At 40.4% G+C, this 130,208-nt stretch overlaps 5 protein-coding genes across 19 annotated transcripts in view; 2 read left to right on the top strand and 3 right to left on the bottom strand.

The window, feature by feature from the left end:
* Positions 1–5,978, bottom strand: part of ENC1 (ectodermal-neural cortex 1) — a 13,872-nt gene extending 7,894 nt beyond the window's left edge. The window contains exons 1-2 of one of the 2 annotated variants that reach the window (XM_038170749.2): positions 5,674–5,978; positions 1–1,101 (exon numbers count right to left, since the gene is read on the bottom strand). The exon at positions 1–1,101 is cut by the window's left edge and continues 712 nt beyond it. In XM_038170749.2, coding sequence (XP_038026677.1) covers positions 1–1,089 — 1,089 coding nt within the window. In that variant the 5' untranslated portion in view covers positions 1,090–1,101; positions 5,674–5,978. Of the gene's footprint in view, positions 1,102–1,246; positions 5,541–5,673 lie in introns of those variants that run through there. The other variant, XM_038170750.2, reaches the window with a different exon arrangement.
* Positions 5,979–34,254: 28,276 nt separating this feature from the next.
* Positions 34,255–50,996, top strand: HEXB (hexosaminidase subunit beta). The gene is made up of 14 exons (XM_038169841.2): positions 34,255–34,796; positions 34,881–35,032; positions 37,155–37,220; positions 38,006–38,052; positions 38,261–38,371; positions 40,644–40,745; positions 42,097–42,226; positions 43,997–44,177; positions 45,266–45,352; positions 45,931–46,003; positions 46,591–46,765; positions 47,541–47,631; positions 47,845–47,949; positions 50,636–50,996. Exons 1-14 carry the CDS (start codon positions 34,270–34,272, stop codon positions 50,694–50,696), a joined length of 1,908 nt encoding a protein of 635 aa, XP_038025769.1. The 5' UTR covers positions 34,255–34,269; the 3' UTR covers positions 50,697–50,996.
* GFM2 (GTP dependent ribosome recycling factor mitochondrial 2) lies at positions 50,993–72,939 on the bottom strand. Of its 6 annotated transcripts, none has more exons than XM_038169829.2 (21): positions 72,555–72,924; positions 72,373–72,462; positions 71,751–71,835; positions 71,246–71,288; positions 70,087–70,184; positions 68,660–68,785; positions 68,191–68,279; positions 66,911–66,999; positions 65,281–65,341; positions 65,001–65,186; positions 61,771–61,851; positions 58,696–58,844; positions 58,009–58,149; positions 57,830–57,929; positions 56,858–57,047; positions 55,532–55,608; positions 54,889–55,027; positions 54,534–54,719; positions 52,946–53,061; positions 52,494–52,676; positions 50,993–51,937 (listed from the first exon to the last, which is right to left on the bottom strand). In XM_038169829.2, the coding sequence occupies exons 2-21, from the start codon at positions 72,433–72,435 to the stop codon at positions 51,809–51,811; spliced, it is 2,331 nt and encodes a 776-aa protein (XP_038025757.1). In that variant the 5' UTR covers positions 72,436–72,462; positions 72,555–72,924; the 3' UTR covers positions 50,993–51,808. The 6 variants fall into 6 exon arrangements, with proteins under 6 accessions (XP_038025757.1, XP_038025756.1, XP_038025755.1 ...); XM_038169828.2 differs by having other exon boundaries at positions 71,246–71,291; positions 72,798–72,924; XM_038169827.2 differs by having other exon boundaries at positions 71,246–71,291; positions 72,754–72,923.
* Positions 72,940–73,065: 126 nt separating this feature from the next.
* NSA2 (NSA2 ribosome biogenesis factor) lies at positions 73,066–77,737 on the top strand. The gene is made up of 6 exons (XM_038169842.2): positions 73,066–73,220; positions 74,120–74,307; positions 74,978–75,128; positions 75,449–75,628; positions 76,616–76,808; positions 77,468–77,737. Exons 1-6 carry the CDS (start codon positions 73,218–73,220, stop codon positions 77,533–77,535), a joined length of 783 nt encoding a protein of 260 aa, XP_038025770.1. The 5' UTR covers positions 73,066–73,217; the 3' UTR covers positions 77,536–77,737.
* Positions 77,738–79,915: 2,178 nt separating this feature from the next.
* FAM169A (family with sequence similarity 169 member A) lies at positions 79,916–118,615 on the bottom strand. 9 transcript variants are annotated; one of them, XM_038169834.2, is made up of 14 exons: positions 118,158–118,344; positions 116,830–116,980; positions 102,362–102,499; positions 100,829–100,928; positions 99,683–99,768; positions 98,158–98,329; positions 95,746–95,925; positions 94,419–94,547; positions 94,101–94,210; positions 88,637–88,691; positions 88,165–88,303; positions 86,065–86,230; positions 84,985–85,191; positions 79,916–84,219 (listed from the first exon to the last, which is right to left on the bottom strand). In XM_038169834.2, exons 2-14 carry the CDS (start codon positions 116,917–116,919, stop codon positions 83,674–83,676), a joined length of 2,118 nt encoding a protein of 705 aa, XP_038025762.1. In that variant the 5' UTR covers positions 116,920–116,980; positions 118,158–118,344; the 3' UTR covers positions 79,916–83,673. The 9 variants fall into 9 exon arrangements, with proteins under 9 accessions (XP_038025762.1, XP_038025764.1, XP_038025765.1 ...); XM_038169836.2 differs by lacking the exons at positions 116,830–116,980; positions 118,158–118,344 and adding an exon at positions 118,405–118,615; XM_038169837.2 differs by lacking the exon at positions 116,830–116,980.
* Between the last annotated feature and the right edge of the window lie 11,593 nt (positions 118,616–130,208).

The raw sequence follows: 130,208 nt of genomic DNA, 5'->3' as shown, positions 1-130,208 counted from the left end.
AGTGTCATACACCCACACGTCTTTGGAGACTCCATTTTCTGATCCCCGTCCCCCAGTGATATACACTTTGCAGCCTATGGCACAAGCACTGAACTCTTTCCGTGGACTCGGTATGTCAGCCTTCGGAATGATCTCCTTTGCCTTTTGGTCCACCAGGTACAGCTTGTCACACATAAAGGTTTGTCCACCCAAAAGAAAAAGCGAATGGCCAGTTTTACGGGGCCTGGCACACAGGCTAGTGACCACTCCGTCATTCTGTAAGATCTTTAACTTGCATCGTATCGACTCTTCCACTATCTCTTTGCTTTTCCTTTGCTTGGTGATAAGTTCTTCCATTGCCACGTTCTCCATGAGGTATATGGCTGGCAAGAGGGCCAGCCTCACCGTCTGCAAGAGCTCGGGCAGATAGCAGTGACGCTTACTGAGGTCGTAGTTGACCCAGTTGATAGCCGATTCGTATACCAGCCTTTCATCTTCTGTTTCTAATTCTTCACTGGAAAGGAGCTGCACTACCATGTCTTTGGGCAGCTGGAGGAAGTCTTCGCTTTTACTGATACTCTGGAAGTTGCTAAGGCACATCCTCCAAGAGAGTTCATAAAGCTTGGTGCACTGGTGAGCATCCGACAGCAGCAGCATGCCAAGACAGTTGGTGGGATGAAGGTTTTTCTCCAGAAACTCTGCACAAGCATCCCTAATGTCCTGGAACTCCAGCATGTCGCCGGCCTCCAGCAGCGACTCTGCATTCTCCTCGTTGATGATAACCCTGGAGGAATACGCATAGTCCAGAAGCAGCTCCAGGACTTCTGGGTGAATGGAGTTATGGAAGTTGACTTCACTGTCCTGGCTCTCTTTCAGCCCCCCACTGAACATTGCCTCAAAATAGCGGCTGCAAGCAGCCAGAACAGCTCTGTGGCAGGGGAATGACCTGTTTCCAGCATGGAGAAGTACATCTGTAAAGAGACGCTGTTGACGCAGGAGGTTCAGGTGAGTAAGGACGCTATCAGCATAGGATGACTTGTGGAATAAGTATATGTTTATGGAGCCAGTACTGGCCCTAGATTTGCGATTTTCATGCATGCTGACTGACATTTTCTTCCACACCTACGAACAAACAAAAATAATAATACAATTAATGAGACAAATAATTTCACTGTTCCTTTTAGATATCAAAAAGTGTATCTACTATTCACTATAAGATGGGAAAAAGCCCTAATTTATAGATGAGTGGACAGAGAATTGCATCTACCTTTGGCATGTGTTTATTTTTTTTTGTTAGATGAGTTTCATAAATGACATACTCCAAATTTGTTGCCCAAGAGCAGGTTTATCTTGGGAAACCTGATCTCCAACTTTCATAGCAATATAGTGTAAGCATGTAAGTCGGAGGAGAAAGAAAAGGAACCAGGACTGATTTTCTCACCCTTCCCCAGTCGAGACCAGCTGATTCATTACATATGTACACATGCACATGCTTGAAACATTCTCCTGTACTGAATCATAGCAGGAAGAGCTACCAGACAGAATACCTAAGGAATGTCAAAAGCTGCACGGGGAACAAAAAAACTACTAATCCCATTAGGAAGCTTCGCTTTGGTATAATGATTCCATATGCAACAGCAGAGAATGAAAAAGGGTAGCCTTAAAAGGAAAACCTAGCAAGGATCATAGGTTTAAACTTGCAAAACCCCTAAAAAAATATATATTATGATTGTATTTCAGAGATTACATCTCGAACTCTGCCAGCAGCTGCCTGCTGTAATGATACAGCATTTATGTGGCCAGAGTCAGCAAAAAGTTGTGTTTTCATTGTCAGCTGAAGCCACTGAGGCATCGCTGTGATGGAGCTAACCTCAAGAGTCAGGTACTCAGAGCACAAGCCATTGACAGCTGCTGGTTACTTCCGAGGTGTGGAGGAGACATAAAACACAAGGCATACCCCATACTGTTCTTCTACTCCTGACAAACACAGAGCTGTTCAGTCTCTCTCTGGAGATGAATATTCCTGTTATCTGCCATGATATGTAGGCTTACATGTGATTAAAGGAGCAAGATTCTAGATTTAATTAAGAGTTGAGCCAAAACAGGGCAGAGCACATGGAGAAGGAGGAATACTGGCAACCACAAAAAGACAATGGCCAAAAAGCCACAGTGCAAATAAGAGGTGGAGCATATGGAGCCCACTGCAAGCTATGGCTGTGATTGCTATTGTAATCATCTCACTTCTCTCTGCAGAGGAAGCTTGGAGAAAGAAGAACACCAGACTTCCCTAATAACTATGATATTCTCATGCTCAGAGTCCCTTTTACTGCACCTTCAAATAAGGAACGGGGTGAGAGCCTACCTGGGAAGCTCCCAGTGCTCAAAGTCAGAGCATGACCCAGGACTGCCTGTGGAGGTGTTTAACATGGGTGCACTTCCCTCTCTCACAGACTCAAACATTTTCATATTCCTGAGGATGTTTAAGCAATACTGTACAACTCTATTCCTGCATTTCACACTTAAAGATGACACAAGAGGTTGAAAACCCTCAAAAAACTTTACTAAATAATTTGTTTTTCTAGGTTCAGATGACCAGAACCTTCAACAAAATCAACACCACAGATGGTTCATTTGTCCAACAGACCCCATTTAAGAACATCCTGCTTGTGCATATGGAATATACACACACTCTTCAACAAATACAGATTAGATACAACTTAGTCAGCACCATCCTCCTCCCTAAATAATATACAGAATAATCAATTTGTCAGATACAACAGCAAGTTTTTCATATACCTTTCACTTCAGTCACAGGGGAAAAAAAAATAAACCACCCCCAAGCCAACACCAATTAAGAAACAAAGAGACACCTTACTGCAAAACTACCATAACTCATTTCCTATAATCTGGAAAATGACTTCCCTGGTGCAGTTCAAATAGGATTGAAAAGAGCAAGCAATACAGCTCAGTAAACAGTGCTCAGCCCAAACTCCTCCAAAACTGCAAAGGAACACTTCTCATGACAGCCACAAGGCAGAGCACCTGGCTCACTCTACCATGCAAAAGTTTGAAAAGGAGCTTTAAAACCATGTTCCCTAAACCAGCCTTTGCAATGCATTAACACTCAGCACAGAACAATTTAGGGAGGATGGCACATCCTCACAGCACAAATCCTTTTACAAGAAAAATGAAATAATCTTTAATGCAATTGTATTAACTGGCAAAGAGTCTGGCAAATAAAGACTGAGATGCCATTCAAGGATCCTGAACACTAATCTTGGGCTAAAATTACTCACTTAATCTATAGCCAAAAAGATTACACTGACCATACACTCTCAGGTTGAAACCTGCTGAAACTGAAGGATTACAGAAAGGGTCATGGCTCAAAACATTAGAACACAAACCGTGGAGAGACACAGATGGGAAGGGGAACCCATCACTGGCAAAGAATCCCCTGCAAGTTTTTAAAACTTCCACAGACTTTACCTTTTTTAATGCCATTACCATGCAACACACAGCATTCACTAGATGTCTACAGCTTGTCTTTCCTGGCACTGAGGAACTAATCCTGCAAGGTCTAATTGCCAGGGAGCAGAATGGGAGCTAAACACCCACCGATCAGAGACAATAGAGTCACTAGGATCTGAAGACTAAAGATGCTCACTGCCCCCCTTCCTCTCCCTCCCAGTTAAGTGATAATGTAGACACCACAGCCTAAGCGTGCCATGATCTCTACAGTATGCCAGGAAACATGATTCTTATCCTGTACCCCTATATGCTGGGGGAACTCAGAACACACTGAAAACTTTGTTTTACCATGCAGAGAGGATTTATAAACAGGGCTGGTAAAGTTCATGTCAAAGGCTGCAAACACAGGCGCTCAGGTCTTTCACGGGGCTCTGCACTCCTGCAAGCACCACTGGCGAAGGATCGCTCAGAACGAGCCCACAACCACAACAAAATAGATGCAAACTTAAAAAACCCACCCTGCAGCTAAGCACACGTTGGAGGCTAGTGAGCTACAGACCATATGCAGAGGGGAGGAACAGATCACTGCACGTTACCCAAGCCCACCCACAGCCTCAGTAACAAACGCTACTGTTAAAAAATGGAGAGATAGGCTCTCAGACTGCTCCTGAGAAAGGCATTCAGCATTTCACCCCACTAGAACAGAAAACCGTGTCTTTCTGTGAGCGATGTCATGTCTTATGAACCACTTGTCCATTTCACATACCCTGGTCTTTAACTGTTCCAGTAACATCGCCTTTATCACCACAATGTCATCTATTGAGAAGAATTCAAAGTATGCCAATTCACATTTAAGATAAGCTAACATATTTCCCCAAACAGAGCAAAGATACATATCTATACGCATCTCTTTCCTCCGCTGTGGTTGCTGAGATTAGCTCACACATGGACTAGTCAAACACCCTTAAAGGCAATTATCACAATTTACTAACAAGCAGTGTTTCTGTAAGCGTCCTTTAGCAGGTCCTAACAATTAGCTGGGTCCAGAATCTCACTGGAATATTAAACGGCATAAATGACATCTCTGATTTCTCTATTTGCTGCTGGAAATTATGCAAGCCTCAAATTCTTCAGCGGAGGTAATTTACAGTCAGTGAGCAAATGTTCATCTTGAATAAAATGAGTCAACTCCCTTCAGGCAACTTTTCCTTAGAAATAATAATATTTGTATGTAAAAGACAAGAAGTGGTCAGCAAATTACAGATACAGATTTTATCTAGGAGCAGAGGTTCAACCAAGACTTTGATTTATAATTACACTTCAACAGGCTACTTGTCACAGCAGCCCAGCAGTAAACACTACTTTAAGGCTGAACAAGACTCCCTGCCCTACTTCTCTGGAGCTCGGCGGCATGCAGGTCTCAGCCTAAACCAAGTGTAAAAATAGGTATTTTCAAATTACTGACACAGCCACGGTGCAGAGTCATTTTACTACGACCCTGTAATTACTTGGGGCTGGTTGAATTTTGTGCAGGATCAGTGAAACGGCTGGAGGAGAGGCAGTCTGCTGTACGTCCCATTGATTGAATCGGTCCTGCCTTCAGCCGCTAGCCCCGCAGCGCTGCCACCAGCCCCGCAGAGCCGGACCCCGATCCCGCCCCAGCTCCTCCAGGAGGACCTTGGCGGCTTCCTGGGACCTGCAGCGGGACGGAAAGCAGAGCACGCTGCTCCTGCAAGGAATGCAGCGCTGCTCACCGCACGCAGACAAAGAAACCCGGCTCTGGATTCCCCGCAGCTCACCCGGTCGCGATGCCCAAGCGGCTCCCCCTCCCCGCCCTCTCTGAAACCAAAACTTCAGTTTTCCTCCCCAGAAACAGCGCGAGGAGCCCGGCCGCCTTGCGCTGCCCTTTACAGACCCACCACCACGTGCAAAACTTTTTGCCCGGGAGCAGGCGCAGCCGCTCCGCAGCCAGCCCCGCGGCTCCCGCTCCCTCCCCACCGCCGCCGGGGGTGTCGCGACCCCCGGCAGGGCTCCCCGGGGGCAGCGGGGACCCCCGGTGCCCATCACCGGCACCTCGGGGCAGCACGGTCCGTGCCGTGCCCGGGGCGCAGCGCGGCCGCGGAGCCCCCTACCCCAATCCCCCCGTCCCGGAGCGGTGCGGAGCGGTGCGGAGCCCTCCCGCTTTCCTTCCGCGGCCGCGCAACAGGTCGCCGGGCACCGACTTACAGCAGCAGCAGCGGCTCCGCGGCGTCCCCTGTGCCTCCGCGGCCGGCGCAGCGCCGCGCATGGGAGGGCAGCGGGGTGCGGAGGGGCGCGGAGGGGCGCGGAGAGGCGGCCGGGCAGGCTGCGCTGCCGGGCGGAGGTGGTGCCGCCGGAGGGAGGCGGGCCGAGCAGGGAAGGAGGGGAGAAGGAAGGGAAGGAGAAGGAGGAAAAAGAAGAAAGGGGCGGCCGCTGTTGCTGCTGCTGCTCCTGCTGCTGCTGCTGCTGCTGCTGCTGCTGCTGGCACCGTCGGGCCGCAGCTCTGCCCCGGCGGCGGAGCGGGGAAGGGGTATATGGGCGGGGGGCGGGCGGACAGCGCATGCAAAGCGGCTGGGTGACACCCGGGGGAGGGACGTGGGGGAAGCGGGCGGCAGCACCACCACCAGCACCACAACCACCACCAGCAGCAGTAGTAGCAGCAGCAGCAGCAGCAGCGCTGTCACATAAGCCCGCATCCCGCACGGGGCGGCGGGGCTCCCGCGGGTCCCGCAGCGGCTGAGGGGGAGCGCTCCGCTCGGCAGACGGGGAAAACAGCCGCCCGGGGTGTGGGACAAGCAGCCGGGCTCCCGATGTGCGCAGAGCCCCGCGGAGGATGCGCCGAGCCCCGCGCCGAAGGGTCCCGAAGGCTGCGAGCGCCGCGCTGCCCCTCGCCCCGCCGGGAAGCTGGAGCCTGGCTTTAATTATTTGCCCATTAACCAAGCATGAGAAAAACGCTCTTGTGCAAAAAGGCCGATTTCGGAAATAAACATTTTCTAGACATAACAGCGGTGTTTACACAATGGTATTGTGCAGCTCTCAACAACAGCAACGAAATTAGAAATGCACGACACCCTTCTACACATTGTGCACAATGCTGATTTGCCATTTGCTAACACAGTTTGCAGCAATGGCATTAGTCTAAAGAAGCTTGAAGGAAGATAAGAGCAGTTATTCGCTCCCACCAGCAGGAAACTCCTAGCTGCATGTAACAGTTTGGAGAATTCATTTGTTCCCCATAAAGAAATGTCACCTACGTCTCTCCTGTTGGAGAGAAGCCCGGTAAGCAATTCACTAGCTTCCAGGGGGTTACTTGTATTTCTGCTGCTGGACTGCAAAGACTGCAGATAAGCACACACTCAGCGTATAGCAGGACACATCTGAAATTCTAGAGGGCCAGGGGATGTATGCAGGCACAGAGAGCATGCCTAAGCTGAGAGCAGATGAGAGTAATTTGTTTCACAGGCTATTTCTTTTTACAGTACTGTTTGATTATGACATGAAGAATTGGAGATTGCAAGGTCTGAAAATGTTGTGTATCACTATGTAATAAATAAAGTGTATTTCAAAACTATCTAGGTGTGAGAAGCTCTTGGAAATTGTAAATGACCCTACACAAGGGGTATTCGTGGACTCCATGCTCACTTGAGTCAAGCAGGTCCAGTGGATTTTGAATTAGTCTGTGAATGTTTGACCTTTCTTGCACCATAGATTGTCCATATTGCAAGTCTGGGTTTTTCCTTTCATCATAATATTTCCCACAAAATATTTTGATCCTTTTTTCTCCCAGTTTTCCCCAGCAAAGCCTGCAGAGATTCCACTCAAATCCTGCCCTAGTGGTGCTAATTCCATTATGGTGAATTCTCCATAGTCAGGTATCAGAAAGTCAGATTTTATCATCCAATACAACCAAAAAACAAGGGATACATCACTTCCTGCAGTGTCAGATCTGTTCTGCTCCCTTCAAACAGGCAGATGAGTGATCACCATGAGTGAAAAACAGAAATAGCAACGTTATTAATCTATTGCTCAGTGATGACATCTGTGCCATGGGACTGATTTTGCTCATTGTGATGAGGAATGGTCAATGAAAATTGAACTCTGTAGAGAGGACAACATACAAGGCTTACACAGCTGCTCACAGCTCACATATTTGGACAATACTCTGGGTGACTAGAATGAGCTAGTAATCCTATAAAAGATGGACCAGATGAAGTACTGGTCTTCCTTGTCCCCCATAAAACAAGGAACCTGTTGAAGTTAATCAGGGCAGAATAATTGGATGAAGCAAGACATCATCTGCTGGGGAAACAGCTACATGGCCAGACAACCCCTTCTGCATGCATGTAAGTCAGCGCACATGCACTGTATGAAACAGGGCTGTTGGTGGGAGCAGAAAGGGGAGGAGAAGAAAAAGTAACCCTGTAGTCCTCTGCCAGTTCCACACCTGAAAGGCTTACAGACCACAACAGTGGTTCTCCCCAATTTCTTTCTACAAGCTCCTTTTCATACCAGATGACAAAGAGCATCCATACCACCTCTGCTCCTCCCTGCATGGGGGTTAACACCAGGCAGCTCTGGTTGTAAAGGCAGCTTAAATCACATTTATAACAAGAATCCTTGCCTGGTTATCATGGGAGAAATACTCAACAAATCAACCTGGTCCAAAGCAAATCTTTGGCCCAGTTTAAATTGGTCTAAGACAGGTCACATTTAAACATGGTTCCGGTTGAGCCAGTTTTGTAGATGGGCCAATCTGTATTTTGACACTGCTGAAAACAAAGTTGGCCTAGCCTATCCCAGGACATAGTTTAACATGCCCACTGGACTAGTTTAAACATGTTTCTCCCAGTATTTGTATGCCAGGATCTTTGAAGTGTTGCTAAATATCATGATTTTATCACAAATCACAAGATAATTGGCATTTTTCTCAAAGCCTCAGCTTCTAGAGTCATGTGAAATTGATAATCTCTTAGGGTTTGCATTTATTTATTTATTTGTTTTAATAAAAAAGATTTAACAATGACTTTGTGGAGTGGAAGTGTGGCCTTCAAAAATAGAAGGCGTACAAAACCCCAAATATTTTCTGTTTTAATCTCTGGAATTTTAAGTGCCATGTTTGACTCCAAAACAATTGGGGTAGCAAAAACTTCTTTGTTCAGCTCAAATCCAGCTTGCTATGCTTAGAAGCACTGCTGGTTTAACTAAATGAGTTTCACCTCACACTTTATTTAAATTGGCTTGGCTTCTGTGTTGAGACAAGTTCTTGGATTCTTGAATGTATAGCAAACTTTATAATATGGCTTTATTGACACTTAAAAGTTTTGCAGGCATGCCTTTGTAGCTAAAACATCTTCCAGACTACCCTAGCCACACCAGCAAGAACTCTAACGCAGACAGAGCTCTACCAGCAAAATAAACTATTTACCAGTGCAGGCTGTTACATTCAGGAGATCGAAATTTTTGTTTTGTTTTGTTAGTATCAGCTGCATCTACACTAGCAGGGTTTGCCAGTACAGCTATCTTGGCAACCCTTTTAAATGCAAACAAGCTGTATGTGCCCGCAGAACAGACTGAGATCTCATTTTTAATGCTATTAAACAGCTGTGTCTTGGGCTTTTGCCTTGTTAGACTCTTTTAACCACATTATTTTGTTCAACTGCTAAATAAACAGCATGGGGTTAAATGTATTAGAGTAATTTATCTTCATTCCTTCCTAATTTACACTTCGAATGAATTAATTAGAATGATCTAATTAACACTGTACAATAGCAGTACCAGTGCCAGAGATCTCTCAGGGAGATGTGGCCAGGAACACCCCTCAGTGACCCACACCTGCTTTTCTTATCATTTGTCTTTGATGAGCTTCTCCAGCCTGGCCTGGAAACAGAGGTTTGGTTGGTACAGCCCAACATGGCACTGTGCTTGCTTAGTCCCAGAGACTATCTGAAGTGTCTGACGGGAGGTCAACAACCAACAGTTCTTAGCAGCAATTATGCCAGCTTTTCCATTTGTTTTGAGGGGAGAAATCCTTCTTTGTCTTGTTCTCCTCACCTCTCTGTATGCTGCTTTTTTTTCTAAAGGATTACATTCAGACAGTCCCTTAGATGTCATTTCTGCATGGCATGGCAGCTCAGCATGAAAGGAAAATGTCTACTGCTGTCTAGAAACTAGCAGCACTAAGGGGCAAATTTTTGTGTAAGTGACATGTAACTGCTACTCTCCGAGACATTTACACTGCCCCAGTGGGACAAATGGTTGTAAGGTGGGAGTCCCTTCTCTCTTGGAAAGTACGTGAACACCAGAACATTTGAAGACAGTGAGCTATGACATTATGTAATGTATAAGAGAGAGGACATGTCAGGCCTTGGTTTCCATTTAAAAGTAAATATGTTTTGCACAAAATGTTTTCAAAAAGGGTCATTGTGACTTTAAAACAATATTACAGATGTGGATAATGTCTGGGCTGGTTGAGAAACAGAAAGATTTTTAAGATTTCTTAATCCTTAGGAGAAACCCTGGGAAAAGCCTTACTGTTGCATCTAGTCCAGAATTCACAACTCTGCGCTATTCCAGCAGTACATCTATACAGAAAATCAGTATTGAGAGAAAATATGTCTTAGGCTATGAGGAAAAGCCTTCCAGTTCAGCTTTTTGTAAACTCCCTTTATGCATCTGATCATTTTCCAGTTCGTATTGCTCTCTAGATACCCCCAAGAGTCTCCGCTACCTAACTTTTATGTTTTGTCTACTCCGTATTGCCTGGGCTCTCTCTTAGCAAGAAAAATCGCTCTTGGTCAGTGAAGACAACAGTGATAACGACCTACTTTTGACCGAGTTGGATTAGCAAGGGGTCCCAATTATTTCTGGTATGCAGGCTACTTCCCACAGACATGTGGCCGAGAGCAGTACAGGGAGCACCGCTACAAAGAGTGGTTGATGCCACTTCTGTCACCACTTGTGACATTCAGCGTCATCACTGTCACATTCAGCAAAAGTCTTAGCACCTTATCCATACATTCAGGAGATTTCTGTGCGTATCCTTGCTGCCTATTTTCCCCTCTGCACGGTGACTCCACACGGGCAGTTCCTCGCTTCTTTTCAGGAGCTGTCTCCGGTCTCAGTGCAGACTCTGGGCTTGCAGCAGCCTCCCTCTGCTTCTCTCTTCCTAAGTAGCAGTGGCCCCCAGTGGTGACAGCTACGCCGGCTTCCCATTTCAGGTTATTCCGGTCTGTACTGAACAGCCTCCATGCTCTAACAGGAACGTGGCCTAAGGACTAGCGAGTTCCTCACATCTTCCAGTTCTGCTGGGACTATGGGCCAGTTCCTTCGCATCCCTTCCAACCCCTACACGCCTAAGCTTGGAAACAACCAGTGCTGATCAGTCTCTGAGAATGTGGCTGTTCCTTACATTATCCATTAAAATGTTTAGGCTTTTAGAAGGGACCAGGTGACTCAGTGAACAGTGTGTCATCTAGGGAAACCCCTACACGACTGAGTATTTTGGTTGTTTTCACCTTTTACACGAGTATTGAAAGCAGGAAGACGGCAATGTATTCATGCAAATGAGTACATTTGGCTATGTAAGGACAGCAATACACATCTAAGCAGCTATGCTTACATTCTTAAGTAGCAGTACACATTGAAATACAAGGTATTTAAGGTCTTTTAATACTTGAGGACCATTTAAGGTCTTTTATTCAAGGTATGTAAGGATAAGGACTTTTGACTTAATATGGGAATACACATATTTTTGGTGCTGCAACTTTTAGTCGCTGAAGTGTGAAAACACAGATATGTGTGCATCCAAAAATTTACATTTTAGCTTGGGGACTTGTTACACTGTTCCCCTCACTTACATACTATTTTGCCTGCAAATTAGAAGGGAAGTCTCTCTTGAACAATTCAGGCCTGCTGAACTGTCAAGCCAGATACTGACAGACAGCACCAAAACAAACAAACAAAAGCAGACAATGCATAGGAGCCAAATGCTTTCTGTCTCAAATTTAGGAGAGAGTTTCAGACTTTGTCAGGTAGGTAAGAGAAAGCATGAGAGAAGAAAACTTTACTTATTCTCTTCCCCGGTGCCTAGGAGACATTAAGCTAATCTGTCCTTACAGATGTGTTAAGTAGATCAGAACTTTGGGTAGATGCTCAGGTTGTTCAACCTATGTATCACTGTAACTAGCATCTACTGTACCAAATCAAAGTGGAGGCCAACACATTTTCACAGAATCACAGAATCGCTGAGGTTGGAAGGGCCCTCTGGAGGCTATATGATCCAATGGCGGGGGGGGTCTCAACAAGGGACACCCAGAACAGGTTGCCCAGGACCATGTCCAAGTGGCTTTTGGAGATCACCAAGGATGGAGAAGATTCCACAAACACTCTGGGCAACCTCTGTTAGTGTTCAGTCACCCACACAGTAAAAAAGTGCTTCCTGATGTTCAGGAGAAACCTCTTGTGCCCATTGCCTCTTGTTCTGTCACTGGGCATCACTGAAAAGAGCCTGGCTCCATCCTCTTTGCACCCTCCCTTCAGGTATTTATAGACACGGGTAAGATGTCCCCTGAGCTTCCTCTTCTCCAGGCTGAACAGTCCCAGCTCTCTCAGCCTCTCTTCATGGGAGAGGTGCTCCAGTCCCATCATCATTTCCATGGCCTTTCCTTGGGCTCTGTACAGTATGCCTATGTCTCTCTTCTACTGGGAGGCCCAGAACTGGACACAGCACACCAGGTGTGGTCTCACCAGCGCTGAGTAGAGGAAAATGATCACTTCCCTCAACCTGCTGGCAACACTTTGCCTAATGCAGCCCAGGACACAATTAGCCTTCTTTGCAGCCCAGGACATACTGCTGGCTCACGTAACTGCTGGCTCATGTCTTGTAGTCATGTTTTCCATTATCATATACACACATCTTAAAGCACTAGTTTCTAAACTACAGGCTGTGAGGTCATGGGAAGTGGTCCACAGAACGACAGTAAAATGTAAAGTTTATACTGTTTCCTATTCAAAAAGGTTGATGATAAGAATACAGGAGAAATTTGGAAGCTCAACGTGGTTTGTCAGGGACCACTGCTTTAAAGAGACAGAGAGCACAGAATTTCCTGATTTTTATGAGTTTAGGACAGATCCAGACAAGTATTTTAAAGCAAACTTGTTTGTGTAAGTATGGCTTTATTAATTTTCCTGCTGAACAATTCACCACAAACATCTGGAACAGCCTTATTAGTAGTTTTGAGGCCGCATTAATTCTGGATGTTCTTAAATAGCATTTTTTACTTAAGAACACTTAAGAAAGGAACACTTTTGAAGGCTCTTGGCAGAACATGAGAAGGTTAAAATAATCTGTTACCTAGTCTTATTCTGTGAAGCTTGATGATTGTGAAGACTAAGTAATCTGATTCCATACATTTTAACAGGATGAAATGTGTCCTATTGAGCTGGTATTTCTGTGGTTTAGATCAAACTTTTGAACATGTTGCCTACAGCAGGGGTTGTTTCCCAGGCATTCTTATATGCACAAGTAGCCTCAGTATCCTCATCAGCCTATGTCTGTTTAATGAGAAGGACTTAAAAGGACACATTTACTTGTTTTAAAAGACTTGTTTATGTACTTTCTCAAAGCATTTATGTGAGACTTTATTGTTCTTGTGTACAAAGGAAACCAGTGAATTGTATGCTGCCACAGAGCCCATGTATTATACAAGCACTTATAGGTTCTTTGTGAGGTTTAAATCCTTTATGGTACTGGTTTGATTTTTTTTTTTTTTCAAGCAAGCCTTTGTAGAAGATGAATTTCCTGTTGGTGCAATGCAGTGGTGGTACATTTAGATTTGCAGCAAAACCTTTTTTTAAAAAGGGGAAACTTAGGAGTGAAGAAAAACCTGCATCGTAATGGGCAAAACCTTGAAAATTCCATGTTCAACAGTGAGGGGAAAACCAGGTTTCTTAGCTGACTTGTATTCCAAAAAGGCCTATTACCTCTCCACTCTAAATATTAATTTGGATGATTTAGTTAAGCCTAAAACAATTCGGAGGGCTTAAACTTGGAAGGATGCTTAGTGTGGGCAAAGCTTCAAAACTTTCTTAATACAATGCGGCATTTACTCTGGTTATTGATTTGCATCTTCAAAGCTCTGCTTTATTTTAGGCTAATGGAGTTTAATTAGAGATCTGATTGCTGCTGAAAGTAGTAAAAATGAAACTGTTGGTGCTTTATTTGAGCTAAACATTTTCTGGCATTTTTCCCAACCTCCAGGACATGTCTGAACACGTTTCTACTTTCCTACCTGAAGAAGGAACACTTGGCATGTCAACATATGTATATTTTGGCTTAAATAAAAGACAGTAGTTTGGAAACACAAAAGACAGCTTCTGCCTTTTGTAATAGGTCGCATGTTAATATGTAAAAGAGGTAATACATTAAATTACGAAGAATTTGAAGTGCATAGTTGCAAGATAGCTAACTGATCACTTGGGCTTTCTTAAAGAAATGTATTTAAGGATTTATCTAACAGGCAATTTCCTCTTCAGAATTTACTTTCCTCTCTTTGTAAACTTGGAATTTCGCTCACATAGACTAACAAAGCCTGGTGATTTACCACATCCAAATAATTGATTAGAAAAAAACATTGGGGTCTCTTGAAAGGATTAATGCAAACTCAGCTGTGGAAGCAATTTTATCCTGGCTATAAGAATAGAATATGCCTACTAGTACATTTCTAGATAGCTTTGAAATTCGTTGCTTAATGCAATAAACTGCACATATCATAATAGATATTATAGAATAGGATAGAAAAATATTTGAAAGCCTTGTCATATCACAACAGATGGAAGGAGGCAGAGGAAAACAGCTTTAAGACAGTGTTCCTCACCAAGCAGTTGTCAAGCACCCATAAATGGATTTTGTACTTCAAAAGTATTGGTTCAAAGTATCTAACCAGAAGTCTCTAAGTGTCCAATAGGTTGTGTAAAATGACAGTATACATACAACGGTATGCACAAAGCCCAGCCAGAACTTGTGTTTGTACATGTGTAGTGTTTGGACATGCGTAGTTTCATTTTCTCTGATAGAAGCATAAAAATGAAAATGATGTAAGTACCTTAGATTATCAGTTGTATGAAAATTCATCAGATTTGGAAATCTGGCTTCAAAATTTCTCAAGAAAATTTTAGATATTTTTTTGTTCATATGAAGATTGAACATATGTAAAAACCTCAATAACTGCTAACATGACTGCTAGATTTTCATGCAAATGAAAGCTTCATGAATATGCAAACAGTCCTAAAATTTGCCTGGAGGATTACCTGAGCTCCTATGACTAAGATACTTCGGACACACCTTCTGTTTTTCTTCCACTCAAGTACACTTCAAACAGCTTTCTTTCTGCTGGGGTCACTGAGATTCCAGTATGTTAAATGAGGAGAAATCTTTGAGGTACAAAATATCTGAAAAAAATCATAAGTAATTTTATGAGACATTGATTTTCCCAGATCACGATCTAATCAAAAGGAAAGAAAGAAAAGACTCTAAGAAAAATGTGCATAGACTTTTCATTTACTATTGACATAGCATATTCCATACAGTTCTTATAAAAATAAATAAAGAAAATTACTTTAGGCTGTCTCTCAGAGAAGTTCTAGTGAAGATATACTTCTGCAGGAGAGCAGTGTTGTCAGAAGGAAACAGTTATAAATTTTCTAGAGTTCCTACTTTTTATTTTCCTATAAATGACATTAAAGTGTGAAGTTCTAAAATGTGCATTAAGTAATGAGGTGTGGTTTAGTTTTTCATTGCTAATGCATCTCAAAAAATAGGCCATAGAAATGAAAATACATTTAAAATACTGGGCTCCCTGCCTATCCAAATATAAACCATAAACTTTTTGTCATTGATCTTCAGAATAAACTTAAAACAAGGACTAATCATTAGACTTCTTAACGTTTTGTTTTTTTTTTTTTTTTCCTTTTAGTGTATTCTAAACATTATCTCTATATATATTCAATATATTTTATCATACCCTAATGTATTTCTGTATGAAAAAGATCCAGTCTGTTTTTTAAGGGACAAAAATAAAATAAAATAAAATAAAATAAAATAAAATAAAATAAAATAAAATAAAATAAAATAAAATAAAATAAAATAAAATAAAATAAAATAAAATAAAATAAATAAAATAAAATAAAATAAAATAAAATAAAATAAAATAAAATAAAATAAAATAAAATAAATAAAATAAAATAAATCCATTAATAATTTCTTGCCACAACAAGATTTATAAGAGGAAATCTCTTCAAATCTTCGTGCTTTTCCAAGCATTAGATGGTCATGGGTACAGCCCCACAACTACTGTCGTGGAATTACCATTACATTCACACATTTGCTTGCAAGATGTAATGCTTTAGACGCTGCTTTTTAAACTGTGGTAGTCATAAAGCCTGGGTTCTTCTCCCTCTCCCTTGCAGTGAGGTGGCAGATGCCTGCCTCAAGTCACAGCCGCGGCAGGCTGGGTGGGACGCGGACACCCCCTCGTGGCTCCAGCTGGAAGACGAACACACTGGCACCAGCCAACGCAAGAAATTGCCGAGAGCTTGTGAGAAATAGTCTTAAACTCACCGTTAGGCAGCCACTTGTTAACAACATAACTCAGAAGGTATCGGCTAAATTCTGGCTTTGCTGAAAACAATTGAGAGAATATTGGAGACGTGGTTTTGTCTCAGTATTTAATATAGAGCAGCACAATTACACTCAGTGAAGCAGCTATGCATTTATATATCCCAGGCTCATGGCTGTAAAACTAATTCTGCCCTTCCCTCTTTAAATACTTCCCTCCTCACTCCTTTATTGTTACTTATTATACAATTACTTATTCTATATAGATAAACACATTCTTAAGGAACTCATGACAATGGTACTTCTTCCATTCTTGTTTTCTGCATATATTTATTTATCTTTTGCACATTCCTATCTTGTTCCTTCTTGGGATGGTGCATTCAGACCACATCCTAGCTATTAATAACATATTTCTCACTGCTGCCCTCCTCACTTAGCAGTATTTGTCCATGAAGGTAAAAGGAGCTGCAGAGAGGGGAGCCTGCCAATTGCACAGCCAAAATACACTCAGTCACGCCCTGGTAACGGACTGACTTTGGAATGACTGCACAGATTCCATCCCGATAGGTTTTGGTACCACACCCCCTATCTGATCCACTTATTTCAGTAAATCCCACAACCATGCAAAGATAGGCCTGACCTGTTTATGCCTGCAGGCACGGTTGTCCACTCTACCTTGATCTGAACCAACAGATTAACTCAAAGTTTCTGAAGTACGTTTTTTCAGCATTATTAATTTAGAACTAAAACCCAGCTACTGTGAAGTCAACGGGAGCTTTGCCAGTGAATGCCGATGCCTCTACTATTTTATTCCTTGGCTTTCTATGCAGGAACTGCCAATCATGCTGTATTACACAGTAAAATTATTAGGCACCCAATCATAATTTCTGCCAAGTAGAGAGAAGTTATCCTTTGCCGGCAACAGAATCAGGCGCCTTCAGCAAACCACCAAATTCCCTACGTGTTTCTTTTGTTGGAAGACTCAATTCCAAATAACTTGACTTCAAACAATAATTTCTGAACTGATGCACTAAAACATTATGCCATCAAGTATACATAGCATCAAACTCCTGTCTGCAAGCCCATTTTATGACTTTATTTTTGCTTCTTTCAGGAGCTCAGTATTTTAGTTTCCTTCTGAATAGCTAAGCCTGTAAACCAGACAATGGTAGAGTCCATGTTTTTTTATTCTGCACAACTAATATGGAGTGTCAAGAAAATATAAGATAATAAAAAATCCAGATCTCATTTTCATCAGAAAATCAACTTTGGCTTTATAAAAAATGTGTAGTTATTACTTCAGACTCTTTGCCTAGAGGTATGTATTTCAGACTGAGGTGTCTTTTTTGTCTGACTATTTTTTAAACAAATAATAAATCTACATATGACAAAACATATGACTAATCAAATTAAGCAATCTACTTAAGTATTGGCACCTTGGCACAGCACCTCTTGGCAGGACTGAAGGCAGTAGACAGGTAATGGTTTTCAAGCTTCTTCCTCTCTTTGTTTGCCTTTTACCAGTTCCAAGGAGTACAGCCAAGGCAAAAGCCACCTCTGAACTTCTTTCTGCAGGGTTTATATTTCAGAGCTCTTAGGAGGAGAAAGCAGGAAAATGGCTGAATTTCAGCAACGCAACATGTGAGTGACACAGGTCTCCTCCACCAAGGGGTTTGCTTCAAAGTTGTTGTGCACTATCTGCACAGGTTAGAGCATTACAGTTCCAAGCACTAGGTCCAATCTGATTGCATACTCCCCCTATCCATACAATTGACTTCAATGAAGCTGGCTTTTTGATCATTCTTCATCTGACCATGCGCAGTGTTGGAAATGATGATAGAAAGAGGCATTAAATGAGTAAACAGTTCTTTCATAGAAGTAGCATGAAGAACATTTACACAAAGCATCCCAGGTAATGTGAGTTACTAATTACTACAAGAAGCAGGAGCTAAATAACATGATGTGACCACTTCTGCTGACAAATTAAACTACAAATACAATACATGCTGCATTACAGCTCACTGAACAAAAGAGATTACTTACAGATTTTCAAAAGAGAAAGCAACATCTGTTACAGGGGTCCATACATAGAAAATATTACTGTTTAACTGCAATCAAAACCATTCCACAGCTCTTAAAATCCACAGTTCATTTAAAATGTATTGTATTTTATTTGTAACTTGATATTTTGTAAGGTTTTCTTTATCACTTAAAGAAAAACCTTTTCTCCAAAATACCATAAATCTTGAAATCACAATAAATCTTGAAATTCTTTTCAACAGGTCTTACTCTGTACATGGAGCGACACTGTTCATAAATGCCTTTTAGTTACATTGTGGTAGCTCTTTCGATCATGATTCAATGTTTACTTAAATCTGTCTTTGAGAGACTCCATAGTCACAGCCTTCAGATCATAACTCTCACGTTCCACATTGTACCGTAAGTGAAACTAGTGCAATATATGAAACACTCACAGTACACATTAGTTTTTGGGATGTATCAATAGCTACACTGATTATGCATTAAAGGATGATTTATTCATTTCATCAACACACAGAAAGCCTATTTCAGAGCTAAAGTTTTTCCTTATATACACATAGCACTTTTAATATAAAATTCATAAATTCCATGTTACTCTTCACTTTCTCATCAAAGTGATTAAATTAATTGAGACCTGAGATTCATCTGACTATAGTACATCAAATTTTCTTTTTTTGTGTGTGTCAAAATCATGGAATATTGGCTGCAAAGGGTCTTTGAACGTATCTAGTCCAACCTCCTGTTCAAAGAAGGGTTACTTTTGAAGTTAGATCAGATTGCTCAAGGTCCTTTCCATGCAAATTTTGAAAATTGCCACGAATGGTGGACATTCACTTCCCTCAACCCACTGATAATGGTCTTGCTCGTATAGCTGAGGATATTGTTTGCCTTCATGGCTACAAGGTCACTTTGCTGACCTGGGTTCAACCTGCTGTTTGCCAAGACACCCAGTCCTTGTCAGCAAAACTGGTCTCTCACTAGTCAATACCCGGGTGGTACCGATGCATAGGGGGGTTCTGTGCCAAGTGCAGAACTTCACATTTGTTGTTGACATTCAAAATGTTCCTGCTTGTTCCATGGGTTCAAGGTTTCATGGAACACGTTGCCCAGGGAAGTGATGAAGTCACCATCCCTAGAGGTGTTTAATGAAAGGGTAGATGTAGTACTCAGGGATGTGGTTTAGTGGACAATATTGGTAGTAGGGTGATGGTTGGACTAGATGACCTCAGAGGTCTTTTCCAGCTTTAATGACTCTGTGATTATAATGACTCCATGTTTTTAAGATTCTATGGATTTGTATATGGCCAGCTTACTTGAGTATTTCCTAATTTGATCCTCCTCTGCTGTGGATAGTAACTCTCTCCCCAAAGGTTGCTTGTAGTCAGAGAAACTTGGAAGGCTTGGAAGAAGATTCTGCTGGTAAAGACTGAAATGAAGCAAGCACTGGGTGCCTCAGTCTCTTCCATGTCTTTCAACAGCAAGTCCCCTGCCTAATTCAGTAGCAATCCATATTTTCCTTGGTCTTCCTTTTGCTGCCAGTGTACCTGCAGAAGCACTTTTTCCACTTCACATACCTCACCTACTTCAATACCAGTCAAACGCTGGTGTTGATAACACCATCCCTGCCTGTTTTTGTATTCCACCTCAACAGCATATCCTGTCTTCCACTTCCAGTATGCTTCCTTCCTGCGTTTGAGCTCAGTCACATGGTCCCTGTTTGACTACATTACTTTCCAAATGCATGATTTGTACATAAACGTCAGGCACAAGTGGACTGAGTCTACTTGAAAACAGGGGGGGGGGGGGGGGGGGCGGGTCAACATGTCTTATTTTTCCACGCTAAAAAAAAAAAAAAAAAAAAAAAGATCCAAGCTTTTAGAGACCTCTAATATTTTGGCTTAGAATTAATTTTATTTTTTTCTGATGGAACCACTTCATCTTGTCCTGCATATTTAAATAATACATAAAGACTGAGACATTTTAATGCCTTAGCTCATCTCTGCCAGAGCTGTAGATTTCATATTAAGCCCACATGCAACCATTGACTTATTACTACAGACAAGGACAGAAGCACTATGTGAATCTTGGACTTGAATATCAGGCCTTTTCCTCTAAGCCATGGTTTTCTTTTGCCTTACTCAGTGATGTTACTGAACAAACATATATACCCACTCTACTCATTACAGACTCCAAATCAAAAAAGAAGGAGACACAAATCCAGGGAGAGTTCTTAAAAGGAGAAGCCCAATGTCAAACCTAAATTGAAGGATGCCTGGTTGGAAGGACTGATGAAGAATATAGATAAAAAAGTAATCTAAGCACAGTATTCTGGGCCTCCTGAAGTTTAAGATTACAGGGATTTAGAAGAACTATAAAAGAAAAAGCTGAAATAGTCAAGACAGGAAATGATTCAAGCATGAATAAGAATTTCAGCAGAGCCAGAACTGAAGCAAGGAAGAAGCCTGGCAGTGCTATAGAGATTGTGAGAGATCAATGACACGCAACCGAACTGTAAGGGCTGTTGTGGGCTGAAAAATCAGTTCAGTCAGGCTCAAGAATTGTTTCAAGAAATCTGGCCTTCGATACTGCAGAAAGTAATTATGTAAATTATTGCATTAGTTGGACTGCTCTTACAAAGTGAAAAAATAAATAAGTCATAGTTGTCAAGCTAGCATCCCTGCAATTTTTCCTCCCCTTCAATAAAAGTTAAGGTAAGGGGAGATGTACTAGAACTACAGTGGTATTCCTACAGGTATTACTGATACCCATTCAAGACTGGACTCAGTACACTTGCTTTAAAATAATCTGTAATATATATATTTGGAAATACACCTGCAGATGATTAATTTTTTTGTGAATAAAACAAACATTGTAGAATAAAAGAACAACTAAAGAAACTGTAAATGATTTGACATTGACTGCTCTTTCACAGGTGATGATCATGGAAAAGGACATGGAACAGAAGTATTACAGCAAACAGAATATTGTAGGAACATCTCATGAAGACAGACTCTAATGGGCTCAGTAGAAATCAGAATGGTAAATGCAAGTAAAACAAGGGTCCCATTCCTGAAAAGGCAGGGATAATTCAGGCTAAAAATAGTAAAAAACAAAAACAAACAACAACAACAAAACTTAGATGAAGAAAAGGTATAAAGGCACAGCTGCATACTATACTGTTGAAGGCTGTTTAGAAAGTAACAATGACAAAAGCAAGACGGACAGAGCTCAATGGAACCCCTTCTCCACCCACTACACATTAAATTCACCTTACTTGAAAATGCCATGCAAGAGCATAAAAATGGAGACTGTGCAGCTGGCTTTTATGCAAAGCTGTTGTCTTAATTAGAAAATGTGAAAGTCTGATGAATAAACATAAAAGAATTATTATTTCATAGACCTGTAAATTTAACAGAACACAGTCCTAGAGAAGAAATAAACAGCTCCTAGATCAAAGGATTCATAGAACACCTTCACTGGAGGAATAAGTAGATATTTATTAGTTACCATTTTCTTTTTCTTTCTTTTTTTTTGAAGCCAGCTCACAATGAGTATACAGCTTAATGTCAATTTAAATTATATCTACAGTTTTCTGACAGATTCATTTGCTTTTTCAGGTTTATGTCTAACACACTGACAGTTTCTAATCAATAGGAGACAATTCCCTTTGAGAGTTATTAAAATATACCTTGCATTTAAATGCAATAAAAAGCACGACTGAACATGCCTCTGTTCCTCATAACACATAAATACCACATCTGGTCCATAAAAAACATGCATTATACAGAGGTTGTATGAATGCCAGATACATATTATTACATGGAACTGTTTTATCCATCTAGCCTAATTTCCAGATGTTTTATTACTTGTAGACAAGAGTATTGTCAAAACTGTTGCTGGAAGTCCATTTATTTCAAGAGGGCAAGGTACAGGGAGAGCAACTTAAGCTACAGGAAATGTTTGCGATACAGTTAATGGCAAATCATGTGACTGAATCATCAGTACTATCATGTTTAAAGCGATGCACTTAAAAATTCAGTTTCAGACTAAAATTTCAGTAGACTGCATTATAAATAGCCACTTACTCCTCCAGCAGTAAATGGCACATAATTGCAGGTAGTATTTACAAAACAAACAAATGAAAAAAAAAAAAAAAAAAAAACAACAACAACAAAAAAAAAACAGAAGAAGCAATTAACGGAAATGAAATGGAAACCGTTAGTACAACAGGTACTGGCAACATTTCCAGCAACATATCAAGCAGTTGGGTAAAGATTCTGGATGTTCAAAATGAATATACTTTAATTCCTCTAATGTGGAATTGGGCTGTGGGCTTTTTTTTTTTAATTTTTTTTTCCTTTTTTTCTTTTTTTTTTTTTCCCCCCTCCATAAGTGTTTCCAAACTATATCTGAAATGCAAGTGATGTTTCTCAAGGAACCACACGACATCTGAAGACCTTTTTTGGATCACCCCCAAGAGTGAGGTGACTAATGCAACAGTAAGAACTGTGAATGCTGCGTAAAGATTTGCATCATATGAAGTAGAGGAGGGGATAAAAAGATGTAGGTGAGTACATAAAGGAAAGGAAAAGCAGCAGGCACTATATCATAAAAATGGTGTTTCACCAAGATGTCAGAAAAGACAGGACTAGGATTAGCATGAGTACAGCATCGTAGAAATGAAAATGTTGTAAGAATGCCACTAGAAAGTACACACTAACATAAGGGTTGGACAGTAACCACTGGTTTTCTTTGTAATGAAAATATACCTCATTAAGTGCAGGATTTGGTTTAGCAAAGCACTAACTATACTGGTATGTGAAAACTACCAATGAAAACACACTGATTTTTAGAATATTTAGAGTTTCAGTAAGACATTTCTGATTTTATCTCTGAGAAAACTTAGAATGATTACAGTAAATTTGCTTTGGAATCCTATTCAAAATATTATCATATAACTTAATCTCATAACTTCTGTTTCTAAGAAGTAACATTGACCCTAGGCTTTTTTTCTGTCCTGCAGCATTTCCTATACTGTCATTGACAACCTAAATGTTCCTCTCCACAGTTCATTGTGGATTCTGTTTCAAATTATATACTACCTCTCACACCCTAACTTGTTTTTCAGTAAATCCTGAGCAGTAACATGTCCCTGTAAAAAATAAATAAATAAATAATCTCAATGATAAGCTAAAGGGAGACATTCCTAATAGTTTCTCAGCGTAACCAACAGGCTATAATCTATTATTTTATTTAATAATTCCAGTCGAATGATTTATTTCATTACCTCTCTTCAGATTTACTAAATACTAACATTTCAAACAGATTTACACTATATCCACTAAAAACTTAGAAAACATTTCCAAGTCATCTGAGATACATAAAGGCTGTAAAAAGGATTGTAAAGTCAACTTCAGTCCTATGAATACCATGACCCTGTATTTATCTGAAATCTAACGTTAACTATTAACATGTCCCAAAGTTTATATATGATTAAAAAATGGGAAAGTATTAATCATCCTGTCCATAAAAAATATGGTGGTTATTCCACCATCACTGATAGTTCCTCAGACACAAGTTAGGATGATCACCAATAACACACCCAACTTCTCAGGTTAAGGCCTGGCCCACTACAAACATTATCCCTGTTTTCTGAAGACAAGCTCCAATGACTGCCTTATTGATTAGGATTTCAGCAGGCCCCTGAGACCAGTCAGACAGCTTGTGTTTCAGTGTACTGTCAACTATAAGACTGTGACATCTTAAATTATGGAATGAGAAGCTGTGGGACTGTGCACAGGGAACTGTCATTGGTAAACAAAAGATCCATCAGTGGAAGTGAATAGCCAGCTGAATGACTTCTCAACGTGGCAAGCGGCCAAAGCCAGGAGATTTATCACCTCCTTTCTCAAAAGTTTATGTACAATGATTGAGATTACTGTGATAAGGCTAAGGAGATAATTAATATTTCTCAATGTATGCATTAACCTGATCACTATTGCATGATTTCCACCCCTTCTCATTCCAACTGTTTGCTCTCTCATAGTAAATGGAAAGCAATCTCAACAGAGAGCATATCTGATTCTCTGTACAATTGCTCAGAGAGGATAGAGCACATAAAAACCTCCTGTGTGTGAACAACAACAAAAGGAGAGAGACAATGCACTTGTACAGAATATTTTTCTTGCAGCACTGCACATCCTATGCAATGATTCTGTGCTGGAAACTTAACTGAATTATTCCTATTTGGAACCCATAAAGAAACACCAGTTTAATTAATCTTGAGGCTCTACATAACTCCTGCTGTTGAAAGTAAAAACAACCCAGCTTCTCTGTGCTGCTAAATATCCTGACACCTCTAGGGATCAAATCTGCCCTTTAGAATATGTCTGTACTGTATCTAACAGAATAAAATTAAACTTAACTGACTACAGCAATATAAACACATAATAGTGAGAGAATTCAAAACAAGCATTTTGTTACAAACATCACAAGACCTACATCTTTATGCTCAATATGGATTTTTTTCCAAAGCTAAGAACATAAGGACTATAAAAACTAATAGTAGTGTTTATGTTAGGAGGTCTCCAAATACTTTGCAAAGGAGACGGCTCTCCATATATAACATGCTAGCCAAAAACATAATATCCAAGTCACAGAGATGGAACAACCCCAAGCTAAAACAGAACAGCTGCAAATTACATGGAAGGTAAAACTGGCCTCATCCTCAGGCTTTACAGTAATGCATTCACCTGTGTCCCACTATCATTTTTTTTTTTATTGAAAGCATCTGCAAGCTCTCAATACAATGCTCTTTTTTTTTCCAAGAAAAAGAAAAGCATTGTTAAAAACAAAGCGGTATCCTCATTTTACCCCTCTGGGGATTTTTTTCAATATACTGTTACCTATATTGCTGTCCAAAACATAGGTTATTCCTTTTGTGGTTCTCAAGAAATCCAAGGAAAGGAGAATATCCATCCATCTTTGATTTTCTGAATGAGAAAATATCAGTCTTGATGTACTCTGGGTCCAGTTTGCATTTATGCTGTAATCCTAACACATGTTCTTGTTTCATTTTATAAGGACCAGTGGAAGAGTTTGTATTCACTGGCTTTTTTACTGCTCCATAAAGTATGCTTTTTCTGTAATCAAAGTTTGTGATAAAAAAGAAATGAGCTTAAGGAGGCTCATTTTTACCTCTTTCCTCTATATCCACTGTCCACTCCATCCTGCATTCAGGAGTCTGCATTTAACACTGCAAATCAAGGTTTTAGATTATTTTCTTCTTAATAGACTACTCTGCATGCAGCTCATTGCTCTTCAGGATTGTGGTCCTGTTTTAAAATATGGAAAATCAGTAACAATTTGCCAGTGCTAAAAAAATGCACCAGACCTAGTTCACCAAAGCACTGGAACATATTAGCGGCAGGCCACACTATCTGAGATTTTGAACATACAGATAACACAAGCACCACAACAAATTTCAGGAGCATCTCTGCCTTTCACCTTTTGCTAACTTCTTTCTGTCTAGGTGATCTGGCTGGTCTCGAACCAAGATTTCATTCATGTGACTTTAACTCACTGGGAAATCTGGAGTACTGAGTGACACAAATACCCTTTTTCTTCTCTTCTGCCTTCTATACAAGATTTACTCCTCTTCCAGAGTGACAAAAATGTAGTAGAAGCTCTGTTCCATGTCCAGGTCAGCTCTTCCTGCATCCTACCTGTCCCAGCACAGCAAGGCACAGTCACACTGGAGCTGCAGGGTCTCTCTCTCCAGTTGTAGCAGGGCAGAAAGGAGAGGCATAGCATAGCCAGGTGGCACAGAGAAGCTGAACCTACTTAAGGGTATCCAAGGAGGACAGAAGATGAATGACAAAAGACAAAAGATGATTAGAGCACTGTACCTACTAACTTGTGGTATCACATCCATTTACCTCACTAATCAGTACATATACTTAATTTAACTGTAGTATATAGTATAGATCTTCTGTAGTTGGCACTAAGCTGCAGCAGCATTGATTATAGAGCACTTGCAGGAAAAGACGTTTTCCTCTGTGCAGAGTAGACTAACACCACAGCAGGTCAGCCATGGCTTACCTAGTCAAGCCTCAGAAACTCCCCAGATGATATACTATGACCTCCCTAGACAGCTTGCTCCAGTGCTGCCCCAGAGAGTTTATCAGCCCATATTGATGCACAAAGCAATTCTACACCTGCACACTTCTCATTGAAGTTGCATATTTCTTGTTGTCATTCCACAATGTCAAAATAGAGTAATATTTATTTTGCAGCACAGCATAGAGGAACTCATCAAAGAAGCTATGCACATGGAACTCAGGGGCAGTTTCTAATCAGCTAACAAACGATGCAGATGATATAAATTGCTATTTTCATCATGCTGTAGTTTCACTTCATGGGTATCGTCCCCAGGCACAACAGCCAAATGCTGATTCAGTGAGAGCACAGCACCACCTTCTGCTGAAGAGAAGGCTTCAGCAGGGAAGAAGGGAAGAACAGCTTTCAACATCTTGCCAGTTAGTATTTCTGCTTCTACGGAAAAAAAAAAAAAAAAAAAAAAATGTTACCTCTCTGTACAGACCTCACTCTCTTTGATTATTAAAGAAGTCTCTGACATGAAACTTGTAAGAGTTCTCTGCTCTGAGCACAGTGTGGAGACTGCTACTAGGTGATTCTGGGGCAATTCTATAACTCCACCACATTCCTCTGACAACTTGCTTCTCTAGGAAACATCTTCCAGAGCCTGTAAAAACAGGCAGCTTATACTAATGCAAAACAATGGAGGCAAAAGGATCTGCAATATGTAATTTATTACAATGATGCAACAGCAATGTGACTAACATGTTCTGACACTAATTTAGCCTCAGATGTACAGTAGTTACATTTGTATGGATCTGTCTTTTGTTCATTACAGATCAGCAGTTGTGCAGGTGCCTTTCTGTACTGTAGCTCTTTCCTGATTCACCGGTCAGCTCTGCTGTGCTGAGATCTCAGAAGCCTGATGTCACCTCACTAAATGCTGCTGGGCATACAGATTTGGTCCAATTCCATCTTCACAGCTCAGGAGATATAGCATCTAGCCAGCAAACTCAACACCTGGTCTACATGTTATGTTGCCTTGTCATATGATCAGCTGGAGCTGTGCTTGGACCCTGGATTTTATTTTTCCCAGGACACAGCAAAGAGGCAGGATGCCCTAAGTACTTAACATCAGGAATCTTTTGAGGACATTACTGTCTCTCACTGCTATCATAGCTGTCTTGTACAAACTAGTCATCCTCTCAGAGTCCTCCCTCCCCAGCTGAGTTGCATCCTCTCTGTATACGTACAAAGAAGCTCCAACATGATAAGTTTTGCATTAAAAGACCTTTTAATAGCTCGTAGTTCCTTGGCTGAAGGAATGCAGATGCAGGAATATAGAAAGATAAGAAGCTGGAGTCCATTGTTCGTATTTGTGAAGAATTCTGCCCAGAAGAGAGTCAAGGGGAACAATTGGAGCTATTTTTAAGGACAACTTTATTTAGTAGAAGGCCAGAATTATGTAACTAGGCTATGTTAAAAGATCTGGGGATCTCTAGGTATGGGTCCTAGAACTGTGAGAAATTCTCCTTCTGCTTGAATAGTCCTTATTCATGTCTGCTAAAAATAGCGACGCCTTGTATTCCAGCAAATCCTCACCCCTTGTCCTACCTTGCTAAAACATGTGTGTGGTGATGGACAATGACCTGAACAAGCAACAACAGGTAATGATCCTGCACAAATCATTACTAAGGAACAGTGCACTTGATTACGTGATTCAGCCTTTTTCCTCTTCTGATACTTCATGCAATCACTGGACACCAGAGAACCAGGACTGATGAAACCTGAAGACCCTGGAGCAGTACTCTGTCAGTCCAAAGCCCCCATATCCTCAGTCAGCACTATTCTAGACCTCAGAATTCCCAGACAGCTGTGAAAAAGACAAACCAGCAAAATGCCATGAGGAGTTTTAAAGTCATCCAATAAATGCAGTAAACTAAAATGTTCCTGCATCTGGCATATGCTGACAATTTCTTCCAACATCTCTTTTTCACACCTTCCAGGGGCTTAAGTACTGAAGCCACAGATTTGACTCAGTACCAGACATGTCATTCAGATTTTCTTGTATTCACGTAACAGAGCAAATACTGAAACACTAGTCAGACAGTGACACACGGAGAGGCTGGAAACCTAAACCACAATTCCCTTTACAAAACAATACATATATATTACATATGCTGTGTCTACACTTTGCTTTGTAGACAGTTCACATACTTACACTTAATCATGCTTGAGGCATGTGCATCCATTCACAAACTGTCCTTGCTATTATCCAAAGCAGCTTTGGCCTATGAGTTTTCTTCAAGTTACATCAGTTAAACATCCTGTTTTGGTTAGTTCTCATTCCTAATTAGTTACGTATGTCAACATCAGTACCAGCATTCTCAGCGTGTAGCTCACACACAGGTCATATGTAACCTCCTCCTCCTTCCATTTTGAGATTCTCCTTGGCCAATAAACATACTTGAATTCTGATGGTCCTAAGCAGATGACATGTGAGCACCCAGTGGTCACTTGCAGAGTTTCTAGGCTGCTGGGGGTTTCCAGCCTACTAGATTTTATACCCCTGGCATATAAAGGATGTCCTTAAAAAAAAAAAAAAAAAAAAAAAAAAAAAAAAAGCAAAACAGGCCAATCTGTACGAAGAGTCATCAGAAAACATGTCCAGAAAAACCTGACATACATGTACATCATAGAAAAGACCATGTATGAGCTAGGAAATCTAAACATCTAAACATCTTTAGAGGTCTTTAAAAGACGTTTAGGTGTTGAACTTAGCAATATGGCTTAGTGGAGGACTTGTTAGTGTTAGGTCAGAGGTTGGACTCGATGATCTTGAGGTCTCTTCTAACCTAGACAATTCTGTGATTCTGTGAAATCACAGTGCAAGTTAGGAATTCATAGTGCAGCAAGTCACACCCTGGTAGTTGTTTACTCCATTTCCATACTGCAGAATCTTCACAAAATTTCCCTGCAGGAAGTTAATGTGATCAGCTCTTTGTACTACAAAATTATGACTCTAACTTACTCTGCCAAAATAGCTCCTTGTTGGCAAGACTTCAGCTGAAGTACCCTGTGCCATTGACCAAGACAGTAAGCTATTGCACGTGAAGGTACTATTCAGACTCATGTGCAAAACAATCTAGCTCATACAATGGAACAGCTGAACTGCTAACAGCCACTGTGAAAACATATACTTGTAATTTAAGTCAGTTTCAGTTAACTGAGAGATTTAGCTTAGCTTGGAAATGCAGCAAGTAAAATATCACTTGATTTCCAAATAAAAGGAAAATCACACTTTCTGCTAACTTCCATAAAATTTCTTTCAAAAATTATTGGACAGGCCTTTAACATACTCTAAAAACATCTTCAAGAGACACCAGGGTCCAATTACCAGCATGGTCATTTCACAGCCTGGGTAGTAACTTCCCCTCATGTTGTCCAGACTACAGTGGCCACAGAATATCACTCAGTGATAAGTCACCATTTCCTCTCTGCAACTTTGCTATTTCTCAAGTAAGGAAGGGAGTGAACTGCAGAGACTGTACAGTAAAACCCTCTGCACACCTGGAAACACTGATGAGAGAGCTCTCATCAGTGTGAGTGCCAACTATAGCCACAGTACAATTGGAGGATCTGAAAGCCAGATTCAATAACTTGAAAACACCCTTACCACTTCCTCCCATAAAAGATATTTCTGTCCAACTCTATTCCACCATTTTGATTAGTAAGGTGAATATCTGAGATCCCTTAATGTTAAAACCATTTTTTTTTCCACATCTAAAGAGTGTGTGTGTATGTGTTTGTGTGAAGGAATCTGTTCCTTGAATTCTGCAAACAATTCTGTTTCAGAAGTCAAGCCCAGCTAGATTCATGTCATGTCATGTCATGTTTAGCAATCTTTGCACTTTTTCAGACTTCCCAGGAGACAGGGTTAGACTAAAACTAGTTAACACTTAACTTTTACCTTACAGAATGCAAAAGGCATCTCTAATAGAATAGGGGATGCAGGCTTCTTACCTCAGAAATGATTCACTTCTGCACTTCTTAAAATTTCCACAAAAATACATAGTAGTACATCTCGTACTCATTTTGTAGGTATTTATGAGCTGTATTATTATGTAAGTCTTTACAGACATAGATAAAAGTACATTCCTGGTTGTTTAGAACAAATTGCAATCTAAGCAAAATGTCTACAGTAAAAGAGAAGACTTTGAGCAATAATCAAAATCTGTACTTCTCAGAAGCATGACATGAAATATACAGAACAGGATAAGGATAAAGCATGAAGGCTTTCCACACCCAAGACTTGGAGCTAATAGTGGAGCACAGTGATCTTTGAGAAATACTTTCATTGCTTCCCCAGGCTGTCCTATAAACATTTCACTGATACTTTAAAGCTGCATTTGCTAGCAGCAGTACAGGCTGGAAGCACAACCATCTGCCATCATTAAAGCTGGCCTTGATTATCACTTGATATATCAGCCTATTTACAAAGCTGAAAAAGAAAACCAAAACCGAACACTTCTCTCTCTAACTGTGACACTTCCTTGCCCCACTATAATGAGTGCCTACATACAGTGGAACTCTTATCTGAAATGTGTTTCCATTGTCAAAGCCTCCTTGCACAAATGAGTCTTAGTTGAAGTGCTTTCTCCATCCCTATTCCCAAATGTTATGTCCCCATTTTGACATTTCTACTGATAGAAGAAAAATTTCCATCCTTCCTAGACTCCTGCTTTATCCACTATTAGTCCTTTTACTATATCTCATATTAGCTCTCTCCTCCACTGTCAACATTCATACTTGATTCTCTGAAAAAGACACAGTAGAGACAATAGGTGATTCTGTAAAACACAGAAAAGTTAGTTGAGAATTAAACCCAACAATGCATATTCTTCATGCCAAGGAAATGATCGTGACACATCTTGCCATTTGCATTTTCTATTAATAAATCTCACTGAGAAACTCTCTATCTCTCAAATTCCTTCCCACAGACTAATAGGAAACAACACGATACCTTATAAAATTATATATAAGGACACCTTATAAAATATTGGTGTCCTACCTTCCCTAAGAACATATAGGACCATTTGTTCTGCTGGTGTTATGTGGATGTGTTACCACCAACTGATACAAAGGTTTGTGACTCCGGCTGCAGAGCAGGTGTAATGTATTTGGGGAGGGGAAACAGAAAGAAGTCCTTTGGATAGTTATGGGGTGTAGTTATGAAGTTCATAAGAGACAAAGTAATGAAAATGTGCTGTCTGGACAGAGCGTCTGTCACATCCTTGGCTCAAGTAATAATTTAAGTGTGGCTATTTTCCCTGTACGCTTTTGAATAAGAATTTTATTTGGGGCATAATTAACCTAACAAAGTTACATGATATTAACAACTGAATTAAGCCATGTACATTTTGTCTGCCTTTTTAGCTGTCTTTAAGGAACTGAAAGGTGGAACTGCGTGTGTTTGGGATCCATTCAATTTTACAGATGAAGTACAGAGGAAAAGCAAGGGCACTTATCAACCTGTTGTTGTCTGACCTTACACCCCATATCTCTGCAGCACCAACCCAGTCTCTTTTGTTGTTTCCCCTTGATATGTTCCTCGAAATGACTTTTTTTTTTTTTTTTTTTTTTTTTTTTTTAATAAGAGCTTGTTGTCTTGAATAACACTTATTTGTTCTCCTCCAACTCCTCGTGCGCATCCTGGAAGCAATTACAGTCCCGGCTCTGCAGTGTCCTATGCTCAGTGGAAACTGCAGTGAACTCAGCAGGCCTCTGGCAGCTCGGCAGCCAGCTGACACGCTAGGGGGCTGCAGCCTGCAGTCAAGCACTCTTTTGTAGCACAACTCCTTACCTAACCTCTGTTTCTTCCCTGTGAGCGTTGAAGCAGTCACCAGATGTAACGTAAAACTGGGTTATATTACAGCACTTCAAACACAACTGCATCTAAAAATACCGATGCAAACTCAGCTTGCTTGTAGTTATTACAGACACTACAGGACTTTTGAGACAGATTTCCTCAGAAAATGACAGCATGTTTGTATCTGTCCACTCCACGCTGCCATCAAATAACTTTTAAATTCCAAGGGTCATTTTCAAGCAAAACAAGCAGAGGTAGACGTCTCAGGGATACCAAGTTCCTAGAAGTTGCTTCAAAGCATACGACTAAAACTAAGAAGTGTGCACTTCATGCACTTACATGAGGAAAGACCACCTGTTGTCCTTAATTACCAGAAAATCCACCCAGTGAAGAAAAAAATGCAAATCTGATTTCATTACAAAGTTGTGCACAAAACAGCTTGTTTAAACAGTGGCATCAATAAATAAATGTACTTATTTGGTGTGGAACAGCCTTGTTATACCGAAGGTACAATGACAGAAAACAGAACTGAAAGCAAAAATAAGATCAGTTGCATCTACACCAACCAGTCCTTTGGGATGGTCAGGCTGGTGAACACTTATCTCCAAACAGCAGGCTTAGTTTAGCAGCACACAGCTGCCCACAAACTTCCAGCTAGTCATCATTGACTACTCTGAGTAAGTACTCTACTGAGAAAGTAGGGTTTTTTGATGTCTCATTTGTGCTGAGGAAACATGAAATAATCTGTATTTTCTAAATATGCTTAAAAACACAAACAGAGGTAGATAACGCAAGCAGTTCAGTTAGCACACTTGAGACAGTCAGATCAGGAAACTGGAAGAAAGCAACAAGCAACCTGAAACCTGTGCCATCACTTGAATAGCAGCGTGCAAAATCTGCCTCTGAGACAGCCTGAAGAGACCACAAGGCCATTTCCACATTGATCTTGCTGCATGCAGTGGCGGGATTTGGAAGTGTTAGGTGCTGTGTGCCAGTTTGGTATCATATAACCAAGAACTGTTTTTTACCTGTAATGTGACAAGGCTAAGTAACATCTTGCCATGTATAACCTGCATCAAACAGCTTCCATCAAGGCATTAGACTCCAATTGCACAGACAGGCACAGCAGATGACAAGAACTGGATATTTTGTGATCTATTCCTTTCATGTGCAGTTCCACAGTCTAAACAGGCCTGGCATAGTCTTAGTCTTTCCTTGATCCTGCTCCTTCCCACATGCCATCACCTTTTCTTTGATGAGGGCGGTGTTCAATCAGCTCCTTGGATTTGCTGACTGTGCCATCGCACCAGCCTCAGTGCAAGACATCAGGACCATGTCACAGCACTGAGGACAGCAGCGAGGACTCACCTCCTCTTACACACCCGTGCCACCCCACCCTGTAATTATGCACGAAATGGGTGAGGCTTCGGCGTTTTTCTGGGCAAACAACCTCAACAACAGCAAAAGCTTCTTCTCCAAAACCTTGAGTGACACAGCCTAGAAGAGGACAAGCCCTAGAAAAGAAGAGAGATTTTGTTTCTTAATAATCCCACAACAAGATGCCTGTGTTCTTTACAAACAGCTGTAAACTTCATTATGGAGACGCTATTTTTTTTTTTTTTTGAATTTTTGCCCTATGGGTCTGTTTCTCGATCCAGAGTGTCCCCAGAGCTGACCTCCCACAAAGGCAAGGTGACGGAGGGAGCACTCGCTGGCTGAACCTGCAGTGCCCTGCAGTAGCAGCATGCAGGTACGATGAGCTCCCCACTGCCATCCCGTAACTGCTGTATCCGCCTGAGCAAGAGTGATGGCACGCCACTGCTCGTGCTAGGCATGTAATTAGCGGTGGCTTAACGTCAGGGTGGCTTTCCACTGGAATTTCCAGCTCTCAGACGCATGACTTGCCTCCTGAACGCCTCACGCCGACTTCCAAAATCTACACCGGCATCTGCCAAAACACCTAGCTCACTTAAAGCTTAATACACTGCCGAAAGCGAGACTTGTGCTTGCATTTACTCCTCTGCCCAGTTGAGATACGTTCTGCAGAGATTCTTCGTAAAAAAAAAAAATAAAAAAAATCCCCTAGGACTGCAATTATTTTGTGACAACACGAGCGATTCTGAAGATTTTATTTCACAAGCCGTAACCCAAAATTGCCACAATCTCTCTCCATACACACACAAACATGAACTCCCCCCCACCCCCAAGCCCCTCTCCTCAGCCCGTGCCCGGTGGCGGCCGTTGCGCTGCGCGGCCCCGCCATGAGGCGGCGGTGGGGGCGGCGCCGCGGCCGTCCCGTGATGGCGGAGGCGGGGCGGCGGCAGGGGCAGGGGCAGGCGGTGGTGGCGGCGGTGGTGGTGGTGGCCCGGCGCGGGGAGGGCCCCGCAGTGGCATGGGCAGAGCCATGGGGCTGGCAGGGGTGCTCCTGGGGCTGCTCCTCGTGCCCGCCGTGCTGCTGAGCACCAACCTCGGCCGCGGCGACCCGCCGCCGGAGCCCGAGCCCGAGCCCGAGGTGGAGCTGGAGCTGGAGCTGGGGCTGGACGAGGGGCCGCTGACCGCCGGCGCCGCCGAGGACTCGCTGTGGCCGCTGCCGCAGTCGCTCCGCACGTCCCGGCGGCAGCTGCAGCTCGCCCCCGACCGCTTCCAGCTGGTGCACGGCGCCGGCTCCTCGGCCGGGCCGGGCTGCGGGATCCTGCAGGATGCCTTCCGCAGGTCAGCGGCGGCCGGGAGGGGACCGGGGGGGGGGGGGAGGTCCGGGGGGTGCGGGCGGCCGCCTGAGGGTGTCTGTGTCCGCAGGTACTACGAGTACATCTTCGGGCAGTCCCGCTGGCGGAGCCCCGGCCGGCAGTGGCCGCCGCTGCGGCGGGAGCTGTCGCAGCTGCAGGTGGTGATCACGGCCCCGGAGCCCGGCTGTGACAGCTACCCGCGCCTGGCGTCCAGCGAGGCCTGTGAGTACCCCGCCGGCAGCCGGCTCCCACGCGGCGCCGTGTGCTGGGCTGCAGCCCCCACCCAGCTGTCAGCTTGCTTGGGATTTACAGTCTGTGACATCCGCGGTTTGGTTGGTGTTTAACACGTTTACATGCTAGTAACCGAGCAGTCAGAGGTGCTGTGCTGTATCCAGTTACGTGGGGTGAGATCTGCACATAGTCCAGGGGTGTGGGATGAAGGCTGGCTTTGCTTGTTCATCTGCTCACCTTTCACATAGCTAAACCTGAGCTGTGCTGGCTCACCTACCTGTTATTTCTCCTTTTCCAAAAAAAAAATGATAATAGAAAGCATGCAGTCAAACTTCTCATCATTCATCCTGCAGTGCTATAAATACACTTTCATTCTACTGAGAGCTACAAAACAGGATTAAAAATAAGATGACCATATTACATCAGGCACACAACAATTCTTTAATTCCATGACTCAGGTCCAGATCGGAGAAAAACTCTAAAATCACTACAGAAGTTTCTTAACAGCACAGAATTCAGCACCTTCAATTTATCTGGCTCTGTCTGGAGATAATCTGTAGCAGTCTGGGCAGTTGTTTGGTATCCAGGATACAGATTCCTAGGAAAAGATCCTTTTAATCTTAAGCCATACATTAACAGCAGGACTAATTCTACCTGACTTGTGAAAGAATGTGTTGATTTTAAATGCACTTAGCCCCTTCTGTACACATAGCCAAGTAGTGTAATTTTGCTGTGCAAATTTTTCACACGTTTCAATGCAAACAGGATACAGCAGCAAAACTGCTAATGCTTTAGAGTTCTTCTGCCATGGTCAGGTTATTACATTGCTTTACTATTTGGTGGACTTTGGACTGCTTTCTGAACTTGAGTTCTGAACCAAAGCTGATTCTTCTTTTCTAAAAGGGAATTACTCAGTTGCTGGATGGAGCAGTTCGGTTCATTTCCTTAGTGGACACAGTATGGATTAGTCAGTGGCTATCCCATAGCAAGAGTATCGTATACCTAACCAAAGTACAGGTTATCTGTCTTTCTCCCTGCTGGCTTCTTTCCTCTTTGTGTAAAAGGTTCCATACAGACTTACAAAACTTGTTGTTCTGCATTCATTTAAGACACACATTCAGAAAAAAACGTCTCAAAAGCAAATCCCTGACTAGGCTACAGATTACCAAAAAAAAAAAAAAAAAAAAAGAGAGAGAGAGATTGCTGTCATCTTCTAAGTTCTGTTTCTTACCTAGAACTTCCAATGTACACAGAATTGTCTGTGTTTAGGTTAAAATTGAAGTCTGGGATATTTTCTTCATGTCCCTGAATTACTTTTCTCTGGTAGTTTAGTCAAAAGTTTGAACCATGTAATTTGTAACCAACCCCTCCTTCAGACTGAGGCAGTTGTAACAATCTACCCCTCTAATACTTGTTTATTTACCAGAATTTGTTGAACCATCTTACATGGAAAAATTAAATGACTTGTTTTTTCCCCCAGTACTTTGTGGACAGTAACACTTCCTCAAACACAAGGTGGGATTGTTATGAATCTTTTCAGATAGTATTCTTCATTTTGCTTACCTTACTTCATCTTACTGATACCCTACACATGCTCATTAGATGTTTGGTATTTTTGGTCCTTTTTAATGAGATCTTTATGATAAGCACCAAGCAATATTACTTGACAAACCATACCTCTAAAAAAATATGTAAGCATGACATATCTAAAGTGAATATAAAAGGAGAAGTAAAGTTCTGTGGTTAGGTCCAAGTTAGTTACTTAACCCTCACTGCCTCCATATTAAATGCAAAAACATCAACTGAGCTAAACTATTCTGGAATTCAGGTCCATGTGCGACACTGAACATTCCCATTATTAAAACTGTATTTTTTTTTTTAGCATCTTACTGGTTAACTTCTGTTTCAGACTAGTAACTTACTCAGTTTTGGGAGCCCATAAATGAAAAATAGCTGCACAGTATCACCATTAAAAACAGAAATAGCATTTATTAGAATTAAAAAAAAAAATCTGCAAAAAAAGAAGGCAAACCTGAAGAATCACTTAATTCCTGTTAATATTGTCCGATCAATTCATACTTTCTTGAGGAATATTTTTTTTTCTTCTCTTTAGATTATTTAACTATAGCTGGGCCTGTGGCTGTACTGAAAGCAGATGAGGTATGGGGTGCTTTAAGAGGTAAGTCTTTCCATAGGTACTTTCCATATAGAGCTGTTTGTTCTGAGGTTATATCGACTGCATGGCAGAGTAGGAATCAGCTGACCACCAAGATCTGCCCTCGTTCAGAGTTTTATGGGAAGTAAACTTGGTCAGGGATCCCAGAAGGGTACAAAGGTGTGCATTGAACACCTCAGTCTGTATGTTCAGCATCTCAGATCCAGTGGCACACCGTAGTTCCACTCTTGCTGTGTCTGAAATCATCCAAGCCAACCAGATTCTGGGTGCCTAAAACCTCTTTGATCTACAGTGTGAACAAATTATTCTCTGACTGCATCTAATAGCTGAACATGCAGAACACATCACCAAAAAGACCATGACACTGAAGTCTTGGTCTGCTGTACTTAATATATGAATTATATTTTTTTTTCATGCTGAATTAGGAAGTTCACCTGTTCCAGAAATGACAGGAATATATGCATGCTAACACCAGACTTTGCTACCTTGCTCTCAGTAGCTTCTGTTCTATTCAAGGATTAATTTGGTACAGCTGAACTGTAATGATAATATTCAATACTTGTGTATAATGGAGAGTTTGAACAGTGCTCTCTTCCTTACATGGTTAAGCTTACTTCCTTAAATGTGCTTGAGCAACTAAGGAAAATGTGATAACAAGAAAGAAACTGTCACAAGGCATTCTTTCAAACTATGTGCATGCCTGGAAATAGTTTTGATCCTGTTTTTAACTGAAGTTTTAAGGACAAGTACTGTGTTATACTCCAGATCTCTTTCTTGGATTTTTCCAGGTTTGGAAACCTTCAGTCAGATGGTTCATGAAGATGATTATGGAAGTGTAAGTTATAGCTATTAACTAAAGCCACAGTTCTGATGAGACAGCCACATTCTATATTAGGTGCTTTTCTAGAAACAGCAGCTCTACGAGTTTCATTAACTATTTTCTCAGAAAATAATGTTTGTGTGTTAACAAATTGAGAAGTATTTCCTGTTTGTAGTGATGAACATAAAATGAGAATTCTAATTCTTAAATCTCATTCTCCTAGTTTCTTGTCAACGAATCTTTTATCTACGACTTCCCAAGATTTGCTCATAGAGGAATCTTACTTGACACGTCAAGGCACTATTTGCCATTGAAATCCATTCTCACAAACCTGGTAAGTGGACGGTCACGTATCATTAATAAGGAAGGCTTTTTGTTGTTGTATATTGTCCCCTGAAGTAGATAGCATTCGTGTTGAAACGAAAAGAGAACCCACCTGACTTCTAAAAGAACAGAGTGAAATTCTCTAAGTGGAGATCAGAGCCTACAGCCAGAGCATACACTGGTAATGAATTGAGTGTGAAGTTGCCATGTAAATCTGTAAAGAAAGCTGGGATTTGTGCACCACGGGTTTTCAGTATTTTCTGTTGTTTACACCAACTCATGCTTGTATATTTCAAGGTCTAATTTGAGTGTCAGTGGTTGCAGGAAAGCTACAGGCTTTTCAGTAGCCACATAGTTCATTCTTGTGTTGCTAAGAGCAATTCAGTAATGAAATACAAAGGGAGGTTCATTGGGAGCTACTGATTTCTTTCACTGCTTTCCCTCAAAAAGGAGTAAACTTTCTTCAAAGAGCATGAGCCCAGTGAGAAATGTATACTCCCACCTTGATGGGAAGGTGTAATTTGTCTAATTACAGCACCCAAACCTGTGGGTTTTCTTATTTCATACTGTTCTGTTCCCCTGTTTAAAAAAAAAAACAAAAACAAACTTGAAGCAGGGCTTACTTCGTTGAAGTGGGGGAGCCTTTGAATGAAGGAACATGCAGTTTCCTGTCTTATCTCTGTCTTCTTTTCCAAGAGACATTTTTCTTAGATATTTCCCTCCATGTTCCAGAACTTTGCAGGGCAGACTTGTGATGGGCAGGAAGAGAGCACAGGTAAAACCAGCCTTTATTTGTGAGGTCATCCTTGAGCTGTGCTCGGAACTAGCTTTTCTATGAGTATTTACAACTTGTATTTCCTTTAAGGTCAGTCCCTGCTTGGCTACTAGCGTTTGTGCAGCTAGTCGTTTAAAACTGATAATGCTTATCCTACTCAAGTAGTTCCTGTGTCAATATTTGTTGTCAATATTTGTTGACTTTTCTAAAAGGGTAGATGGATGTCCAAAGTGTAACTTGACTTCTGAGACTTGTATTTCTAACCATCATTGTATTTTCATAACTGTTGCTCTTTTATTTTCTTTCCTTAAATTATCTCTGTGGCCCAACTACTTCACCAGACCTATGTTTCATGCCATTTTACTGGCTTATGAAAAAGTGTGCCTGCTTGAATCCGGGCTAACCTAATAAAAAGCAGCAGTAATCCCTTCACTGACATGTGGTAATCAGATGATTAAGACAGCAGTTTAAGTACATTTCCTGTTTGTGTCTTGTTAATGTACTGTATCTCCAGGAACGACATCGTCCTTGAGAAAGGAAAGATTGTGGGGAGGGTCAGGAAGTATAATTTTTATGTGGAAATATGGTAGTTGGTAGAAATGCATGAAGGCGAGCAATAATTAAAACTATTGCTCTCTGATAAAACCGATGAAGTAATTTTGGAAAATGGACAAAGTATGAATCTTTGGATTTGGCAGCAGTTTGCTGAAGAGATTTTTGTTGCTTCTGAAAAGACAGGCTGGATGAAAAAAGGGGAAAAAATCTAATTGTGGTGAGAGATTGGGAGCAACTGTGTTGCAATTACTTGGAGCAGAAGAATGCAGAGGACGCATTCCTTCCATTCCAAGCACACAACACTTAGATTAACTGTGAGAAACTTCTGTAACTCCTGATACCTTTGTAACTGTCCACTGGAGTCATGATTCTATAATAAAAGTGTTTGTTTATCTTTATATTTTACATTGTACATTATCAATACTGACACTGTATTGACAGAAAAATGCATAGTTTGTCTTGCCTGCACTTGAAATGGATACTGGAAGGGTTACTAGGAAGTAAGGATGTACTCAGTGGTGGGAATCTCTCTCATGCTGTTTACTTTTCAAGTCCAAAGTATCTAGGTAGAAAAGCATAAGCTTTCCTGTAAGGTGAAATAGCTGATTTTGTGTAGAGAATCACGCAAACGTGTTGTGAAGTGGAAAAATTATTAAGAATTTATAGCAGTTCCTCTTCTACCAACCAGTGTAGCATGATCAGATGAAGTACTCATGGACTCTGCAGTGTAGTACTGAAGAGAATAGATGATGGAGGAAAGGAGAAGGTTATAAACAGGTTGGTGTGTTCTAGTGTATGATTCTACAGTTCAGTGAAAAATAGTATGCTTTTCCTTCATTTTAGTTGTTGCTTTAGTCATGCAGGATGTAATAGGAGAAGACCACCTTCTTTTGCCTAATTTATTTGTGAGACTGAAGTGCTTAACTGGACTGTACTGCATTGTTCGTTACAGGATGCCATGGCTTTCAACAAGTTCAATGTCCTCCACTGGCATATAGTTGATGATCAGTCATTTCCTTACCAGAGTATGTATTTTCCTGAGCTAAGTAACAAGGTGAGTAAACATCTTTGGAGCAGGGATGAACGCGCAGGAATGAATATGTGCCAGGTATTTCTGGCACATCTTTTGTGAAAATAAAATACAAAAGCGAGAGCCTGTGAATGGTTGAATACACCAGCCTAGGCTGATTGTGAAACAGTACGAGAGATTCCAAAAATCTGTATGCTTGTAACCACTGTAATAGTACTTTTGCTCTTTCAGAGATCCAGTTAACTTTACAAGACATTCTGCTTCTATAAGATTCAAAAGTGAAAGGATGTTTTCTAAAAAATACAGGGTGATGTATGTCTCTACTCCCTGACTCACAGCAGCTTTTGCTAATTAATGAAAGCCATCAAGAGGTTCTCGCTCAGTAGCAGCCAAATCAAGTATGCTGAAGCAGACTGAGCTAATGCACAAGATTTGTGATTGTTTTAAAATGCTTGATAGACTCTGACCTTCATATGAAAATTACACGGGCAGTGCTTAGAGCAGATGTCAATGAAGAACTTCAAAATTCAGAAATTGTAGATGTTGGTTGGTGCAGTCAGATCAGTTTTCCTGGGAATGGCTGTGGAGTTCTGTCCTATTCCCCAGTAACTACTGGGGAGAGTGATGTCCTTTGCCAGAATAATCTTCTTTCGAAAGGCATGCTTACCATTAGCTTTTTCTGAGTCACTCTGCTGTGGAAACCATTCTGGATAAATGGAAGCTTAAGGGACAATCAATCATGAGGAGTCACAATGCTTTTCTTAAGCAGTTTTGCTGTTTGACAAGTGTGTGTTTTACCAAACTGTAGAAATGTGGGACACTCGTGACATTTGTTGGCTGTGTAGAAGTGGAATAATACTCAAATACAGCATCACAAAACAAACACACCCTGATGCTAAATTAGACAATGTATCAAAATAGACAAGTAGAGGTATCGGAAGAAAACGCCATTCTTTCTGACTCAGCAGAACTTTTCCATTGGTCTTGCACTTCAAGGAACAAGGGCCCTCTGTTTCAGAGTCAGTGATGCAGAGATGGAGGAGAAATCTAACTTGCTTCTCTGCAGAAGAAGTGAAAAACTTATCTTTTAAAAACATGATGGAATAGAATCCAATTTTGTTACGTTCCTCAGTAACTGAACCTGAGAAAAAAGAAGAGTCTCCTCAGGAGATTTATCTTAGGGTGAAAATGTGGTTCGTATTTCTCACTAGTCAGCCAAAAAAGTTCTGTCAGTGCAGTTGCACATGTGATAACCTAGAAAAGGCCAACTTGTAAAAATACTCTGCAGTCTAAAAAAAATAACACTTTAATCCCAATTTTGTGAGCTGCTGGTATAACATTTTGTAAACTTTCTCAAAATATGAACACTTCACAGGGAGCTTACTCCTATAACCACATCTATACTCCTACTGACGTCCGTCTGGTGATTGAGTACGCCCGGTTAAGAGGCATTAGAGTTATCCCAGAGTTTGATACCCCAGGACACACGCAGTCTTGGGGAAAAGGTATGTCCAAGAAAGTACTAATAGTTAAAAGATTATGATAAGTAAAGTGTAGCATAATATTCCTGTATTAAAGCAAATAGACTTACTGAAAGCAGCCTTTGAAGTATTTTTGAAAGGCCATTGGTATGAGATAAGCAAGGGGAAGAATCAATAATGATTAGGACCTTTACATTTTAGAGGAACTGAAGTGCATAGAGGAAGCTGGAACCGAGCAGTCATTTCCTGTGCTGGATGCGTGTGCAAAGGCACAAGTATATTTTGCCTGCCTTGGACTTCATATTGATATTATCACCCCATCCAGTCCTCTTGAGGTTACAGTAGTAGGGCAGTGGCTAGAAATAGTGAGCTTCTGTCTCTGGGGTAGAGATTTATTTTTTGATAAGGTTCTTTCAACATGGTTGATGTTTCTGTCTGTCAGTAAAGTGATACTCTGCCGGTGTACAAAATACAGAGAACCTGGATGCTTTTAGTTCACTCCGTCTTCTGCATTTCATAGTCATGTTCTTGGTTGTGATGCTTGAACCCTGAGTGATGGCGTTTGCATGTGCTCAGGGACCGGGGAACCTTGTATTTTAATTCAAGATGTACTGACTGTGATTTCGCTGCAATTAGGCGAAGATGTTTTTGGCCAAACTGGGAATAGTATGGATTTTCTAGTCCATCTTAGCTCTAGCTTTAGCAACAAGATGTCTTGTATTCATCCTGTGGGAAGCATGACCAGAACATTGGAAATGCTTCAGGCTGTCTTACTAACATTAAATGAGAGAGAAAGGAACAACACAAAAGCTGAATTGGTAAACATTCTTTCTCAATCTTTCATCTTATACAATCCTTATTGTTATGATGTATTAACAAAAGCCAGTGGCACGTCTGGAGATACATAGGTTGGTCTACGTTCATACTAAAAGAGGAAGGTTCAGCTCTCATGCCTGAAATTAGCTGGTCGCAGTAGCTTCATGGATGACAGCTGTTTTAACGTGAGAACTTTAGCTATGCTTTGCCTGCTTCTAAATTCAAGATGCTGGAGAGAGGCTCAAAGGCATGCATGGAGGGTAGGTGAAGCAATGTACTAGCAGGGCCCTGTTTGGATGAACATAGATGGAATAGAAAACATGCAGCTGGAAGGTGTTGCTGCTACAGTCATGATAAACAGAGTAAACTGAGCTTAGGAATCTCTAGCCTACATATAAAAACTTTATGCTGTTTTGCTCTTCTAGTTCATGTTACTTCAGGTGGCTTGACTCAAGAACCAGTGGTTAGGAGGTTTTTGTTTTGTTGACTATAATGTTATTATTTCTAAATTTTGTTTTGTTTTTTATATAGCCTTCCTTTTTGTAGTAAAATCAACTTCCTAGCACACTGGGAAAAACTCCTACCTCAAGCCAAACAAGTCCCACCTACTTAGGTGCTAACAAAACAGAGTACTAAAAAGAGAACAGAGACACACTCATTATATTTGGCTTCTTTTGTAAATCTGTTAAAGCTTACCTGTTCAAGTAGTTGTCCAGAAGCTGCTTTCCAGGACATGTTCTATAAATTTATGCTTTCAAATCAGAAGTCTAAAAGCCAGAAACCTAATTTCCAGTTAGAGGGTTGCTCAATCTTGGGCAAAACTGTTGTATTTTAACTTGCCTCTTTTTCATGGTACATGGAATAGATGAGCACTTTAGTCATGAATATTAACCTTTGTAATAGGGTAAACTACATCCTGCTAGCAGAGGTAGCACACCAGCATGGAACTGAATATTCTCTATTAATTGTTTTTGTTAGGTCAAAAAGATCTTCTCACCCCTTGTTACAATGGAGAACAGCCAAGTGGGTCCTTTGGACCTATAAATCCCATTTGGAATTCAACTTATGACTTCATGAATAAATTCTTCAAAGAAATCAGCAGTGTATTTCCTGATGACTACATTCACCTAGGAGGAGATGAAGTGAGCTTCGATTGTTGGTATGGTCACGGTTCAAAGAGCAAATAGCTAGTGTCTCTTGAACTTGCCTAAATCCATGGCACTCAGTTGTGTGAGATGGTTTTTCACTGCTTATCCCAAAGATATTCACCATTCCTACTTTTGTAAAAATTTTCAGGCAGAGCATTTGTGATCTTCAACAAGCAAGTGCTGTAGGAGTTAGAGTTGTGTAGAATTTTATTTTGACCAGTAGTTTCACAAATGTTCAGCTATTAAAAATGATTTCTTTAAGGAAACAAGCCATGCAGAAGGGAGAACAATTATGGGAGAAAAGTACTATAGGAGATAATTAACATTTAAGTGCTTTGTGTTAAAGGAAAAGCAGTCCTTTCTGTTGAGTTCTGTCTTCCAGAAGATCTGTTAACATTAAGAATTAGAACATTGACTCTTGAGTGCTTGTATTACAAGTATGGCATGTATTAATACAGTTCTTCAAGTTGCAGATTTTTACTGTTTTGGGAGTCTTTCTGATCAGGAAATGAATAATACAGAATTCGGAGATGATCTCATTAGTATTCAGATTGATCTAGTTAATACTGTGTTTTTTCTTGAAGCATCAAATCTGAACGCTCAGGACTTGTTTTTTTTTTTTTTAATATAGACAAATTCTGGCAAATTTCATATCACAACATGTTACATTGCTTTAGGGGAGTTTTCTCAAGCTTCATTCTTGATGTCATTCCCACAGATCTCCTGGTACTGCTAAACTCCCAGTCTGCTCAGTTTCTAGACCTCCTAGCAATCCTCCCACAAAACCACTGAGAAACCAGGAACCCCAGAGATTTTAGGAACTTCAGGCAGTCTGCCAGAGGCTGCTTCAAAGCAGTGACTTCAGCATCATTCCCAGAGAATGAAGACTGTTGGCTTTCTTTCAAATCAGGATGAAATTTGGTTCCAAAACACCTAAGTCATCCTACTGCTTCTGCTCTCTTAGACATGCCATAGCCTGGAATCCACAAGGAATCAGCTAGTGTACTGTACATAGGTGAAACTAGTTGGGAAATCAGGTTTAAAACAAACAAACAAAGTTATTCTTCTTTTATAACTTGTTTTATTGTTACTATTTAAGGAAATCTAACCCTGATGTGAAAGATTTCATGAAGGAGCAAGGTTTCGGCATTGACTATGCTAAACTGGAATCGTACTACATTCAGAAGTATGTTTTTTGCTTTTATTTCCTACCCAGCTTATCACAGCCTCTATCTGAGGGGAGTGTTGGGGTGCAGATACAGAAGCTATTTTAGACTGTATAGCATTCAAAAATTCCCATGTATGGGGTAGTGCCTACTCACTTTCCAATTTATGTGCTGAATATAAAGTTTACAGCTTTAAAATGTGCAACACAAGGATATGTATGCTAGTTCTAAGCACGGTCTGAATCTGTTGAGTACCTTAAGCTAGGTATCTTGAAATGTCAGTATAAAAGGTGGGGAGGGAAAGTCCTAAGGCTTTTGTGGCCATTTATTTCACTTGTTTGTAAATAATACAGATTTTAGCATCTTTATGAGCTACTGGTAGTTCTGTACCTTAGTTTGTGTTACTGCACGTGCATATCCTTATACATGTGCCCTTCTAGACAGCACTGAAAGCCAAAACTAGAAAAAAAAAACTTTTGTTTCTTTACACAGCATTGGAAAGGCCTGATGTGCACTGGAGTAGGAAATATTGCTATGTTGTATGTCTGTACTTGAGCTACTTGATGTTCATAAACATCATCTTATTCTCAAATTCTAGGATTTTGGATATTGTTTCCTCTTATAACAAAGGATATATGGTCTGGCAAGAAGTGTTCGATAACAAAGCACAGGTAAGATTGGGAAGTAAGTAATGTGCTTTTGCATAACTGCACAGTATTGTGGGAGGCTTCCAAAATAGAATATTAAGTAATTTTGGTTGTGTCTTTTAAGAATTAAAAGCAAATCTGCTGACCTTAGCAGTACGGGCAAAATAGGTGAAACAGGAACACCAGCCCTGCAGCACGTTCTTGAAGTGAAGGCAGATAATATAATGATGTAGAGCATCAGAGAAAAAGCAGGAAAGTTTCTATTCTTTTTTATGTACTCTTAAGTTTTCTGACATAACAGTCCACCTAGACTAGAAACACTTGGTGCTCAGCTTTTAGGAGCTGGTCAGGTGGCTGGCGCACGTAGGACCCATCTCAGAGTATTAACTGTGTATAAACTAAGCTTCTAGCGTGAACTCTGTTTAAAACTAACAATCAAATAGTCAGCTTTAGGTTTTCTATGCAATAAAACAACCAAAGGCAGCTTCCAAAATACTCCTCTTCAAACTAGAATGTCACACCCCAAGTTTGGAAATCCATTATCCTTTTCCTGATTACAGCAGTTAGGATTGTATTTCATGTAAATTTCCTTTTTTATTTTTCCCTTTTAGCTGAAACCAGATACTGTAGTCGAAGTGTGGATGGCAAATAACTACGCTCATGAACTAAGCAGTGTCACTCAAGCAGGGTTCACTGCTATCCTGGCAGCTCCCTGGTATTTGGATTACATTAGTTATGGACAAGACTGGAAGAAATACTACAGCGTTGAACCACGCAACTTCCCTGGTTTGTTATCCTACTTTATTTTTATATGCATGTTTTTTGTGTGAAAGTCTTAGATTCATAATAATTTAAAAATGGGAAGGAAAAGCTGTTTAGCAATGTGTGCAGTCAGTATGATCTGATAATCAAAAAACTTGTTTGCCAGCCAGAGGTCTGCAAAACTCTTACATAAAAATATAAACTTCCTGTTTTTCAAATGGAAAAGCATCTGGCACTGGTGCATGTGTGCTGGACTGTGTGTACAGATATGTCATGCATTAGGGACAGAATTGTGCAAAATGTCTGCTGGTAGACAGACACTGAATTCAGATTTTGAAGCAACCTTCTACAACGTTAGACTATTCTAGAAAAGGTATGTTCTCTCTCTCTGGGTGAAGCTGATACAAAGATTTTAGGGTTTTCCGTGGGCTTTCTTTTTATATAAGGTATTAGGGAGAACACCTGACTGCTTCAAAAAATGTTCTGTGTGTAATAGAAAGAGCAATTGCCATCATGACTGGAATCCCTGAAGGTCTAGAGTCTCGGGTGTGTCTTCAGAGGCTAAAAGTTAAAATCTTTTCTGCCACAGAAGGGAAACAGGCTTACCAGTCAAATGGGCTAATCATTATCACATTCAGTAGCAGGACTAGCAAAATGTTAAGTTTGTGCTCAGGATAGATATGTTATATGATAAAATGAACATCAGCTGAGCAGCAGTTCGAGTAGTGAAAAGTGGAATTTCTGATACATGCCCCTCTTCTGCACAAATACACATTTTGTCTTTCTGTTTTGAATTCAGGATCTGAAAAACAGAAAAAGCTCCTAATAGGTGGAGAAGCTTGCTTGTGGGGAGAATTTGTGGATGCAACTAACCTCACACCAAGACTATGGTATGAACTTCTTTACGTTTAGATTTTAGAAAGCTAGCTACAAGGAGCATGAACTAATCCAGCAGGACTGTATGTTAGTGGTAACAGAGCTCTGTACTGACCTTGAGCAGCTATAAAAAATGGTCCTTCTGGATACAAGACTTGGTATTAAAAACTTTAGTCCATTCTTGGTTGTAGACCGTGTCTCCTCTGAAACTTAATTTATCTTTACAGGCCTCGGGCAAGTGCTGTAGGGGAAAGACTCTGGAGCAGCAGCAACGTGACCGACTTGCAGGATGCCTATAAAAGACTGTCTAATCATCGATGCCGCATGCTCAGGTAAGATTAATAGTTCCAGTAAACCTGGGGTTTTTGTGACTTACAGACAGTGGTGCTGAAGTACAGGCCTAAGTTGCTGGCTCAGAAATGAAGGGAGGAGAGCTATCAGTCTCGTCGATGTAGATATCATCCCATGTGTTTTTTTTTATCTTCAGAGGGGGAAGAACAGATGCAGTAAGACAGGAGTTCAAAGACTTTTGCAAATAACATTCTCAAAACCATTAACCCTCAGCAATGAAATATTAGAACTCATCTTTGTTCCTCTTCCCTCTAAAGAAAAAAACCTGTCCCAAGATTGACTTATTTCAGACAACAAAGGATATTTAAGGGCATACAGGAGGAATACACAGACAGGAGATAAAGTAGACTTTTTTTTTTTAATTACTGGGAAAAAAAACAAACAAACTAGTTACCACAGGCAATCAGATGGAGCTTCTTGTATGAGAGGTGAGCCTGAATGATGTATTCTTTCAGGTATTGCCTTAATGTAGGGACTGAGAGGTAGATAGGGAGGCCCTGTACAATTAAGCTTTATTTATGGGTATGGTAAACCACGTTTGTTCATAACTGATTGTTTTCTGCAGTTCTTTCTCAGAAAGTGCCTAGACGAGTTGTTGTTTTTTTATTGTCAGTGCTGCCTTTTTATATTCATGGCTGTAGAAGTGAGTCAGTTCCAGGTCTGAAGTCCAAGTCCGACTCCACTCTTAAAAGCACACAGCCAGTGAGACATTTAGATTTTCTTAAACGTTGCTGCAAAGTTGGACTGCAGCAAGAACGCAACACGACATTTAGCTTTACAGTAGTTTATGACTAATCATAGAAAATACCAACCATGGGAAACAGGATTTTGAGGTAGAGGCTTTTAAAGGACAAGATGCATGGCAGTACCCAAAAGTCAAGCACTTTGGTCAGGTTCCTGTAGATATCTCAGCAAGATTATCTGTCACAATCACCAACTTTTAGCTTAAAGTATATGCTAACTTTATAGAGTGACTGAAAGTCTCAATGTAATTTTGACTTCTCAGGTTTATTTCAAGCTGGCTTTAAAGAATGCTATAGGAAAATATTGTTGTGCATGAATTGCATTATCTTCCTCAGTCCTGAGAAAGACAGATATGTTAAGAGGAAATTAACAAACACATGTTAAAAAGAAGATTAAAGGGCATTAAAAAACATCCCGTCACTTAACAGGATCTTACATCTCTTGCTGGGGCTCAGGGGGAATGCTGATAAAACTGAACGGTGTGGTGGCTGTGCTACTGGGATAAGGGTTTTACAGTGAACTAAGTCATGATATTCCTAGACCTAGGTTAGTTGTTGCAGCCTCTCCATCCTCTTCCTTAACACTGATACCTATGCAGTACCTGCAGCAAAGGGAGCCGGTCCAGATGACTGTGGTGAGTTACTCGTGTAGCATGAGAGATGGGGGACGCAGGGACAAGATAAAGACAGCTCCCTGCACTTGTACATTTCCCTTAAGCTACTTTTAGGCAATTTGCTGGCACATAAACTCATGGTGAACAATTCCTGTTATAAAAAGACTAGCTTTATAAAAGGACCTGTCCTCCTTACAAGTCTTCTTTTGATGTAGGCTTTAAACTAGAGGAACCATCACCTTTTCATTGCTTAAATGAGCACTCCTTGGGTCTGCAGGCACATTGTCTTTCATGTATACTGACCTTCCACAAGGCTTCCTGAGCTTTGTTTGAATTCCAAAGAGCTGATTTTATCAGTTAAAAGAGTTTAGAGTTTACCGACATTTTTGTACATGGCCTAAGTATATACAGACAGTATATGCTGCCATAGACATGGCAGTTCTAGCAGGCTGGGGAGCCTTTCCAAGTAAAGCAGCTCTGGCTCACTGTGTACATCTGGATATCAGGCAGCAAGGAAAAGAGTAGGTAGAAATGTAGTATCTATATCAAAGTCAACGGAAGAACAGTAAATCTTATCTGAATGCAGAGTAAATGCTACTGAAATAGTACTACAAAAGCAGCTACTATTCAGATCTAAACTCAGCTTCCTGTAGTAGGATACAGAAACACAAAATACAGAGGAATAGTGATGGGAGAAGGGAAACAGACATAGACGTCTTTTAACAGAATTTTGACTATCACTACTTTCTTTCTGAAACATCTTTCATAGTATCTTACTAATTTTTTGTATTTGGTGTGTGCGTGTGTCTTTTTTTTAAGTGCATCTGTCTGGCCTTTTATTAAGCTAATCTTAAACTATTTTAATCTTAAGCTATTTTATTACCTTTTATTAAGCTAATCTTCCCAAAGTAATAAATTGAATAAAAGGACAGTTACAACTGCATATGAAGGAAATGTTAGGTTGGGAGAAGAGTATGTAAATGTAAACAATTTTTATGTTTTTACATTCATTACTCATCTTCAATAATAGCAATAATTTTTTCAGCATAGCAAAACTCACAGGCCCTGAGTTGAAGCTTTTCAACCCATTTTCTATTATTCTGGTACAACTGACTGAATCAGAGAACTGTACTTAGCTTGATAATTCTGCACAGCCAGCCATCAAACAGGGCCCTTCTGACTCCCTAAGCAGGCCATCTATTTTGTTTACACGAAGCAGATTAAAGTAGACTGCCAGTATCTCTCTTCCTGCCTATATCACTAGTCCATTATTTGGTTAATCATACATATTCCACTTTGTTTTTTAACAGACGTGGCATAGCAGCTGAACCTCTCTTTGTTGGGTACTGTGCCCATGAAGCAAGAGGGTGATAACTGCTTCAGAGACGTCTGCTCAACAACCTGAAGTGCCTCTGGATTGTGAACATGTGTACACGTGGTTTGATCGGTGAACAAAGACTTAAAATTTTCACTTTTAAGTAAAGTTATTTGGCATTCTTGTTGGAGTAAAAACAATGTGGTTTTTTTTTGTTTGTTTGTTTTTTAATTGGGTATAATGGGATTAGTCCCATATCATGCTTTCATGAGAGGTATTCTTCACTGTGAAATCTTGGAACTTGATACTTTACATACCAAAGGTGGGGGAAAAAATAAAGATACTGTTCAGATAAAGAGCAGATCATTTTTATTTAAAAGTGTCTTGTCATTTGCTACTTATGTAGATCATTGCAGAATTGCAAATCACAAGTTAATTGTAGTACACACCAAATCAGAACCATTTAAAGCTTATATCAATCGTTCTTAAAGGTCAAAAGAAATCCTCCCCAAACATATCCAAGATGGTAGGTGGGGATTGCTGCTGGGGGAGAACTCTGCCTTTCTTGTATTTTTTGAGCAGATCTTAATCAATGTACAGAAGCCTGCACTCCAGGTACTTGGTAAAGCAAACTCAGGCAAAAGTTGCATCCAGTGTCCTGAACTCTGTTCCGAGTTGGTTTCTAACACTACAGAAATATTTATATTTGTAGAGTTCAAATTGCTTCTTAACCATACTCTTGTAGTTAGCTGAAAAGAACTCAAATACAGAATAGCAGAACTGTATTTATCTGTAGCCATAAGCTTCACAAACTTTACTTAGTAAAGTAAGAAACAGTCTTTATAGCACTTAATAATATAAATCCTCTTCACAGGAATGCCCGTTACTTCTCATTGTAGATGTCTGTAAGATAAGGACTGCCAAAGCAGCAGATTGCAGCCCCATCCCTGGTTCAGCTGCTTTGCAATTACAAGCCTGTGCCAGAAGAACAGAGTCTCTTGAACCTTCCCTTGGACAGTCAATAGCACAGTCCCCTCGTTCAGCAGCTCACTCACCATTTATCACAACAAGTTCATCACAGAAGAACATACTTGTCTATCTGAACAGTCTCCTGAAAATATTTAACAGGGAAGACAGGACAATCTTCTTCCTTTGCAGAGCAGAATGGTCACACCAACCCCATCTTCCTTTGCAGAAGTGCACTTTGCTCTTGGCTGTTCAGGGCTTGATAACTGGCTAACTCCAAAGTGAAGGTTGCTGAGCCTGATGTTAGAGAACGCAAAACGGTTGAGTAGCCCTGCACAAAACAGAGAACATATGTCACTTAGTTTAGGAAAAAACAGAAGATAAATTATCACAGAATTGTTATGGGCCCAGAGAAAAAGGAACAGTAGTAAGTATGCTGCAACATAGTGTATATATATATATATATATATATATATATATATATATATATATATATATATATACATATATACACATGTATATATATATTTCATATTACAGTATTAAAGTGCAACACACAAGTAAATTAACCTGGTAATTTCATTTTTTTTAAATAAAAAAAAATTACTATTCTCTTTAAAACCTTTTTTTTTTAATTTTTTACTACTTCTGACTTAAAATTGAAAACATACTGGTTAACAAACTGAGTCAGGCCCAAAATACTGCTAGGTTTGCACGTGCAGTAGCCAAATAGGCACTACCTCACTGCTACCCCTCTGAATAACTTCCTTCAGTCTTTCAATAACTGAAATATAATTAAAAAAATCCATTCCAAGTTCAGTCATCTGTAAGAAGGAAAGCGATCCGAAGCCTGTGAAGCATTTTTATGCATTAAGGTAACCACATACCATCATTTCTGCTAGTGGAACAGCAGCAACCACAACCCTGTTATCTTGACGACTCTGGATTTCCTGAACACTGCCCCTCCGTTGCGCAAGGTCAGCAAGCGCTGCACTGAGATGATCTTCGCTTACTGTGATTTCGAGGTTCATCAGGGGCTCCAGTACTTGTATACCAGCTTTTTTCAAAGCCTACATAGAAGGCAAGGAGAATTATGCTGATTTTTTTTTTTTAGAAAATTGACATAAGAAATGCTTACATAATGTAAGCTAATACTATTATTACATAATGTAAGCTAATACTGCCACTCACTCTGATTCTCTGCTTCCAAAAGCTATGAAATCCCCAAGCCAGGGTTGTCACACTGTCCAAGAACAATTACCAGATACTGATATACATGTATTTTCCCTGTGATACCTGATGCTACCGTGTTCAACAACAACTTCAGGTTTTGCTGTACCTTTTGCAAGCAACGGGAGACACAAGCTGATACCATTGTGTGGGAGGTGTCAGGATGCATTGTCAGTGATTGCACTGTCACATCTATATCCTGAACTGGGAATCCTAGCAAGGGTCCTAGCAAGGAAAAGAAAGAAAAAAGCATTCAGAAAAAACAGGCTTTTTTTTTTTTTCTTTTCAGAGTATTAGGACATGCAGAGAGGAAAAGAAAATCAGGATTGATTTGGAATCTCTTATGAATTCTCCCTCCCTTCCTCTTCTCTTTGTTATGCCTAAAGGCATGACTATTTGTCTTATTCCTCGTTTCATGACTTTATCTTTACCTAGCTTTGCCAAAAGAGAAAACGGAATGTAGACTTATACTTTCTTATTTACTTTACCAAAAACAGTTAACGGTCAGAATTTAAAGTTCCTGACTGCACTCATTCAGACAGCTGTTCCCAAACAATTTTTTTAATACACTGAGATATCTAAAATGTATCTGTTGAAACAAGACCTCATCTGAAAAAGTAAGGAAACCTTTTGTTTAACCTAAAGCGGGAGTATCTTCTGTACTTCCACTTTCAACAGAGTGTGATCACGGCAAATGCCTAATACCAACTCCCCTGCAAAGTTATCTCAATTCCATAAAGGATGAACTGCTTCTCTAGTAACCTAGACGAGGGCTCTCAACCAGATCACAAAGTGCGTTGTTAGACAGGGTGGAAGGCTTGAACTGCATCTAAGGAAAAAAAACAGAGCTTTTTTTTCCCTACAGAAAACATGGCCAGATTCATTTATTTAAAAAGGAAGAAAGCCCTCAGCAGTATTAATTTTATATCACTAGATCAGTTTTACTAGATATAAAAGATATTTACTAGATATAAAACTATATCACTTGACTATAATCAAGACTCATTCCACAGCCAGAGCTAAGAACACTTTCCAACTCAAAGCAACACGGAAAAGAAACACCACATGCTGCCTATTCTGCATTAATTCTTATTTATTAATCCACTACCTGTTAATTTTGCTGTGAGGGAGAGTGTTTAGGCTACAAATTATTAAACACGTCTTGTTTTGAATTAAATGTGAAAGACAGCTCTTTAGAGCAAATTTCAAGTATAGACTTTGCAATTATGTAAGACTATCATATTCTTTCACTGATTTAACATAATGAAAATCAGGAAAAAAAATCAGTAACTTATAGAAGTGTGATATTTACATGTTGGCCTCTGAAACCAGTTCCAATCACACCGCTGTGCTCTGATGTCCATCAAGCAAAAGCCTTATTTGTTATCAAAAAACTAGGTCAAAAAACCCACATCAAACTAAATGATTTTTAATCATTGTTGAATGACTTATTAGAAATCAAGTTTAAAACCAAAGGCATTCCGGCTTCAATTGCCAGCATGGCAAAAAGAGTGTTTGGCAATTTTTGTAGTTAAGATAATCCTGGAATATTCCTTTGCATCCAGCATTAATAGGTAATAAACTTTAGTTTTCAAGCTACCAAAGAGATTTTTCCCCTCCTTGAAACATACTGAATTGCTTCTTTGAGAAATATGGCGAAAAGTTATGCCAGTATAGCTGTCATAGCAGCTCTTTACCTTGAATGCATGAATTTGTGATTCCATTTTCTATAGCTCCTTGAAGTTCTTTCGGTAGCACTTCCATGACACTTGGAGCATACTCAATAGCAGGTTTTGTCATTGCTCTGTCTGCCAACCTGGGCCTCACCTCTAGCTCTGTGGTTACAAAGTGTCGTTTATCTCCTACTGTTTTATCCAATACATCTGCAGGGAAAAAACAAACAAAAAGCACACATTTAGAAAAAACTAATGCATATAAGTAACTTTCAGATGAAAGTTAAGTAGTTGAGCCTAATTAAAGGTCATTTCAAGTAAATCAAGGAACAGAACCAGATACAAGATGTTCCTTACATTTACCCATTCACTCCTTTACCTGTGGCTTGTGCAGCATTTAGGATGGTTTCTCTGTAGGCTATCTGAAGAGGTCCCAAGTAAGTTTCTATTCCATATTCACGTTTGATTCGGTCATGAATGATCTCTATGTGTAGTTCTCCCATGCCACAAAGAATAGTCTAGTAAAATGAAAGTTAAGAGGTAGAAAACCTTGCAAACCTATCAAGCTTTTAAAGTGCTGTTTAAACAAGGACTCACAGGCTTTTAATAGCTTCCTAAAAGTATTTCAAATTCTAAGGAGCCTAGAGAGAAGAAAACAGGACTACTTTAAGTCATCCAAACACCCTAAGTGAAATAGCAATTACTGCTGTAGGACCACTAAAAAAAAAAAAGAACACATTACATTAGCTTAGAGAGTACATAATTCAAACTCTTCTAAGCTCATGAAGAATTGTCAAAAACATGCAGAGCATGGGAAGTCCTCCTTTATTCTGTAAATTGCACGTGACTCAATTTTAGTTTGAGGCACACAGCTTTGTACATGGTACGAAGCCATTTAGAGATTCCTTCTCATTCAAGGGAACCTCAATATGCTAAAATACAAACAACTAACCGAAGGAGTGGTCTTGACTGTTCTAAAATAAAGTTTGATTATGAGATGATAAATAGAAGATTCATCTTACTTGTCCTGTGTCGGGATCTAGCTTCACTTTTAAGCTTGGATCTTCACGCTGAAGGCAGCTCAATGCGTTATCCAAGTCTGTACATAAACATCAAACACTCTATCTAAAGAGACTCCGGTAATATGAGAATCAGAATAAAGCCTAAACATCATTTTCCTCCTATGGTCACATTTCATTCTCAGAAGGAATCAAAAGGACCATGGAGAAGCATATCTTTTGTAGACAACGACAACTCAAATTACAAGCAACTTGTAACTTCTTATTCTCTCCAGTAAATTAATTGCATGCTAAGCAGAGCTTCCATGACTGATTTGATTTCTTGAGTAGCAAAATTTAATGACACCAAGCAGGAGCTCTGTTGCACTCTGTGCAACTTTTGGAGAAAGGAGCTTTTTAAATAAAAAAAAATATAGTCCCACTTAAAAATAATGGCTTACTGAAAAGAATAGTTAAAATTTAATCATAAGAGTACAATTTTCCAAGTCATATTTGGCACTTACGTAAAGACATAATTGAACATGCAAGTGCGTCAACAACTCAGTAAAAAGTACTGCTCCTTTTTTATAGACGAGAAAAATTGTCAGCCAGCTCTTATGTGATTTACCTACATATTTAGATGAGTTCAACAAGAAAAGGTTCAAATGCCAATCTTTTTTGTGATTCCCCATTATGTTGCTCAATTGTCAAAGAAAGCAGCTATAAAAAAACAATGACTCAAAAATAGACTCACAGCTGAAACTGCATTTATTCATTTTACAGACTTTGAGGAAAAAACAACTGAGACACCTCACAACCCACTGGCTCAGCCTGTGGGCAGGTGGTTCCGAACCTACATTACGCCTTGCTCCATTCCACTAGACTACAGTAGGACTTGATTTTCCTTCCCCTTCACCATCCATCATGCTCAGCTTTGCTGGAATGAAGATGCAGAGTGTTGGAGGGTGTATTTTCAAAGAGTGAAGCAATCAGGTGTTCTGGTACAGATTCTCTGGGAAGGGCAGTTAAGATTAAAGGTCACACTGCATGGGTGAACCCTAACTAGACTCTTGCTAAGTGAAGAGTTACACTATAGCATATAACAGCACATGCTGACTGAAAAAAAAACAGTTCAAGGTTAACTGTACTCAGAGACGGTAGGAACAGCAAATCTGCATGACTGTAGCAAAACTAAGCATGATAGTACAGAGGAGACAAATGCCTCCAGGTCTTCTTTCAAAATTAGTAGTTATTACGTTTTCCAGACACACACAAAAAAAAACACATTAATAATAAAATAAGGATACTGACAACCACAATCTGAAATACTTTCACGTAGCTACATTGTACCTTGTTGCTTGGCCATTGAAGGAGGTTCAATGGTACAGAAGAAGACAGGCTCAGGAATCTCAACACCTGCCAGCAGAAGGCTCTCCACATCGCTGCCACTCCTCCGCTCTCTGCCAGTATCCCTTCCAGCTCGCTGTGCTGCAGCTACAGCTGAAGCTTTCGATGACACTATGGTATCTCCAGTGGCACTCTATATGTCAACCCCCAGTGACCCACAAGTGACAGGAAGGAGGAGGAGGGAACAAAACAATGAAACCAAAAGCTGATCATTTCTCTTCCTCAAACCATCTGCGCTACACTCCACTGCTACATCCATAAATGGTTACTGTAACTTCTCTACACAAATAATTAGACTGATCTGGAAGACGAAAATATGTGCTCAAGCTTAGACTGATATTTCTTTGTCTTGTTCACTAGATTTTAAATCTAGCATAGCAGTTAAGATATAAAGCCACAAAAGACAGTGTTGGTAAAAGAAATCTTGCCTATGAATGCTAAAATTTGTCACATTTTTAAAAAATTTGTGCAAATGATACCTACGCAGCCTGTTCAGGCACTGAAACACTGTATTAGTAAGCCATCTAAGAGAAGTATGAAACAAACATTCCTGAACTTAAACTGTTGATTTGGTTAACTTATTTGCAACATCACTCTCCTTTCCACTGAGGTCTCTCCATGGCTTTACACAGCATTGGTACTGTGAGAGTTGCAATATAAACGTAAGTTCAGAGCCCTACAGCTTGAATGTTCAATACTTTCCATGTAATCAGCCCTGCATCTCCCAGGTCTATTACCAACATTTGCACAGTGTAATTTTTGATTTTAGGAGTAAGTACACATATACTTCAAATAAAGCAAGCTTACATATTTCACAGCAATCAAGACAAGAACACGTTTGAGATACAGTATCACAGAAGTACAAAGCACACTAGTGAAACAAACTTTCTTTCAGAATAATGTATTTTCAATTACCTGTTTTAACCCAACAGTAAGGGCAATGTTGCCAGGCATTAGTGATGGTATTTCAATTTGCTGATCAGCAAAAGGCAGGAGCAGACGGCTTATTCTCTCCCTACAAATGAAATTCTTGAATATTTCATGACTAACAGACATTACGATGTTACACTAAAGCACATCTTACTCTTACTCACGTGCAACTTTTGTTAATATTATATACAGATGATTGAGGTTTCAGTGAACCTGAATAAACACGAATGAAAACCAGTGGTCCACGACATTTGTCGTGAAGGACTTTAAACGCTAGGGCACACAGGTCATCTTTGTACCACTGCCTGCAAAACAGAAACCACAACAAGAAGTATACTTGTAGGATTAATATTCTTCAAGCTCACGTTTACATAAATACCCACTCACTTAAGAAGCTGCGTGTTTCTTATTGCACTATTAGCAGAGGCAGATTTTTCTTAAAACAAACAAACAAACAAAAAACAACAAAAATACAATGTAATTTATACAAAATATATTAACCTAAGCAGTGCCAGCTCCAAAAGAATGCGTAAGAGGCCATATATTAGAGATGATCCCTAGACCCCCGTTGTAAAACGCCGGTATCCTCAGATTAAAAATAGATTTTAAGTTCTAAAATTGCAAGTTTGGCAATTAGAGATATGCATGCAATTTTAGTAGCACTGGCCAGAGCAGGTTCAGTACTTGAGAATATTTTTAAGTCTGTACATCTTTACTGTTATTTAACATCTAACAGCAGTAAGCATTTTTAAAGATATTAAAGGTTTCTTAATGTTTTTTTAATTTTTCTCCTTTTATGCTCTCCTACTCATTTTCCTTTTTGCTGACCCTGCCTTTCTTCTTGTACTTACAGAAACTCATATGATCGCTCATTAGGTGCGGGCAAGTACATCGTAATAGCGTCCAGTAAAGGCTGTACTCCTTTGTTCTTCAGTGCACTGCCACAGAGTACAGGTACTGCTTTCTGAGCTAGTGTGACCCGGCGTATAGCAGACTGTAGCTGCAAAAAAAGTAATTTTCTGTTAACATACAAACCACACTTTAACCTTAAATGGCATTTCAGCTCTTGGATATTGCTCGCTGTTCACATATCTAGGAAATGACAAGCTCATTTATTTTTTTCCTTTTATTTATAGAAAAGGAAAGACAGAAAATAAAACGTTTACTACAGGTAAAGAGTGCCTTTTCACTTCGTTAAATCAGTGTGTCTGTCTGCCAGTGCATCTATCAGTGTGTAAAAAAAGCGCAAGGACAAACCAACAGACCTTAAACAGTGTACTAAAACACCAACTAAAACATCACTGACATATAAATCATTATCATGTAATCAGCAGCCTTTGCAGCTAGCAATAAGCATTTAGAAAGTGATTCTAGAAACTGCTTGAGAATAACTGGGCTATGGCAAGCAATGTGCACGACAGGTAATAAACATAAATATAGCTATCCACATTGGTCTCGAGTAACAGACTGTACATACTGCCCTCTCAGGGCACTGCAACCTGCAGCACATCAGCAGGTGATGTACAGCCAAGCTACTTCTCTGCCTCAAATGGGAAGGGGAAGAACTGCTTGCAGCAACTCCTCTTGCACACACAGGAGTGCCCAACGCAGGATTTTAAAAAAAGTTATTTTTATTCGTCTTTTCATTTAAAGAAGTTACCGTCACATTGCTGATGAGTTCTGTCAGGTTCCACTTCTCAACTTGTAGAAGTTCCTATGTTCTTTTGTTTTGGACAATATTTTGTGTTATATTTTTAAGTTCTCATTTTATTTATGCAAGCCAGTCTTCCATAGCAACCTTACTGTGAAAGGCCATGTATTCCAACACAAACTCAACAAGCATAAATATGATATTAATAGTAAAAAAAAAAAAAAAAAAAAAAAAAAAAAGAATCATTCATTCACTTTTACCATTAAAAAAAACATGTTTTAGCAAGGTTATCATTTTCACATGAGATTGTGTTTCTAAATTCACCTACAAAAGTCTCTTCATTGTGCTCTAAATCCATACTGGGCAGGTAAAGTTACAGTTTGGTCTGCTAGCACAGGTTTTGTTTGATTTTAATTTTTAGTTTGTTTATTTTAGTGTTTGTTTATTATAAAAATATTTGAAGTTTTTGTGTACCTAAAAGTTAATTTTAAAGCACAAACACAATAAATTTTCTTTTGAAAAAACAGATTTTACACTAAAAGGGTAAATGTTTTGGATAGAAACGTAGGTCAGCTCTGCCACCGTAAACAGTGAGGCAGGACCACAGCCTGAATCATGAGAAGCCCTATTAAAGTCAACAAGACTACCCATGTATGCCACTTCTTGTACTTGCCGTGCAGACCCATATTTATTTAACAATATAAAACCCCAAACGTTTAGAGGTATGTTTCCAAACATAACATCACTTGCTCAACTCCAAACGAACCACATATCCAAATGTTTAGATGCTAAAATAGAAGCCACTGGTTTTAAGACTTCTAAACATTCGAGGCACATCTGCTCATGTTTCAATATTTTTATAAACGATCTGGATGTAGGAATAGAAGGCATTTTGAGCAAGTTTGCTGATGACACCAAACTTGGAGGAGTTGTGGACTCGAATGAGGGTGGAAAGGCCTTGCAGAGGGATCTGGATAGGTTGGAGAGCTGGGCGATCGCCAACCGCATGAAGTTCAATAAGAGCAAGTGCCGGGTCCTGCACCTGGGACGGGGAAACCCTGGCTGCACGTACAGACTGGGCGATGAGACGCTGGAGAGCAGCCTAGAAGAGAGGGATCTGGGGGTCGTGGTAGACAACAAGTTGAATATGAGCCGGCAGTGTGCCCTGGCAGCCAGGAGGGCCAACCGTGTCCTGGGGTGCATCAAGCACGGCATCGCTAGCAGGTCGAGGGAGGTGATTGTCCCGCTCTACTCTGCGCTGGTGCGGCCTCACCTCGAGTACTGTGTGCAGTTCTGGGCACCACAGTATAAAAAGGACATGAAACTGTTGGAGAGTGTCCAGAGGAGGGCTACGAAGATGGTGAAAGGCCTGGAGGGGAAGACGTACGAGGAACGGCTGAGGGCACTGGGCCTGTTCAGCCTGGAGAAGAGGAGGCTGAGGGGAGACCTCATCGCAGTCTACAACTTCCTCGTAAGGGGGTGTCGAGAGGCAGGAGACCTTTTCTCCATTAACACCAGCGACAGGACCCGCGGGAATGGAGTTAAGCTGAGGCAGGGGAAGTTTAGGCTGGACATCAGGAAAGGGTTCTTCACAGAGAGAGTGGTTGCACACTGGAACAGGCTCCCCAGGGAAGTGGTCACTGCACCGAGCCTGACTGAATTTAAGAAGAGATTGGACTGTGCACTTAGTCACATGGTCTGAACTTGGGTAGACCTGTGCGGTGTCAAGAGTTGGACTTGATGATCCTTAAGGGTCCCTTCCAACTCAGGATATTCTATGATTCTATGATTCTATGATTCTATGTTCTTTTTCTAATATTCCTTTTTATTTGGAAAGTTTTACTTCACCAGTTTCAACATGCAACGCCTGAAAGCTCAACTAATTTAAAGCAACTGAAGTGCTACTTTTCAGGAGCTCAGACAAACTGGGTTGACTCTACTTGGAAATTCCATTCGCCTTCCCCTAGAGTCCTTTCAGCATCCAAACTGTCAATAAAAGTCACCCTTAACAAAGGTTAAACTATTTTTTTTTGGTAGTTTTGTTTAACATGTTTGAGAATCACTGTTAGTTCACTACCAGATATAACTCATACTAATTTTGAATGTACTTTGTTTTAAATTCAAAGTACTATAAAAGCTAGTGATTTGTTGATTAAAAATTTCACATCTGCAAAATCATAATCTTCATGTGCCAAAAAACAAAAATAAGTAGCCCTGATATTCAGAATGACAGCTAGTAATAACTTATTTGTAGATAATGAAAGGTAAAAGTTACCTTGTCAGCTGGTATTACGTCAAAATTTTCACTGTATTCTCCTAGAACCAATTCAGCAAATTCATCATCCAGATCTGCAACCTTCAACAGAATAGTTCTGTTTTACTATTTGGTATACAGCAGTTTCACAGATGAGTCACCAGTCTTAGTTATTTAGAAAATGCAGCTAAACAGAACAGGAATCAAGACTTTAAAGACACTGGATATCAAACTCAAACCAAGCAATACTGAAGATGCTTTCCATATATCAGATTCCAACCCAACTCCTATAGATACTTTTCCCAGTTTTACAAAAGTCATTAGCCTTTCCACATGAAAAAATAAAATCCTTCCTTTATATTACAGAATTTAGTTTTAAACAATAAAAGTTTGCCTGTCTCTCAACAACAATGTAACTATTGTAGTAGCTAAGCAAAGTGTGTTAAATAATAAAAAAGAAGATTTTAATTATTTTCTGCTTGATAGCATGTGCTAGGTAGGACAAGCTTTTACAGTCCTTTCCAGTGCTTCAGGGCTCTTGGACTACTTCTGCAGCACGAATCTCCCCAGAAGAAAAAAGCAAGAGCCTTTAGGGAATCAATTTTACAAAGAAATCTATGCAAATAAAGGTTTCAAGAAAACATGGGATGGGTGGAGAACTATCAGCTTCATAAAGCTGCTGTCAGACAAAACATCAGTGGGAAAGAAAATGCTTGTACATCTCCTTGAACCCAAAAAAGCCTGCAGCCATATAGTGTCATCACAAGGATATAACTGAATATATTTCAGACCTGTAAACAAGGTGAAGTCTGAAGTAACCAGCAATTAACTTTTGTGAGAGAACAGACACAGCTGGAAAAAAATAGGCAAGCTTTCAGGGCATTTTGACCTTCATGTCAGAGGCTCAAAGGTCCAAGGGATCTTTTGTGTTTTCCAGCTGTTCCAATTAGCTTTAAAATAATTAAGTACATTTCAAACATTGTCGCATATACACCCTTGTACTACCACACACCTGCTACAACCTTAAGGCACTACACTCCTTCTAGTGGCTATGACAGCAATTAACCAAATACTGAAATGATTCATTTCAGAAGTCTGAAGCGATTTCTGAAATTAATTCATTCAGAAGTCTAATTAAGCCAATAGGAAAAACGTAAGAGATAAAGGAAAGCATTCATTTAGTCAAATGAAAGGCAAGCTTACAAGATGACTAGTAGTCAAACTGCTAAATTTTACATTATTTGTGATACAAAGAATATTAATAGAAAGCAGGGTAAAAAGCAGGGTAAAAAATACTTTATGAACACAAAGTTATCTCAGTTATCACAGCCCTGGCCAGCCTCTTCCTGCTTCAGGAAGGGACTAGAAACCAAAGGGGGAAAGGGGCAGGACAGGACCAAACAAAACCAACACTGTTTTATGAAGCTTTCCATCTAAGAATTTTTTTAAAAGGACAGACTGATTAATAACACTCCCATTTAAAACCTGCGCATTTAGAAAACTAGATTGCATACATGTTTTGCTGAACTTGATGCAATACTAAATGGATCTCTCTGACTGGTGTTTCAAAGGAAACCTAAAGTCCAGCATCCTCTGTCTATGCACTTGCACAACATTTTCCAAAGTTGCATGGAAGGCAAGTAGGTCTTCCAGCAAAATGGATCAATACCTCAGGCAAATGTAACTTTTAAACTTCCCATATTTTCATTTATAGAAGTAAACAGTTAAATATAATCACTACTACACTTGTAGGCCATATAAAAGCGACTGCAGCTTTAGACTGAATAAAAGCAAACAGAATGTAAAATAACTTGTTTTAATGGGAGAGAAGTCTTGCCTGGAACCTCTCAAGTGCAACTAACTTTTCTGTATCATTACATAAATCACACAGAACAATTTGGGATTTCATAATGCCAGCTGAGAGAAGAAAAACAATCTGGACAGACTATTCCAAATGTTCTGCACTGTTTAACAGGCAGTTAACTCCTACTTTATTGTTCTTCCTTTCTTTACTTCTTCTATACTGTCTCATCTGTAGGAAGCATGTTAGGATCCCAGTATCAAAGAGATCATGTTTCTATTGCAATTTCTTAGCTTTACAGCATGACAATTTATGGAAAACAAATATATTCTTCTTATCTCATACAAGTTATCATGGACTTTCTGGATGGATCCGGAACAAGGTTTATGGTGAGATTAAGCTGCCTCTAGCACAGCATTTAGTGTCATTTTGAACAGACTGTGACATCCCATCCAGCTTCTAGATAGGAAGGATACAGATACCCCACAGGTCTGGGTCCTATGTGCCAGGCCTCCTGTGAATGTCCCAAGTGTCTTTTCGCAATTAGGATGGCAAAAGATTCCATGCTAGCTATCTTAATACTAAATTTAGTTTTTATGAATTTTAAGGAGTATTTTCCATTTTGCATATGTGCAGCCAGGGAGTCTGACTGTCTCTATTTAGTGTGTTTTGCCATCAGACGTTTGACAGATGTAGAGTTAAGTGAAGAAAGTGGGAAATTCAACAAGGACAAATGCAGAACTTTGTACCTGGGATGAAACAAATCCATGCACTGACACAGAATGGGGATGAACTACCTAGGAAATAGCTTTGCAGAAGACAACCTGAGGGCCCTGCTGGACCAGCAAGCCTAAGTCAGCAGTGTCCCCTTGCAGTGACAAATGGTAACTGCATACTGCAAGAGTACACCCAGTGGGTCAAGGCAAGGATTTATCACTTTGCACTTGTGATTTTAGGTTCCCTCTCACAAGAGCAACTGATAAATGGTGAGAAATCCGGGGGGATATTAGTAAGGTGGTATGTTGGATTGCAGCTGGAGACCCAGAGAGATGACCATCTAAAAAAGGTCATCTAAAGAGGAAAACAAAGGATGTTAAATGCTGCCTCCTACTACCTACAACCTGAACTGGCGGTGGGACTATTTCAGGGAAAAGGGCCGGATTCTTTACAGGGGCACGCAAGGAAATGACAAGAAACACTGCCAAACAACACTTCACTACAAGGACAATCAAACACTGGGATATGCTGCCTAGACTGTAATTTCCACCCCTAGAGACCATGAAAACTAAGCTGAACAAGGCCCATAACAACATGATCTAATGCTAACGTTAGTCCTGTTTTTATCAGACCACTGCACTAGATGTATCAAGAGGTCCCTTTCAGCTTAATTTTTTTCTACTGTTCTAAGTAACAGTTTTAAATGTATTATGTATTTACTTTAGAACTTTACTTGTTCTATTAAGGTATTTCTAGCATCCTGGACTTCTTGGAACAGGTTGGGATCATCAGTCTCTAGCAGTGGCTTTTGCTCAAAATGTTTTCCGTCATCCAAATCAGAAGTAGGTTTCCAAATTATTTGTTCCTTAGTCACAACATCAACCAGTCCTCTGAAAGTCTTGGCCTCCCCAATGGGCAACTGCAATTAGAATTAGAGAGATGCAGAAAATTAAGAAGGAAGTTCCATTCAAAAGAAAAACAGAGAAATTCCTAAGCTTAATTTCTAAGCTTACCTGTAAAAGCAAAGGTTTTGTCTTCAACTTTTGTTTGATACTCTCAACAGCGTATGTAAAGCTGTATCAAAACAACAGATATTAAGTTACAATAAATTTAATGATACAGTAAAATTGGTTTACATTTCCTTACTTATTGTAAAAATTAATCCTACGATTATACAAAAACATGCATCTGCATAATTGAAGATATGTATACACGGTCTGTTCTGAAAGTAGTAGGACTCATTTTTTAAAAAAAAACATTATTCATGAGAATAGAACAAACTATTAGAATTTTTCAAAGTAGCACCCATCCACATCTACACGCTGCTGCCAACGAGTTTTCCAGTTTTTGTATGCCTCCAGGAACGCCTGGACCGAAATGCTGTTAAGCTCCCTTGTCACAGCCTCTTGAAGTGCCTCTACCGACGCGTGATGCTCCCCCTTGAGCATCAATTTTATTCTCAGGAATAGAAAAAAGTCTGGCGGGGCCAAGTCGGGGCTGTAGGGGGGTGAGGCAGCATTGACACCTTGTGTTGGGCAAGATACTCCACTACGCGGAACTCTGTGTGGCTCGGCGCGGTGTCATGGTGCAGCTGCCAGTTGTTGACGATGGCTGGGCGGACACGAGCAATGCGTTTTCACAGTCTTGTGAAGACTTCCACATAAAAAAACTGCATTAACTGTTTGTCCGGGTGGTACAAACTCTTTGTGGATGACTCCATGTCGATCAAAAAAGCAAACGAGCATGGACTTTTGCTTGGATTTGCTCATTTGTGCTCTCTTGGGGTGTGGGGAAGCAGGGGTGTGCCATTCTGTGCTCTGCCGCTTACTCTCCAGGTTGTATTCAAACACCCACATCTCATCACCGGTCACCACATCCTCCAAAAAGTCGGGCTCCTCATTCACATGATGAAGAAGACCCTGGCAGATCGCTTTCCGGTTGGCCTTTTGCTCCTTTGACAACACTTGCAGCACAAACTTCACGCACACTTTCCTCATGGCTAAGTTTTCTTTCACCATCTCAAAAACTTGGGTTTGAGGAATGCTCAGGTCATCAGCAATCATTCTGATACTCATCCTGTGATCACGGTTCAGTAAATTTTTCACTCGCGACACATTTTCGTTGGTCTTGCTGGTCAAAGGGCGTCCAGAGCAGTCGTCGTCTTCCACTCTTTCCCTACCTTTTAGGAACAGCTTGTGCCACTCAAAAACACCCCATCTACCCATGGCAGCATCACCGTAGTCCTCCTTAATCATGTCGTGAGTCTCTTTGCCCATTTTACCAAGCTTTACACAAAATTTGATTGCGTATCACTGCTCCAGTAAACGCTCCATGATTCTCTGTGACAAGACATTTCGACAGGTGTTCACAGTACAAGAAACCTGCTCTCTTCAACAGCCGACAGCCAACTGCTGATTTTTCCCAGCGTTCCCAATATCCCCCTCCACCGATCCTGCGCGTGCAGACCGCCTCTCGTCCGCCCGTTTGCCCAGGAAAAAGCCAGTCCTACTACTTTCAGAACAGACCAAGTAGGATACATTAACATAATTTACTATCTCTGTGCTTAACAAAACAACTTAATCTTGATTAGATTAGATACTATTACAAGGTTTTTAAGAGTGACTAAAATAACTGTATAAATACCTTGCCCTGTTTTTGTCCATCTTGTTTAAAAAGCAGATTCGTGGTACCTGATGTTTGTCTGCTTGCCTCCAGACTGTCAGAGTTTGTGCCTACACAAAGACACAAAACAGCAACATTAACAAAACAGCAACATTAATACTATAGTTGAACTATACGCCCCCCAATATCTTTTCTTCATCTTATACTGCCGCTGCTGAGGGGCTGAGTTCAGAGTAGAGAAGGGAACTGTGCTGAAGGCGTTATGGCACCCCCTTATCTAGCAAAGTGTATGAACTTCACAAGCAACTTCATCACAGCTCTTCCCTCAGCTGTCACCATGTCCCCTCCTCCACTAAGGGCACAAAGTAACATACCAAAGGTAACACAGAGAGAAGTGTTACAGGGGATCTATGCTGAAAGAACTCAGTAATGTTTAGGCTTAAGACTTTATTGCCAAGGCTTAAGTACACATTAGCAAGCATTTCTGTTGCTACACAAACACCACTAAAAACTGCTGTGGTTACACTGGTAATTTGTGTACTGCTGAGCCATTTGTGATGGTCATTTCTATTTAAAAGTTAAAACTGTACATATGAAAATCAGTTCAGGTTCAGAAGTAGTCTCCTATCAATACATGGACATAATGCAAGAAATTCTCACGTTTAAAAAAAAAAAAAAAGAAACCAACAAAAAACACCACACAACAAAACACACAAAATCACTGCTCTCATTTTTTGTTGTTGGGTGTGGGAGGGTTCAGGCTCGTATACAATGGTAAACTGAACACTGTATTCAAAACATTGAACTTTTCTACAGAATTGAACCATACACGCTATAAACTCAAATTCCAGCCTGCCTACACCTTTTAGGCACTATGCTCCAATGAGCATATTTAAATAGGTCTCTGGGGAGGAAGAAATTCTGGATGAAAATTTATTTATTTCTTTACATGGAATTATCTAATGAGACACTCATTTCTCTCTAGTGATAGAGCTAGCCAGAAGCATTCATGGTAATCTGCATCTATTGACAGCAACAAAAAAAAAAGGCAACAAAAAAACCTACAAACAACAAAAACAGACTTAAGTGGCAATCCCAATTACTTTCTTCTTGGTAGCAGAGAAATTCCTGTACTCTTATATAACTTAAAATTAAAATGTTCAGCTTTCTGAAGCTCAATTTTGACCAATGCATGAATGTAGATAACATATAGAAACATCAAAGTATTATTGTTATTATTTCAGCATCTTTTAAGTCATTAGGAAAACAAAACAAAACAAAACATTACCAGTCATTTTTACCTCAACGCCAGCTGAAGCATCAAACACTGCTACTGCTCCATCCAGGACTCTCAAGCAGCGCTCAACTTCCAGTGTAAAGTCCACATGACCTAAAAAACAATTGAAAGAATTCAAATTCGTCATTTGAATTATGACTGTCATAATTAAAACAGGCAATATCTACAGGTCACTACAGTTTTTTTTTAAATGCTCAAAAACATGTCAATATGACCCTGTCTCCACTTTAATAGAAATACACCCACCAGTCCTTGAAGCACACAGACTGTACCTGTGCTAAATTTAAACAAGCCAGATCAGGCTCCAGGAGGCAGTAATTTGTCAAGGTCAACAGAGCTCAGTACAGGTTTATTTACTGCATCAATTCAACCAATTAAATATTGTACCACATTCAAAACTAGGACCTAGGCACAGCAATACCTCACCTCATCTACTCCCTCCTAGCTAGAGGGGTACCACTAAAGCACGGTACCTGGTGTGTCAATCAGATTGATTCTGTAGTCCTTCCAGTCAAAAGTAACAGCAGCAGACTGAATGGTAATACCACGTTCTCGTTCCTGTACCATAAAATCTGTCACTGTGTCTCCATCATCAACATCTGTGAACAGAAAGCAGGGTTACAGCTGGGTATATAAATCTCTCAAAGGCTGAAGTTGCCCTGGAATAAAGGTGGAGAGAGAAATTTGGAAATACTCTCTGTTTTGTATGTATACAAGCTATGAAAACGGCCCTAGTTCATAGAACCATGTCAGCTCATTTACCCAGGCTCCCTGTCTAAGCAACAAACACTCTGCAAGTCAAAGACCAACAATTCCAACAACATTTTATGTTCTTAATCAAAGAACAACACTGTGTAGAAAAAAAACCACTGCGTATAAAAAAAACGCCAGGGGAGTTTTAGGTTAGATGTTAGGAAGAACTTCTTTACTGAAAGTGTTGTTAGGCACTGGAACAGGCTGCCCAGGGAAGCGGTGGAGTCACCATCCCTGGAAGTCTTTAAAAGATGTTTAGATATAGAGCTTAGGGATATGGTTTAGTGGGGACTGTTAGTGTTAGGTCAGAGGTTGGACTCGATGATCTTGAGGTCTCTTCCAACCTAAAAATTCTGTGATTCTGCGATTAAAGTGACATCACTATGAGAAGCTTAAGAAAATAAAGCAAAGTCCAAAACCATGAACAAACCACACTTTTGAATAGACTGGCTGTACTCGCTGTATATGATCTGATATTTTAAAATGTAATAGTTAAAACTTAATTAAGTTAAAACTAGACTTATGTTAAAAAAGCTACGCAATTTATTATTTTTATTTTTAATAAAAAAGATGCAGCCAAGCTTGCCACCAAGTTCAATCAATCCACTAGCAAAGTATCTTCTAACACTCTCATACAGTAGAGAAAACAGAATTAAATTTAAAAGGTCAAAAGGCAGCATACATAAAGGCTGCCATGATCCTTTCAATATTGAAGATTTCTGAGAGAGTTGATGCTGCAAGGAATTCTTCCTGTGTTAGGGCTTCCAAAATAAATGGTTACTTTTTGGTGATCTGGTTCCCTGACACATCAAAAGGGAACTGGAGAAACAGCCTTGCCAAAAAAGCCAATGAACGATATGTAAAACAAGGAAAGCTTCTGATTAAATGTTAAGCAAATCACAGTGAGCTAAAAATAAAAGAAAAAAAAATGAATTTGTGAGCTCTTAACTGCCTTAGAATGTAAATACAACTGTGTTAGAATGTAATAGAAAATGCATTATAATTTCACTTTATTGCAATGCAACTTTGATACAATAAATATTTATGATAAAAATTCTACCAACAATCCCTAACTGCCTTGTGTATGATTGCTATTATTAAGTCTTTCAAAGCCACTTAAATAAAAAAAAAAAAAAAAAAATCTAACCTCCAAGTGTTCGTATGTATCCAGAATAATACAGCATTCTCTCTGTTGTTGTAGTTTTCCCTGCATCAATATGGGCCATGATGCCAATGTTGCGGATTCTGCGTAAAACAAACACATTACCTTTACTGTGGTAATTTTGTTTTCCAGTGACGTTGGTTCTTGCATAAACAATTCATATCCATTATGATGAAGATGAATCACACAAAATGAGTAACATTTTTCCTCTACTGCTTAACTGATATAACGTACATGCTGATCATGAAGCACGTTAGCACTGAAATAGCAAATTTTCTTCAGATTGGTGATATTTGAGAGTATAGGAACAGTTTAATATGTTTCACTTCTGTAGTAGTTTGGCGTCATTCTGCACCTATCTGCCCTCTCCACAGAGACAAATAGCCCCATTACCTTTTGTCCATCCCTATCCCTAAGCCATGGTGACTAAAGCAGTCTGTTGAATTTATACTCCTTATGCACCAAATCTAGCAACCAGTTTCTCATGAAGTTGTCCCTGATTCTGTTCATCCAAATCTTCTTTTCTGAAGTACCTTGCACAGAGGCTACGAAAGCTACTTCACTGACTCTGCACATCACAGGCTTGTGGTCAGCCCCCATATTCACCTTTAATGGTAGCTGAATTGACACTCAAGACAGAGGTAGTCTTCCAAAAGAGCTTCATCCCTCTGCCATTTCTTTGACAGCTCAGCCCCTAATTACTTTGCCCTCACTACGAAGGCCCTATCTCTGTGACTGAGTGCTCCTGTAAACACAAAGTACGCAGTCCTGCCCATGGTGGTGGTCCAGTTGACAAGAAATTCCTTCCTTCATTTACCTACCAGTGACCACTGTGGACTATGAGTTTCTCTAAAAGGTCAATTTTGATGGTGATTATGATTTTAAACTTTATGATTAAAAAAAAAAAAAAAAAAGATTATGATATTTTATAATATTGGTTATGATTTTGATCTTGAATGTGACTCATATTTTTACCAATCCAAGACCCTTCTGACAGAATGTCAGAAATCTAAAACAGAGGAAGTATTAACTGTTATTTAGAACATGCACTTAATTAACAGGAATAGCAACAACCCTCAACATTGTACCACATCAATTCCCTTTGCTCTCGGTTACATAGGGAGAGTAAGTTGGCATGACATACCTGGATATATGAGGATTAATGACAGAACGTAGAGATTTAACATCTTCTGGAAACAAACAGAACAAAGATTTGTCAGGTTGATCCCAACATAGAAGCAACTGATTTTAAACAAAATCAGGTATATTTACGAAAACGCCTAAAAAGCTTGCCAAAAACAATTCAGACAAAGCCACAACTCATGACAATCCCCCTAATCCCTACCCATCTTAATTTTCTTGTTCCAGCACACTTCACAGCTGATTTTTTATCCATCTCTATGTTTAATTTTTCTCATTTCCTAAAGTCTTTATAGTGTACACCTACAGAGAAAACAAAAGAAATACGAAGCATTTCTTTTCAGTCCTTGATCCTATTAACTATTCTGCACTTGAAAACACAAATTTTATAAATAATGACTCAAAAATATAGTAAAACTTAGTAATTATCTTACTTGTTTTAAAATGAATTCCTACTACTAAATCATAAATTAAATTGAGAGAAATGACAAAATATTTTAAACTGATACCTGGTGAACAACTGTAGCTTCTTTGACCAGTGTTCTGCCATGTCAGGCTTAGGATTTTGATTTTTGTCTTCCTGAAACAGGCATGCTAAAAATGGAAGGAAAAAAAGAACAAAAAAAAAATTTCATCAGCATAACTAATAACTAAATACACTAAGACCTAAATACATGTACAAATAAGATCTTGCAGGAACTGACATTCATTAGACATTTACATAAACTCAAACTGGCACCTAGTTGGAAGCAGAGAGGTATGAAGATGGTAGCATCACTGTTTAAACCAAGTCCAAACCCAGTAACGTTTGGGAATTCTTGTAAAAAATCTATGATATTATCAAAACAACTTGTCAGTAGCCACAGTATTTTAAATATGCCTAAGTATTTGTTTAAATAATACAAATTTAAGTCAAAAATGCTGCGTAATCCAAACCACAGGTGTCTAAAAAAAGGTTAGAAGAAAACACAGCTTCCCCATTCTGACCCACAAGAAGCCCGATTTCAACATGAATTCATTCACGCTGTTCAGATACCAACTCCAGCTGAAAGAAAACGTTTACTTTTTTTTTTTTTCTTCTTCTTTTCCTCACAGAAAAAGTGTCAAAATTTAGGAAAAAAAAAGGTTTACCTCGCTGCAGAGTGTTGATAACTTCAGTGCGCTCATCGGAAGTTTCCTCAGAGGCCTCAACATCCTGGCTCCTGTGTCTCACGCTGTCCCCTGTTAAAAATAAATAAATAAAAATATAAATAAATAAATAGACAGACCAAATGCTTACGACAGAAAGCGTGTGACTGTACTTCTACAGGAACCTGTTGCGGAGGTGGGTTCGCCTTCAGGTGGGGTTACTGCTTTTCGGGTTAAACCTGCCCCAGACAAGCAAAGGCAGGTGCTGCGGGCTCAGGGGGCAGCAGCACAGCACAGGTCCACGCACGCAGGGCACATTGCTCGTTTCTCTGACGATTTCACAGCCCAGGAAGCAGCACAACCCATGGCACAACCCGCACTCACGGTGAAAACGAGCTCCAGACCTCACAGATCAGCGAGGCACGCACCGTTTTCTGATCTTGAAGGAGCGGGGGGCAGGGAAAAGCACATTCTTTGAACAACAACAAAAAAAGATTAAAAAACGACACAAAACCACCACAGCGGGGCCGGGCCCGCCCCGTGCTGAGGCGTCGGCGGAAGGCGCTCCCCTCATCCCCTTCCCCGCCGCTGCCCGGAACCGCGCCGAGCCCCGGCCGCCGGCCCCGGCCCCAGAGACTGAGCCCTGCCCGCGGCTCCGGCCCTGCCCGACGCCTTCTGCGCCCCTTTGTGGCCCCGCCGAGCCCGGTGCCGGGCTCTGGGGACCCGCAGGAGGCCGCCGGGCCCCGGGCAGAAGCCAGGAGCCGCCGCCCGGGGAGCGTTTCCAGCCGGGGCGGCCGCGCGGGGGGACCGCCCTTTGGGCTGCGCGGGGAGGCTGCGGGGAGGCCGCCATGGTGGGGACCGGGACGGGGTTTGGTGTGTGGGGAGGGAGTATTGGGGTGTGGGGACGGGGTTTGGGATGTGGGGACGGGGTATTTGGTTGGGGGACAGGGATGGAGTACGGGGGTGGGGATGGGGTCAGGGTATGGGGTATGGGGACGGGGTTTGGGGTAGGGAGACATGGTATTGGGTTGGGGGATGGGGACGGAGTTTGGGGGATGGGGATGGGGTGTGGGGAGGGAGTTTGGGATGTGGGGACGGGGTTTAGGGTGTGGGGACAGAGTATTGGGTTGCGAGACAGGGACAGAGTATGGGGATGGGGTATTGGGTTGGGGGACAGGGATGGAGTATGAGGGATGGGGATGGGGTTTGGGGCATGGGGACAGAGTATGGGGTGTGGGGATTGAGTAAGGGGGCATGGGGACAGAGTTTGGGGTATTGGGTTGGGGGACAGGTGTGGCGTATAGGTGTGAGGATGGGGTCAGGGTTTGAGGTTTGGGGTATGTGGATGGGGTTTGGGGTATGTGGACGGGGTTTAAGGTGTGGGGAGGGAGTTTGGGGTGTAGGGTATTGGGTTGCAGGACAGGGACAGAGTATGGCATATGGGGACAGAGTTTGAGGTATGGGCATGGGGTGTTTGGTTGGGGGACAGGGATGGAGTAAGGGGGTGGGGATGGTGATGGGGTCAGGGTTTGGGGTAGGGAGATGTGGTATTGGGTTGGGGGATGGGGACGGAGTATGGGGTATGGGGACAGAGTTTGGGGTACGGAGATGGAGTTTGGGGTATGGGGATAGGGTATTGGGTTGGAGGTCAGGGACGGAGTATGGGAGATGGGGATGGAGTCAGGGTTTGGGGTATGGGAACAGGGACAGGGTTGGATTTGGGTTTGACCCCGCTGCCCTGCACCCACAGCCGCAGAACGAGCACATTGAGCTGCACCGCAAGCGGTATGGGTACCGCCTGGACTACCATGAGAAGAAGAGGAAGAAGGAGGGCCGGGAGCCCCACGAGCGGTCCTGGAAGGCCAAGAAGATGATCGGGCTGAAGGCCAAGCTCTACCACAAGCAGCGGCACGCTGAGAAGATCCAGATGAAGAAGACGTGAGTAGCCGCTGCTCCCCTGGCGTCGGCCGGACATCCTGGCACTGGGGGAATTCACAGAGCTATAAAGAGATAGTTGTTGTTTGGTCATATGTTGCTCTTAAATATTGCTTAATTTTTAGGATAGAATGGTTAAGGTGTTATCTGGCCTCCCCTCTTCTCAACTCACGTGTTTACTGATACAGTTAACAATTCTGTTCCTAAAAGCATTTGTTAAAATAAGCATTAATTAGCAGTAGAAATGACAATTATGTAGCTACAACAACAGAAATACTGTATTGGCTTTGATCTTACTGGCTTTAGCACTGTGCAGATGTGCTTGGCTGTGAGGGTTAGACTCTTTGCTTTAAGCTATTCAGAAATTCCTTAGTAAGAGCCAGGCCTTGTATTCCTGTCTTGCCAGGAATTGACAGGCTTTGATGCACTCTGTAATCTGTCAGCTGTTATATTAAGAGAAATAACTAGTTTTCCATGAAGAATATTTAGGATTACTCCTCAAATATAAATAACGTGCTACGTTACATTGTTTACAAATATCTCTTTTTTAAAAAAAAATTTGAGTAGGCACTACCTGAAGTAGGAGGCTATCATATCTCAAAATGTTTTTTTTCTATTCTTAATACTGCATGCATTTTCAAAAATACCGTGTTTCTTTTTTTTTTTTTTGCAGCATTAAAATGCATGAAAAGAGAAAGACAAAGGAAAAGAACGATGAAAAAACACCTAAAGGAGCTGTACCAGCATACCTGCTGGACAGAGAAGGCCAGTCACGGGCTAAGGTTCTCTCTAACATGATCAAGCAGAAGAGAAAAGAGAAAGCGGTAAGTAACTGTATTAAAAGCCAGATACTTGGTATTTATTGTGACAATGATCACATTGTGGCATTAATGCTGAAACAAACTCTAAATATTGATACTATATGAAAGCTGAAACTGAAAAGTTTACTAGTTTTGAACAAAGCACATGCAAGGTCTTGACTTTTATAAATTTAAATACTGATCAAAATAAGTAGCTATAAGTTATATTAAAAAATACAATCTACAGGTACTCTCTTTGGTTATATTTTATTTTATTCTTTTGTTGCCTCCTTTGATTTAGCAATGGCACATCTGTGACTTAATGACAACTATGTTTTCTGCAGGGGAAATGGGAGGTTCCTGTGCCAAAGGTCCGTGCACAGGGAGAAACAGAAGTTTTAAAAGTGATTCGTACAGGGAAGAGAAAGAAGAAGGCCTGGAAGAGAATGGTTACAAAAGTCTGTTTTGTTGGAGATGGCTTTACTAGGAAACCTCCTAAATATGAACGATTCATTCGACCAATGGTAATGTTCTTGAGACTTAAAGAACGTTTAAGTAATAATTATCTTGACTTGCTGTTCTGAGTTTGGCAAGGAAACTTCCTTGTGTGATAATGCACTTCATTACTGCTGATTTAGAGTGTTCTTAGTAGTTTCCTGCAGAAATGTCAACTTAAATAACCGGCAGGTTGGGAGATACCCCTGCAGTCACAGACATTGCCTGTGATGGAATGTTTCCACTCTTACTCAGATGACACGAATGAGTTAAAGCTATGAGCTCTCATATCAGGAAGGTCTTTAGGAGAGGTACTTTGAAAACTTCGGTCTTTTTCAAGCTACTGTGATTCTGAGGCTGACTCAGTTGTAGGACTCAAGTACTCTGTCCTCCTGGTTTGCTAACGAAGCTTGAAGCACAGTGGTGACAGCATACAAAGGAAATGCTCTTCCTGCCTGGCTTTTTATTACACAGCTGTAAGGAACAGTGTGCAGGCTCTACCTGCCTAGCAGTGCACAGGAGGGAAGGTTTAGTAAGACGGCAGTTTTTATATAAATACAAAGTAGAAGCCTTGAATAGGTTTTAATTGACACACAAAGGGTTATGGTACTTAGTGGTAAAGCCCACCTTAAAGAGCACAGGTCCTTAGCTAGAAAGAGGTATAATAGATGGGTGTTTAATATTTTGTAATGTGTGAAAGGTTTTCTCAGGTTTACAAGAACAAAGGAAACGTTTCAAGTCTAAAAACCACTAGGACTGTTAAATGTTTTACTGTAAACTCCTCGTTTCTTCATGGAATGTGAACCACCTGTGGTAGCAAGTTTTATTCTTGAACTACTCTTGTTTTTTATCAGGTTCTTAACAAACCTGGCATTTTATACTAGGCAGATGACATTCTGTATTCTGGATTGTTTCATTCTTCCCAGTCTGTTAAAATGCATAAAGCTGAGGACATAATGTGCTAAATTAGCTGTGAGAGCTTAAAAAATAAATTGTTCCAACTCTTCGTGCAACAGGGCTTACGTTTCAAGAAGGCACATGTGACACATCCTGAACTTAAAGCTACTTTTTGCCTGCCTATCCTTGGTGTAAAAAAGAATCCATCTTCCCCTTTGTATACATCATTGGGGGTAATTACCAAAGGTACCGTCATTGAAGTGAACGTGAGTGAGCTTGGCCTGGTGACACAAGGGGGCAAAGTTATCTGGGGTAAGTAGTTAAACTAGCTGCACTGAAGGACTAGCTTTGAGTCTTTATTGACTGGAGTATTGTGAAGGCTCTGTCCTGTAAAATAGATCATCGTAATTTATCCATGTTACGTTTTGGCTGTAGCAGAAGCAATTACTGGACAGCTATAAAAATGCTAGTTTTAATATTAGGCTTTCAATTCAGACTTTCAACATCAAATTAGGCAAAGTTCAGGAAAATGAATTAACTTGTTTGCCTGTCTTGCATTAAGAAGTGTTAAAAGTCCATAAAGACCTAACCATGTAAGCTATGAATAATCAAGTTTTCAGTGAAAGTTGTATGTAGAAGTGTCTTCATTTCATCAGGCTAACTTCTTTTAACGCTGAGGTTGACTTGGACAGCAGGACGTGTAGCAGAACTTGTGATTTTTTTTAAATGTACATAGAACTCTTGAGGATGCATTTACATGTATAAAAACAGCCAGAGTAGTATATTGTGAATGAAAGTTTGCAGCTCATCAGAAAGTATATTTAGGTTTCAGAATGCTTTCAGTTTGGGAACTGGAATTTCTTCCCCTTGTAAGGAGAGCTGTGGATTAAACTTGCAAACATGCAAAATTGTTATTTTCTGCATAGGCTACTTGAAGCTTTTGTAGACATTTCCTTTCATTTTCTCTTTAGGGAAATATGCGCAAGTAACAAACAATCCGGAAAATGATGGCTGTATTAACGCAGTTCTCCTCGTCTAAGTTGTGTTTGATACTAAGCATTGGCCACTGACTCTTAAAAGTGGTGCAGTTTAAACAAGTTTGGAAGATCTCTGGAACCTTCGACCACTCAGCAACATTGGCCCCACAAGCTGGTGAGGAATTTAAATGCACCAGAAAGGACTGTTCAGATTTATAACCTGTTCAGCTGAACACTGTCTAAAATAAAGTAATTATATTTTCATGCTTGGCTGACATGGTGTGCATTTGAACTAAATCTTCTTGTCAACTGTACAGGAGCAGTTGCCCGGCTTAGATAATATTCTAAGCTCACAATAGGAAATAAAGCCATTATCTCCCATGATGGCCTACTGTACAGCTAAAGTAACAGAGCAGCATGTGAACTTGCATTCATCTTCTGGGAAAGCAGCAGTGTTGGAAGGATGCAGACTTACTGCAGACAGACATCAGAAATTGAGCACTCTAGTTTGGTACTTGCCCCTCTGGAAGCATGGGGTGGGCTCACAGCTGCAGCGTGAGGGTGTGGGAAGGGAAGTTTACCAGAAGGGGCAATGACTTTTTTCCTGTTACCTCCATTATTTCTCCCCCTCGCATCCCTCACTGCATTTGTGGAAAGAATAATAGCTGTAGAGCAGGCAGGCAAGATATTAACTGTTTCATAAGGTAAAATTCAAGAAGTTGTAGGGTTTTTAAGACAATGTGATATTTGAGAACAGAGTGATAACACCGATACCACAGCTCCTTGTAGTTACCATGGGTGCTTTAAAGTCACAAGCATCATCTGACCAAGGTATTGATATATATCCATCCTCAAAATGCAGGAAACACGCTGCTTTTACACTGACTTCCTCTGATGCTGTATACTGCATCAGTCATCTTCCTGTCAAGAGTTTGGTGGTAAACTTTCAATACAGACACACAGCATTCTATAGTCCTACTCTTAAGCAGTACTTCACTTCAAAGCAAAGGAGCTTTTTAACCAAAATGTGGTTAAGTCCTTATAAACATTTTTTCTGATTTATGAAGGCCATGTTATTCCCCCAGCACCTTAAGAGGGAAACTTTCAAATGGAGCTCCTATTTCAGAAGCCAAAATGTGAATAGTCTGGGGCTTGTTTTTGAATATAGAGGGAAGTTTAAAGCCAAAGGTGGCTGTCTGCACCTATCACACGTGCAACAGGCCACAGGGAAAGGCAGTCTGAACAGCAGATTATAGGATCACACAATAGCTAAGGTTGGAAGGGACCTCTAGAGATTGTCTCGTCTAACTCCCCTGCTTAAAGCAGAGTCAACTACAGCAGGTGCCTGAGGACTGTGTCCAGTCAGGATTTTACTGTCTCTAAGGATGGAGAGTCAATAACTTTAGGCAACGTGATCCAGTGTTTGATCACTCTTCCAGTATAAGAAAAATTTAAATAGATTGTTCTGTATTCGAGTTTGTAGCCACTGCTTCTTGTCCTGGTACTGGACACACTAAGAATCTATTTCCATCTTCTTTATGCCCTCATACTAGGTATTTGTACACACGGGTAAGATGCCTGATCCCCCCACCCACAGCATTCTCTTCTCTAGGTTAAACAATTGCAGCTCTCTCATCCTCATATATGAGGGATACTCAAATCCTGTAATCATGACCTTAACACCATTTTCATCTGGAACTCAATCCAGGAAGTCAAGTTCGATGTTTTTGTACTAGGTTTGTGATTTTTTTTTACACCATCTGGGAGAAACAGTACTTTAACTACACCTTAGTTTTCTCCTCTTAAAGGTTATTTTGTTCTGTTTATATTGCCCTAGTCTGGATTTAGTAACTTACTGTGATTTTTACTTGTGCAATGAAGTGATTCAAAACTAAAAGAAGGTTACAAGCCAGTTAGTCATTTCCTTGGAGAGAGGACATTGTCAAAATAGAAAAGCCTGCAATTCTTGTTGCTTTACCCTTTACTGCACGTTAATAACACAGACACAATACTTTAATTTTCTATTGCATTGTACTGCTGCCCCCCTCTCCCTCCATATAAAGTACAGCTGCTTGAACAGTACTGCATTTTGTGTTGTAAATACATGACTTGTTGGATGAATAATACAATTGTTGCAATTCAAAATGAATTTTAATGTAACACTATAGGGAGTTGACCTTACACCAAATATGCAGTATGGTGCAAACTGCAGAATGCATATGGTAAACGTACAGAACAGCCTATTCTACATTTCTTTAAAAAGTCTGATGAATAAACTAATTATGTGCAGCCTTTTTTTTTTTATATAAAGGTAAAAGATTTTCCAACTTATAATCTGAGCTTTTAAATAAGATTGTAAAATGACACTACACAAGTTACACAATTTTGTTGTAGTGAGCTTTAAAAGATGCCTCGTAGCAGAAATAAACACTAAAAAATAAATAAATCACAAAATAAGTTTAATTACTACTTCAAAACATTTCAAAAGCAGTCAAGACAATACTAAAAAAATGAAAACCTAAAACACACCGTAACTAGACTTAAGTACAGTACTCTAGAATAGCATCACATCTTTCATAGGATTTATAAACAGGTTATCATTAGTTTAAAAACATCTCACACCACATTTATGAAAATAAATTTAGAAGTGTATCCTCTTCGAAATAAAATTTTATAATGGTCACTCAAAGCACAGAAGATCAAACTTAGGGCTCTTTATTGCTATGTTTAACTTAGTGGTGTTTTTAAGTTGTAGATGGTCAGTTTGATTCATCACATCTACAGATGTGAGATGGTTAAAAAAAGAAAAGCTAATGGCAGACATCACTTAAAACAAGTTAAAAGCACATTTGAATAACAAAACATTTTCATGTAAAGGGCTATGAAACATGAAAACAGCAAACAAGAATAGTCTGAAACAAAGAGACTGAAAGAAACTGTGGGATAAGCAAAGCAAATTCCACTAAAAATTCGCAAGCAGGACAAGAGACATTTTAACAAATGTTGGATTCAAATACAAAACCATTTACCATTTGAGTGTAAGGTTGAAGACACAAAAGGTTTTTTAAACTCTATTCCTAGACTAAATAAAGCTCAAAAATACTGTTCGCTTTCACCATACACATGTAGTTCCACAGCATGTTGTAATAGTATTTGGTACAAACGTATAAAGTTGATGTTTTTAATCATTGGTTGCTGGTGCGATCCTAAAAATTCTTTAACAGTTCAATGGTAATGAGCCAGACAGTTAACAGATCTAACAAATATTGTCTGAGCCTAAAAAACGCTGGTTTTCCCCAAGGTAAAACATTTCGGTCAATACAGTTTTCAGCTAAGCTAACCTAACAGAAAGTACAGACTATTAAGCTACTGTTCCCCTACTGGACAGTCAGTATAGCAAAAAAAAAACTACTATTTAAAGTCAGTAGTTCAATTTAGCTACTCAATATTTACGGCAAGATGATTGATGCCAAAGAAGTTATTACAAAAATAAGCTGTCTTTTAGTTCAAAGTACTGCTGCAATCACAGTTAAGAACTATGTTTAGTTTTCAAGACAGCTGTTACCAGAACTGTTTATGATACCACAACTGCCCACATTAGGTAGGTAATAATCTGGACATTGGCTACTACCTCAGGTACCCCGGTTATATAGAGGTAGCTACTCAAGAATACACTTAAAGATATGAATTTAAGCTCAGTATTTAAGACTCTGACTCACTGAAATTGGATCAGAAATACGACTGTTCTCAGTAGAAACCAAGACTGACCTCACCTAATAATCTTGTTGTAGTATTTCTACATTTAATATGCAAATGTCCTAGGAGTAAGATACTAACTGAAATTAGTTCAAATTTGGCCATGAAAAGAAAGAGCCTGGTAAGTGAAATGACCTTCTCACAGTGTTTTCCAACCTTACAAGGAATACAAGTGATAACATTCATTAAAAATCTACCTAAAAGTAACTGGGACTCCCTGTTCATGAGCAACAGAATCCTTAACTTAAAGCGAACGTTTTTGTATCAATTGAAGTATTTAACAGATTAACATCTAGTAAAGTTTGGTCTAACAAACAGAACATGAGTCATGATATACTGTATACAACCAACCTTTAAGTTTCACAAATCCCATCCTTAGCAATGCAATAGATGCGTTTTCTAACTATTACTCAACTTTTTCTACAATAAATCTTAGCACTAAAAGAGAAGCCATAGTATAGATAAGTTCTGTCTCAAGTGTTTCATAGAAAATGTTTAGTTTCAGAAAAAAAATCTTAAGGTTCACTTGAATATGTTCACAAACAATCATGTAAGATCTTGAATATGTATCAGTCACAGGGTTAATAAGGAGTAGATGTACATCGACAGGAAGTTAAAACTGTGTTCAGCACTTCAAGAAACCCAGATTTAACTCTGATCCTATGCACCCTGAATCCAAAGATCATGTAAAACTTGGTTCTGGAGATAAAAACAAAACAAAACAAAACACACACCCCTCCCCCACCCAATAATCTTCGAACAGATAAAAAGCATTACACTTCAGCTGAAATAAATAGTAAGCATGTACCCTATACAGTTAAAATATTTTATAAATACAGTTAAACTGTATAAGCATAAAATGAGAAAAACAGATTCTTAAATTAGCTGCACAGAGGGACAAGAATTAAGACACCATTGCAACTATTCAAGTGAACCTTAGAAGTCCTGAACAGCAATTTCCAGAAACCCTCTACTCTCAAGACACTGTGGGAGACTAGTTCACTAATCCTGGAAAAGGTATACAGCAGGGCAAATAGCTGTGTGATTTCGTTATTAGAACCACTGTTCTTTCTTACTCCTGAGTTTTTAACCCATTGCAAGAGGAGCTTCGTTTATTGAAAGAAGCACATAGCAAATTACTTAACCTCTGAAGGGAAACATGCATGAATAGCCTGTTTACATTTCTGTTTGCATATAGCAAAGTTTAATTCCTGCTTTTAATAAAAGCTATAAACTGGGAAGATATTACCCCAGGAATTATACCCAAGTTATAAAAAGAAAGTGGGAATCATAAGTATTTTCAGCTATCCCCTCAAAACTCCTAAAGGCATAGTGTTTGGCAAAAAAATAAAAAAAATTGCTGAAACATCCACTAATATTCACACTAATGAATGTCACAACCACCTGAAATGCCAGAGCTCACAGGAGTCACACACCTGGCAGAGACAACACCTCAACAGCTACTCCACAGCATCAGCTGAGTATTTGGAAAATACAACCATCACTTCCATTCAGACTGATATTAGATCAAAAGCTGTCGTATCCTTGTCCTGTAATGTAACAAAGTAATCAAGTAGCCATTCAATACATGCAAGTAGTTAGAAAGGCTGTCAAACAATTCCAGAAGTGTACTGGAGTCTACACTCCACACATTCTGGAGACACTTACACTTAGCAAGACACTCACTTTGGAAGCTACAAATGCAATTTACTGTGTAGGCATCTCTAAATCTTCACATTAAAAACTTAATTATCTTTGTGTGCTATGGTAGATGCTGTGTTGATGGTGTTATGGGTGACTCTGCTGTCTCCAGTGATTAGTAAATAGTTGGGAATCAGAAGTAGAGCCATTCTCTCCTATCTGACTCTAGTGACAGATGCTGCTCATGTTGTTTTGATCTAATGACTTGCACCTTCTAGTATATTGAGATCTAGAATTACAGAATCTTACATTCTTTTAATCTCATCTGAGAAAGCCTATGGGAAGGGAACAAGAAGAGAGTAAATAAGTTTCCTGTTCTGCTCTTCTCCAGAGTAGAGAATGCAAGGTTAGAAAAAAATGCTAGTGATGTCTGGCTTTGTGGAAATTTATGGAAATTTTAGTGACCTTAACAGAGCCAGGATTTCACGCTTTGTTTTTTCTTCCAAGACTGCCACCTCAAATACGCAAACTGTTCCTTTACTAGCACAGCTGTATTTTTTTGGCATTATCCTTTATAAAAGGAGGAGACTGGCTGTTGAGCTTCATCAGAGTATGAAAGTAAATGTCTACTGGTTAAAAATTCAAGAGAATTTGAGTAAAGATGATGAATCCCCAAATGACATCCAACCCAGCATTTTAAACATGTGTGTCCTGTGTCTCAGATGGTTTAGTTACACCTAGTGTTTTACACAAAATAACAACTTTCTTACAAATATATGAATTAACAACCAATACTTCATTTTTTAAGCTGGCTTTCCTTTTTTCTTGGGAGGACCTTTGTAACCTTTGGCCTTTCTTCGCAAATTTCTCCGATCCACAATGGGTACCTCAATTTCTGCTTCCTCAGAGCTACTGTCAGCAGCCCGTTCTGCTGCTGTCTGTGTGTACTGATCAGCAGACTCTTCCAAGTGCTCTTCCAACTGGTTCTTCTGTCCTTCTTGTCCAGAAGACTGCTGAAAAGAAACACCCTCCAGTTCCACCACTATCAAAGAGCTTTGACCTAAGGTATCAGGGGCATCCTGTGAGTTGTGCCCTGCTTCCTCATTTTGATCTTCCACTGAGGAAGCTGTTTTGGGTGACACATTTTCAGAAACAGATTCTCCTGCTGCTTCAGTTATCACATTGTTTGGTAGGCCATTGTCTGAGGGTTCTTCCTTTGTTGCTGAAGCAACTGCATTTTCAGTGGATGACTTTTTCTTCTCAGATTCTTGTTGGTCTTCCTCTAAACCCTCCTTCTCTACTGATGTACTTTCTTCAGTTAGTGCTTCTGAATCATTTGCATTTACAGCCTGAGGGGTGGGAGGGCAACAACACAGAGGGACAGTTAACTTAAGATTTAACAAGCAGCTGAATGACTACCACCCCTAGCTAACAACTACAGCAGATATTTTAGTGTTAAGCAGTTTCTGGTATTGCATGCGTAGTCAAATCAATACTCTCCTCCTTGTTTCAAAAAACTAGTTTGTGAACTGCATTTGATATTAAGAGTCCTCCTTCTATTTTCTATTCAAACTATTCAAAAAATTGTTCAGTAAACATGTTCTGAAGTTAATAACAAAAAAGATAGTGTTTTATTTTAGACATTTATTTCGCTAGCATAACAATCCACTTTTGTGCTATAAATAAAGAAACAAACAAAAAAAAAAAAACACAAAAAAAAGTTAAATTTGTGTCCTAGAAGGGTATTTTGTTAGAAATTAATTGCTTGTATACTTCATCAGGGCAGACTTACTAGATAAAATACAGATGTGGCTTTCAATTATATCCACCTAAAATTTTAGGTGAGAAATAGCTGTTTCATTACTGCCAAGGCAAACTGGAGCAAAGGAGCTTTCTTTTTGGTGTCACATAAATATATGTCCTATTTCCATGTATTAAAACAGAAATGTTAGTATATTCTGTTAATATATTTACAACATCTTGCCTAAGAATTGCTACTCCCCAAAATTTCATATGATGAGGGGGGCCACCCTCTATCTTTTACTTAACAAAAGAAAAAACAGCAAGATATGTACATCCTTAAGGAAAAAAACATTTTGTTTTCATGCCCTTACCTTATCTGATACAGTATCTTCTGAAGGTTTTGCTGGAGATTCAAGGATAAATGGAACGAGCAGTGTTACAGGTTCTTCTCCTTGACTCTCAGACTGCAATTTCGATTCACCACCTAGAGCTTCATTTGCTGTTTCCTCTTCGGCCATAAGTGAGGTCTTCCCAGTGTTTTCTGCTACTTCACCATTAAGAGATTCAGATGGAGTTTCCTAAAAAACACATTTCTAAGTCAAAATTATGCTCAGCCCTTGTTCCCAAACACTAGTTAGTATGTCTGTGACCTAATTTTTTATTTTAGATATGAAAAGCAGCTAACTTGGGTACCTAGAAGTGTGCATCAAGAAGACAGCGCTCAGCACAAAGTAGCTGTCCAACTACCTGGCCAGCATTATTAGCTTGGTGCTGTCACCTGCACTGAATATCCAACCATGGCTTATATGGTAAACAGCCAAGCCAAGTAGAATACATATACGACAATCATTCCTTGTAATACTGGTTTGTGAACCCAACACAGTTTATGGTCCACTTTCTCACGAATCAGTAAGAACTGAAAATCCTGGACATATTGCTAGGCACAGAGGCCACTCCCAGATCTAAAATCAATTGAGTAACAAGTCTTTGTGGATCAAAGTTGGATTTGAACGAAGTCAGACAAGCTTTACAGGGAGAAGAAAAATCAACAGTAGTCACTGAAGCCTATCAGCTCTTAACTTCTTCATTGAAACTTTTCCCCCTCCCTCCTTACTGGAAGTACAGGATCAGTTTGTGACCCTACACGATCTCTCCAATTTTTAAATAGAACAAATCAATTAAGAAAGCCAGGTTGGTAGACCAGCTATTCACCTTTCTGAAAATCCTATTAACTCTATTGTTGCAAGGAATTTTCCCTTGGCACTAATTCTGTATACTAGCTCTTGGTTCTCAGATATACTAGGTTCTCAGATATACTACTCAACAAAGCACTGGTACAGAAATTGAAAAGTCAATAACCACATCCATCAGGGCAGCAAGGACCATTTTTAACTGGAACTGTAATTATGTTCCAAACTTCCCATCCTCCATGGCGGTAACACCCAGCTCACCTCCTTCTCACTCACTTTCTCAGATGGCGATATATGTAACTCAATTTCTGATACAGACTGGTCCTCGTTTTCAGTGATCGTTTCCTCATTGCTTTCGTCAACATTCTCTTCAGGTTCTTCTGAAAGGGCTTCAAAGTGTTCAAATAGGTTGGCACGAACTTCTAGCCTGCAGCAGGTGTTAACATATACCCCTTAAGTCTTTTAGATTAATACATAATGATTTTAGATTAATGCATAATTTAGATTAATACATAAATCAGCAGGGAAAGTCTTTCATGACTGATTTTGAACTTCTATATCACATACTTGCCATAGGAAATATGAATCCAGAAAACTAAACAGGTCTAAAAATGACAAATTCCTAATTAGGAGAAATATCTCAACTAGGCACAGTTGCTATAGCAGTTATAGAATGAAGTCATCTCTTTTCCATTTTATGTGAAAAGTCAGAAATAAGTTATTTTAAACAAAGTGTGTTACTTTAAATCTAGAAAGCAATAATGAATTACATATTTGAAAGCTATAACGGGATGAAAGAAAGCAACTTCACCCAGCCTCACTACAGAAACAGTTTAAAGCTATGGAGCTATGTAAGCAAGTATGTTCGTATAATTACTGAATATACATTTTCTACAAAGACCACAAATGGAAAAGAATTTCAGGTGACAAACATCATGGCTGAAGAAGATTCAAACAAGCTAGGTATTAAATTAGCCAAAAGCTGAAGATGAAACTCTACTGCACCTGCAGGGCAGTAACACCATCCCAAGTATTCAGTTCTTTTTTCTGCTGAAACTTAGACATACTGAAAATATTATATACAAGCATATATGCAATATATACAGGTACATGTAATAGAGTTGCAGGAGGCCGCTTCTCAATCTCACAGTGAAAAAATCTTCAGTTGCTCAAAAGGTGTTTTTTTTTGTTGCTTGTGTCCTGGTTTCAGTTGGGACTGAGTTAATTTTCCTCCTAGTAGCTGGTAGGGTGCTATGCTTTGGCTTAGGATGAGAAGAGTGCTGATAACATGCTGATGGTTTAATTGCTGCAGCAGTGCTTACACCAAGCCTTTCAGCTTCTCACTCTGTCCTGCCAGTAGGCAGGCTGGGGGTGCAGCAGGAGCTGGGAGGGGACAGACCCAGGACAGCTGACCCCAACTGCCCAAAGGGGCATCCCGTACCATATGGGGTCATGCTGAGCAATAGATAGGGGTGGCTAGCGGGGTGGGGGGCCGGACTGCTCAGGGTTAGGCTGGGCATCGGTCAGCGGGTGGTGAGCAATTGCATTGTGCATCACTTGTTTCGTACACATTATTAGTAGTAGTACTATTATCATCATTATTGTTATTATTATTTTTCTGTCTTAATAAACTGTCTCTATCTCAACCCACAGGCTTCACTTTCACGTTTCTCTCCCCTATCCCAGAGGGGGGAGGGTGAGCGAACGGCTGCGTGGTGTTCAGCTCCCAGCTCACATCTTACACACATTTTCACAGTTACTACACAGAAGAATGTTCTTTAAGCTGGAGATGACTTTCTTCTTTTATGATGATTTTAAATTAGGATTTGTCTGAACAAGAACTTTACTTTGAACAGGGGTGGCTCTCTGTAACTTTGTTAAATGACAAGTAGTAACCAGCTCCCAAACCAAACAGTCATACTATTTCACAACAATATGCCACCATAATAAGGTCAGAAAAGGAACTCTAATCAGGTCTGCACGTAGTGTTGCAAATATTTGTCCAGTTACATTATTGCAAGAAACTATACTGTGTGACTAGAGATGGCTTTACCCTTATGAAGGCTAAGCTATAATAGAACTTGTAAATACACCCTCATTCCTTGCAATTTTCCTACTATCATTTCCCATGTCCTTTGAGATTTCAGTGAAGCAGACATTTTGACACAATCACTCTTCACGTGAGGTCTCAATTTCTTTTTTTCACACCATGCTTTATTTTCAGTAATTTTAAAAATCAAGTAAACAAGCATAAGTAGAAATACAGGAGAAGAAACATCAAATATCACACTGGAAGAGACTGCTATAGTGTGTGACTACCCAAGCAACAGAACAAAAAAAATAAAATACGGGCTCCCTTACCTGCGGTGTGACACATAATGAGCACTTTCCTCATCTCCTTGGGAAGTTTCAGGTCCAGAATCCTGGCTATTTTTTCCTGTCCTGGGATGTTTTAAACGACTGCTTCGTGTCCGAATAGAAATGAGTGCAACACCAGGGTCTTAAGAAAAAACAAATAAGTAAAAATAAACAAATGCAGTCTAAGATCTGCAAATAATTTTTCCCTAATATTTCATTAAAACAACCGAGTGCAAGTAAACCAACATTTCACTCTGACCCTTCCTCTCTGGATATACATGCATAGATTTGTTATTAATACCCATAATAATTTTATCCAAAGTCTTTCAAATGTTTGAGTTGAGCAGTAACACTTTAGAGGAAGGCATGTTTCCATACACTTTGCAGATGAGCACACTAAGCTCAAAAGCAGTAAAAGAGCCTGCTAACCTGCTAATCCATAATAATCACAAAATTGATAATCAGTTATGCTTACCTTCAGATGTGTTCGCAAGGACATTTAATGATTCTCTGCCTTTTTGAGAGTCAATCTAAAATAAAAGCAATACCAATGTTACTCTACAAACTTAAGAACTGATCAAAACACATTCACCTCCACAGCTGTGGTTGCATGTTTCTAAACTACAATTTTATGGTAGTGATCCTATGGAAGAGTGGCTACAACCATACTTAATTTAAAGCATTGTACTGGGTCTGGCAGGGATGTTAACTTTCCCTGCAGCAGCCCATACAGTGCTGTGCTCTGCACTTGTAGCTGGAACAGCAGTGTTATCACACCAGTGTTGTGTCTGCTGCTGAGCAGCACTGGCACAGCATCGGGCCTCTCTCTAACCCTCCTAGGGGGTGGGCAAAAAGTGAGGAGAGAAACATCACCAGGACAGCTGACCTAAACTAACCAAAGGGATATTCCATACCAGATGATGTCACACTCAGCAATAAAAGGTGGAAACGAGAAGAAGAGGGGAGGGGTGGGCTCTCATTGCAAAAACATCGTTCCTCCTCCCGAACACCGGCTACGTGCGTTGAGGCCCTGCTTCAAGGACGTGGTCAATCATTGCTCATTTGTGGGACATAAAGAGTAATTTCTTTCCTCTGCACTTCCACATCGCCTTCATTTGTTTTATTTGTTTGTTTTCCTCCTTTTTTTTCCTTTCCCCCTGCCTTTTCCCCTTTCCCCTTTTTCCCCCCCTTTAGTTAAAATGTTTAGTTCATAATAATCTTTCTTTAATTATTATTTTTTCCCTTTAATTAAATTATCCTTATCTCAACCCGTGAGTTGTTCTTTGCTTTACTTCTTCCCCTCCTCATTTAAGGAGGGGGAGTGAGAGAGCGGTTGTGGTGTTTAGCTGCCCAGCACAGTAAAACCATCACAAATATATCTACATATCATCTACATATTTACAGTGCTAAAAGCATGTCCTTTAAAGGTACCCAAACCTTTTGCAGCACAAAGGATACACTTTAAAATATATTCAAGACAAATCTGCAAGCGATTTGCATTGCTGTAGCAAACATGTTTTGATCAACAGAGAAGTGGACTGCAGCTAACAAGAATTTTTGTATGTGAATATTTACTTCCTTGTCCTAATAAAGTGTGAGAGCTTTCCACATTAAGGCATGGTCTGAATTGCAGATAATTTTTTGTCTTTTGAATCTATTTTAAAAGTATGTCCTAACAGGGGTATTATTTTAAGTGAACAAAGCATACATACAGTAGTAGGAGTACATATAGTAGTTGTTTTACTTCTTGAAGGCCCAAATGATTTTAATGCAACAGGGAAGGCGTTGCTCTTTTTTTTTTTTTAAATGTATCTATGTACTATCACTGTTAACACAAGTCTAACCTGGATTAGCAAAAACAGACAGCAGGCAAAATATTCCCAGATGCAAATACTGCCCTAAAAAGACTTCTCAAAGACATTTGTTTCCTATTCTAAATACCAGTTTTGACTAGGAAGAAATCTGATCTATCACTTGCTTATGGTACAAAATGCAGATATGTTCAGATAATGGCACTGGCCTCTTCCAGCCCAGGCCCCCTATGCCACGTGCCTATCCCTAAGTGTATTAACTAGAATTCGCTTGTCTCTGTCACATGGGAATGGGAATAACAGGTATCTGTATGTCGGGACTGAGACAGATGGAACAGGTTAGGGAGAGGCTGAGAGAGCAAGGGTCATATGCAAAGGCAGCTTTGAAGTCCTTCCTGTTTGGTGAGGCAACTGTGTAGCAGGACGGTGGGAAGCAAGTGTGGGGTGAGACCAGCAGCAAGGGTGAAGAGGGCCTCGCAGAGCCTGAGGGATGCTGGATGACCAAGAAAAGGCAGGTCATCTGTCATGGAAGGCATACAGAAGTGCTTCACTGCTGAAATAGCACGCTTCAGAACACAATTAGGTAGAGGAAGGGTCAAGTATACTACATGGCTTAATGAGAAAGCTGTCAAAGCGCAGTGGCAGACTGCATTCTAACAGGCAGGCAGTGACAAGTCCATGAAGAGCGATTTCAATTAAGAATAGAAAATAATTTCTCAAATGACTGGCTAAAAACTGTAATGGGTCTGACTGGGATGGAGTTAACAAACAGTTTTATCTTAAGAAGTTTATGGGTATATCTTAACAGATCTTTTTTTTTTTTTAAAAAATCATCTTTACTACAAGCATGTTTTTTTTTCTCCTGAATTTTACCTCTGGACCCAACGCTGAAAATAATTTGAAAAATTTATTTTAAAATTTTTTATTTTATAAATAAAAAATATTTATTCTAATCTATAAATTATTATTTATATGCTAACAGGACCGGCTTGGCAGTTTGCACAGGCAGTTTGTGCGGGGCAGGGAGGAGAACCCAGACCTCGCCATGGTGGGTACCCGTCGCAGTGGTCAGACCGAGGCGGCAACCCGAACCCAAATGGAGGAGATGCTGCCCCTCTGGGCTCATGCAGTGTCCTGGTTTCAGTTAGGACAGAGTTAATTTTCTTCCTAGTAGTTGGTAGGGTGCTATGCTTTGGCTTAGGATGAGAAGAGTGTTGGTAACATGCTGATGGTTTAATTGTTGCAGAGCAGTGCTTACACCAAGCTAAGGATGTTTCAGCTTCTCGTTCTGTCCTGCCAGCGGGCAGGCTGGGGGTGCAGCAGGAGCTGGGAGGGGACAGACCCAGGACAGCTGACCCCAACTGCCCAAAGGGGTATTCCATACCATCTGACGTCATGCTAAATAATATATAGGGATGGCTATCCAGGGGAGGAGGCCGGACTGCTCGGGGTTAGGCTGGGCATCAGTCAGCGGGTGGTGAGCAATTGCACTGTGCATCACTTGCTTGTACACATTATTAGTAGTAGTACTATTATCAACATTGTTGTTATTATTATTTTCCTGTCTTAATAAACTGTCTTTATCTCAACTCACAAGCTTTACTTTCCTGTTTCTCTCCCCCATCCCAGAGATGGAGGGGGATAGTGAGCGAATGGCTGTGTGGTGTTTAGCTGCCAGCTGGGTTAAACCACTACATGTGGGCACCCAGGTGGACCCCCTGAGGGGGGAGGCAGCAGCCCAGACAGGGGACTGTGGGGAACTCTGGAATTTGGAGGCCCATCTGGGCCACGAGGGAGGAGAGCGCTGTCACGGGTGCAGGTGTGCCCTGCTTCAGGGACTCCTTGAGCAGGTGGCTGGGCTGCAGCAAGAAATCGATGGCCTGAGGGAGTCTCTGAGGGTGACACATAGGAGGGGTCTCCTCGCCCCTGCTGTTGCTCAGCAGCCCTCTCCTATGTCCCGACAAGGGGTAGAGGCTGCCCCCGTTGAACACATGCAGAACAGATGGCCAGACTGTCAGCAAGAGACAAGGGGCTGGACCCTTGTCTCAGCAGAAAGAGACGTCTGCCCCTGACACCCACAGTGCCACCTAACCCCACGGTGGCCCTGGGAAATAGATCTGAGGCTTTCAGGGAGGTTGTGGAAGAGGCTGAGGGTCTGGACAGTAGTCCAAACCTGGGAAGCAACTCCAAGAAGAGAGTCAATACTGGGGGAAGTGCAGAACATAAGGACAGCTGCGCAGGAAGAAACCAAATGAGATTTAATAAGAGCAAGTGTAGAGTCCTGCACCTGGGAAGGAACAACCCAAAGTATCAGTACAGGCTGGGGAACAACCTGCTGGAGAGGAGCTCTGATGAAAAGGACCTGGGGGTCCTGGTGGACAACAGGTTGACCATGAGCCAGCACTGTGCCCTTGTGGCCAAGAGGGCCAGTGGGATCGTGGCGTGCATTAAAAGGAGTGTGGCCAGCAGGTCAAGGGTGGTGATCCTCCCCCTCTGCTCTGCCCTGGTCAGGCCTCACCTGGAGTACTGTGTCCAGTTCTGGGCTCCCCTGGAAAGAGTCCAGCAGAGGGCCACAAAGATGATACAGGGCCTGGAGCATCTTCCCTATGAAGAAAGGCTGAGAGACCTGGGTCTGTTCAGCCTGGAGAAGAGATGACAGAGGGGATCTCCTCAATGTACATAAATATCTGAGGTGTGGGGGACAGAAGGATGTAGCCAGCCTCTTCTCAGTGGTTTGTGGGGATAGGACAAGGGGCAGTGGCTGCAAGTTAGAGCACAAGAAGTTGCACACTGACATGTGAAAGAACTTCTTCACAGTGAGGGTGACAGAGCATTGGAACAGGCTGCCTAGGGAGAGTGTGGAGTCTCCTTCTCTGGAGATATTCAAGGCCTGTCTGGATGCCTACCTGGGCAGCTTGCTCTGAGGAACCTGCTTTGGCAGGGGGGTTGGGCCCGACAACCTTTCGAGGTCCCTTCCAACCCCTACAGTTCTGTGATTCTGTGATTTTACTCTTCTTGAAAAGAAGAGACAGGGCTTGAATTCTTAACTCACAGCCACAAGTCTTAAGAACTACTAATATCCCTTGGCTATTTTCTCCAAGTATATCAACATAGCTCTACAAATAAAATATGCAATCAAGACCTTTTTGCTTATATGACCATTACTGGAATCTTAATCTTAAACTAAGTTCTGGATTTATGCTCAAGACTGTTACAATTTAAAGTGTACGTAATAAAGACAACTAAAAGTTACTGCTTTTGGTCAGTTAGAGGCTGAAAACATCACTACTTTGCTGCAGAAAGCTGCAGTCTTCCTACATAGGTGGTGTATAACCTAGCATGCCAACACTCTCCATTGTATTAAAGTGTGATGTTAATGTGTACTTCCATAAGCACTTTTCCTCATTCCCTCCACTCCTGCAATGACTCTACTGTCCAACAGCCTTTCTAGACAGTTCAATCTTAGAGTCAATTGAAGCACTTTCCTCCTCTATGCCACTGACACACAACAATTATTAAACACTAACAGTGGTGACACAGACCTTCTGCACACAGGGAGAAAAGGTAGAGACCTCTCCCCCTATCCCTCCAGAAAAGGTGTATTTTTAATCCCAGTTAGTCTGTCACCTCAGTGGGAAACTTCACATTCACCCAAAAAGTACCAAGAGCACTTGTCTTGTATAATGGAGACTTGAACTAATTCAATTCTGACACGGACGAAAATAATTTCTTATACTTTATTTTTATGCTTTACTTAGTAATAAACCAATCAAAAAGAGGAGCATTGCTTTCTGGTAAGCATCATAGGTTGTGTCAGACTGGTTGCCACAGGCAGTTGCGAGACATGGAAAGTACAAGTTCTCTACATAATTAAGGACTGTTCAAGAATTTGAAAGAGAAATATACAGCATGCATAAAATACATCGGGATCAAATCACTAATCTGCTAAAATCCTTCATTTGTTAAGTTCAGAAATGGGTTCTTTTGCAGAATTTAAAAATATTTACTGAACATAGAGAACTGGTAATTACAGTCAGAAAAATAGGACAAAATACATTATATGTTTATAGAAGACTCTTAAGAGCTCTCAGGATTTTTTAATATATGGAAACTAGTCTGTGTACCTACAGTTAGTTGTGGTTCTAGTTCAGTCATCTGTTCACTTGCTTCAGAGTCTGCTGCATTACTGGCAATCTGATCCTCTGTCTGGACACTCACTCTTTCTTTCGCAGAGGCTTCTGTTGTTAACATTTAAAAGAGGCAACAGGATGAAAAATGTAGTATCTTTAAACAATTAACTGTTCCTAATATGATCTCACAGATCTCAGAACAAAGATTTTTCTACTAGTCTCCATGGGCAATGTTCATAGAAGTCACTGTCAAACAAACACCCTACAATACAACTTTTACAGACCGTAAGAGAACATCAAAACAGAGCATCCATACCTTTAGTTCTGAGCTCTTCCCTTTTCAATACAGTGGCAATGGATGTTCTCTGGAACCACAATCCAACTCCTTCTGCTTCATACAAAAGGTCATGATCCCCAGGGTACTTCTCAAAATACTGCTTACAAGCTGAGCAAACATAAGAAAAAACATCCTATTACGCATACTATATACTCAACTGTACCTCTTTTTTCCTGAAAGAAATTATTTTGCAATCTTCCATCATACACAAATCACCAGAAAAAGAACTGTTCATCAGATCAGTTCAGCCTAAATAAACATAATACTGCTTTACTTTCCATTACTCTCTTAAACCACAAATAAAAATTACAAAGTATTTTTCTTCTCTATGTACCCACTTTGGAGTTTTACAACTTCAACCTTTTATTTCTCACCTGATTCCTTACTAATGGATAGTCCCAAAGGACAAAATCCCAGCCTCACATAATAATAGTATCATAGAATGGCTTGGGTTGGAAGAGACCTTAAACAACATCTGTTTCCACCCTCCCCCGCCCCATGGTGGGGCGGGGGGCCCCACCTCCGTCTAGATCAGTTGCCCAAAGCCCCATCCAGCCTTCCTTTGAACACCTCCAGGGATGGGGCATCCACAGCTTCTCTGGGCAACCTGTTCCAGTGCCTCACCGCTCCCATATATAAGAATTTCTTCCTCATATCTAACCTAAATATCTTCTTTCAGTTTAAAGCCATTATCCTTTGTTCTACTACTACATGTCCTTGTAAAAAGCCCCTCTCGAGCTTGCTTGCTTTCAGCTAGAGAAGGAAAATGCTTCTTGCCTGCACAGTCCAAAGCAACATCGTTTCCAGAATGTTTGTTTTACCTAGATGACATAACCCTCTTGGGTTGCTAATGAAAGAACCAGAAGTGGTTTCTTTGTGTATTAAGTCTTTTCCTTCTTACACTTAAGTTATATATAGCCTCGTATACTGACGTGACCAGAAAATCTGAGAAAGTCGGAATTAAATGACTTTGTGAGGCGGAGAAGTGAGCAAGGAAAAGGTGCTAAATACATAGGAAGATCACACACAGGAACAACTCAGTCCAGTGTGGAAGGAATGAATCTGTAAACTGCACAGATGTAGCGGAGAACCAAAGATCCAATAATTTAATCTCACAGAGGATTAGTCTAATCAGGAAATACTTCACCATCTTAAAACAAATCAAGATTTTCAACCTTCACGGAAGAGCAGAACTTCTAACACAAACTGAGGATGAAGCCACAAATATGTGGTTTCAATGACAGTAATAATTTGGATGCATAAAGAAAACATAAAGAAGACCAGACAAATAAATCAAAGAGCTTGCCTGTGCACATGAAGGTTGACAGTGGGTACCGTAGGCCAAGAGCGTCTTCAGTAAAGGAATCCACATAGTCTTCTAACATCATTAGCCCTAAGTCTTTCCCACGATGCTTCTTTCTCACAAATGCCGTGTCTAGCACTGGAAGCTGGTAACACATACTAGCAAAAGACCTAGAAACACTTCCTGAAACAATAGAAAGGGAAAAAATATCCATCATTACATCAACACTGACATGCTACACCACAGACTTCAGCGTATTCAAATAAAGATTTATTAAAAATGTCAAGTTACACAATTATAAATCACATACAACATTAAAATAATAAAAATAATTCATAATATTTATAATTAATAAGCAATTGCTATCAGCCACTTACTGGCTCTTTAGGCAAGCTCCACAATGTTGCTAAGATAGCTCATAGATAAATATGTTAGGAAAAGTCTGCCAAAGCAGCCTGGTTGTACCAAAAGAGAATAAATGGGGGAGAACATGACGGTGGAGAGAAGGAAGTGGAAGGCCTACTTTGAAATCTCACTGCACAGTTCCAGTAGAAAACCAGACTGAAAATGAAGATGAAAAAGAGAAAAAAAATCAAACCACAATTTTATGTGGAATACCTAACTACTCAGGACAAATATAAGGATGACAATTCATCTCATTTAAGATTTGAAACAATTTCAAATTTTAAGTGAAAACACAAAAATCCTAGGACACTTTACACTTAAGTTCCTGCCTAAATAACACATTATCCATACTTGGGGTGAAACAGACTATCATAACCCGTAAGTGCTTCAGTATCAGAGTATTCAAAGGGGATCTGTGAACTCAGTGGTGACAAAGTGATGTCATATAATGTCATTAGGACAGCACTTCAGCTATCCATTTTCAGGCCCTCATTTTGCCAGTTGGTGTGAACCATGTAGAAAAAAAGAACAACCCTTTCCTCTAACAAGGAGAGAGAAGCATATCAGTTGCCTATATAATATACTTTCTTTTGAGACCAATGAACACACCTCATTTTTAAAGCAAGGAAAATGAAGGCAGAGCTACATTACTTGGATACCCTTTAGCATACTAGTCAAGCTTCAACGCTTTCCTAATCGTCTGTATCCAGAGTCTTTCTTCACGTGAGCTACTCATTTGGAGGGTACAATGCACAATCAAACACTGTTGAAATATTGATAATACCTAGAAAGATTAGGCTTCAACTGCCTGCTAACTTATGACAAATAAATGGCATAGGATCATGAAAGATATAATAAATGTGTACAAACCAAGCATATCAGAACTTCATTGTCACAAACAACTGTCCCTATTATACACTAAAAATACATCCACTAATCGCATTTCCACCTTTATAAGGCCAGAAGAAAAAGCACTACAAATGCTTTGTGACCACCATGCTACTAAAGAAATTATGCAATGCTTCAATCCTTTAAGAAAAAAAAAATCACAAGAAGGTAACAGACAATCAGAACAAATTAGCTGGCTGCTTTCCTATCTTTAAGGTCAGACTAGAAAGGTCTGTGACCGAGGCAGATTATTACTGTATTTTTAACAGTTTACAAAGGCATGTCTGTATGTCAGATGGGGAAACTAGCCTCCAGAACTGCTGATTAATCCAGAATCCATTCACTCCCTTCTACAGAAGAAACAAAACTGCCTGATTGTTCCTTTTTGATCAAACAATGATATTCTAATAAAACACTATCAATGTAGTCAAGTTTCTTCTATTACCAAATGTCATTCAGCAAAAATTGAAAAACGCAATAAAATCCAAAATAACCAAAATGAAATTCTAATGTTTTTGAAAAACAGGAAAAAAAATATTGAAATCTGTAACAAAGGGCATAAACCTACTAGCCAAATAGTATTCTCTGAGGAAATACATAGGCAGAATGAAAGGGAATCTTTTTTTTTTTTAAATCACCAAGTGTAGATGAACCTTGTGCCTGTGAGCAAGATTTCTATGCTGTAATTATATAAAATGTTTAAGTGAAAGTAACATCATATTCCACAATCATTTCAGATAAACAAGATTTCTTTTTTTTTTTTTTGACCTAGCTCTGGAGTTCAAATAAATAAAAGGAAGACTAACTAACTACATACATTCCAATCCAACAGTAAGTGATGTTCTACAAAGAAAATGAGGCTTTCAGGTATACTTCATTTCTATGATTTTGAATGTATTTTGTACAGTATGAAGAAAGCTAATAACTACTGTTCTAAATTAAGTCTCATAAGCTTTAAGTAAGAAATTTTAACTGCAGCTTGCCCTTTCATGAATTCAGGAAAACATCAACTCACTAGGCCTGCAAGGCTTGTAAGGTCTACTAAATGCATTATTTTTCAAGGAAGCTCCCTATCCCCAGTCTTCATTTCTCCCCAAATCCCACAGTACTTAAGTTCTTTACCTTTAGGTTTAACAGAATAGAATCCAATAGCTTCTCCTTTTCTCCACAGGATCTTAGCATAGTCATTGCTGCCGTGACAAAGAAATGGGACCTCATTTCTCTCCATTTCTTTCTTGCGATAAATAATTCGATTAAGAACATACAGAACCACTCTCTCCCCCACAGATTTCACCTAAGGAAACAGAGAAGAACATTTTAGAAGGGCTGTCAATTTAGGTGGTACTTACACTGCAGAGATCTTAATTTTCAAAGTTGCATGCAAACACAACTACAGATGGAGTCAAGGGAAGCAGTAACTATAATGCAGGATAAAGCTCTGAGGCTTCAGGCTAAGGGGTGCTCTGAAGCCATAGTAGTTGGTTAAGTACTAGGCATTACCACAGACAGATGATCTTTCATATCTTCAATGATGTGCGGTGGTAGGAAATGCTTTGATTTTAACTGAAAGCTGTTTTTTTTTGTTGTTTTGTTTTGTTTTTTTTTTCCTATAACAGTATGCCAGCCTCAGAGTTTCCAGCGTAGCAGGTAACTGGAGTCCTATAAGGAAGGCATGATAAACCTGACTGGGCAGTAGTATTTCGCACGCTCGGTCACTGTTCACAGAGTAGCAGACAATGGGATGCAATGCAGTGGAAGAAGCAGTTACAACAGTTTATGGCATGAAACAAGGAATTCAATATCCTTTTCCCTATCCTGCAGGGCTCCTTTCACAAATTAAGATTAAGTTCACCACTATCCTAACCACTGTAAAGGTAGGAATGGAGGAACCATTCTCCCTTCCCCAGGCAAAAGTCTCAGCTACCCTATCTGTAGAAGACAAAGCTTTTGAGTACTTACCATCCTACCATTATTGAGCACACAGAAAACAATGCAACGCAACAAGTTATCTACAGTAAATCTAATCCAAGAATCAGAGAAGAGTGCCCAGATTCCGTGAGCAGATATGAATAATGTTCCTGGAATATATGTTTCTAGTTCTGGAAAAAACAAAACTCCATACTACACAGGTCTCAGTAATAACAAAGCTCAGTGATGAACAAAAAGGTAGATTCCAGACAAATGTGTTCCCAAATCTAAGATATTGCCTTCTGCAGAGCACCAGCTCCCGCTCTCCTCTAACAGGTTCCTTTCAGTAATTGTAGTTTACCAGTCTCCTGGTAAGAATGATACATATTCCTGTTAAAAAGCACTCTGCTCTACTGAGATGTTTCAGTATAACTAGACATACTGTGTTCTAAAGAGTAAGGACTTAATTAACTTCTTAACATCATTAAGATATAATTATATCTTGCATATGAAGCTAATGTACAAAAGTCACTTTCTCTGGACATATTTTCATAAGAAATTTCCCTTTCCTCAAGTACCTATTCCTTCATTCCCACTGACCTTGCTTTTTACACAAGGCAGCTAACCTATTTCCAAATTAAATAAAAGCACATAGCATCTCATACACCAGGTGTTGCCATTACATTGCATTAGGTTGAATGATAAGAACAACTGCTAGATGAATGTTGGAGAGCTTTACCTGCTGAAGCCCTTCTCTAGAAGGGACAGATGTTCTCAAGATGTCATCAATTGACCACCAGCAGTCAGCAAGATACAGAGCTACAGCTTGAGAGAAACAATGGGAAACAATATGTTAGTGATTCTCACCATTCCAAAAGAACATATTCATTATAGCTGATAAGTAATAGGAATACCACTGCAGTAACCAAGTTAAGTGTCTACTAGTTGGCACTAGATAAATGCAGCTTTTACTATCTTAGTACAACATACCTGGTGCTACATAACCCCCACCCTATATGCAGCAGTCCCTGGTCCAAAACTTGTTTGAAAAGTGAAGCCAGTAACATCAGATGAAGGTTTTGTGTAGTATGATATACATAAACTGTTTTTCAGATATAAGCACTATTCATCATCACTGTGCGCTGGTACTACCTTCCACTAACAACTGGGCCTGCCATGAGGAGTCTCATGTGCAGGCAGGTGTATTTTAGTTTTGGGTTGTTAATGGATATTGATAGCAAAACCTGCAAGTTTTAGGGAGTCACGTGAATGTAAAAAGGCCAGTGGCCATGTGATTAGTGATCAGGAAGAGTTTAGAGTTTGCTCTACTAGCATTTGTGGCACACACAGCACACAGGTGTGCCACAATGTATGAAGCATTATATGAAAGTGAAGGAAACATTGAGGACTGGAGGGGAAGAGAGAAAAGGAAAAAAACAACAGTGAGGCATCACCTTGGCTAGAGCTATGTAAGGACCTGAAGGCAAAGACAAATTTACACTTGGTACTGATCAATCACTTCTAATAAAGAATATCTAAATTCGTAGGCAAATAAACAGATTCTATGAATACCCAATAAATTCCTTTTAGAGAGGTGATATATGCAATAATCAACACATATGTACTTTCAGATGAGCACTGTGTTGTTTTGCTACGTATATCCTGTACTCAGTGGGTCCAGTTCTACTCTGATTAGTGTGCAAAGCTCAATCATTTGTGTACATGAATTCATATCAAAGAGAATAGTGTGGGAACAAGAAGACAGTGAACAACAAATGCAAAAGTGGCAAAGTTACACTACCATGGAATGAGCAAGGGCCTGGTTACATGTGTTCATCACAGAAAAAGAAACAGCAACACAGAGATTAGAATCTTAAAATGAAACCTGTGAGCGAGTCCTCTGGTGCAAACAAAGCAAGAACTTTGTGTGTCTGCTCTTCACCATAAAGAGGAACGAAGCCTACAGTTGACAAGCTAATAGGAATCTGAAACAAGAGTGTACAATACTTCAATAGACTCTTGCTAATACAACATTAGTAAAATATACAGAGAATGTTTAGCAGGGTAAGCAAGATGAGTGCTGAAAACAAAGCGCTTAATGGTTAATTGTAAAAGACAAGCATCAGACCCTGGCCCTCACTTTAGATGTTTCTTCCTAAAGGGAGTACATTACAAAGAGCTCTGACTCAAGCTCTGGCAGACCTAGTTACAGCTCTCTGCTGTCAGCAGTTTGCATTATTGTGCACAACTGAAGTAAGGTGTGCAAAGAGCCAGCAGTACTTCAGCTGCCCCAGCTATACAAGCTGCCAAAGCCAACGGAAAGAACAAGGCAGGCAGACAGGCACAAAAAGAAATTGGCACAGCTCAATTGCTAACATGAGCGCTAATGTGCCAACATAGGAATGCTGGATTCAAAAGGGTCTTCTTCCCTGAAACTGCACACACTTTAGGAAATCCATATTTGTTTGCTTGATTTTCCTTCATAAACAGTGTAAGAAGGGTAAAATCAATCCACCTTTCTGGGGCTGATGCCCTTTTTGAAAAGGTGTTTTGCTATTTAAATTCATGTTTTCAATGTTTAATTAATGCACAAAAAATGGACAGGAGTTAATGGTGAGGTAAATAGACTTGCTTACCCAGAAAACAACTTGAAAAGACTGTGTTATGCTATGCCACTAACAATGATGTTAACACAGACAGATACTTAGGTATACAACACCTGCAGAAATGCAGGGAAGTATTCAAGACTGCTTCTGCAATGGAGTCTGCAGCATTGATATTTTATTCCCACACAGAATGCTCTCAGCAAATTTATTTTTAATTAAAGCTACAAACCACTGTTTATATTTGTGCTAGTTAGAATAGATAACAGAAGTGTTCATCTAGACAGCATCAACACTGGCCAACTTAATGCTCAATGGATAAGCGTTTGAAACATGAAATGTGATAGCCAGCCTCTACCAGAACTCCCAACAACTGCAAGGAGTATTTTGCATAAAAAGAAAGAATCACTTCTGAAATCAGTGAAACTTGAATGTATCAGGAATTGAACTCAGCCATGATGATCACTGAAAGACTAAGATACAAATAGAGGCAGTTAGCTTCAACAAATCATGATCCCCTTAGTTATGATGCTAGGTTTTTGTGAGCTTGGATACGAAGGTTTGGGATTTTTAATTATTTAATGCATACAGATACATTGCCTAGAAGCAGCAAATTGTCACTAATGCCCAGATTTAAAAGTAATTACAGAATAAAACGAAGTAGAACTTAATACACAAACAGGAATTTGGAAAAAAAATAAAAGCTTTGCTAAAATAGTAATATAATTCAATAGTTAGGAACCAGTTATTTCTAAACGTTTTAAATTCACAAGTGTATCAAGAAAACAGGGACTGAGGTATTTGCTGGTTCTTACTTTGCTGTGGTCTGGCAGGGCCAAGAATTCTGGACAATGTGGATCCCCATACCGCAGGTCAGACAAGTAGCGCACTGCAGATCTCTCCAACTCCTCATGACTGTAGGTGTTCAACATATCCACTGGGAACGCCATCATCTTGGTAAATGAGTAATATTATTACTGAAGACAGTTTGAACGATACAGTGCACAATGTATCACACACACCTACTAAAACTGTAACCCAGACTCCTAAATAACCCCTTCTGCTGCTCTCTGGATAGGCTGTTCAAGTGAAACAGCAACACTGAACGCATCCCTCAGCCTTGGCTACACAGCTTGCTTTTCCAAACATACACAGGTTAAGGTGATGTGGACACTGAGGTCTGCTTTTTAAAAAACAGACTTTGTCTCTTCTTCCTTTGCCCTGTCTCTCCCCAGACTACCTGTGTGTCATCCGCAACTGGCACAAGGTAGGAAGGACCATGTCCTACACATCTAAGCCAGGGAGGAGAAATGCCCCCAGCATTTCATGAAGATAGTGCCTATTAACACCCAGTCTGTAATGATGTATGAACCCAGAATGTGCTTACAAGCAGAAAAGGAAGGTTTCAGCCTGTGTATGTGTACACACATGCATGTTTCTGTATGGGACAAGCCAGCAGAAACATGGCAAGCCCCCACTTCCGTTCTGCATGCCTTCAGCACAAAGCCCAGCTTTGCTCACAAGGTCTTCACATTCATCATTTCTGACTAAAAGTTCAGGGCAGCAGATCTAAATATCAGAGAAACCCACCAGTACCTTAAAAGTTCACTGGCACAACTGGCCAGACCATTCATTTCATCACTTTGCTGCTTGTGCCAGAGGCAACTTTCTGCAAGGCTTCTGTTAGCACCTCGTCTCACAACAGCACTCGAAGTCCTTCCCGACTCTTTGCTACGACCCCCAAAGCAAGAAACTCCAGCTGCAAGCTACAGACCCATTTGGACCTACTGCTAGAGCAATACAAATGCCCAGCTGCTTTCAGAGCAACAGGCAGAGCTGCACAGCCAACATTTCTGAGGCCACAGACTAAGCAACAAGTGGCCAGACAAACGAAAAGTAAACAAGAGAGGTTTCTGTTAAAACTACAGAACAGTCTCAGGTGGTTCCACTGGTATTTAAAACTGCCACCTTTAACATTTTTGCTGATGAAAGCATTAATGCTTTCCACAAATGTTATTGTTTAGATACACGCAAACATTCCCTACTGTAATTTCCTTTCAAATTCAGCTCATTCCTTTCGCTTACATGTTATTTGGATTTTCTCTTGCCGTCTCTCCTAGTCCCTCACATTCCTCCTGTTACTCATCACCCCTTTCGGATGCTCAGGTGCACCTCTCAATCCTCCAGATGCTAGCCTTGCAAACAGGACAGAAGCAGGCAAGGGATGCCTGACACCATCCAATCCCACTGCCATCCCCGCTTGCAGATGAGGGCACTTCAGGAGCGTGCACACCTTTGGCTGCAGCAGTAATGCACAGTGGCCAGACAGGAGTTGCTGCCAGGGATGTAATTCATCCACAAGCGATCTCCTCACCGCTAGCTGACAGCAACACAGGCCACCTGTTCTGAAATACACTAGCAACGTCGTAGTACAAGTGATAAATTCACAATTAACATCTGACTCGCAGCCAGCCGCCAACAGTGCTCTCCAGGGCTCCGTTCTAGGGCCAGTCCCATTCAACATCTTGGTCAGTGATCTGGGTGCAGGAGAGGGATGCATCCTGAGGATGCACAGGGATGTTAAGGTACTTGAAAGCATCCAGAGGAGGGCAACAAAGCTGGTAACAGGGCTGGAAGGCCTGTCCTATGAGGAGAGGCTGAGGACACCGGGGTTGTCCAGTCTGGAGCTGAGGAGGCCGAGAGGCGGCCTCACTGCTCTCTGCAGCTTCCTGAGGAGGGGACAAGGAGGTGCTGGCCTCTGCTCCTGGTCACTGAGGACAGGACACAAGGGAACAGCACAAAGCTGCACCAGGGGATTGTCTGGTTCAGACTGGGCATGAGGAAAAGTTGCTTTATTGTGAGGGTGGCCAAACCCTGGAACAGCCTTCCCAGAGGGGTGGCTGATGCCCCCCATGCCTGTCAGTACTCAAGGGGCATTTGGACAATGCCCTCAGTAATGTGCTTTAACTTCGGTTAGCTTTAAAGAGGTAGATGGACTAGATGATCTTTGTAGGTCCTTTCCAGCTGAACTATTCCATTCTATCATCATTCACTCTAACATGGTCAAGTGTCAGAGGCAGACAGACTTAAGCACCTCAATATGCAGCCTCTTCCTGGCTTTAGCTCCTTCCATGCTGAGGTACGGACCCACCCCGCTGACATAAAACTCCTAACTGGGGTTTCCACATCAGGTACCTAAGTAACTTCTCAGCTCCTTTTCTTACAGATGCCTGCAGACACAGTTCCCCGTACTGGTTAAATTTATCTCCCAGTGGATGGGTGACAAACACTGCAGCTCTGAACTTTGATACCTTAAACGACTGAAGGTAAGGCAGGGAGAATCCAAGCCTAAATTCACATTTGTTCAGGATGAAACAGCACTTAAAGATGCTGTTCTGTGACACCAGGAAACAAGACAAACAAATTTCCTTCACCAAATATCTGAAGATATTTAGGACCCTTAATAAATATGCTGATTTAAATATGCACTGTTGCAAGAGCCATGGTCAGACCAGGAACTAATATGAAGCAAGAGATTACAGGTCACTGCTTCCACAATAGCACAAAGATTTTGCACCTGGTCAGCTGCAACAGGACAGATATATTCTGTTTTAAGGGAATACATACTCATGAAAAAAATGACTTTCTGAATGCTGGCAGAAAAGAAAAAAAAGAAAGATTAAAGAAATGCCTAAAGTGCTTAGATAACTCCAAGAGTAACAGATGACTTGAGCTGAGCTTTTGTTATTACACGACAAAGACATTCTAACCACAAGCTATAAATGAAAGCCCCTAGGTAACAATTCCTGACATTTTTGGAATAAAATAATGCAGGACCAAACCAGAAAGCATGCAGTAAGAAATCCAGTAATTATCTGAGTTCCAGTCACTACACATCTAAGCAAATTAAAGCAGCAATCACATCATTGCTCATATGCAAAAAAAGGGACAAAAACTGTTTTTGGCTAACCAATAAATTCAGACTTACTCTCAAAGTAATTCATAACCTTCTTCCTGTTCAGCTGGTTGGGTTATTTTCTATTTTCATATAGTTCATATTTCGTTAATTTTATCCACTCCCAACTCAATTATATTAATATCTTTTTCATCTAATATGATTTACAGAGAAAGGTTTATGCAGAAAACAGAATGCAGGTCCATCTTTAAGACTGAACCAGGAAACCCATTCAGCATCCCTGATTAATAACCTATCGTTTCTACTGTACAACAGATTAAACATGTCAGGTTACACGCTCTCAAAACTTGTGTGATGTGATTTGTACCTTAGTGTTGATGAGATCAGAAACATTCACAACATCTAAATTCAGTAGACCCATGAATAAATCATTAACTATACAGTTACCAAATCGCATTAAAAGCGCCGTATAGCTGATAGTAGAAGATAGTAGAAGACCATGCCTATCTACAGCAGATCATAAGAAAATAGCCTAGCAAGTGCAAGCACCTTCATTTTGAAAGGCAAATTAACCCAAAGACAGTTTAAATGGCTCCCAAGAATAATAAATTAAACTCTCCTCACAAAAAAAAGGAAATAAATTGGTTTATCAGTGTCTTAAAAAAAAGGTAAAAGTACTGACAGGTCCAGATCTAGACACTCCCTTGAGTGATGCATGACAGAAAAAAAAAGCTTTTCAGTTCTTCCTGACAAGAGCATTACACATTTTTCCCATACAGGCAGCAGGAACATCACAGGTCTCAGCCATGAAACCCACGATGCCCTTTTTGTTGCTCTAAGCCTCCATGTGTTGCATGACTGTAAAACTGTCAGGTCAAATCCTTGTCATACACTGTGGGACTGTGCTCTGCTCGTGAGGAACCGCTCCAATTGGCCATCAAGCAGTCACGATGACTATGGATACACAACATAGCCTTAAGCAACCAAACTCACCACAACCCTTTGTGGAAAGAATACATATGAAAGAAATGGGAGGAAAAAAAATACTTTTTTTTAAATGGGGCATATTATGCTTTTCATGTTTCAACTGAGAGAAAGCATGTTTTAGACTCTTCATAACCACATCACTTTGCATATTAGCATTAAAGACTGTACATAAACTCACGTAAGCAATGCTTGCTTTAACATGGAATTGTATCATGTTCCCCTTTCTCAATATTATGCAAGTTACTACGCTAGAAACAGCACGTCAGTTTTATGAACATCTGCAGTAACAGGATAACAAATCAATTCAGGGAACAGAAACAAAAAGGATTTAACAGGATGAGCAAACACATTCCTGTGCAACCAAGATCATTCTTAATTCATAAAATCTTTGCTAGCGTAAGCATTAAGAGTGAAAAAAGTCTTCTAAGTGAGCAACCTTGACAATTGTTTTTATTGTAAATTACAGCTACAAACCCTATTTCATCTTCGGAGCACACGAAGGAAGCACTGTCCATGCAGCTTCTAGCCCACGAGAGAATTTCACCAGGAATCAAGAGATGCAGTCACCCCTCTGCAGACCCTCAGTACCTAATGCCATGAAATTGTGCAAAAATAAGAAGCCAAAAGCTATGTTGTTTCTTACAGCATGCCTTACAGCAGGGTTTAAACACAGTTTAAAACTGGTTCGGGGTGCTTCTGTCTTAAGGGAACTGAAGTCCAAGTGGTTAGGCTCTAGCAAAGGCTGTAGAGGAATCAGGATAAATTTCAAGCTCTGGGAGACTTCATATGAGCAAGAACATGTTACTTCATGTGCTTCAACTCCTCACCTATAAAATTGGAACAACTGGTACCTCAGAGAGACCAGTAAGACCATGAGATACTCCAAAAAATCATTCTGAAACTTTCAAATATTGGAAGTGTGCAATTCTACAACACACCTTAACTGCACTGCTGATTTTCCTTCAAAAATCATAAACATAAAGTAACTGGCACAGATAAACATGCATGACACAGTATGTGCAAAACTGTATCAACTGCTACACAGCTGGTGATCAATGTTCAGATTTAAATTTGTGTTTAAAAAGCATTTATCTAGCTTTTCTTTAAATTAAAATTTTGAAACTACAAGAATACATACCAGGATGCTCAAGCTATGACCTGCAGTATACTGCTAAATCAGGACAGCTAATCCAGCTGCAGCACACAGGACATACACAGCAGATCCAATCCAGAAACCACACAGAAGTTGAAAGATGAATAAAAAGGATGAGAAGTGGTAGTATATCTAGTCTTCCAGCTTAAACTACAAAAAAAAAAAGCATGACATCTGCCACTTCTAAAATCAAGTTCTATTAACACTAACAGATTTAAGTCTATTAACAGACAACTTACATAAATATTTCTTTGCTTAGACTACCAGCTGTAAAATATTCAAAACATTTTCATCTTTTTTCTTCTTTATTCAAGATCAATTTCTTTAAGTGGAGGTTGGAGGGTGTTTGTAACATATTGCACATTTGAACTTTTATCTCACTTCTATCCAAACGATCTGAAGGAAATAGGTTAAAAGGTTATTCATCCTTTTATAATATAAGAAAAGTAAACTTTAAGCTTATGCTAAGGTATCCCCTATATATATTTAAGTGATCAGTCATCTATCTGGATTATTAGGAATTCTTAAATTTGCAATACACAGGGAAAATCTGTACCACAACTACCAGTTTAGACCACTATTTTAACAAAGTTTTCATGTTTGTTAAGTAACTCCATCTCTTAAAACTGTTTTAATTTGTAATGTAATATGTACACTAAGTAGAGAAGACATTTCAGGAAACAAAAGTTGTTTTTTAAACAATAAATTATATACTAGTATTTCTTGAAAACCTTACAGGCTTGAAGAAAACACTGTCTGATCTGCCACATCAAATAGACTAAGAACTCTCCCCATTCAAATAACTACATATCTGAAGGGAGGTTTTCGTGGATTGTAATTCAATTTTTTTTTTTTTTAATTATTTTTTTTATTCCCTAGGTGTGTTTCAAACCACTATCTGCATCATACCACTATGGCATATAAATACTGTCTCCTGATGCGTGGGTTTTGTTCACATTTTCAGAGAACACTGGCACATTCATCTTAAACATAAGTGCTTGCCAACTCAGATAAATTTGCTCTGATTTGCAGTTTTGTTTTCCCCATACAAAATAAAAAAAACACAACATTGTAATCTGTTTTGTTTGTTTACTTTTAATAGGAATATAAAACAAGTGACATCTACTCAAACCTTACAAAGACCCAGATAAAAAAAATCTCTTAAAGAAGCACAAGATACTGATGTAAAAATTGTTGTCAAAATCCACCAAGAACTCTGGATTAACGTGTCAACCACAATATCCATAATCTGCTTGAAGCAGCTTATGCAGCTCTGGTTTTCTATCAGAGACACAAACCAAAGCTGTTGATCTGAATGCAAATAAACAAAAACAATCAGTATTTTCCATTCATTAATTAGCCACCATGATTTATTTTAATTTACTTGTATGGTATAGCACACAATTATGAAATCTACATGGAGGACCCAACTCTCCAATCCACTTCAGTAGAGATGAGCAAGGATTATGGTTGAGGTCTATGTGACTGTGCTCAAACAGTCCCTTGCGGATTGAAACTCTGACCACTACAGGCGAAATAGTTTTCCACATAAAAAGTATCAGTATATTACTTATTTTTACTTTAAAAATTATCAAAGTTTGAATAGAGCCTACTAGCTTCATTACAGCAAATTGCAATCTTAATAAAAGCACTTGAAAATCCATTTCTGCAATTAAATATATCTAGGATGCTCTAGCATGTAGTGAAAATAATATTAAATTTCGGTAGCTGTGAAAGACTAAACAGCCACCAAAATGTACTGATACAAAGCTAGATACACCTGGTAAAAGTAAACTGACTACAACATTACAGTGTGTCTTTAATTAATTGGCAGTTTCAGCTGCAGTAAGCATGATCTCTTGTTAACCACTACAAAATTCTACGGCCTTAATGAAAACAGGACTGAAATCTTACCAGTGATCAAATATGATATGGCAGAGCAGTACGAGGAGGCCATATTATGCCACTTCACTCTACAACATAGGTGGTGGTAAGGTTCTTAAGCAGATGCCTATTTAAGCACCTATGTAATGTCACTGGTGATTAAAATTAAGCATTTTATTTGATAGCCCATTTTATCAAATTATGCTTTTCAGTATACAAAATACTAACTTTTTAAAATTTTTTATATTTTCCAGTCTCACATTTAACAAGATTATTGTATGGTAGCTTGAAGAGCACTTTCTTCAGCATAGTTTAGCTAAATTAATACGTACAAGTGTTTCCTACAAGAAAAGTGTGCCAGTGATATGGTTCACATTCTGTTTGAGACAATTTCCAACAGTAATACTTAATAAGTCTAAAAAATTAATTTTTTCTTAAAAGGAAACTTCCTTGCCTCTCCTTTCAGCCTCTCAAATTTGAAGTTAATGCATCCATACACAAAATGAAATCAATTCCAGCTGTGTTTGAAAGTAACTGACACCTATAAGAGAGAAAGATGGGACTAAGTTTTCTTCCCAGATCCTCATCTCTTTGAGATGTATCTTACCTCTTTGGTGCTCAGCACTCAGTCGTCTTTCTCATCTCCCACTTTCCTCTACCGCCCCTTTGCTACAAGACACACTTGCTTAGTGCCTTCAAAATTTATCACCAAACACCATGCAGATACCCCTGATGCCCCACCTTTCCCCTTCAGTCACCCCTCTTTCTCCCTTCCATACCTCAGTGCTCTCAAGCCGCTGTTGTGCTGTTGTCCAGCTCGCACCCTCAGCTTGCTGCTTTTGCTCCTGCACTTTATACCCTACAGCTTCTGTGATTAGACATTAACAGCCTTCCTACATGTATATAGCTCAGCACTTGCTGCCCACGTCCAGCCTCCCTCTGCCAGCTGTGCTGCTCTTTCCCTGCTTGCTCATCCTCCACAACTCCGTGTCCCCTGCTTCTCCAAGCACCTCTGCCATAAGACATGCCTCTCTAAAATAATAAATCCATAAGATCTGCCTCCTCTCTAGTTTTCTGCGGTGTTGTGTCCCACTCCCACGTGGTGCCCACGTTCCTTGCCAGTTTGCAAAATCTCATACTCCCTCTACCATTACCCCTTCATTTTGTATGGGCCACCTCATGCATACATTCAGTGACTGCAGAAATAAGAACAATGAAGGAAGCCCTTCTCTTGAACACACTTATAAAAAATACACAGACAACACCAGGTGTCTTCCAAACCTAACGTAGCCAACCTTACACGGCAGTGAGACCGGCATTGCAGCAACCCTATGTATGCATCTGATTTTATTTTTAAAACTGTTCTGCTGTCTTCTCCCCTATCCCCACAACGGGGGCAGACTTCAAAGCTGTACAGATTAGGTCAGCCAACTGCACATACACCATACCACAGCCTGATGAGTTAGTGCACATCAGCTAAACAACAGTAACTCTCTTTATGGGTGCTTCGAGAATATTACAAATGCAAATTCAGATGTGATGGTGGCCATGGTTACTAATGGTGAGCAGCAGTGCATTAACTCCTCCATACCTAAGGAATTGCTAAAACAGTTGCCTGAGCTACTACTACTGTGTCACATGAATCCTGAGGATGCTCCCATTTTCAGCAGAGGAGCCGCATGAAATTCAAATAATAAGTAGTATCCCATCTCCTGAGGTCTTTTTAATATATATATTGTCTAATTTGTTTCTGAAGAAGGGAACTGAAAAAAATATTTCTGTTTGTTGTTAAAAGTAATTTGCAGCAGGACACCTGTAACAGAGAGCATGATTTGCTTTGGTTTTATGGCAGATCCAAGTGAAAATACGGAAGGGAAGGGGCAGAAATAACACAGGATCTTCCCAGGAGCAGGAAGAATCCACAGTATGTGAGGCAGGTAAAGCAGATAAACCAGACTGCAACAACAGGTTCCTGTCAGTCAACCCTTGAACTTTCCCACAGACCAACATGCAATTGAGACTTTTCAGAGTCTGACTGTACGGCCATATACCACTACATGACCCACTTACCATACATTGAGGACCACGATCTGGATATTGACACTACAATAAAAACAACGTATTTGGAGTGGTAAGAATTTAAACCTCAGCATACCTTACAATCTTTTGTTCCCCAAACAAAATGGATAGGCAAATATCTCCAATCATTATTACAATTGCCTTCAGAAGATGACGGATGGCTAAAAACATGGTGCTGAATTAGAGTGAATTCTGAATTTTCACCTGCCTCTTGCACTGTGTTCTAGAGTAGCAATTTTTTTCAGCTGCACACAGCTGAAGGGGCTTGACAATGTCAAACAAAATAATGGCCTTCACTTATCAAAAGTGGGTAAGATTCAAGAAAACCAGAGGAACTACGGACAAAGACAACTGGAGAGACATAGGAAAGAGAGCTTAAGAGAAAGGCAGCATGAAATCCAGATGACACGAATACCACAGACACTAAGAGCAATGTTCAAAGCAAGTAATCAGGGCTTTCAGCCACCACACTTGTGCCACAGACATGACGAAAAAGTCATTACTAAATGTAAGCCTGAGCCCAGTCACTTTGTGAAAACATAATTCAAGTTACCACCACAGGTCATAGACACCATTTGAGCAAATACATTTTGGCAAAAATGTAGGCAAAAGCATTTTAGTATGTCAGCACCAGTGCTTTCCCAAACACCACACAGAGAGACCATCCCACCTGTAATCCAGCTCACAGCTGGACTCAGTGGTGAATGTTTGCTTTTGTCATCCCATCTTCAAAAGGATGGAAAAACAGCAAGCATGAACTCAAACTAGAAGTTTTTAAATCCATCCTCTGATGTAGTATTCGAGAAACAAACTCAAACCTGGTATCAGTGTGACTGGGAAGCTAGCAGAAAGTCAGGCATCTTGCAGGCTCTTCCAGCTAGAAGTGGAAGTGGCAAGGTCTGGTATTTCTTGTTTATGTAAAAGTCCTATTCCCACAGCAAAGGAAGAATAAAACATCAAAAGAGCACTTGATCACTCAAAGCTCTCAAGAATCTGTTTAGACATCAACTACTTACATCCCTCTTCTCCAGGCTTTCCAGTAAGACCTCAGAAATGGGCAGCAACTCAGGGCACACAGCCTTACCCTCTTTTCCTTACTGTCCATGCCTATTGCCATCAAAACCAATATAAAGCAAACTCCTCATCACATAGTTCAAATTCCTGAGCATTTTTGTTTGCCTTTGCTTTCAGCAGCCTCATACTTGCAAGCTTGTTCATTTTGGTTCCCCACAACTGTTTGGGTATAACTGCTCTGTTTTAGGTTAGCCTGCTACAGCTGTATTACAAAAACCATTATTTAACAAGCATTCACTAGGTATCAGCAAGCATGTTACCACAGGACTGAATTTCTGCATCTGAGAACATCTGCAAGAATGTCTCTAATCGCAGAAAGGAATGCATGTATGACCTCCTCCCTGGTGTCATCCTGCTCTTATCCCCATCATCAGCCATTCTGGCATTCTTCCAAGAACTTACATGCTTCTGTGAATATACTGCATTTCCCCTCCTTCAAGGCAATTTGTGTACTTCAGGCCTCAAAGGCATACCTGTTAGTACACAGGCTACCCTGTTCTGGATGTACTCAAACTTCTCAAATGGCCTCATCTCTGAAGCAAAATCAGTAACTGTTTTTCTCTAAAAATACAGATGTTACTTGCTTTTAGAGATTGTTTTGAACAAAGATAAGCTAGTTAATCATATCCCTGAACAAACCACCATATCATACAGCATGAACTACTGCAACAGTATCAGCATTGCTAATCATACTAATTCCAAATTAGTGGGATTTTAAGCCTCAATTCAAGCTTCGTTTGCAGGAATCAGGATGTTACCTCCTGCTTCTTCAGAAAACTCACTTCAGCAGCTTCAGAGTAAAGGCTGAGAGCATAAGCTCTCAATGTTGCCATATCAAAAGAAATAAAATACACCAATATTTTGGAAACCTGTAAGTTGTCTTACTGAGCTGTAACAACATTTATAATGTTGTGGGTATTGCTAACAATCTACTTTATTATTATCAATTCAAAAATCATTCATTCAAATTGCCCCAAATGATTTTTGCTGGTTAATTCTGCAACAGCTGTGTAAAAGTCTTCATAGTTGCAGAACTTGTTACCTGCAAAAGGGCTAGGTAAAAGACTGGTCTTCTAGCAATACATTTGCTAACCTAAAAATAATTTATATTTTACTGTCCAGTATATGAAAAATATAAACTTAGCTATGGCTAATGCAGCACTGCAAACTACCTGAAGTTTACTGATGTTCATTGTGTGGGACTGGCCATTGCATCAGCAGGCTGAAGGCCACTGCTGTGCCAGAACTTCTGAACCAGGTGTATTCACCTCGCACTGCCTCAGGGGCTGCTGATTTGATAGAGACCACACCCTTTCCTGATGATCCTTCCTCTCCACTGGTTCCACAGAATTAAGAGATGTATTTAACTTCCCTTTCTTTACATATTTGATGAAACCTAGACAAAAAAAAAAGTAATGGTAAATTCAATTTATCATGGCCCATAAACAACCTCTAACTGCAGGAAGGGAGATACAGACACAAGGGATATGCAGATCCCCTGTTCTACAGTAATAATAAAATTATAAGATATTGTTTTACTAAAAAAAAAAAAAAATAAAGTACAGGACTAAAGAGAGGAACAACTTGCATCTGAAAAATCAAAAGCCTAAAATGCTGTTTTGAATAGCTGTACAATTAACAATTCAGACAAATTAATCTCACTGATTTGCAACTTAAGAAATCGTTTAAATATACACAGAAAAGTCAAAACAATACTAGTAGATCACAGAATCTCAGGATCGAAGGGGTTGGAAGAAACCTCGAAAGATCATCAGGTCCAACCCCCCTACCAAAGCAGATTCCCTAGAGCAGGCTGCCCAGGTAGGCATCCAGACAGGCCTTGAATATCTCCAGAGAAGGAGACTCCACAACCTCCCTGGGCAGCCTCTTCCAGTGCTCCATCATCCTCACCGTGAAGAAGTTCTTTCACATGTTGGTGCAGAGTTTTCTGTGCTCCATCTTGTGACCATTACCCCTCGTCCTGTCCCCGCAAACCACTGAAAAGAGGTTGGCCAAATCCCTCTGTCTCCCACACCTCAGGTGTTTATACACATGGATTAGATCCCCTCTCAGTCTTCTTTTCTCCAGGCTGAACAGACACAGGTCTCTCAGCCTTTCCTCATATGGAAGATGCTCCAGGCCCCGTATCATCTTTGTGGTCTTTCACTGGACTCTTTCCAGGAGATCCCTGTCTTTCATGTACTGGGGAGCCCATTACCAGTCAACTTTGAAAACAAAGAAGGAGACATGCTAGTCCTGATAATTCTCACTAAATTTTAGTGAGATTTTAAGGCAGATTTGAAAGCTTGTTACTTTTTTGAGGAAGATTTTTTTTTTTTTTTTTTACATATTTCAGGGAGCTATTCAAAAGATTCTTTGAAATCTCAGACTCACTGAAGAACACCAGCTAACTTTATAATGACTAAATGAATACATGCTGTCACATTCCATTGTTCCCCCACCAACACTAAAAAAAGGCACTAATAGCAAACAAAACTGCAAGAATGCCAGAGGTAACAGCTATCATGTCACTGCTTCACACACCATTTCAGTCACACTTAAAACAATGGCAGGGGTAACAACATTAAAACAGGCTTTCGCATTCAGAATTATTTAGCCCATACAGAAGCCACTAGAAGTTCAGGAGGAAGGTTGACAATTGTTTGATCTTAAGAAATACCCATTTCTATGATATGAAAAAGGTTTTTTTGTTGTTGTTGTGCATACAGCCCTACTATAGCTTCCCAAAACTCTACATTTCTCAGTTCAACGGATGACTTAGGCTTTCTGGAATGTATAGCTTATACAATTAGTGACAAGGTTACAAACCTAGACTCAGAGAAGTGATTGGGTTGGAAGGGACCTGCTGGGGCTGGAGGAAGATATTTATTTCTCTGTCAGGAAATAAATTAGTAACTCGAATACAAAAAAATGTTTTGAGGGATATCAATGTGACAACAAGCATAAGTACACTTTGTTTCAGGTCTACTGTTAGGTTTATAAAGTATAATTGGTATCACCTTTAAATGATTAACATTATTTGATATTCATCAATTAATACAAATTAGAGATATGGATATACCAGGTCTTATACCTAAGAAGGTAAAGTATCGGGCTGTTCTACTCCAAGTTCCTCTATTATCCTGGAATTTCATCTCTTTGCAATTTCACGTCAAGTTTTTTTTTTTCTGCATGAAAAATGGAGAAGCATTATTGAACATCAGCCTTGAACACACCTAAATGAAATCCAACCACTATGCACTTGCAAAGACTCTGAACTGCAATCGCAGTCCAATTAAAGCTACTTACACAGGTTTGCACAGATAGGAGGTTTGGGTAAGTAAGGCAAGTTTTAATTTCATTCCAAGTTGTGTTATGTTAGTAATACTAATAGACATAAAAATAAGTTTTAATAATTCAAACAAAGAGTCATTGTCTATGTTGATACACATATGAAAGAAATCAGGAATATTTTACAAGTCGTTTGTCAGAGTCTCTCTGTAAAGAAGTTAAGTCAGGAAATGCTCCAAAAGACTTGGTACCATGTGTCTTGATCACGCTTTGCTGGAGTCAATTCCTTGGAAAACTACAGTAGAATCCCATTTTAATTACTCATCTTCCACAACAGTAGAAAAAGGTATGGTAAAACATTAGCATCTGCTGGGTGAAGAAGCAAAGTAAAATCTGACTGGGGGAAGGAGAATGGGGAAGCAACTTAAACATGTCAGCTGTATCAGAGTCCCAACAGGCTTTGCTTTCATTCATTAAATGGTGTTGAAATTGAGGTTAACAACACCTGAACTTGGGTGTTAATAGTATAAAACTCTTCTTGCCCTGATGTTTTCCTCCGTGGAATAGGTGCTAAAATGTTTTCTTACTACCCACCATTAAGACAAGAAGTGAGAAGTTCTTCAGTGTTTAAATCAGACAGGGATCAATTAAACAAGAAAGGTGCTGGTATCTTTAAGGAAACAGGGAGAAGATGCACTCATTACCTACAGGTAAGAGTTTGAAGGAGAAGGCAGACCATGATCATTCATCTGCAGCAATCTTTTGTGGGTACTCCACCATGGATTTCATTGCACTGATCACTCTGACACCACACCAACTCCCCTGAAAAACCACTGGCTTATTTACAAGACAATGACCAACAGTGCTGCCCAACACCCAAAACAAGTACCTGCACCTACGGAAAAAGGAAGAGTTCCTTCCTCCTGCACATAAACATAAAACCACAGCTGGACTGCATCTCCACGCCACAGGCTTTTCCAATTTCTCATCAGTAATCATGAAATTGCCTCAGCCCAGGAGAACCTGAAGATCACTCTTTTATCACTTCCTCTAACACGGATTAAAAAAAAAAAAAGCAAGTTAATACATTTTATTTTCCATTAATGCTAGTAGAACCCTTTAAAACCCTTCCCTAACCCAAGCTCTCAAGAATAACCACTTTCTCATGCTGGATTAAACACACCAAAAGCACTATAGAGATGCTGTATCGATGCATATATGTCCTGGTTTCAGTTAGGACTGAGTTAATTTTCCTCCTAGTAGCTGGTAGGGTGCTATGCTTTGGCTTAGGATGAGAAGAGTGCTGATAACACCCTGATGGTTTAATTGTTGCAGAGCAGTGCTTACACCAAGCCAAGGACATCTCAGCTTCTCACTCTGTCCTGCCAGCGGGCAGGCTGGGGGTGCAGCAGGAGCTGGGAGGGGACAGACCCAGGACAGCTGACCCCAACTGCCCAAAGGGGCATCCCGTACCGTATGGGGTCATGCTGAGCAATAGATAGGGGTGGCTAGTGGGGTGGGGGGCTGGCTGCTCAGGGTTAGGCTGGGCATCAGTCAGCGGGTGGTGAGCAATTGCATTGTGCATCACTTGTTTCGTACACATTATTATTAGTAGTACTATTATCATCATTATTGTTATTATTATTTTTCTGTCTTAATAAACTGTCTCTATCTCAACCCACAGGCTTCACTTTCCCGTTTCTCTCCCCCATCCCAGAGGGGGAGGAGGGGGATGAGCCGCCGGCCGGGTTCCACCCCAACACCACCTCATCCAGGACGCTTCCCCTTGACCGATAACGAAGGGATCAGCCCTGCCTCGAGGACAAAACCCTACAACAAAACCCTACAACCCCGCGCATCACCCCTGGGCGCACCGAAGGGACGGAGCGCCTGCGTGCCCCCCCAGGCGCGGGCACAGCCATCTTCTGTGGGGGAGCCACCTCGTGTCGTGGGGATGGGGACACCCCTGGGCTGCCAAGCCCCCCGCCCCCCGCCGCCGTGCAAATGGCCCCGCTACAATAGCTGCCCTCCACAAAAGATGGCTCCGCCGGCCCCAGCCCCGCGGCAGGGCGGCCCTTCCCCTCACCACTCGCACAACTCGGCCCTGCCGGGGCTGGGGGGGATCCATAAACCCAGCTCCTTTTCCCCTCCCCACCGCCCTGCCCTGCCCGGCTGCGGGGTAATGCAGGGCGGCGATGCGGGGCTCCCCCGCCGCGCCCCCACTCACCTCAGCCGGCCGCGCAGCCTCCCGCGGCGGCTCGGGGAGAAGGGAGAGCTGGGTGGAGGCGGTGGGGGTCCCCCCGCAGCGCCCCGGGCCCCCGCCGGCTTAAACCTGCCTCTTGCCCCGCTGCCGCTGCCCGGAGCCTGATATCGGCTCCCCCGCCGCTCCCCGCCCCTCCGCCGCTGACGCACTCCCGCTGCTGCGCCGCCGGCCGCCGCTCGCCCCGCCATGGCCGCGCCCCGCCCGCCCCTACCTGCGCCATCGCCCGCCCTGGGGGGGGTCCTGGTGGCCCTGGTGGTCCTGGTGGCGGTGGTGGTGGCGGTGGTGGTGGTCCTGGTGGGGGTGGTATCCGCACAAAGGGAGCCCGGCGCCGCCCCGGAGCTCGGGGGTGGCGGTGGGGGACAAGGAGAGGGGGACAAGGAGAGGGGTTCTTGGAGCACGGAGGGTCGGGGGATGGATGGATGGACGGATGGACAAACAGACAGGTGGATGGGTGGGTGGAGAGATGGAAAGAAGGGTGGATGGATGGACGGACGGACGGACGGATGGATGGACGGACGGACGGACGGACGGACGGATGGATGGATGGATGGATGGGAGGTGTCAGGGCACTGACATGTGGCACTGACATGTACCTCATGTGGCCACTCCACATGAGGTACAGCAGCCATCCTGCTGGCTCCTCATCAACCCCAGGGCCAGAGGAGAGGGGATATGGGGTGTTGTTGGTAACTGCTCACCACCTGCGTGCCCACAGCACTGTGGGGAAGTTGTTAGGTTAATGGGCAAGCCTGGGGAGATGGCGTGAATGGTGCTTTGTAAATGCAGTGATTGCCTGATAAATCCACTTATGGCCAAGCTCTGACAAAGGTTGGTTGTGAAAGATGGGTATGAAATGGGAATACCCTTTTGGTCATACTACAATACCCTTATTCCATCAGTAAGCCTTGTGAGCTCAAAGGTAACTCCTGCAGGTCCATGTAGTTGGACCAAGGTTTTTGTTACCTCCTTTTTCTTCTAATTAGAGTCATAGTGATTATAACTTGCACTTCTGTTTGAAAGAAGGACAGAAAAAATATTTACACAGTATTACATAGTGAAAATTGTTCTGCAGTATAGGTAGTATATATATATATAGTAGTAGAAAATAAGACAAGACAATTTAAATGAAATGAAATTCTCAAAATTAGTAACCCACCTCCTGCATTTTATTTTGCTTTCAAGATAAATGACAAAATGAACATAGAAACTGGGTCTGAATTTCCTCATTTTTGCTGACAGTTTCATGAAAGGACCAAAAACCCTTGAGCCCTTTTTGGTGGAAAAATTTTCATCCATCTTTTACACCTATTTACTAGATATTATAATATCGCAAAGGAGGTAAGGAGACCTTAACAATACACAATGCAACATAATAAAATAATTCCCTCGGTTGCTTAGGATAAGGATGTGCTATTGAAATCCTGGTCATAAAATCTTTTGAGAAATATGAAGACAGATATGATCATAAGGCAGAAAAATAAATTCAGACAAAAATCCTCCAGTAAATAATTGCCTTCCCAGCTCACCTCCACTAGTATTTAGAAACAGATTTGCATTTCATTTGTTTATTATTCCTTTTATGTCATCCTTTATGTGTGGAGGAACCTCTATGCAAAATGCACAAAGAAATGCTTGCTTTCTGCTTTCTTTTCAACCCAATTTACATTCTAAGGCTTAAAGAACAGCTGACAAAAGATGCTATATCATGGCTAGTGCTTCTTCTGGTAATCATACAGATCTCACTGTGAGTTTGTCTATCTGTTTTTTCTATCCTAGATCATGCTTACCTAGCAAAAATTTAAAAACATGTTTAACCTTACTAATTCAAATGCTCACACCAGTGGCGTGAACTATATCTTGTGGGGGATCTCATAGATTAAATTCCATAGGATCGGGATGATTTGCAGTAGCTTATACTGCAAATTCACACATTCCTACACTCACACAGGAGGCCTTTATCTCTCCTTTGGCATTTTGGGTTGCTATGATTGTAGAGGAAAGATCGTATCCCATCACAGACATAGTAGTGCACAGGCAAAGGAGATACTCTCAGAACTAGATATTCTCACAGAACCTTTGCACTGAAGAGGTAAAGTAGAAGGTCTAGCATCTTACTCTCTATTTTCACATCTCTCTCCAAAGTCGTAGAGCAACTGATACTTTCCAAGAAATGTCATATTGGAAGGAACCTTAATGAAGTGTCTAGACCATTTTGCAATGAGGCAAGACCAAACATGGCAGATGTTTGCCTAAGCTGATTAAAAAAAAAAAAAAAAAAAAAAAAGTCAATGAGGGAGATGCCCACAGCCTGTATAGGTAGACTTCTGGATTAAAGATTTTTCCAATAAAAAAGAGTCAAAGGAAAGGTAACAATTTATTGTGGTACTATATTTATGAATATCATATGTTAAATGACCAAGCCTTCCGTGTAGATCCAACATGCACATCTGATCGCGTATTTCAAACAGCTTCTGTGAATTCTACCCCAAACATATGTTCCAGCAGCATATGATGTACTTGAAATGTACTTGTTAGCAGATGTTGCAGCTAGTGATCCTAGCACTGATCACTAGCAAAAATCAAGAATTTAACAGCCAAAATACTGGGGTGTACCAGTGAAAAGGTGTGACATGTAAATGAGTGGTGGGGAAGCTTCGGTGATTACAAGCTTGTTGAAGTGCACAGGTAGGTTAGCAAGATCTGCCAGCCAAGAAGGAGTTAATTGTTTATCACTAATGAATCAGGAGTGCCTAACCCATCTGGAAGAAGAAACAATCTGCTCTTTGCAAGATTTATGTAACAGGATGAAAACACAACAAAACAAGCACACATAATATGAAAATCACTCAACGTCTTGCTATGTTTCTTTCCTTTCACTCCTAGAAAAGGTCAACCTTAATAGTAGGGGTGTTATTAAATTAGGTGTACAGAAAGAAAGGTGTAAAGACAGAAACGTGCATCTTGCAATTCCCTTTTTTGACAAAGTCTTTAAGAGTACGTTAAAGAGCTGTGTCCTGCTTTCTCCTTTTCAACCTTCCCCACTGATCTCCACATTATGGACGTAGAGAGCTGTGGGATCCTTTGCAGAGCTGTGTTCACTTCAGTGAAAGTGATGGCATCTCAGCATCTCTATTTGTGAGATACTTGGTCTGTCCACATGACTTACTAGTAAAAATCTCTGTGTTTTCTACAATCCTCTAACAAAAATGTGTTTCCCTCTTCTTATATTCCCGTACTAAATATAGAAAACTTCCTTTCTGGTCAACCTATTCCACATGCAAAACGATTTTATACGTCATCAGAAGTTTCATTATCTAACAGTATGTAACAGAAGTAAATGAACACCTCCTTTTCAATTTCCCATTTCATAGCCTGAAATTTTACTTTTTTCCTCCAAGTACTGTACAGGTTCTGTCTTCCCACTCAGAATTTAATTTGTCTAGTCCCTATTCTCTAAAACACTCCAGACAAATATTCTGTTTTCTGGTAACAAAAAATTAAAAAATAAAAAAATGCAGTTACAGTAAGTTTTACTGGGATTAAAATTTTTGGAGTAGTCCAAGGTTATTTCATATGCTTCATTCATCTGCATCCTCCATTTCTTGACAAAGTCTTCATACTTCCGAAGTACAGAATGGGATATACATTGTATCGTATAGATAAACCAAACACAGATAAATAGATAATGAAATAGATAAACAGAGGTGCTATAGATAAAAAAAAAAAAAAAAAAAAAAAAAAAAAAAAAAAAAAAAAGAGAGAGAGAGACAGCTTTCTCCTGTAAAAAAATGGGAAAATGAGAAAATAAATCTATATAATTCTTCAGTTACGTTGTTTTGAGGAGTCATATCACATAGTTGGAGATATTTTTACCTCATGCCAGTAGAACTGAATTGTAAATCACCAGCACAGACCTCCTCTTGTGCTGTGCTGATACTGCCGTCAGAGGCGTGATGTCCACACAAGCAGACATATTAGTGTGCATACAGTGTGCAGGCCTTTAACCATGTCAGCATTGCTATTTGTAGCAAAAGGGCAGTAGTAACTCAGGAAACTGTGTGTTTGAAGGAGGTGTCGAGTGGAAATTTTAGATTAGAAAGTGCTCTAAAGAAGGCTCTGCCATCACAGAGTAACCCAAGAGAGGACACTCCACAAAGGATGAAAAACATCTCTTAACAGTTCTGAGACCGCTCAAATTTTCTTGCTGAAATATATAATCGACTCTTTACGCTTTCACCCTCTACATCTTCCAGTATTAGGACTGCCTGCAATCAGTGGTCTGGCCTCTGCAGGGTGCGTATCCCCTATCCCCCATTTGCCTGTACAATGCCCTCATTATGCAGTTACTTTAAAACTTTGCCCTGTGGCCTTCATCCTCTTGCTGGCCCCATGCTCTTGCTGGCCCCAAGGCTTATGGCCCTTCACATCTTTCCTGGTGTGAAATGAAATACTGCAGCAATCCCTTCCACCCCGTGCAGCAAATAGTCAGCCAGGCACTCTCTAGTCAGTCTTCAGGCTATGTGGAGGGCACATATGGGAATAAGGCAGGGAAAGACACAGATGGAAAAGTTTGCAGTTAAATTGCACTAAAAAAAAAAAAAAAAAAAAAAAAAAAAAAAAAGCAAGACAGTGGTTAAACAGGGAAAAGAGAAAGAGTTGCGTTCAGCAAGCTGGATTTATTTTAAACTACTGCTACATTGTGCTGCTTCTGCTAGCCCAGAAATCCACATATTTCCTTTTTTTTTTCATGGAACTGCACGGTTTCTGGAACAGGAATCAATTTCCAGTCATAGATAACACAATTCCCCATCTAAGGCAGGATTAAAATTTTACAGCAGAGAAGAAAATAGAAGGACACTCATCCTGAAATACCACGCACAAATTATCACACATGAGCAGCAATCCTGAAGCCAGGATTTCATCTCCTGGCTTCAACTCAACAGAAGACACACAGGTCCTTTTGTATGTGAACAGGAACATGGCCTATCCCATGGTTTTGCAGGTAAAAAGGTCTCTTATCTTTTCATTTGTCCAACACAGTGAACCTTAACATGTGGATTTGCATCCCTGTGGGTTCCTGACAACTTTTAAAGGGCTTTCTGAAAGATAATTATGAAAAGCAAGTTTGCTGTCCTTAGGATAATTTTACAGTAAAGTATTCATTGTGAAGCAGAGGTCTGCAATGTGGAAAACACTGAGAACAATTGTTCTAGTCGAACACATTTAATGCCAATGACTTAGACAAGAGGTAACTCTCTTTCATCTACAGATATCTGTATGTATTTCTTATCACAAAACATGAATCCAGTAATTGTTCTGATTATTTCGTATTACTTTATTTACTCGGGTTGTTCTGTTGCTTGAGAAGCAGTGACCTCACCTACCAGTCACATTTTCAAGCATAAATTCTTGTCTTCTGCTTTTTTACTCCCAAAACTCAGAGAAAAAAATAAAAATAAAAAGTATTTTAAATTCTCTCATGCATCTCCTTACATACTGTTTTTTTTTTTTTCTTTTTTTCTTTTTTCTTTTTTCTTTTTCTATAGCCTAATTGCCCTGTAGCGGAAGAGGGCTTGTCTGTACCTCCTGAGGCTTAGTCCTGACACACAGGACAGTAGTGGCATTGGCACTCACTGCTGTGTGGCTATGCCAACCCTCTCCCACTCACTCCAAAGGAAGTGTCCGTGTAAGGAGCAGATGCTGTAGTGTGTTTCTGAAGTGGATGAATGCAAATGTCAAGTCTTAATTTCTTTCTGTCACTATCGAAGGGCGTTCTGCGTGGGGAAGAAGAAGGAGCATTTGATGGGGAAATAATAGAAAGAACTTCTAAAGTTCTGCCTGGAAAACTGGGGAATCTTCCTCAGTAGCACCACAAAGAGGTTGGGTTGCAACAGGTAGAAAAGAGAGTTTTGCAGATGGTAATGTCTCATTAAAGGTTCACGGGATGGGCAGAAGGTCACCAATAGGTGTGAAGGAACCCACCACAGCTCTAATAATGGACAGGGAGCAGTAGGGTCACACAATATTTCAGACCTTTGTGGAGGCATAAGAAGGGCAGAAAGGCTGTCTGACAATCTAGCATGATTTTTTACAGTTTCTTTTTCTCCAATAGCAAGAAGCCCTCTTGAGAAATGTGGAACTAGAAGAAAACTCCTAGTCCATCCCTTTGTACTAAGGGAGGACTGATCCTAGGCACAACTTTGGCAGATACTTGTCTAAACTTGCTCTTTTGACCTCTAGTGAAGAATCCACGAGATTGGCTTTGTATAAAAAGACAAAAAACAAAAAAACAAAAAACCAAAAAAAAAACCACCTTGATGTCTTACCAAGCTTCACATCAAAATGTCAATTACTTTTTGTTCCCTGTCATTGTGTCCATGAGCATGACTGACCACAGTCCCCTTACAGCCTGGGAACATTTTCATATGCAGTGCTTTACATTTTTTTTTCTCTTCTCTTCACCAGTTACCCCAGGCTTTCATGCTTGCCTCAGAGATGATGTTTCTAATCTTTTCTTGACCCTTTGTTGTTCTCCCAACACCGCAACTTGTCACTATACTTTTTAAGTACAGTACACCAAGCTGGAAAACATAGTAGGAAAACTACAAGCCAGAAAACTGACTCCACCTCCCCAAGTAGTTCAAAACAATGGCCATAGTCACCATTACTTCTGTTAATACATCCTGGAAAATCAGAACAAGAGAGATTCTGACTAGATATATTCTAGTCAGAATATAAAAAGGAAAGACTTTTTCATGATGAAGACTATCAAGCTTTGGAACAGAGGGTCTGTGCAGTCTCAGTGCTTGGAGGTTTTAATGACCAGGCTGAATAAGGCCTGGAACAACCAGATCTGACCTCATGGGTGACCTTACTTTGAGCAGGAAGCCCTCCTGCTCAAAGAGAGACCTCCTGAGGTCCAACCTGAATTATCCTATGTTTTTTTGAGGAGAATTGCTACTCTGTCAATAATATTCAGTTTGTCAGGCATTATAGCACTCAGGTCCTTTTCTAGGGGCTGCTACGTGCTCTATTAGTCCCTATGTTATAGGTGTGCCTTTGAATTCCCTTTTCCAAATACTGTGCTTGTACTGTTGTTTTTGTTTTTTATGTGTTTTCAAAAACAAATACAGGGAAATTCAGAGCAATTTCTGTGATTTTTGAGCTCACTTTGAATTCCTGTCTTCACACCCTACCCTTGAATTTCCTCCTAGCAAGATGTCACCCACAAAAACAATAATCATACTCTCTACTGCATCATATGAGTTAGCACTGAAAATAATGAAATACAACCAGAGGTAAGGCAGCTCTCTCAAGAGCCCTATTTGAAATCTGCTTACAGCTAGACAGCAGACTGTGGATAAACACTCTGAGCAGAGTTTCTTTTTTTTTTTTTTTTTATTACCAGCTGTGGGAACACTATGTTCAGATTTCATACAAAACATGTTTCCACACTTTTTTTTACGGCATTATGAGGTGAAAACTAATTTGTGAGTCCTGATAGAGCGGAAAACCATCACTTCAAGTGTTTCCTCTTCATCTGCTAGACAGCTATCACGTCAAAGAAGAATTAGCTTTGTAGTACCTGAAAAATCCTGACTGGGCGATTCTTTATCACTTGCTGTTTAGTAACAGGTCATACAAGATTTTATTCCAGTAACAGGGTGGCAAAGCAAGGAGATAGTTTACAGCTCTCCACCTCCCCCTTTTTCTTCCTGTTGAAAACTGGTGCTCTTTTTGGAGCTTACCACATTCTCCGTCCTTGAAGATAAATGCTGGCAGGTCACTGATTTTTTAAAGTATGCTAGAATAATTTTCACCAGCCTCACTAACTTGCCAGCTGCCAAACTTGCCAGTTTGGAAGAGCTTTCTCCCATACTGCAAAGCGACTGCTTTCAGCACTGCATTACTTGTGACACCTTTGCAAGCCATTTGCTAAGTTGGCTCAGCAGGTCTGGAAGTGTTTGAAGCATGATGACAGAGGGGTATGTCAGCCTGAGGTACCCTGCAGAGTTTTCTGAGAAGCAGGAACACTTTCACAGGCAGGTAGGGTCTGTGGGCTCAGTGACCCAGTTTTGAAGGCAACAACTTGAATTCCAGTCTCAAATTGATATTCGTGTTCTGTTCTCTTCAAATTGCACACATCCTTTGACATTTCCATATATCAGTCTGAGATTTTAACCCCAATATCAAATATTCAAGAGGATGAGCAAATGTAAATACGGAATGAAATGAAACTGCTGGGTAAGTGACTCTGAGCATGTCTTACCTTATAATTTTAACTCAGGTCTTTGTTTTTAAGGACAAGCTCTTAATGATATTTCAAATAGAACCCACTCACTTGGGAAAAAGACAAAGCACAACATGCCAAAAAGGATTTTTCAGCTTTCTAAAAGCAGTGATTGGCAAGAAACCGTACTGGAGCATTTGTGACCAAGAAATCAGTTCACCTGCATTAAAGCTTTTTCCTTAAAACAAAGCTCCTTCTGCAAAGGAGGCCACTGATAATCCCTAGAGATATTTGTTCTGTCAATATTCATGGGAATCCAAAGAAAATTAACTTTCTTGATTACCAGGAGCAGGTAGAGATTTACCATCTGTGTTTAGCATTCTACTTGTTCAGGGTGGGTAATAATACATAAGTAAGTACTTCCTGCAAGATCAGGACTAGGAATTAGTTTTAATCCTTTATGCTATACTTATTGTACAAATAACAGCTATATTATCCACACAGAAAATTAATGACTCTTCAGCAAGATAACATTTTAGTGTACAAATGCTATTTTTGGGATATTTGTCAGTTTGACTTTAATTCATACTATCAGTTATAAAATAGTCAAAATATTTCGGTGAAAATTATTACCCAGATGAATTCCGAACGTGGTTCAAGAGAAAAAAATAAAAAAAAAAAAAAGACATACTGCTCCCTAAAAACAAAACAAAACAATACAAAACAAAAACTCTGAACAGAACTTTCATAAATGCATATTTGTTGAAATTGAAATATCTAATGGTAATACTTCATTTTATGGGATAATTTTTCAACATGATCTATAGGTGCCCCCACACTGCCCCCATCTAAATTAAGCTAAAATAATCCTTTATTTACTTAGAGTTTTTGCTTGGTTGATATTTACTGTACATATTGTTAGGTTATTCAGTAAAAGGCATATATCCTCACACACAGAGGAGCACCAGGCTGAGGAAGGGAGCCCCTGTCCCAGCTCCTCCCAGGCCTGACCCAGGAGGGCCAGCAGCCCCGCAGGCTGGGATGGCACCCACCACTGTGAGCCCCTGTGCAGGCTCTGCAGGGCACCCCTCAGGCTGAGCAGGGTTACTGCCTGGGGCTACAGGACTTTGAGGATACAGGGAAGGATATCTTGGGATTATTTAAGACTTACTAAGGGATGTTTAGAGGAGGAATCAAAGGTGGATCAAGGTGATTTGTGGAGGAGTAGGTGTTGGGAATAGAAGGATTAGGGAATAAAAGGGATGGTGATGTCTCCACGTTTCTGCTCAGCATGCTTTTCTGACCATGCCCTGCAACTTATTACCATAGTCTGTCTTGTCTTCCCATTAAACTCCATCTCCAAGCAGTTTGCTGGGTGAGGGACTCATCTGCACATATGTGTGTGGTTGTCTGAGTGCCAGCACTCAGAGCAGGGACCAGGCACCACAGGGACCCACGCGCCCCTGGTGCCAGTGAGTGGAGCAAGTGTAGGTGTACAAAGTTTGGGTGTGTTTGTGAAGGTCACGGTGGGCCAAACAGTGAGCAGAGGTGGCTGGAGAGCTGGAGGGTGCATGTGTCCCTGCGTGAGCCCACAGCAGGAGCTGGCTACTGGAGGGACCAGAGTGTGTATCCCTAGTGTGCATGGCAGTGTGCTTGGGAGTGGGGTCTGTACCAGCAGGAGTAGGGGTGCAGGCCACAGGGACTTGTACACACTGGTGACGGCATCTGAGGAGACTGAGGGGTGAGGAACAGCTAGAAAGGGTCCTGGACATTTACTGGAGGAACTCAGATTTTGTTTATACATATATTTCCCATCAGCAGATGTTAATGATGATCAGCCAGAGTATCCTAGGATCATAGAACTGTCCGGGTTGCGAAAAACCTTCAAGATGATCAAGTCCAACCATCAACATGACCTACCAAGTACCACCACTTAATCAAGTCCCTCAGTGCCACATCCACAGCCAATACCCATTGACCCATGTTCCTCTTTCCCTGTGCCCCTGTGTGGCAGACTATGATGCTGTCAATGCACACTTTCTTTTTCCCTTACAGAGCTGTGATCCCCCTCTACTTTTACTGTCTGCTTGCACAGATCCAGCTGGATCAATGTCTGGAAGCAGCAAATTCCCTCTTAGGCAGCTTTGTAGAATGCAACAGCATGAGGCCATTGGTGTGGTTTGCATTTGCCTGTGTGGAGCTTTCTGTCTGCGTTCATCCATGTGACCAACTAAGTACATAAGTATAGGTGTATAGTATAGATCTGTCTGCATGTGTAACTGTGGAACTACATGCTCAGCATCGCTCCTGGTTGGAGTGTGGAGCTCTGACGGCTTCACCTCTGTAGGAGTACTAAATGTGTTCTCTGCATTACAAGTTTTTGACATAGTCTGAATGGTGATTTCACTTAATTGCAAACAAAGGATTTTTATTTTTTTACAATAATAAAATCTTACCTCAATCTCAGAATATTTTTGTCTTCTCTTTCCAGTTCAGAAAAAATAAATCCAAATATGGAATTATTAATGGGCAGAAATAATTCCTAATATATCTCTGATTGCCTCAAACAATTCCAGAAAAGGTAAACAAATTGCTAGAAATTTCATACTTGTATATGCTTATTGGGCTGTACTTGAAATCAGAAAGAATTGTCATAGATTGAACCATGCAAACAAACCCAAAACACAGTTATGAAGTACTGGCATCTGAGTCCCTGATCATTTGAAAAGGCCCGGGATGATATGAGGAGAATATCCTCATTTTACCTCAGTCTGTTATGCTGCAAATGAAATATTGTTGTTCTAGTTCCACGACAATTAAGACTCTGCTCATTAGTCCCAGGGATGATTTCCCATCTTACAACACCCCTAGTGTACTATAATAAATGAGGAACGGGCTGTTCTGATGTTGTATTTCTGTTGAACGTGAACTGATACACAGTGGAATGTACAATATCCTGCTGCTGAAGCTGGGAGAACACCATGAACACAAGCAGCAATTTAGGACAAATAGTGGCTAACATCCTTAAACTGTGGGGCAGAATTTAGACAGGCAGAATTCAGCCATCCAAACAGGCAGAAAAACACAGCTTTTTAATTTTATTTTTTTTCCAGGAAGGCATCTAAAAGCTTTTGTGAAGACTGCCAAAAATTTCAGTGTGTTTCTGCTTTTACATTTTAGATTTCTCTAAGGGTTTGCTAGATTTCTGAGATGCTATTTGAATGCAAGTATAAAACACTAGTTACAAACATAGTTTACCATCCAATACTATATCTGAAAATCACAATGGGTTGCCCAAGGAGACTGATTTGAGAAGATAATTATTGTTTTCTTAAATAGAACAAAGTGTGTTACAAATCAGACCTCTACCACCTTGTAAATAATAAACTCTGTTATACACTTAAAATCAAATAGTAAAGTTCAATGTTAACTAAAATTAATTCTCATATTCAAAAAATGAAGTGTAAGTATTAATACAAAATATTATCCTTGTTTAACACTATGTCCATACATGGTCTTTTAAACTAGGTCAATGTTATGCTAATCAGTATTTATGAATAGAACATAATAGTAAAATTGTCTTTAGTGTTACAAACCTTGACCTAAATGAAGGCTTTCAAATATATGTGAGTAAATCTGAAATAATGCCTGCACATATTTTTGTCAATTTCAGTAATTCATTGATCATTCACAACTTCAGTTAGGCTCCCAAGAAATTGTCAGAAGCATCAGAATATAGCCTTGCCTGTAGCGTAATAATCCTATATGAAAGCAATATATACCAT

The sequence above is a fragment of the Anas platyrhynchos genome, chromosome Z (genome assembly GCF_047663525.1).
Source record: "Anas platyrhynchos isolate ZD024472 breed Pekin duck chromosome Z, IASCAAS_PekinDuck_T2T, whole genome shotgun sequence".
In the NCBI taxonomy this organism is placed as follows: Eukaryota; Metazoa; Chordata; class Aves; order Anseriformes; family Anatidae; genus Anas; species Anas platyrhynchos.
This window is presented reverse-complemented; position numbering and strand designations above follow the sequence as displayed.

Coding starts and splice junctions, on each gene's coding strand:
- HEXB (XM_038169841.2), top strand. CDS start 34,270: ATGAACTCCCCCCCACCCCCAAGCCCCTCTCCTCAGCCCGTGCCCGGT. Junction 38,372..40,643: donor AATCCATTCTCACAAACCTG/GTAAGTGGACGG, acceptor TGTTCGTTACAG/GATGCCATGGCTTTCAACAA. Junction 42,227..43,996: donor CACGCAGTCTTGGGGAAAAG/GTATGTCCAAGA, acceptor TGTTTTTGTTAG/GTCAAAAAGATCTTCTCACC.
- GFM2 (XM_038169828.2), bottom strand. CDS start 72,435: ATGTTGAGGCCTCTGAGGAAACTTCCGATGAGCGCACTGAAGTTATCA. Junction 71,292..71,750: donor AAGCTACAGTTGTTCACCAG/GTATCAGTTTAA, acceptor GTTTGTTTCCAG/AAGATGTTAAATCTCTACGT. Junction 70,185..71,245: donor ATTAATCCTCATATATCCAG/GTATGTCATGCC, acceptor TGTTTTACGCAG/AATCCGCAACATTGGCATCA.
- NSA2 (XM_038169842.2), top strand. Junction 74,308..74,977: donor AAGATCCAGATGAAGAAGAC/GTGAGTAGCCGC, acceptor TTTTTTTTGCAG/CATTAAAATGCATGAAAAGA. Junction 75,629..76,615: donor AACGATTCATTCGACCAATG/GTAATGTTCTTG, acceptor TTCGTGCAACAG/GGCTTACGTTTCAAGAAGGC.
- FAM169A (XM_038169834.2), bottom strand. CDS start 116,919: ATGAGAAATTGGAAAAGCCTGTGGCGTGGAGATGCAGTCCAGCTGTGG. Junction 102,500..116,829: donor AAGGAACTCTTCCTTTTTCC/GTAGGTGCAGGT, acceptor TCATTTACCAAG/ATGATGGCGTTCCCAGTGGA. Junction 98,330..99,682: donor CTAGAGAAGGGCTTCAGCAG/GTAAAGCTCTCC, acceptor CTGTTTCCTTAG/GTGAAATCTGTGGGGGAGAG.